The sequence below is a fragment of the Poromitra crassiceps genome (genome assembly GCF_964638095.1).
Source record: "Poromitra crassiceps genome assembly, chromosome: 25".
NCBI classification, from domain to species: Eukaryota; Metazoa; Chordata; class Actinopteri; order Beryciformes; family Melamphaidae; genus Poromitra; species Poromitra crassiceps.
In genome coordinates, this window is record NC_139649.1 from 5,780,140 (window position 1) to 5,923,696 (window position 143,557).

At 43.1% G+C, this 143,557-nt stretch overlaps 6 protein-coding genes across 7 annotated transcripts in view; 1 reads left to right on the top strand and 5 right to left on the bottom strand.

Annotated features, from left to right (window-relative positions):
* Window positions 1–8,796, bottom strand: part of LOC310798470 (CCN family member 5-like) — a 10,712-nt gene extending 1,916 nt beyond the window's left edge. The window contains exons 1-4 of the mRNA XM_083661012.1: window positions 8,686–8,796; window positions 7,452–7,668; window positions 4,843–5,091; window positions 2,067–2,311 (exon numbers count right to left, since the gene is read on the bottom strand). Coding sequence (XP_083517138.1) covers window positions 2,067–2,311; window positions 4,843–5,091; window positions 7,452–7,668; window positions 8,686–8,742 — 768 coding nt within the window. The 5' untranslated portion in view covers window positions 8,743–8,796. The remainder of the gene's footprint in view (window positions 1–2,066; window positions 2,312–4,842; window positions 5,092–7,451; window positions 7,669–8,685) is intronic.
* Window positions 8,797–26,409: 17,613 nt separating this feature from the next.
* On the bottom strand, window positions 26,410–40,944 carry LOC310798526 (serine/threonine-protein kinase 35-like). Its single transcript, XM_083661062.1, has 3 exons — window positions 40,283–40,944; window positions 37,421–38,160; window positions 26,410–30,368 (listed from the first exon to the last, which is right to left on the bottom strand). Exons 1-2 carry the CDS (start codon window positions 40,785–40,787, stop codon window positions 37,442–37,444), a joined length of 1,224 nt encoding a protein of 407 aa, XP_083517188.1. The 5' UTR covers window positions 40,788–40,944; the 3' UTR covers window positions 26,410–30,368; window positions 37,421–37,441.
* Window positions 40,945–46,208: 5,264 nt separating this feature from the next.
* Window positions 46,209–75,283, bottom strand: LOC310798510 (3'-5' exoribonuclease HELZ2-like). 2 transcript variants are annotated; one of them, XM_083661041.1, is made up of 21 exons: window positions 75,219–75,283; window positions 67,309–68,830; window positions 65,922–66,105; window positions 64,946–65,053; window positions 62,140–62,651; window positions 61,424–62,026; window positions 60,339–61,131; window positions 60,076–60,151; window positions 56,432–59,912; window positions 54,874–54,959; window positions 54,146–54,283; window positions 53,905–54,060; window positions 53,648–53,792; window positions 53,427–53,558; window positions 53,137–53,329; window positions 52,036–52,182; window positions 51,660–51,869; window positions 51,004–51,160; window positions 49,123–49,290; window positions 48,182–48,338; window positions 46,209–48,088 (listed from the first exon to the last, which is right to left on the bottom strand). In XM_083661041.1, the coding sequence occupies exons 2-20, from the start codon at window positions 68,694–68,696 to the stop codon at window positions 48,223–48,225; spliced, it is 8,793 nt and encodes a 2,930-aa protein (XP_083517167.1). In that variant the 5' UTR covers window positions 68,697–68,830; window positions 75,219–75,283; the 3' UTR covers window positions 46,209–48,088; window positions 48,182–48,222. The 2 variants fall into 2 exon arrangements, with proteins under 2 accessions (XP_083517167.1, XP_083517166.1); XM_083661040.1 differs by having other exon boundaries at window positions 46,209–48,338.
* A 5,920-nt stretch (window positions 75,284–81,203) lies between these two features.
* On the bottom strand, window positions 81,204–103,885 carry stmn3 (stathmin-like 3; the record flags this gene model as incomplete). Its single annotated transcript, XM_083661013.1, has 6 exons — window positions 81,204–81,263; window positions 86,217–86,408; window positions 91,153–91,328; window positions 93,540–93,635; window positions 103,616–103,674; window positions 103,824–103,885. The coding sequence occupies 6 exons, from the start codon at window positions 103,883–103,885 to the stop codon at window positions 81,204–81,206; spliced, it is 645 nt and encodes a 214-aa protein (XP_083517139.1).
* Window positions 103,886–107,923: 4,038 nt separating this feature from the next.
* Window positions 107,924–113,908, bottom strand: LOC310798540 (ADP-ribosylation factor-related protein 1). Its single transcript, XM_083661080.1, has 7 exons — window positions 113,544–113,908; window positions 112,451–112,538; window positions 111,827–111,909; window positions 111,319–111,400; window positions 109,537–109,607; window positions 109,317–109,417; window positions 107,924–108,744 (listed from the first exon to the last, which is right to left on the bottom strand). The coding sequence occupies exons 1-7, from the start codon at window positions 113,634–113,636 to the stop codon at window positions 108,657–108,659; spliced, it is 606 nt and encodes a 201-aa protein (XP_083517206.1). The 5' UTR covers window positions 113,637–113,908; the 3' UTR covers window positions 107,924–108,656.
* Window positions 113,909–115,114: 1,206 nt separating this feature from the next.
* The window catches only part of LOC310798472 (uncharacterized protein), a 31,678-nt gene continuing 3,235 nt past the window's right edge, over window positions 115,115–143,557 (top strand). The window contains exons 1-53 of the mRNA XM_083661014.1: window positions 115,115–115,219; window positions 115,470–115,585; window positions 117,558–117,647; window positions 117,793–117,911; window positions 118,004–118,120; window positions 118,411–118,492; window positions 118,626–118,693; window positions 118,769–118,846; window positions 118,975–119,026; window positions 119,149–119,245; window positions 119,880–120,009; window positions 120,341–120,460; window positions 120,604–120,756; window positions 120,846–120,981; window positions 121,115–121,190; window positions 121,360–121,681; window positions 121,800–121,853; window positions 122,362–122,436; window positions 122,800–122,868; window positions 123,157–123,288; window positions 124,241–124,418; window positions 125,101–125,246; window positions 125,533–125,868; window positions 126,875–127,054; window positions 127,801–127,980; window positions 129,627–129,776; window positions 130,059–130,280; window positions 130,377–130,472; window positions 130,569–130,652; window positions 131,262–131,378; window positions 131,689–131,772; window positions 132,189–132,410; window positions 132,508–132,603; window positions 132,700–132,783; window positions 133,391–133,507; window positions 133,818–133,901; window positions 134,318–134,539; window positions 134,636–134,731; window positions 134,826–134,909; window positions 135,885–136,001; window positions 136,312–136,395; window positions 137,399–137,503; window positions 138,087–138,254; window positions 138,460–138,567; window positions 138,685–138,918; window positions 139,194–139,319; window positions 140,055–140,135; window positions 140,230–140,367; window positions 140,944–141,144; window positions 141,243–141,452; window positions 141,773–141,976; window positions 142,145–142,348; window positions 142,900–143,076. Of these exons, the coding sequence (XP_083517140.1) occupies window positions 115,164–115,219; window positions 115,470–115,585; window positions 117,558–117,647; window positions 117,793–117,911; window positions 118,004–118,120; window positions 118,411–118,492; window positions 118,626–118,693; window positions 118,769–118,846; window positions 118,975–119,026; window positions 119,149–119,245; window positions 119,880–120,009; window positions 120,341–120,460; window positions 120,604–120,756; window positions 120,846–120,981; window positions 121,115–121,190; window positions 121,360–121,681; window positions 121,800–121,853; window positions 122,362–122,436; window positions 122,800–122,868; window positions 123,157–123,288; window positions 124,241–124,418; window positions 125,101–125,246; window positions 125,533–125,868; window positions 126,875–127,054; window positions 127,801–127,980; window positions 129,627–129,776; window positions 130,059–130,280; window positions 130,377–130,472; window positions 130,569–130,652; window positions 131,262–131,378; window positions 131,689–131,772; window positions 132,189–132,410; window positions 132,508–132,603; window positions 132,700–132,783; window positions 133,391–133,507; window positions 133,818–133,901; window positions 134,318–134,539; window positions 134,636–134,731; window positions 134,826–134,909; window positions 135,885–136,001; window positions 136,312–136,395; window positions 137,399–137,503; window positions 138,087–138,254; window positions 138,460–138,567; window positions 138,685–138,918; window positions 139,194–139,319; window positions 140,055–140,135; window positions 140,230–140,367; window positions 140,944–141,144; window positions 141,243–141,452; window positions 141,773–141,976; window positions 142,145–142,348; window positions 142,900–143,076 (7,077 nt within the window). The 5' untranslated portion in view covers window positions 115,115–115,163. The remainder of the gene's footprint in view (window positions 115,220–115,469; window positions 115,586–117,557; window positions 117,648–117,792; window positions 117,912–118,003; window positions 118,121–118,410; window positions 118,493–118,625; window positions 118,694–118,768; window positions 118,847–118,974; window positions 119,027–119,148; window positions 119,246–119,879; window positions 120,010–120,340; window positions 120,461–120,603; window positions 120,757–120,845; window positions 120,982–121,114; window positions 121,191–121,359; window positions 121,682–121,799; window positions 121,854–122,361; window positions 122,437–122,799; window positions 122,869–123,156; window positions 123,289–124,240; window positions 124,419–125,100; window positions 125,247–125,532; window positions 125,869–126,874; window positions 127,055–127,800; window positions 127,981–129,626; window positions 129,777–130,058; window positions 130,281–130,376; window positions 130,473–130,568; window positions 130,653–131,261; window positions 131,379–131,688; window positions 131,773–132,188; window positions 132,411–132,507; window positions 132,604–132,699; window positions 132,784–133,390; window positions 133,508–133,817; window positions 133,902–134,317; window positions 134,540–134,635; window positions 134,732–134,825; window positions 134,910–135,884; window positions 136,002–136,311; window positions 136,396–137,398; window positions 137,504–138,086; window positions 138,255–138,459; window positions 138,568–138,684; window positions 138,919–139,193; window positions 139,320–140,054; window positions 140,136–140,229; window positions 140,368–140,943; window positions 141,145–141,242; window positions 141,453–141,772; window positions 141,977–142,144; window positions 142,349–142,899; window positions 143,077–143,557) is intronic.

Consider the following 143,557-nt stretch of genomic DNA (forward strand, 5'->3'; position numbering starts at 1 on the left):
ACCCCCCATCTCACGTGAGCTGCGTAAGGACTCAACCCATTCTCATCCCACTCTGCTGACGGAGAAATCGAGATGGCGACGGCCACCATTTCAACTCAAAGCAGGAACCCAAAATCTCCCTCTCCCCCCTCCCCCCTCACCCTAACTATACGTCTGTTGGTCTTGTATCCTGTATTTATGTATTTATTGTTGGAAGTGGGAACGGTGTAACTGTCTAATTGTCTAAATGTATCAATGTCCTGTTTCCATGTTTTGCCAGAGCTACAACATCATGTACTGAAACTAAATACCACCAACCTGGTTGCGTGGCAATAAAAGTATCTGTATCTGTATCATCTGTATGTGTTAGCTCTGTCTATTGTTTTAGGTCAGTGGTTGTATTGTGTGAGTTCAGAGGGAATGTGTTAGGTATTTCCCAGTAAAGATGCACTTACAAGAAATTTCTTGATTCATTTCTTGGTTTTTTCCATAGGTATTTTCAAATCACTGTTCTGATACGTATCTAGGGGGTAAGTCCTCCTTTAACAAGAAATCAGGGATTCACTTTCACTTTCCATCACCATACGCCCCTGGCTAGGTGTGTGGATTCTTTTGGTATGACATCACCTTTCCAAAGTGAAGTGCTAGATTGCCACATAACGATACTATCGACAATAAACCACTTCTTTGTCCTACTTTCACTATTTGATCAAGGCCAACTCCTGCAGTCTGTTATTATCACCACTGAGACTTACTCCTCCTAGCAGTACCTTGGGCCAAATATTCCCCTGTTGAACTACCTTAACCTTAGTAGTAAGTAAGTACCTTAAAGGTACACACACTCTTACATTGTTATCATATCATCAATCTTAGTTCATTATTAAGTTATTTATTTTATTTTATTATAGGCAACCTGAAAAGGTGAGAGTTGCGAGGCGATCTGCAAGGGTGGAGGAGCAGAGGGAGTGGTGCGAGGTTTGGAACCTAACCATAGACTGCATTATGTGCATTATGTCATATGTTTCAGAAGGGGTGTGAACTTATTGCTAGAATCAAAGGTGGAGATAGACCCTTCTCACGGGGGCCATTTTGGGTCGAAAAGGCAGGGTAAACACAGGTGCAAGCAAAACACTAATGAGGGTTTCCAACTTCCATGATTGGAATTTGGAAACACCCTGCCTTTTCGACCCAAAATGGCCCCCGTGAGAAGGGTCTATTGGACTCTTACACAATGGATTTCTTGAATGTCGGTGCAAAATGGCAGCTCTAGAAAGAAGCCCGTTTTCTTTGATTCTAAAGCCTGATGTTTACCACCAATGCTTTAGACTCAGCCCTCAGTCTTAATCCGTTTCACTCCTGTAAGACTGAGAATATTACTATTTAAATCTTTGCATAACGTTAGGTGGCGCTGTTGGAAGCCTTGCATCGGAGAACCAATCATGAGTGTTGTGGGCGGGCCTGCTTTCTGGGGGCAGTGACGCTCATGCAGAACCGGTGTCTCGCAAAACATCGTCGCATTTGCGGAGAAACATATTAATCACTTAGAAACAAACATAACCTGTTAATAGGACGTGTTTCATCCGGCCCCGGCGGCTAGAGGTCTTTCCCCCAGCGATAAACCCGACTCCCGAGGCTAACGTTACAGAGCCTGCTGATGACTTCACAGTAGCAAGCGGACCACTTCCGGGTAGGAAAAATTATTGTAAAATAAACCACAGCTATAAATTTTGTTTGGAGCACATCAGCTTCATGCTCTGTGTTAGGACTATGATAAATGGCATTGCCGCTACCAAATAAAATTCTAATAATAAATGTAGGCCTGTCTGCTGCCGGCGGTTCTCGCCGGGCTCGGACAGACAGTTTCTGACAGTGAAATTCCCAGACGTTTGGGAGCCGAGACTACCGATGCTTTAGTTCGTTGAAACAACTTCTGCTATCAAACTCCATATAGCTACTGGAAACATCTCAAGCCGGTGAAGTCACATGTGTCTATGTTTGACCAGTTCATGGCACATCATCACCACCAACAGGCGTCTTTTTTTTTAACAGTGTTGATTTTTCCTTTCAAAAGCATTCTGTCCACTGACCGGTTGCAGCCTGCGGGGCACCAGGGGTGGGGCCTGGCACGGCCTGACCTGGCACAGTCTGGTCTGGCTCTGCGGGCGGCAAGCCCAGTTCTTGTTTGAGCTGCGGGTGGAGACACCTGGGCCGCAGCTGCGGGAACAGGGGCTCCAGTCCGTGGTGCGCTCGATGCAGTTGGGGATCGGGCCGGCGGACTGGCCCGACAGCCCACCCCCCCCATACTCCTGACGCGTCCTCTCCATTCTCTCCCCTGGAAAAGAAACCACCGATGGGGAAAATATTTGCTGTACACGCATTCAACTGGAAGTTGTGTGTGTTTGGCCTGGACGGCTTCGATCAAAGCTCAATATCATCAGAACGTCCAGAACCTATGTGCACAGGCCCGAAATGTTGTAAACTGCTGCTGCAGGTGAGGTCATTGTGGTCAGAATAGCGCAGTGTGTTTGTTTGATCCGGACATCGTTTCTGTTTTTAAAAGTCCACCTGGGTCTTCACGACCCCAAAACCACCTTAAACCATTCTGTTATTTGACTGTGGGCCTGCTGCCGCTCAAAAACCCCGCTGTGGTGACTTTGATTTAACAGCAGCGCTTTTGCGCCTCACAGGAAATAGCTGAAAATCATCCAAATTCTTCTGTGTTTTGCTCCAGTAGCTTTATCCTGGCAAACATGCAATAAATCTCTCCACGGTGTTCAAAATAGTTCTGTTGACTCTCCCTTTTCACTCCATTACTGATCGTCAATGGTTCGGGTTCTGAGACGTTTGTCAGGCAAAAAAGGCAGGCAGGTTTGTGCCTGACTAAGGTTCTCAGAACTGAAACATTGTTATTTTTCAATAAATCACTCACTCATAGATCATTCAGTTCAGTGGTTTGACTCTGATGAAGACGCTGTGCGTCGAAACGTTAGTCCCTGCACCTTATTAAAATCACTTTCCAGTGAATTGAGTGCTCCAGGATCCTCCTTTCTTTATCATATTATGTGTTCTGAGAGCGCCGACCTCCCACTGCGGAGGGGCTGAAGCGCAAGAGACTCCTTCTACATCACTAATGCAGGTTTAACGTCATGGAATTCTTCCATATATCATACTACATATATATCCTTTCACATATCATGTGGCATTACGCTATGTTATTATATGCTTTCATATTCATGTGGCATTAAATGTATGTTTAAAGTCTTGACCTTTAACCTTTAACCTTGACCTTGACCTTTGTAACATGTTTGATTGACATCTGCTAAGCGGAGATGGATGAGACGGTGTGGTTAAAAGGTGTTAAAGGCACCTCGATGGAGCAGTATCATCATGGGAAATGTTTAGTTTATTTATCATTTTTCAGTTTACAGGTATAGAATCCCCCCCCCCCCCCCCCCTCCCACCCCAAGGCCTTGGTGGGGTGAATACAAAAAGAGAAAAAAAAATGAAAGGAAAGGAAAAATCAGTGGTCTGGTTACAGCAGGTATACATTCATTACTTTAGGTGTTTGAACGTTAGACTTACAACATTATTGAATCCAACTGGCTGGCTCCTGTATACAATTGTGTCATGGTATGAGAAAAGATTTTATCAAGAGAGAGATATACGGTACTTTCAACAAATTCTATGACAGGTTTTGACATATTCATCTCGTGAGTTGCTTCGATTGTACCTCAACTTCTCTAATGGAATCATAGAAAGCACCTCCTTAACCCATTGTTTGAATGACGGAGGTTTTCATCATGGGAAATGTGACGGAAATTATTCTATTCATTCACAATTAGAGAAGTGACTTTCCAAAGATGACAAGTTCACAAACAATCAAAAGAGGATCAGAGTCCAAATGTGAACCCCCCCCCCCCCCCACTCCCTCATCAGCAGAGTTATAGCATCCATATTAACCACAACCGCAAAGCCTGTCACCTCCACCTGAAGTGAAACCAAATGGTCGTCAGAGCAGAGACAGACCTGAAACTGTCTACTATGGTGCTTTCCCATGATACTGCATCTGAGATGATCTCCACTTAACAGATGTCAATCAACATGGGGAACAACATGGTTATAAAAGTCAATGAAAGGTCAACTTAAAGAAGTCCCCCTAAAGTCAAAAATCACTTTTTCTTCTTGTTCCTTCAGTTGGATGTCTGAGCTTCACTGTGCAGAATGATGTCTGTGCAGAGTTTCCACAATCGTCTGCTCAAAGTGGAATTTTCAACAGGCAAGATTTGTGACATCACGGATCTTGGAGCCAATCCCTGTCCAGTATTCAGCAGTTAAAGCCGCAACACATTCTCACTCCCAACTCATCATATACTGCAGATCGGTCAGGGACCCTTGTCGTCACTTTGTCACGAGTTGGGAGTGAGAATGTGTTGAAAACCCGTGTTGTATGCTGTGATTGGCTAGTTATGTTCTAGATAACCCTAATTGGTTGCTTTGGATTTTAAAATGAGGGAGAAGGAGGGGACATAATTTTAAGGATTTTAACAAGATATTTTAACGCTTGTTGTTTGGGGGGGGAACCATGATTCAAAATAGTATTTTATACACATCTTGAAACATGACTTTAGGGGTCTTTAAGGACTTTAAACATACATTTAATGCTGCATGATTATGAAAGCATATAATAACATAACATAATGCCACATGATATGTGAAAGTATATGTGTGATATGGAAAAATTCCACGACAGTCACCACTGCCCTGTTTGTCACAGTTGCATGTATTGAAATTGTATGTCTCATGTATTCATGTATTCCTAAATGCGTTGTTTGTTGTTTGTTTGTAAGCCCCTATAGCTATTACCTGCTGAGGGATCTGGGTAGATACTGTTCTCCAGGCTGTCACAGACCCACTCCTTACAGCAGCGCCCTGGTAGGTGCACCAGCTGAGGGTTGGGACAGTTGGCGGTGGGCATCTGGAGGTCATCGGTGCACATGGGCACGCAGGTCACCCCGCCGCCCAGACAGTGGCACAGCTGGGCACAGGAAGGCTGAAACGTCTGGCCCTCCTCCAGCATCACGCCGTTCCATTCACAACCCAGTTCATTCTGACCTGCTCACAGCAGTGGCAGGAAGACCAGGGAGAAGGTGTGAGTGAAAATTATTGATTGATTGATTGATCGATTGATTGTTGATCATTATTGTCTGTGTTCAGTGTTGGTGAGTGGCCTTCCCCATCTGAGATATGCTGTAGTTCCAAACATCATTAAAAAACATCATTAAAGGAACACTCCGCCCATTTTCAACCAGCTTTGTATCATTAGAACATCAGTAGTATATCAGAAAACTGTAAACGGTTTTGAAGTCTGTCATTTAATTTGACAGTTATTGAGTGTTAAAGTGTGGACCAGTGACATCACTGGTCCACACTAACTCAAATTAATAACTCATTAACTCAAATCAACTCTCAATAACTGTCAAACTATTCATCATTCATCTAGTTTGACAGTTATTGAGAGTTGATTTGAGTTAATGAGTTATTCATTTGAGTTAGTGTGGACCAGTGATGTCACTGGTCCACACTTTAACACTCAATAACTGTCAAATTAAATGACAGACTTCAAAACAGTTTACAGTTTTCTGATATACTGCTGATGTTCTAATGATACAAAGCTGGTTGAAAATGGGCAGAGTGTTCCTTTAAGATGAATCATCTCTGCTTGCTGAGCTTCAAAGGCCTTCAGGCACGTGAGGGAGATAACGTCCAGGTCTGCTTGACCAGAGTGACAGTTGAATCCTCCTGGTGAGGTGATGGAACTTTACAGCAGACTCCGGAGGGTGGGGGCCAGCCACTCCTCGTTATAAGATATAGATATGAGTTAGCTTTTGGGGAACTTGTTCTGAAAACTTCCAATCGAGTGTGACTCTCTGTATACAGACAGACCATTACTTGGAAATAAATCCTCCTTTGTTCATTTCAACGAGCGACTGATTCATTGTTTCAAACAACAAGCATTTTTTGCCATTACAAAGGTTTCTACTGTGAAGCAGAGATGCTCACAAGTCATTTTTTTGCAAGTCCAAGTCGATTCTCAAGTCTTTGAGGTCAAGTCTCAAGTCTTTGAGCTCAAGTCTCAAGTCATTGAGCTCAAGTCCAAGTCAAGTCACAAGTCTTTGAGGGGCAAGTCAAAGTCAAGTCTCAAGTCTTTCGTCACAAGTCCAAGTCAAGTGTCAAGTCTTTTGTCACAAGACCAAGTCAAGTCTCAAGTCTTTTGTCACAAGTCCAAGTCAAGTCTCAAGTCTCTTATGAATGAGCGTTCTATTATTACACCAACTGCTTGACGATCCCTAGGACCAAGCTCCGGACCTGGGGCGACAGGGCCTTTTCAGTTGCCGCACCCACCCTCTGGAACACTCTCCCCAGCCACATCCGTCAATCTCAGTCCATAACATCCTTCAAACAGGCCCTCAAGACCCACCTCTTCAACCTCGCCTTCTCCTCCTAACCTCACTCCACTCTACCTACTGTCCCCACCTTTCATGAATGTTTCCAAATTAAAGTATTTATTTCTGTGTTTTCTGTAAAGCGACTTTGAGTATTTAGAAAAGCGCTATATAAGATAAATGTATTATTATTATTATTATTATTATCTGCTGCATGCCATCTGGTCTGCCTTGTCACTAAAACTAAGGAATTCAAAGCATTTACTGTATTATCCTCACCCCTTTATCTATTAGAATACAGTATCAGCAATGATTAGATGACATTAGTAAACATTTCCTTCATGTTAATGCACCAAAAAAAAAAAGATTGTTCACAAGTCCCAAACCACAAGTCCAAGTCGAGTCTCAAGTCTTTGAGGACAAGTCTCAAGTCACTCTGTGTGTGTGACTTAAGTGCGACTCAAGTCCAAGTCTCAAGTCCAAGTCCCCATCTCTGCTCTGAAGTGGGTGAAAGAGACCAGGTGACGGCCAGGCATGTGCAGACAAATATGGCATGTGAGGCATGTGTGGACAGATAGGTGAGCAACACTCTATTCCATGCAACTGCTTAGAACCGTTTAGTCAGGAATTCTATGAGTCAGTGAGTACAATTACTGAGAACTTTTTGATTTGATTTGATTTGATTTGACGATTGATTTATTTTAAATGCATTTAAAACGACATAGGTGTCTGTACTAGGGTTATGTCAGTTTGCCAGCATACAGTATCACACAGCATTCCCCTTTTATTAAGTCAAGCCAGGCAGTGTCGTCCACCTCTGATATGATGGATATGATGTAGTTTGATTCATCACGTATTTATTGTACAGTTGATTCATACTATATTGGTTGTCTGCTGTTTTTTGTCTACTGCATATTGGCACAAATATCAGCTCTTTGCAGCTTCGATCCAGAATGAGCTATCCTACTGGTATCAGCATTCCAAAACCAAAACCAAAACCCTTTTATATCTGTCTGTATAGCTACCCACCAACGCACTCTCCAGGCCCTCCGGGGTAGCTGGCGCTGTAGTCACACTGCAGGCCTCTCTGGGTGTGGCAGGGCAGCCGCTCGCTGCAGGCTTGGCCCTCCTGCCTGGCACATACCTGGCAGCAGCGGCAGTCGTCCAGGAGCAGCGGCACGCCGGCGGGACAGCGCGGCGCGGCGGGCGCGCAGCGGCACGGCCCGGAGCACAGCTGGCCCCACACCTAGCTCACACACACACACACACGCACACGCAGGATCAACAGCAGGAGCACAGGTAAACATGAATAATAACACACACTGACTGCTGTTAAGTAAGACTAGGGCTGGGGGTATCAAAGAACAGCTGCTCCTGTTGATGTAAATGAGCAGTTTTTTTTATGTGTTTGGTACGTTTTTGAGAAAATTAAATAATTACATATGCCTAATTAATTCATAATTAAATAATACATTAAGTCTACATCCATGTCTGTCGAGAGCAGACTCATACAAGGACAAATACTTTGAAGTCCACGGTGCAGTGGAGGTGACCATTCAGTCTTATGGCATTTTAGGCAATGTTTGGGGGGTACCTACTACCTCAACAACACGGCTAATTGTTTTCAACATGGAAAATGGTCCTAACGCTAACCCTAATCTCCCACCACTAACATCCCCCCTTACTTACTACGCTCCCTCCCACCAACCACATCCCCCCTAGACACTCACCCAACCACCCCTCAAGTCCCGGCTCTCTACGACCTTCCTATCCCCTAGCTACGGCCCCTTTTCCCTAAGCCCACCCTTTCGCTCACCACGCCCCTCCCACCCCCCCCCCCCCCCCCCCTACTGACCCCTTGAATCACGACTCTCTACGACCTTCCTATCCCTAGCTATAGCCCCTTTTACCTAGCCCCGCCCCTTCCTTGATGGAATGGAGGTCACAGTGACCTCGAACTTTGAGCATCAAAATTGAATCAGTTCATCCTTCAGTCCAAGTGGATGTTTGAGCCAAATTTGAGGAAATGTCCTCAAGGCGTTCTGAGCTATTGTGATAAGTATAAAAAGCAACCAGTCACAGTTCAGTCATATCACAGAACATGCAGCTCCCCTGATCCCAGCTTCCCTGATAGAGAAATGATTTGATGACCAAATTGGTGGTCAATGATATAGCTAAGCCTATAGCCTACCATGTTACATCCTATATGACATAATATGACATAAGCACATTGGCTGGTGATCAAATCAGAAAAAGTTCTCACCTGAGCGACGATGCACAATAGTAAAGAGCCGATCAGCATGCTTTCTCTTCGCTCCATCCTTGCCTTCTTTCTCTGGTTCAGTCCGTCTCCCCTCTTCTCCTCCTCCTCTGCTGCTGCTCTGCTTCATGTATTTTTAAAGCTGCGCCTGAACATTCATTTATATAGTCTAGGGTCTGATGTCACAGGCAGTGGACTGCAATGTAAATAGTTACTGGACAGGAGTCAGGAATAGTCCTAATTCCACATTCCTGCAACTAGCCTTTTCCTCTTGCCACCATCTGCCTCCTGGACGGGGCTTTTCCTGCAGCTCTTTTCCCAGACTGAGAGTCGGAACACGTTCACATGGTGTTGTGGAAAGCTGCTTTTAGACAGCGGTTGGAGATCTTGTACATCTTGTACTTCAGCTGATCAGGACACCGGATCAACCTGTGGGCTCTTTGGAAATGTTGCCACTACTGTCGCATTTGAGTGAAATTCCCTGCTGCTGTTTTAGCTGGGAGTCAGTCTCACATTCAGACTAAGAGATTTATTTTGTTTAGTTAAAAAGAAAGCAAAGGTCTTTGTAGCTGCAAATAGCAATGTGAGATCCCATATATGTTTTAAAAACGATTTAGCTTCCATTTGACACATGTATTATGGTTATATTGTCATTTTATACAGCTGTATGCATGGATGAGATGAATTCCTTGCCCCTATGCGTCTCTGCTTTAGCAGACAATGGACTTTGTTGAAATCTGTGGTGAGTCCATTAATTGCGTGTGGGTTTATTTAAAAAGCTTGCAGTGATCAACTAACAGAACACACACAGCCATGTAGGCAACAGCCACACCGAGAGAGAGAGAGAGAGTTATACTGAACATTATCCAAAAATAACCTACTGCCCATGCCCAGTATCGCACTTCCTGAATGAAACGACGGCGTCACAAAGTGTCCACACACATAGCAGTGAGGTTCACCACCAATACGAATTCACGAGAATGATCTATTCTACAGACAGGATGCTCATGTACACCCATGTGAAACACCCAACAGTGTGTTCCCTGGTATACATTGCACAATTTAAAGTGGTGGCATGTTGTTGCCCAGAGTTGCAGCAGTGGCTGGAGTAATCAGCCTTGCCCCACAAGCTTAGAATTAGAGTAAAATAGAATAGTTATGCGTGGTAACTGTAGTCCTATGATCATGGGCAGAGCCCTCTAAGGCCATGTTCACATTACAGGCAAATCCGATTTTCTGATAAAGTCATTAATCATCATTATCTTGATTGGTTTCCCAAATCTGATTTGGGAGTGTGTCCGCAATGCCACACATCTGATTTTCAAGTCGGATCTGTGTGTCCGGACCTAAACAGTAGAGAAGGAGCCAGCACTCGATGATGTCCTTTTGAGGGTTTTTATTCCTGTTACAGGTACAACGTACGCGTTTCAGCACGTAGCCTTCGTCAGCGTTGTGACCTAAACAGCCTATCTGCATGGGTTGCTATGACGTGGGTGTCAGTAAATACGTACGTTGGTGAAGTGGTTTTCCTGTGCAGAAGCATTTGATGACGAGTTAAGAGTAAAGTTCACATCAGATTTGGTGGATCTGCGCGTCCGCACTGAAGACACATCAGTCAAAAGCACATTTGAAGTAGATTGGAAACTACCTCCATATGTGGTTTGGGACAAGTGACACAAATCAGACTTGGATCGTCCAGACTCATAAAACCAATCTGGATAAAATCATTAATAGGTCACTAAAGTTCACAAATCAGATTTGGCCTTCTAGTCTGAACATGGCCGAAGAAGTCACCCTGCTGCTCCACGAGTCGCTGAAGTGGATGTGGAGAGGTATGTTCTCCTTTTATGGGGGAAGGATATAGGCCATCAGCTTGAGTGGGCTCATCCTGATTGGCTGAAGTACTCGGACATAGCGGCTGGGCTAGTAGCCTCCAACGGGGGCTGGAGAACATGGGTGCTCCCAGCGGAGGTCGGCTGCAGAGGCTTTGTAGCCCCCTCAACCACCAGGCTGCTGAAACAGGGAGTCTGGCGACGACAGGCCCTCCGGCAAGAAGTCAGGTTGCTGAGTCTGAGGCTACTGAGCGAAGCAGCAACTGGACTGCAAGATGACCATCATACAGCAGGAGGGGTAGACGCAAAGGAGGGGGGGGGGTGCACCTGGTACGCCAGGTGTCACCGATGAGCCTTCTGGAGGTGTCATGGACATATCATCAACAAACCACAGAGGAAGGAGGGTACCCCCCCAATGACCCCAATGAAGGAATTAGCCCTACCTCCACTCAACACACCAAGGAAAGAAATGCCATTTCTCATAAGGGGATTTATAAAATCAAGTCATATCAGCTCCAAAAAGCAAAAAGTATGCTACAGTATGTGCATGCAGTTTCATAGTTATTTACCATGCATTTGTATTGTTCTTATAGGCTAAACTGCAGGGATACTCAACTTGCTTCGTCCGTGGGCCACTTTTGTAAAATGATAGGAGGCCAGGGGCCAGTTAATAAACAAACATTATTTTTATTTTTTTCTGTACCGGACTGTAGGTTTTTGGGGTGTCAGCCAGAGTTTATTCTGATCATTTTGTGCACACAGGATAGTTTGTTAGGTTAAGTTAAGTTAGTTAGGTTAGGTTAAGTTAAGTTAAGGCGAGCAGACGGCGGTATTTGACAATTTAGCTGGAGCTCAGTCAAACTTTATTTCACGTTAGTTTTCATTGTGAATTAGAAAATGGCCGGGGGGCCACTCTGCACCCTATCAGTATCACTGCGCTAAAGGATTAAGCTGAGATTAATAAGCATAAACGGTAACACTTTATAATAACGTTCAGTAGTAAGTCATTTATAAGCTTAGTTAGTGATGAATTAATGATGAACTAATCATTTACAAAACATTAATATACATTTGTAGATGATTAACACGTGTTATGTAAACATATCACAAATGTGTTGTAAGTCATCTATACATTTTTAGTAAATCATGAAATGATCATACATAAATCATTAGTAAATGATTAATAAGTGATTCATCAATATATTATGGATCACTTGTAAGTCATTCAAAGTTTTTTTTGTTATTCCATCAATGTCTCTTTGTTAATAATGAACAAATGATGAGCAAATCATTAGTAAATGATGTATAAGCTAGTCGATACATAATGAATTACTTGTAAGTCATTCCGTTTTTATATTTCAACTATCTGTTCTGTCTATCAGTATCTATTTCGTCACTATACACATTTGTTAATCGTGAACAAATGATGAACAAATCATTACTATATGATCTGTATATAATGTGTATCATTACTTGTAAGGTATAGCCTGTTAAAAGCCTCAAAACAATTATGATCAGTGTTACTATACCATAAGTACCAGCTATGACCTGTTAGTGAAGCTCCTCCCCAGGCCGACAGGAGCAGTCAGCACTTAGAAGCACTGCAGCACAAACTATACAAAGTCTTCTCCAACTGTAATACATGATGTGTAAATCTTTTGGATATAAGAATTTGTTCTTACTTGCTCGCCTGGGTAAAGAAAGGTTAAATAAAAAAAATAAAAATAAAGAAATCATTTACAAGTCACTTATAAAGCTTTCTGTATCCCCTGATCTAAAGTGTAAACAATTCATCACACATTTGTAGATAACTGTGAGCCTGTTAGAATTCGAAATCCTTTCTACCAACATAACTAGCCTGTTATCTCTACTGTACTGTACAGTCAACCTGTAGTGACATAATCTAGCAGCGACCTAGTTGGCGAAAAGGTGCAATGTGATCATATGAGTACATGAGCCATGCTTCATGTCCTCATGTCCTCACACAAGTCACCTTTGCTTACTTGGATTGCAGAATGTGAATCTATCTAATCACTGCTAGTCTACCTCTGTGAGATCTCTAAACAATCATGGTCAAGTGTTGAATCATTCTGGGTGATTTCTTCAGCTGAATCAGCGTCTGGGCATGTTTCTTGTTTTTACCAACTTTTGCTGAGGCTATTACCTTCAGTTCTCCATGTGGTTGCTATAGGGGAAGTCTCAATTTTGAAATTATAGTCGAAAGTCGTACAGAATTTTTGTTGTGATCATAGATTAACTTTTATCTCTCTAGCTACAATACAGTGATGGAGCTCTGATTTTGGTTTGAGAGACAAAATCTCACCAAAGGGGCCCTGAGGTGGAGTAAATTAGGGGCCCTTGATATGAAAAAGGTTGAGAATCACTGGCATAGGGGACCTAAATATCTCTCTATCTCTCTCTCTCTCTCTCTCTCTCTCAATAATGACATATAGGCCTAAATTAAGTAGCCTATGAATAAACAAACCTAAACATGTGTCCCTGTGTATTTTTGTGGTAATTTAATAGCAGACACAATTAGATTTTGATTTGATGCAAGTGGTATTTCAAAACCAGAGGAGATGCCTCCCCTGTTATCTCCCCGGTATTTGTGAAACAAAATCATTGAAGTAAAAGTTTTGTCATAAAACTATATTGTTGCATATTTTTTATTGGGCATTTTTAAGTGGGTATACTCAAATCCTGGAGCTTTCCTAGTGGGTACTGCGTATACCTGCGTATCACGTAGACTACACCACTGATAATTGTTTTGAGGCTTTAATTAAGTAATTAATGATACATCAACAAATTACTGTATATACAGATCATTTACTAGTGATTTGTTCATCATTTGTTCATGATTAACAAATGTGTAAAGTGACGAGATACTGGTAGACAGAACAGATGTTTAGAAGATAAAGACTGAATGACTTAGAAGTTATTTATAATGTATATGAACTAATTACTTATAAATCATTTACTAATGATTTGCTTATCATTTCTTCATGATTAACAATGTGTATAGAGATAATGGTTGGAATATAAAAATGTTGAATTACTTAAAAGTGATTCGTAATATATTGACTAATTACGATTTATGCTCATTTCATGATTTACTAAAAGTTTATAGATGACTTACAACACATTTTTGATATGTTTACATAACACTTATTAATCACCTACAAATGTTTTGTACAGTAAATGACTAGTTCATCATTACTTCATCATTAACTAATAGCTTTTAAATGATTTACTACTAAAAGTTATTATAAAGTGTTACCGCATAAACGGAGTCACACTCAATTACCATCCTGCTGGAAATCTCGGTGGGATGACGATTTGTGGTTTTTACATAGTTCCAAATGGTGGAACTCTGATACTGAATAATACATGTAAAGGCGTACGGAGGAGGATTTAGCTACGTGTGGCCTATTACGAACAGTGAACACTGATCCCTCCTCCCTGCGGTTGCCAGCACGGGTAAAAGCATGTAAAGTGTGACGCTGGGGGGTTGGTTTTCGTTTAGAGTGCGTGTGTCACCTCACCACTGAGTGACTGAGGTGCAAGACTGAGGCGCGCGCACACACACACACACACACACACACACACACACACACACACACACACACACACACACACACACACACACACACACACACACTCACTCGGTGCACATTTGCACATTATGTTCAAATGTCTGTCACTACTATGACTGACAGTAACTAACATACTTGGTCTCAGCTCACAGCATTATTTATTCATACGATCTGGGTTCATTATTAGCTGGATCAGTGCCAGGATCTTTTGGGGGCAAAACAATATCTCAAATGTTTCATTTTAGTATTTGTTCCTGATAATGCTGCATCCATGTGCAACTTGCATTGTCACACTTGTATCATGCGAGACAAACCAGACAGCACTTGAATGTACAATAATAATGCTGTTCCTTTTGTCTCCCGGTAGGATCTTTCTCCTTGATCAGCCAGGTAACTGTAACCAGGTCGTCATTGGTACAGTGCCACTCGTCATTGCTGGTCAATCACGTTCATTGAAATGTTGAAGGCTCTGTGTGTGCAAATGGATTATCTCTGACTTCAGTGTTCAGCTTCTTCTTGTTCGTTAGTGGGTAAGCCTCCACGGTGTCCAGTCTCCTGTGCTGCTGTGCAGCACCACTCCCTGCAGTCAACTGTTGAATGAGAATATTGCTCCATAGTCAATGAACCAACATTCTTATGGGACCAGACATCTGGACAAACAAGATTCCATTGCACAGCACAGCACAAAGTCATAAGACATATCAGCCTATCAGTTTAGCCCTCCTAACACCCACACACACACACACACACACACACACACACACACAGACACACACACACGCACACGCACACACACACACACACACACACACACACGCACACGCACACACACACACACACACACACACAGACACACACACACAGACACACACACACACACATACACACACACACACGCACACACACACACACTCCCATTTGCCAGATTTACTTTTCTTGTATTCCTTCCTGTATTCTAGAATTAATTTCTATGATTTCCTTTGGTTGAGATGTTGTGTGGATGTTGTGAGCGTGAGCAGGGAGGAAGTTCATTAAAACTTATCAGTCATTAGGGGAGGAAGTGAAGTAGGACCAGGCGAAGGCTGGAGAGCGCGGCTGGGCAGTGAAGAGGGCAGGGCGAGTGTGAGTGGTGTGGTGTTTGTGTTGGTGTGTATTCACGAGATATATAACTCATTCAGACAACAATAGTCACATCAAGTGGTTCAGCCTTTGCTGCAGTCAGCTTGCCAGTTAATCTCACCTGGTCACTCAGACCCAGCGTCTTAGCTTGCCAGTGGTGGAAAGAGTGCTGAAATATGCTACTCAAGTGGAAGCGCTGTTACTTCGCTCATATTCTGCTCATGTAAGAAGGAAAAGTGCTGGTGTAAAAACCTAGTTAAAGTGAAAAGTAACACATTTAAAATGGACTCAGAGTAAAAGATACAGATATATGCTGGTTTTGACACTTTTTATTAACCGCTGCACTTACTCCTCGACCACAGGCCCATGCTGTGATGGCTCCCCATGCTGACAAGTTTGCAGACTGACAATAGTTTTACTTTTATTTATTTTTGCACATATTAAAATCTGAAACAAAGGGAAATAACAGAAGATTGTGCCGTTAGAGACAGGAAACACTAATTGGTCTTATTCCGGGTCTCTGGCACCTGGCACTAACATGTGTTTTCTGTGGTCAGATTGCAATTGGATAGTGCTTGACCACTTGAAAGTACAGGTGTAAATGCCCCCAAGACACATTGAGGACGGATTGCGATCTGATCGGCCAAACCACCTCCAGAGGTGGTCAGGGACACATTGTGACCACATTGAACACAAGTGTAAATGCAATGCATCCTCTCAATCCACATACAACAACAGTCACCGCTGTTTATCTGCTGCTCTATGCTATGGAGCTTGCCTGATCCGATGGCAATCGGATCTCAATGTGGACACTGGAGACACATATTAACACCAGGTGTAAATGTAATCAGGTTAATGTGGTCAAGCACTATCCGATTGCAATGTGATCACAGAAACCACATGTTAGTGCCAGGTGTAAATGGCCTGTCTGAAATTAAACCGATATTGATATTATGTTCCGGACAAATCATACAAAATTCATCTGGACAAAGCATACAATAAGCAATAAGCCAACAGTCTCTCCTCCAAGTGACTAATAGGGACGGGATGCCCCCTTGTGGTCAGCCTGTGGAAGCTGAGCGCTGCTTGGATAAGACACGACCAGCCTGCATGTAAGAGAACCACAATCCATAACACCACTGAAATTAAGATTAAAACATATTTAGTTTGGCCTAAAAGAATTTCATTAGTCTGGTTTAGTGGCCCTTGATGGTTCCAGCGGCTTTTCCACCCTGACAAGAATTTAAAAAAATTAACTCCAAAATGTTCAGATTTAAAGATACAGAGCATTGGCTCAATGACACAGGGAATTGCAGTCTCACTCATGTAACAACAGCTGCATAGGTAATCCTGCTGTTAGCACTCTCAAAACCTTTCCAGTTTCTTTGATAGATTGTCCTGTTTGCAGCTGCGTCAGATTGGATTCTACACACAACCCAGACAGTATAGCTGGTGTCTTGCAACGTTGAGAGGCCAAATGTTACACTGATGGCATGAGAAGACACCCAACCCAAGATGAGACACAACAGTGTTCAATGTGATTGACGCAAGTCTTATGTCACCAGTGTATTTTGATTTAAAAAAAAATCAGAATCTCTGACAGACAAATTATGTGGTCAATTTCAAGGGTCAGAATCATTTCTTATTTGCTCCCACTGTACCAGAGTGGCCCAATATGTTGCATGTGACAGATCTCACCAGTAGGGGTCAGTGTTGAAGATGTTTTGTTCCTGTCTTGCCCTGAACAAAGACTTCTTGAGTTCCTTTGTTTTCATCACTGTGACAAGACAACATCTCATCAACAATATCCCCAGCTGACTGAGGAGCTGCTAAATCTATCTGTCATTTAAATCAGTTATTCTCAACCTTTTTCATATCAAGGATCCCTAATTTAGTCCATATTAGAGCCATGGATCCCCATTTTGTGAGATTGTTTTTTCCCCCAGACCCAAATCTGTGAATATTTTTTATTGTTAGATCTTATTTTGTCAAGAATTCCATGACTTTCTGTATTGTAGGTAGAGAGATAACAGACTGTCTGTATTGTAGGTAGAGAGATAACAGACTGTCTGTATTGTAGGTAGATAGATAACAGACTGTCTGTATTGTAGGTAGAGAGATAACAGACTGTCTGTATTGTAGGTAGAGAGATAACAGACTGTCTGTATTGTAGGTAGAGAGATAACAGACTGTCTGTATTGTAGGTAGAGAGATAACAGACTGTCTGTATTGTAGGTAGATAGATAACAGACTGTCTGTATTGTAGGTAGAGAGGTAACAGACTGTCTGTATTGTAGGTAGAGAGATAACAGACTGTCTGTATTGTAGGTAGAGAGATAACAGACTGTCTGTATTGTAGGTAGAGAGATAACAGACTGTCTGTATTGTAGGTAGAGAGATAACATACTGTCTGTATTGTAGGTAGAGAGATAACAGACTGTCTGTATTGTAGGTAGAGAGATAACAGACTGTCTGTATTGTAGGTAGAGAGATAACAGACTGTCTGCATTGTAGGTAGATAGATAACAGACTGTCTGTAATGTAGGTAGAGAGATAACAGACTGTCTGTATTGTAGGTAGAGAGATAACAGACTGTCTGTATTGTAGGTAGAGAGATAACAGACTGTCTGTATTGTAGGTAGAGGGATAACAGACTGTCTGTATTGTAGGTAGAGAGATAACAGACTGTCTGTATTGTAGGTAGAGAGATAACAGACTGTCTGTATTGTAGGTAGAGGGATAACAGACTGTCTGTATTGTAGGTAGAGAGATAACAGACTGTCTGTATTGTAGGTAGAGGGATAACAGACTGTCTGTATTGTAGGTAGAGAGATAACAGACTGTCTGTATTGTAGGTAGAGAGATAACAGACTGTCTGTATTGTAGGTAGAGAGATAACAGACTGTCTGTATTGTAGGTAGAGAGATAACAGACTGTCTGTATTGTAGGTAGAGAGATAACAGACTGTCTGTATTGTAGGTAGAGAGATAACAGACTGTCTGTATTGTAGGTAGAGAGATAACAGACTGTCTGTATTGTAGGTAGAGAGATAATAGACTGTCTGTATTGTAGGTAGATAGATAACAGACTGTCTGTATTGTAGGTAGATAGATAACAGACTGTCTGTATTGTAGGTAGAGAGATAACAGACTGTCTGTATTGTAGGTAGAGAGATAACAGACTGTCTGTATTGTAGGTAGAGAGATAACAGACTGTCTGTATTGTAGGTAGAGAGATAATAGACTGTCTGTATTGTAGGTAGATAGATAACAGACTGTCTGTATTGTAGGTATAGATAACAGACTGTCTGTATTGTAGGTAGATAGATAACAGACTGTCTGTATTGTAGGTAGAGAGATAACAGACTGTCTGTATTGTAGGTAGAGAGATAACAGACTGTCTGTATTGTAGGTAGAGAGATAACAGACTGTCTGTATTGTAGGTAGAGAGATAATAGACTGTCTGTATTGTAGGTAGAGAGATAACAGACTGTCTGTATTGTAGGTAGAGACATAACAGACTGTCTGTATTGTAGGTAGATAGATAACAGACTGTCTGTATTGTAGGTAGAGAGATAACAGACTGTCTGTATTGTAGGTAGAGAGATAACAGGTCAACTATGATCAAAACAGTCGTTCTTCTGCATCCTCTAGTTGTGTTAACTTCTTGTACATTAAATGATGGTGAATCATTATATTTGCTGGGGACCCCTGGAACCCTCTAAAGCAGAGGTACTCAAATGTTTTTCAGCCAAGGAGCCCTTACAAGATAGAAAATATACCGGGGACCCCCTCATTCTGATTTGTGATTTTGGGCTAAGCTTAATTGCTTCCACGGTAACGTGCTTGACTTTTAAATTGATAGGTTTGTTAGATTAGAATGTAATCCATGAACCATTTTAGATTTAAAGCATAAAATATTTTGCCAAACAAAAAATGTATTTTTTATTTTCCTGAAAACTTTTCGCAGACCCAAAGTGCCACAGACCCCTGGGGGTCCCTCGACCTAGCCTGGGTAAACCCATCCCCCACGTGACCTGCTCTCAGACCTGTTCTAGTGACTGGGAACTGAGAGAGCAGGTCACGTGGTGGCTGGGTTTACCTAGGCTACCCTCGACCCCCATTTGAGAACCACTGCTCTAGTCTAAAGGACCCCCTGGTGGTCCCCGGACCCCACATTGAGAACCAGGGAGTCACTGCTCTGGTAGTCTCACAGTGCCACTGCCAGTCGTAGATGATATCTATGACCTCCGTTGCTGGAAGCTTGCTGACGTCCAGGGACCATGTTGGAAACAGGGACCATGTTGGAAGTAAGTGTCTGCACTTTTACATCCTTTGGATGTTGCTGTCTTTTATATCCATAATAAAATCTATCAAACAATCAATCAAAAGACGTGGATGGTGGGTCTGACTACGTGAAACTACTGCTCTGGAGGTGTTTCCAGCATTTCATTCTTCTCTTTTGCATGTTAATGACAAGAGGGGATTGGCCAAACTCCCCTCTGTTGCTGTACATGCAGAGGCTCCTCTCTCTGTCTGTATTCCTTTATTCGGTCGATTTTGATTTGTTAGATCGGTGGTTCTCAAACTTTCTCATGTCAAGGACCCCTGGGGGGCCCCGGACCCCACTTTGATAACCACTGGGTTGGATGATGAATATAACTAAATCTCATTGGAACATTCAAATTCATTACTTAATCCAGTGCTGAGGAGTGAATAAAATGTCAAATGTGACCTTTACGTCTGACAAAGCAACTTCCACAAAGTAAACGAATGTGGCAAATAGTATGTGAAAATTGACAGACTTTGAATTAATGCATCAAATAATTAAGGATATTGTATCATTACTTAAAAAAAAAAAAAAAAAAAAATCCTCCATTTTTCTAGTAAGCATTGTATTTGTTGTCCCTTGCTTATGTGTGACAGAAGTCACAGGTGCACAGTTACACTCACTGCAATAGGCCCACAGTGTCAATTGTAGCCTCAAAAGATACAGTATTGATCGTCACAAACCGAGATAACGACACATTGTTGCTTATCAGTGGTGATTGATTGGATAGGCAAGATTATTGCTTGATTGCTTATTGGTCCTTTTTATAGCTCTCACTCAGAGCCGGATGTGTTCGGGATAATCTCATTGTAGCCACAGCCTTCTCACTTTGTACGTAGGTAATCCACTACAAATGCCATACTGCCTACCTGATGATCAACTCAAGACCTTGGAGGACTTTGGACCAGAGGGCATGTCTTAAATGGATTTAACCCACGTATGCAATATGCACGCAATGGAAAAACGATGGCCTCTAGTGGAAGGCATGTCAGGGTAAATATGAGACATTTGTGTTGTGTGTGTGTGAAGCATTTCAATATCGGCATATTGCTCTGGCTGGAGACAGCTGTGTTACTGGTGTTACAGCTGCTACACTCCTGCTCCTGCTTGACGATCGCCTGATAATGTTGGACATGTCACATTCCAAGTGTTCATCCTTTCACTGCTGGGAAGCTCTCAGGGAAACGAGTCCGTTGTTGTTGGTACATAATTACACAGAGCAAGGCCTGTCATCATCTCCCTATTTCTGTTCAGCCCCAGCAGAGCCCAGCAGGCACTCAGCCTTTGCAGTGTAGAACCCAATGCTTTGATGACTGTTGTAAAGTAGGAAAAGCTGCCGTGAACGACGTCTGAGAAACAAATCATTCACTTCCATACGTAGCACACCTGAGCAGAACAAGAGTCAACAGAGAAGCCCCATTCAGTCATGTCTAGATTAATGTTCAGATTCATTCATTTTATTTATCTTCTAGATCTTTAGCCAGCACACGGTGTATCGGCCATTGTGATGGTTATAGACTTAAAATGAACTGTTTTGAATAAACCAATTGATTTGAATGGTCTTCTGGCATTACTGCATGTGCGTGCCTCCCCAAGTAACTAACTGTGACATTAAATGGTAAAAATGTATCTACGATTATAGTTTACATCCATCCAGCTACAGTTGCCTATTTTGTGTTGCCTAGTAATCAATGACATATTGAACTCATGGCCTTTTTTTTTTTTACAAAGATCATAAGATCTATGTCATAGATTTTATGAAAAGAGTTATATATCATAGATTCTATGATATATAACTATTTGACATTTTAATTGAACAAAGTAGATTTGTACAACTTTCACTTCTCTACTTGAGTAAAACTCTTTACAGTAACGTTACTTCTGGAGTAAACTTATCTGTCCCCTGACAATGGCCAAATAACTTTTAACAGCTGTTTTCTTGACTGCTGTGATAAAGTAGCCTCACTGCTGCTTCTTGTGCGACAGGTAGCCTTTGACATAAATAACCTAACCAAAATAGGCCAAGGCCAACCTAAATAAGCCTCCTCACATGCTCTTGCTGGGTATTCGGGCTGTAGGCCTACTGGCTTCCTGAAACACAACCTGCATCAGTAAACAGCAGCCTACTGACAGAGCTGTAGGCCCTGCAGCTAGGAAACACACTGGTGATTCCCAGCCAGGGGTACATGTACCTAGTGCTTTCCAAACTGGGGTATGTGTAATTTCTAGGGGTACATGAACAGCTTTCAGGGGGTATATATATATTCAGGGGGTATATATATATATATATATATATATATATATATATATAGAGAGAGAGAGAGAGAGAGAGAGAGAGAGAGAGAGAGAGAGAGAGAGAGACGTCATGGGTTTAGCATTATGAAGCTAGCCGTGTGTTGAAGCTAATGTGAAAGGTCACCGAGTTCAGACGCTGGGGGGAAGTGAAAGGAGACACGCTTCACTTTGAGTGTGTTGTTGTGTAACTATTTGATTTTGAAACCACACAGAAGCCAGAGGTAGTATTAAGATTAGATTGATCATCTTGGGGCAGAGTGGCAGTTTTGTTATGACACCGGTCATTACAGGCAGCCACTGAAACCCATCTCTCACCTTAACCCACCTCTGACATTATACCATCTCTTTAAGATGAAAACCACCTCTCTACCTTAACCTACCTTAACCCATCTCTCACATTATACCATCTCTTTAAGATGAAACCCATCTCTCTACCATAACCTACCTTAACCCATCTCTTTAACATGAAACACATTGGACAGGTTTAATGGCTCGTGCTAATTGTGCTTGTGGGTTAGTCAGGCGTGTTGATCTGCACTGAGGTGTGTGATGGTGGGGAGATGTTCTGCACTGAGGTATGTGATGGTGGGGAGATGATCTGCACTGAGGTATGTGATGGTGGGGAGATAGTTCTGGACCTGTTCCAGGCTGAACTCACGCAACAGGTTTTCCAAGGAGAGATCCAGCAAGCGTAACAAATCTATCCAATCTAGTTTCACCTCAACTTTGCCAATGGGCTCATGTGCTGCAAGTTAGAACCAAAGCATGTGAGATATGATGCCACCAGTCAAATATGACAATGTGATGTGTTGGTAATAATTTTTCATTTGATTCATACTTCTTTTCTGTGTGGGAACCATGGAGGTTGGCAGTGAAACTATTTGCACGACAAGTCCATTCCGTGCCCTCCTTTATCTGAAATTGAATGTATCTCAGTTCACTTTCGACTTAGGGGAATGGAGGGCTGAATTGTCTTTGGTCACCTGTGAAAATTCTTATCAAAAAGGAGTGTCTGCGATGTCTGATGTAAAGGTTAATCATGTTTTAATACAGATATACAGGATGGACAAGTTCAACATCGGCCCAAACAAGCATACAATTGTCAGAATATATTATGGGACAGTAAATATCCATATTATTAAGTTTTCACGTTCATTCACGTTGGAAACTATTTTGAGTTGATATCATGAAGATATTTTAGGTCCCGAATCCCGATTTGACAAAAAGCGATGCGGGCAGCAGCTATGGTCGATTACAGTCATGTCAACTTTGGTTTTGGAGCTCTATTGAGACTGGTTTTTAAGTGTTGCTGCAGGCCGTCATCTCAACATGTGTTCAACGTCACTCACAATGCTGACTTTCTACCAAGGAGGAATGCTTCACATTCCCTTAGTCAACAGATGACTGCTTCTTCACACAGAGCTGCTGAACAAACCCGCCTTCATTCTTAACTGTACTCCTGCTAGGACTGATCACTGAGTACACACACGCACGCACGTACACACGGGCGCACACACACACACACACACACACACACACACACACACACACACACACACACACACACACACAGAAGCACAACACAGAGTAGACGTAACTGACAACACCCACGGACACTGTTATACCCCTTTCACACCAAGGGTCCAACCAGGATTCTTCCCTTGGGGTATGAAGGGGTTAACCCGGGTTGCCTGAGCCGGGTTCGAGTTGGGTCGGACAAGGGTCCATTTCAGTGTGAATGGCACCGCCCGGGTTGCTATTTGTTATTGCCTATGGCCCTATCCCTATGCTAATCTTTATGCATCTGTCCCGGGTTGTGACCCAGATCTTATCTGAATTGTCATGACCAGGGATTCCCCTGTGTTGACTGACTAAATAGACAATTGACAAAAGGAGGGTTGAACATGGGTCTTTCTTTCTGTCTGTCTTTGTCTTTCTTTTTTTTTTGCCTTTGTTGATAGGACAGTAGGTTAACAGGAAAGGTGGGGAAAGAGAGAGGACATGTGGCAAAGGACCACGGGTCAGATTCGAACCCAGGTGGTCCACACGAAGGACTAAGAACGCGCTCTACCAGATGAGCCACCGGGAGGCCCCTGACATTGAACTTTTATTAAAATTCAGATGATGGATATGATGCAGTTTGATTGATTACATACTTTATTGTAGAATTGATCGATACTACTATACTGGTTGTCTGATAAGACCTTAACCTGAAAAGATTCAAATGAGACATTTTGATCAAGTAAACATTTTTTTTAGTAGGGTTTCAACCTCCAAAATGGCGTCTGTACCTTCACACAGGGCACACAGGTCAGCACAGAACAAACACTCCCCTCCCCCCCATGGCAACACCTTTCCATTATGCTGGGAGCAAACACCTTGGCCAAATAGTGTCTCCGACTCCCGGCTGTCCCCAGCTGCTTGAAGTCAAGGAACCAATAAGCATTGTTTGTAGGTCTTTATCAATGCATGTTTTTTTGCTCACTCAAACAAGCTAAAATAATACCTCATGTCAATAGAACTGCTAGTATTATGAATAGTTTCATTTCCTGTGAAGGGAAAAGGGACTTGAAAACTGGAAACCACACTCGTGACAGTTGCTGGATGACCAGCATTGCCTCCCCCCCCCCCCATTCCCTTCCTTTTTTTGAGATGTTTTCTCTTTTTACTGCACAACATCTTCACAGTCACTTGATGTTCCTGCCAGAGTTCCTCTCAGGGGAGAACTGCTGCCAAGCCACAGTCTCTGCTGCCCTTCCAGGCACAAGGCAACAAGGCAGAATTCAGTTCAACCGCATCTCAGCACAGCTTAATAAAAACACATGGAACCGTGCATCCTGAAGAGACGAGAACATGGTATCACTCATGAGCTGAGATGCCTTCAAAGCTTCGTCACATTCGGCATCCAGCATCACTACAGTGTTTGCTGTGGTGGGGCTGTATGATGCTGGCTCGTCCATCCACGCTGGTGGGTACACATTGGGTTTTCTAATGCCTTGTGTAGCTTCAATCTCAATCATACATGTATATGTTTTCTTCTCCCTGTTCCAGACGTAGTTTATTATTCCTCCAATGTTAATTAACCAGTGTTCAGGTGAGCAACAGAGTTCACCTCATCTAACAGTTGCCATGGTATGTGCTCCAACGTGTTTACCACACGCCTAAAGGGAATAGCATGTCTGTCACGTTACATGTTTACCACACGCCTAAAGGGAATCAATAGCATGTCTGTCACGTTACATGTTGTGTTGGGGGTTCAACGGCTGTCTTCAATCACAGTCTATCAAATTATTATACATGTCTGCAACATACATGGTATTCAGAGGTCTGTAAAGAGTATGATCTTCTTTGTGTCATAATTATTTTGAGTTATTTGCTATCTGGAAAGGCTTAAAGCAATAAGCTACACAAAGTATTTTGGTAGATTGTCGCCGGTTAACTTACCCATTAAGTCAGGGGTTTTCAAAGTCTGAGACTGTGGGCCTCCCTCAGGCAAAGCTTGGCTGCATATCATTTAAGATGACTAACTATTTAGCTTGAGTTCTCATTTTCTCTCTTCTGAGATAATGTTAGTAGTCTACACTGTTGGGCAAGTTACTTTCGTAATGTAATATACTACATATTACTAGTTACTTTCATTTGAAGTTACTTTACAATATTACTGTCTGTGTAGAGTAACTTGTTACTTATTACACTACTTTTGCATTACTTTCACCAAAATAACTGCAGTAGCAGAATGACATCGCTGCCCCAGAACCCTCCCGAAAAAGAATTTAAACAGTCTTGAAGTCAGTGTAAACCGTCCAAAATTCAAAATGTTATCCTTTTCCTCTGTTATTGTCATCTATAGTGGTTATTTGCGTAAAAACACACAATTTGATTAGGAAATGATTGTATCTTTATTTAAATATGTACTTTGATTTAAAAAAAAAATGTAACTAAATTTGTATGTGTGTTACTTGACAAAGTAACTGGTATAATATTACTGAAATCCTATTGGTAATAAGTTATATTAGTGAGTTACTGCTAAAGGTAATATATTACGTGTAATATATTACTTTTGTAATTAGTTACCCCCAACACTGGTAGTCTACCATCAGTCATCAATGTGTATGCTAAAGTGTCAGCATGCAGCCAAAGATCTACCGGGGACGGATGGAAGCTTTGGGCGATTTCTGTGGGACGATCTACCCAAAACTTTTTACACTCCAAGATGGCTGCAAGACGCACATTTTCAGTCAGAACCACTTCACACATGAGCTCTGCCAGCCCGCTTTGTGGCGAGGCAGTGGAGGAGTCAACCATGTCCTAACAAGCACCAGTTGAAAAGGGAAGAGTTTGTCATTTTGTTGTCAGTTGTTGCCATTTAATAACTGGTTGCCGATAGCCTTGGGACATGAAGAAGGTCAAAGCAGGCACACCCAGCCAACAGTCATGAAAACAAAATGTTTCAATGTTTTCCTTAACTCAATTGTTTCCCCCACGGCCGGCTACACACCACTGAGCCCTAAGACCTCACACAGGATCAGAACTCGCACTCAAACACCACAAATATTAGCAATATTTTCAACCTTTATTGAAACGGAAATCTGGTATGTACAAAGTCGGCAATAAAAAAAAGACGTTAAAGGCTCAAGTAACATGTACAACCAAGGACTACAACTCCGTTGAACAAAGGGACACGTTATGCACATGACAACAGCAAGGCCTAGCGGTCTATACAATCCCTATTAAGATGACAAGCACAGAATTTAAAAAAAAACTAAAACAAAACAACAACACAACAACCAAACCTGGATGGTTGCACAGTGTATCCAGTGAGGCAGTTGCATAGAAGAGTGTTTTGCGTGTAAAACAAGTGATTCGTCACGCATTCGACTTTACTGAAACACGGGGTCCTTGCACACATCCAACAGGTACATGACATCATCATGCCATTCATAAAAACCCAACCGGAATCAGCAGGCAGGGATGTTAGTGTGTACCACCCGGTACCAAAAGAACCAGACAGAGGCGGCTACATGGAAACTGTGCCTCAGACATTGTCCTGCAGACCAAACTTTTCCTATTGTATCTTTTAATTCTCTCAAAAACGCCAAGACTACAAATAAATACATTCTTCTAAATGAAAAGCAAATTAAACGAATCCCTCAGAAATCCTAACAAATCTTCAGAATTAAAGGACAAACAGAACAAAATAAAAGGAAGAAAAAAAAATCACAGAACACGTCTCTCTCCAATACCTGATCATCTTAAGCATATCGTTCCCATTGGCTCATCTCCACCACATCGTTTCTAGCCAACACAATAGAAGCCCTCTAGATTTAGAGCTCACTCGCCATTCGTATTTACAGTATATAAGTGGAACAAAGGTAGAGAGAAATTGAGGTATGTTTTTCACAGAAGATCAGGAAATTAACCGAAGTAAATTATGACCTGTGTGTTAAGCGTAAAGGTGTAAACATCTGCCAAAAATGTAAACAGACATCTTGCAATGTGTCAAAATAAAAGAAATCAAAGGGAAACGGTCAACCTTCAGATGCATTTTCCAATCCAATACCTTTACAACCCATTATCACAAGTGAACCTGCACAAAACCAAAGAAAAACAATACTGTGTCAGTACATCAAATACAATAGAATCTGCCACATTTTGTTTTCTCTAAGCGAAGGAATGTCAGCAAATAATGTCCGTCGTTTGAGGCAATATGGAGACAATGGCTCAGTAAAGGAAAAGTGTACGCAAACGTGCAGAAAGACATGAGGTAGTAATAATACAAAGCAGATCAATTAAATGTATTCACGGCCCCTTAAAGTAAACCACAAGACAGACTTGGGCAAAAGCCCCTTTCAGACTCCCGCAGTCTTACAACCCCTTGGTTATAGGGAAAATATAGAGAAAATAATATTCGGCCATCTTTTGTATGTTCCAACATGCCTGAAAACACCAAGATTTTCCATATTCCAAGAGCAAAACATTGCCTATATATTTTTTTTTGTGTGTGTGATTTCTGACTATTCAGAATTACAGCTTATGAAGATCTGCAATTATGTCTCAAGGAACACATTCTGTGCATAACATAATAACAACGCCGTTTAACGTTATTAAATAACTCAATGGCATTGCTCCTTTAACATGGATGAACATGGCACCAATTCAAATACAAAAATATGGTAACCCTTTAAATAACAGGCCATTCATTGCGCAATAACGTCAAGAAATAACAAATGTTCAAATAAAATAGCTATGCCATAAAAATCGCTAAATAAAATGGCTATAAAATGAGAATTGGCTAGGCCCTCGCTCAACAAATGGTCCACATAAGTTTAAAAAATGTGAACGTTCTATTGATGAGTCTTATTCAAAACTGCCTATGGGAATTTACAAGGACTCAATTCAATTTTGACGCAATTTTGGAAGCTAAATCAACGAGGTCGTTTCCACTGCAAACGAGAGACAAATGAGAGAAGTAAATCAAGTCCTGATCCAATGTTTACCTGATGAACAATTATTCCAGAAGGCACCATAGGTAATGAAGTTGATTAAGGGGGTGATTAAAATGTCATTTTAAATTCAAATCTCAGGTTGCTAAGTAACCTGCTCTTAACTCTAGAGACCTACACTTCCTTCCACTTTTTCAGGTAGAGGAAGTATCACATCGTTGATATGAATGAAACCCAGACATGGACCATGTGGGACCTGTGGGAATTTTACAAAATGGAGGGTCGAGCAAAATAACAGGTGGGGCAATCATGTCGAACCAATGCGAAAAGAGCCCAAGGTGTAAAAAGCAGCAGTCTGTAGACCTGCTCGCCTGAACCGATGTCAATCATGTGGGTCTAGTTTGGGAAAAGATACATTTGTATTTTACTTTAACAGCATCTGACTTTTCAATACGTGTTAACATTTTTGACTTGATGCTGTGTTGAGTACTAACTCAAATATGTGTTTCACATGTTTCTCGAGAGGTGCTGAAACTCAAACTCCTTTTGAAGAGTGCAAGGCCACCGTCTGTGCCTTAAGGCCAGCGTCTGTGCCTCAAGGCCAGCGTCTGTGCCTCAAGGCCAGCGTCTGTGCCTCAAGGCCACCGTCTGTGCCTCAAGGCCACCGTCTGTGCCTCAAGGCCAGCGTCTGTGCCTCAAGGCCACCGTCTGTGCCTCAAGGCCACCGTCTGTGCCTCAAGGCCAGCATCTGTGCCTCAAGGCCAGCGTATGTGCCTTAAGGCCAGCGTCTGTGCCTCAAGGCCACCGTCTGTGCCTTATGGCCAGCGTCTGTGCCTTAAGGCCAGCGTCTGTGCCTTAAGGCCACCGTCTGTGCCTCAAGGCCACCGTCTGTGCCTTAAGGCCAGCATCTGTGCCATAAACACATTAGGGTTTATTTTCAACTTGGGCATTATTTTTCCTAGTTTTTGCCATCATTCGCCACTTCTCCCCAATCCGGCGAGAGAAGCTCAAGCAATCAAACCCCAAAGAATCCAAAAGACCATTTTTAACATAACACCACTACTACTCAGTAAAAAGACTTCAATGCATAAAAGCCTGACAAATATTGGGGCATTGTAGACATGGTTGTTAGTGTGAGCTAGTCAGCGAGTAGAGTTCAAGTATACCGAGAGCTGGGTAGTGCTAGAGCGTAGACGACACTGTCAAACAAGGACGTGTCGTGAGCTGAATGCTAAAAATGTGTGAGAACTGTTCAACCACAGCGTGAGTGTTACTGTGTTGAAAAGGGCACGTTTTAATCACTTTGTGGGTCTGCAAATCTGCCCATTTTTGCACGTTTTGATCAGAGAATTTGGAAACACTCCATTCGGCATCACAAGGTCCATTTAACTGTGCCGTGTAAATACAAAGTTCTCACCCTGCGTGAAAAACATCTTTGTCTTACTACGGCATGATGCTATGCATTGGGCGTTTCGTCTGCGTATTGGAAAGCAGCGCCCCCTGCAGACTGGGAAGAACATAGCTCTACTACAGTCAAGTAATTAACATGTCGATCGCCATGATAGCGAAAAGTAAAACATGGCCCAGGTTGAAAATGACCAGAATGATCCTTTAGACAAACATCCTACCAAGCAGCAGACAAACTTATAGCAATTGTCTTGCTTTATTACAATATCTCAGGGCAAGATTAACATTCCTTATCAGAATTGACAGATTAACACACTGTAAAAAAAAAAAAGTGAAACATGGCCCAGGTTGAAAAATAACCAGAATTAATCCTTTCTAGACCCTTTAGACAAACAAAACCACCCTACCAAGCAGCAGACAAACTTATAACAGGTAATAGTTTCCCGCTTTATTACAATATCTCAGGGTAAGATTAACATTCCTTATCAGAATTGGCAGACGACCACACTGTAAACAAAACCAAAGAAAATAAAATTCCAATTTCAACATCCAAACTGCAGAGGTGTCCGTTCCTTTGCTTCTCGTGTATCTTGACAGAAGTTTCACAGTCTTCGGGTTCAAACAGGGAGACTCTCACCGATTTAGCAGCTCCAGGAAGTAGCAAGTGTCTAGACGAGAGACAGAAGAGGGACACCAGTCAGGAGCAACAAGTCAATGATATTCCCAGAGAGAAAAGAAGATGAAGTTTGACCTGTAGTTAAACTGGTTTAACATTCTATTTCTTTAAAGCAACAAACTGAGATTATGGTTGGTTGGAGTGTCCGCAGGTCAAATAATCACTGGACCAGTTGGGGAAAATGTGGTCGGGGGAAAGTGACTCAACATCACTGCCCTACAAAAACAGTAGCTACACGTGTTTTTGCCATTACGTGATCTTTACTTGTAGCTTAGTGTTGCAGGTTGCAGCCCAGGTATATAAACCAACATGTCCAGCCTCCTCCTAGAGAAGCCATTGTGTCAGTCAGCTGACCTGGACAACCAGCCCCTCCCATGGGGGGGTTTAATCGTGCGTTCCTTTATCGCAAAATAACTGGGATGTGGAGGCTAAATGACGTCACATCGGTTTGGTTAGCGTTCCATTTGCAGAAAACCTGAGCTGGGAAGTTCACTGTTCACTGGTCAGATCCAGTCGCTAGCCAGGCTAGCCATTGTTAGCAATAACAGTTGATAACGAGGCATTTCGCGGCATTTTGCGCATACAAACACTGCAGCCTCATGTCCACACAGATAGAAGTTAGGCAGTGCTGTGTGTACAGCTGATTTAATGAGATACAAACAAAGCAGAAGTGCTAAACAACATTACTACGATTATTAGTATTATTAGATTATTAACAACTACTGTTGTTGCGCAGCGCAGCCATCTTGGATTTGTGAGGTCGGGGCTGCTGAGGCTCCTACGAGTTTGGAATGGGAAATACCAGCTCTGGTGACGTCACTGTCCAGCTCATGACCTTTGAAGTCGTAAGATTACCAGTTCCCAGTTATAAAGGAATGCACGATAACTCACAACCTGAAGAAGGCGTGTGACAGAGAGGCAGATGGAAACATTCATTTATGAACTCAGAATATTCCAGCTGATGGAAACAGCTGAAGCCTGCACAGTCGTCAGCGGCCTGTGAACTCAAGCTGTGCTGAGTGAGTCAGTGCAGCAGTGCTGTACTGCAGTGCTGCAGGTCTGACTCATTTACAGCAGCATCTACTGCAGTGTGCTCCGTGTGCCACACACACACACACACACACACGTAACTGATAGTCACACTCCCTGCATGCAGGAAAAGATAGTCTATTAGTTGTCCCAGCAAATCTCTCCGGCCTAATATGAACCAACGGTGACTCTAAAACACCCACAACTAGAGGACACTCGGTAGTGCATAACTCCACCAACCTTTCTACAAACTTTTGTGGTGTTAGGTGAATCTGTTTGAAAGTTAGGCGCCTTTTTTTTTTGCGATTGGTCGCGCCCCCTTCTGGGCAGTGGGCTTGGAAAGTAAATCAGTTTACAAAGTTTCGTGCAAATCTGTTCATCACTTTTTGAGATATGAAATCATATCCTGACAGACTAACACGGGTGAAAACATGCTCTCCTGGCCAACTCTTGTTTTGTGGGAGGTGATAAAAGCAGCTCAGGCATTTGCTGGACATGAAGAAGCTGGAGCCAAAGCTGTGTCTGGAGGGCCAGACTGAAGCATCAGGAGGCTGTTTAGTGAGGTCACAGGCCTGGTATCATCACGCTGAGAGGCCAGCTGACGCAGCTGATCCAGGGCCAGAAACACTTACCAAGAGACTGCTCCTCACAACACACACTGCCATGGTGTTTAACTGTCTGACATCATGTCCCAGGAGGTCCTGGACTGCTCCTCACTACACTACAGACTGCCATGCTGTTTAACTGTCTGACATCATGTCCTAGGAGGTCCTGGACTGCTCCTCACTACAGACTGCCATGGTGTTTAACTGTCTGACATCATGTCCTAGGAGGTCCTGGACTGCTCCTCACTTCATTACCTCGACTACGGTGGCCCAACATAAGTCTAATTTGTCCCACCGTGACCATAGTCTATTTTGTTCATTTTTCTCTCAAAGTGCACCAGATTGATGCATTTAACTTTTATAAATGTACTACAGTTTCTTCCGGGGGACCATGCCCCCTGGACCCCTAAAGAGTCCGAGGTCTCAGTAAACCCTGTGAGAAACACTGGTACAGTATGTGGCAGTGTTGTCATATCTAATCTCTTATGTAATCCATTCAAAAGAGTTACGGGCGGGGATTTAGAGCTGGCTCGTGTGTTGTGATAGCAACTGCTGACTGGTCATTTTTGTGCAGTAGCGGAGTTTGGCCTGTCGGGATTAATTGCCTGGATTCACCTTTTGTCATAGAGGCAAGAGACCGTGCCCTGCTGCTGCTAACAAGGCTACTGGCCCGGGTACACAACATGCCATAGTGCCCTGCTGCTGCTAACAAGGCTACTGGCCCGGGTACACAACATGCCATAGTGCCCTGCTGCTGCTAACAAGGCTACTGGCCCGGGTACACAACATGTCATAGTGCCCTGCTGCTGCTAACAAGGCTACTGGCCCAGGTACACAACATGCCATAGTGCCCTGCTGCTGCTAACAAGGCTACTGGCCCAGGTACACAACATGCCATAGTGCCCTGCTGCTGCTAACAAGGCTACTGGCCCGGGTACACAACATGTCATAGTGCCCTGCTGCTGCTAACAAGGCTACTGGCCCGGGTACACAACATGTCATAGTGCCCTGCTGCTGCTAACAAGGCTACTGGCCCAGGTACACAACATGTCATAGTGCCCTGCTGCTGCTAACAAGGCTACTGGCCCAGGTACACAACATGCCATAGTGCCCTGCTGCTGCTAACAAGGCTACTGGCCCAGGTACACAACATGTCATAGTGCCCTGCTGCTGCTAACAAGGCTACTGGCCCAGGTACACAACATGCCATAGTGCCCTGCTGCTGCTAACAAGGCTACTGGCCCAGGTACACAACATGCCATAGTGCCCTGCTGCTGCTAACAAGGCTACTGGCCCGGGTACACAACATGTCATAGTGCCCTGCTGCTGCTAACAAGGCTACTGGCCCAGGTACACAACATGTCATAGTGCCCTGCTGCTGCTAACAAGGCTACTGGCCCAGGTACACAACATGCCATAGTGCCCTGCTGCTGCTAACAAGGCTACCAGCCTGGGTACACAACATGCCATAGTATGGAACTATTTAACTGCATCATCATTAGGGGTGTGCCGATTAATCGTATAATCGATGCATCGCCATTAGTCACGTGACGATTAAAATCGATTCACAATGTTCGATTATCGATTTGCAAAAAATTTCACTTTTTTTTGCTTTATTTGCAAAAAATACGGTATTTCGCCCGGAAAGCAGTTCCTTAACTGTAAAACGAGACCAAAACCGAAGTACTGGAAACTGGAATCACTGAAGAAAGCATGCAGGGTGGCTGTAACATGTGATGCGTGGACTTCAGTCGCAACTGAAGATAATGGAGGTACATTTGTTTGTTTACTTTAATTAATGGACACTGACAAATATACCTTGCTTAAAAAAAATCCTGTTTGGTGAAAAAGATGCATCGAAAATCGTGATTAATCGTAATCGTTTAATAATCGAATCGTAGCACCCTTAATCGTAATCGAATCGAATCGTGAGGTGCCTAAGGTGGCACACCCCTAATCATCATGTCGTGTATGTATGTAGTATGGAACTATTTAACTGCATCGTCATGTTGTGTATGTAGTATGGAACTATTTAACTGCATCGTCATGTTGTATATGTATGTAGTATGGAACTATTTAACCGCATCGTCATGTTGTATATGTATGTAGTATGGAACTATTTAACTGCATCGTCATGTTGTGTATGTATGTAGTATGGAACTATTTAACTGCATCGTCATGTTGTATATGTATGTAGTATGGAACTATTTAACTGCATCGTCATGTTGTGTATGTATGTACGGCACGGTGGCTCAGTGGTTAACACCGTTGCCTCACAGCAAGAAGGTCCCGGGTTCGAACCCCGGTCCATCCCAGGTCCTTTCTGTGTGGAGTTTGCATGTTCTCCCCGTGTCCGTGTGGGTTTTCTCCAGGTGCTCCGGTTTCCTCCCACCATCAAAGACATGTATGTTAGGGTTAATACTCCTGTCAGTGCTCCTGACCAAGGTACTGGCAAAAGAACTGGAGTTGGTCCCCGGGCGCTGCACAGTAGCTGCCCACTGCTCCTAGTTCTAGGAAGGTTCCTAGTAGAGGATGGGTCAAATGCAGAGGATGAATTTCCCCAGGGGGATAAATAAAGGATAACTTAACTTAACTTAGTATGGAACTATTTAACTGCATCGTTCACTCACTTCTAGGCTACATGGGATTGCTCCTGTCCAAATTGGGGTTATCTGACAGTTTTCCATTCTTTGAGTTTGACACTGTATAGCCTGTATATACGCTACTCTGCCAAGAAATTAAGACAAAATCAAGTATATATTTTTTTGTGGGTCGTGAGGCTAGACCAGAACCACAGATCTCGCTTGCAGCGAGTGTTGCGCAACTCGTTTACAGACGAAAAGCTGACAGCCGCTGGTAAGAGGAAGTCCCAACATTTTGGTCTCCAAACACAGAGGAACCTGACAGAAAGGGCTTCAGGTTCAATTCAGGAGCCAAACTGATGTAGAACCTAGGGACGTCGTGTGGACGTGCGTCTTCGGTCATTAATCGGACAACCGGTACACTGACAGTGTGTAGTGTGCACGGGAATATTAATGGAATATTCTATAAGCAACTCATGTAGACATCTTCATCGAAATATTGTCTTACTGAAGAGTCAGATCAATAGTTGGATTATTGCCGTCCACGCGGACGTGGTCAGTGTTTGCTGGACGTGCAGGAGCCTGAGGGGGGCGATGGAGGAAAGAGTGGAGGAGGTGGGGGGTGGTACAGGCTGTCAGGCAGTACGCAGAGTAGGAACAAGGTCAGAGAGTTTTACAGCCCTACCCCCACCCTGAGCACATAGGCATTCCTTCCCATCCCCCCCTCAGGGGCACCACACACATGATGCAACAACACAAAGACAAGAGGAGGTGTGATGGTGTAACATCCTGATTCTGGTGGCTCCTTCAGACAACACGCATGACACTTTGCTACTATGTAACCGACATGAACGACCAGTAAATGTGTTAGTACTGAACAACACACATGATGGAGGCTGCAAGCGTCCTCTCTGCTTCTTCAAAACACAAAGCATCTGTGTTGGATGGACCTGTGCCCCCGGGGCCAGGAGTGGTGTGCTGGTTTAGTTAGCTCTGGTAAAACATGGCAGCCTATATCCAGTAGGGCTGCACGATTAATCGTATTTTCATCGCCATCACGATATGAAAATGCGCGATGAACACATCGCAAAAGTCACGTGTTATCGCAATATATATATATATATTTTTTTTTACAGTGCACCTGAACGCAACATGCAAGATACCGGCTGAATACGTGTCCAAATGTTCATGTCATTCTGGCCAATACTCCACTTCTGTTATAACATTTCAGTCTGGAATATGGAATATCTTTCAATAATCGTTATGACTAAAAGGCTAAAAGCAATCTCATGTGTAAGAAATGACTGTTCTACATTGAAGTAAAAATGTAAGTTTAAGTAAGTAAATGAGTGCATTTTTGTTCGTATGACCCTCAACACAGGCGTTGAGAATCCCGTGCCACTTACTGATACGTATGCTTGAATTAACACACTCATATTGCAAAATGAATTTAGGCCCTCACTGTAATACTTCAGAAGTTGAATTTGAAGTTCAGCATTAATACATTTGTCATTTTTTGTCTTAGATTTACCTTTGTGTGTTATTGCAATATAAAACTACATAATTGAGAATCGATTCTAGATTATGGAATCGAGAATCGTTGGAATCGAGAATCGATTCTGGAATCGGATTGTGACCCCAGGAATCGGATCGGATGGTGGCTTAGCCGGATCGGAGCACCCCTACCCATTCATATTTTTGTTTATAGCATTTTATTTATTTATTTATCGCAGGTCATATCGTCATCGCAATATTGAACAGTGTTATTGCACATCGCAGCTTTTCCTCATATCGTGCAGCCCTAATATGCAGGCAAGGCGACTGACTGAGAGCCAGTGTTGGTAGAACTCAAGTCCACGACTCGACTCATTTTCAGGACTCGTGACTCGACTTTGACTTGAGCGCTGATGACTCGGACTTGAACTCGAGACTTCATGCATTCAGAGTCAGAATCAGAATCACTTTTATTGCCACAATAATATGCAAGACTACATATGAGGACTTTGCCTTAGTGAGAGAGATAAAGAAGCAAAAAAAGTAAGCTAACGCCTATTTTACATCCAGTAAAAACGAGTTTGGTGATTCTATTCATGTGCTGATATACGGTCGTATCAGAGTGAAACTGCAGTACTGCACATGTGCTCTTTGCATTGTCACTTTGAATCATCCGTTTCTCTCACCTGGTAAACATTCTGCCAGACTGTCTGGCCTCCGCCCCGATGTGGGCTCTTTCAGCTGCCACAAGGTCGACGGGCCAGTCAGGGACACTGCCTCGTAGTTGAGTCAATCAGGAATGTCGCAGAAAAAGTGTGAAAAACTAAAGAAATTTGATTTTTGTGATTTTGTTTGTGTACATTATTAAATAGGTGCACTGAATACCCAGGTATTTTAACTAAAATAAAATCAAAAGTCATTTTTGGGTTCAGCTCGACTTTAAACAAGAACAGGAGTATGCAACAGCGGAGTTTCTCGGCGTAAAATATGTTTTCACCGTTCTTTTCGAGTGGATTTGGAAACAGAATTCTGCACGGTCATTTTTTGGTATAATTGAAATTGTATTTATTAGGCTACATTGTTTCGTGGTTGCACGAATAGTGAACCACATATTTGTGTATTGAATGGTATCGTGAGATAACCATTATCATCCCATCTCTAGACTACATCGGCTCAACCAAGCTGCCGTGGCACCGAGATCATGACAATCGTCTCACTGCATTTTCAGCCGCAGTGTGAACATAGCCTAAAACAAGCCAGAAGACAAAACACAAAGTACATCCAAAACATCAAAGAGCTGAAAGGTGAGTATATGAAGATGAAGGGATGAGTACCTGTCTGTCATATAATCCTGTTCATGCAGCACACGTGACCTGGTCCATTCTGGCCTGCAGCTCGAAGGCATCGGGCCGGTCCTGAGGGTTGACGGCCAGCATGTCCCGCAGGAGCTTCTTCACTCCGTCGGACATGGTGGACCTGCGTTTCTGCGGGATGTTCAGTACCATCTTTGGATTCTCTAGAAGTGCCTCGCCCACCGGCACGATGTCCGCGCCTTGCCTCACGTACGAACCCAGCAGCTCCCGCTTCGACTCGGCGTCGATGAACGTGATTCTCTCCAACATGGCCCAGATGATGATGCCCATAGCAAAGATGTCGGCCTTGGCCGTGTAGTGGCCCTCCCACACCTCCGGCGCCATGAAGAAGTCCGAGCCGCAGGCCGACGACAGCCAGAACTTGTTGACGTTGATGTTTTTGCCCTTGTCCTCGCCGTCTCGGCCCTCGCCGGCGTTCCCCACGCCGGCGCAGACTTTGCTCAGGCCAAAGTCCGCCACCTTGAGGACCGGAGTGCCCGACTTCTCCGAGATGAGGATGTTGTCGGGCTTGAGGTCCCGGTGGACGATGCTGTTCTCGTGCAGGAAGGCGACGGCGCTGGTGAGCTGGAGCATGAAGCTCTTGTTGGTCCGCGGGTCGGGCTGCCGGGACAGGATGAACTGGTTGAGGTCTCCTCCTTCGCAGAACTCCATCACGAACCAGAGGTAGCAGGGCTCCTCTGGAGAACTCAGCACTCGCTCACCTGTGCGGGATTCACATCGGTCAGTTACACAACGATGCCCGATACTCATTCGTCCAAATAGTTAAATGTGATGTCATCATATTTATGAGAAGAAAAAATAATTGACTGTCTTAAACATTTAGATCCCAGGGCACACTATAACAAAACTTTAAATTAGAAGGCATACCAAATGAATGGCTCAAAACAAGATATATCAAATACTATTGATTACTTGGAAATATCACCAACAAGAAAGCACAGTGGGCCACTTGAGCAATAAACCCCAAGAGGTCGTGGTTCAGGGGCTAAGGGGACCCTTTAGCTGTTGTAAAATCACTGTTCAACTGGGCTTATTGCTTCTATAAAACATTACAACACACAGCCTACCTGGCAAGGTTTCACCAAATAAACACACAGGAACAAAACATGCAATATTGATAACAAATAATCGTTCTTCTGACAAGCAACACACAGACGTTATTTGCCACAGTAATACAGTGATGCGGTCACAGGTGTGTGTTTATAGACTATTTTACAACCGCGTTTGAATGCGACTCAGCCAATCATAATCAAGGACTGGTCACTATCAGTTTTATAATTAAAGCGAGCCATAATTTGAGCCAGAAAACACAAGTCTATATTTTATTGATCTAATTTTAGCAAACTAGTGGGCAAAATGACATAGCATACTTGTGCTGAATGCATGACAAGCATGTGTGGTGAATGGCAAGCAATACGACTCATGACCTATAGACTATCTAATTGGGTGTTCTAGAAAAGGCCAAGTCAGGCAGTATTTATCTGAAGACAACAGGTTGAGACTTTGAGGAACTAGTTTAAAGCAGCTTAAACCTGCTTTGGAATGTATCAGAGATTTTTGGCAAGGACAAAATGTCATGCTGTCACTCTAGTAAAGAAATAATAATAGCCTTGATTGAACTAAGAAAAGTCAATAAAACCTGGAGTTACATTATTTGTAGAAGGTTAACTTATGTTTGAGTAACACCACACCTGTTATTGTTGCTGCTTCACATTTCAAATAGCACTGACGGGATCAAAACAGTAACACACAACACAAGCATGAAGCAGATATGACTGCACTCTAGATACTGACAGGCAACAACAAATCACTATATGAACTGCTAAGCATCAAACTGTCATTCACATTACAAACATTACCACAATGTAATTTGACAAAAAAAGACCATATAACCAACTCTGGTTAAGCACAGGTGAGTGCTACCAAGAGTATTTTTTATTTATTTTTTACCAGATCGAAATAAAGTAACGAATTTATTAAAGGGGTGTTTTAGTTTAAGGTGCGGTGATTTAACACTGTTAATAACAAAATCCCTCTCAGCAAAATCCGTATCAGCCGTTGCAGCAGACTCCATTTTGGTGAGCCTGTAGATTCCTCCCTGACAAAACTACCCATCCCCCCCATGAATCTGTGTCATGGCCACAATAACAAGCGATTTGGAAGGACATTTCAGAAGACAAAAAGTACAGAGACGTGAGGCGCACAGGGCCAATTTTAAAGCGTGTTTTGTGGTAGATTTGTGTTCATCTTAACTATTATGCATAAACTTTCCGTTCTGTTTTGTATGGCGATACAGAAACGCAAAACTACATAAAAAACAACAATAAAACTGACAATTTAATGTTGCGTTCTTCACCGGATGAAATAACAATCGCACGATAGCCTTTTCTAAAGCGTTAAGAGGTCCTCTTTCATTCGGCATACATCCAATCCAACAAGCAGCACTATTTAGATTAAAAAGATCACATTTTAGAATGGGTCCACACTGCTCGCTACCTACCACCCACCACAGTGTAGTTTGGTGGAAGATGTGGGAACAGCAGGGGGAACCAACTCTCAAAAGTTTTCAATTTATGGAAATAAGTGCCAAGTTGTGAATCGTTTGTATGCCGAATCGAGGAGCGACTCCTAACGATTCAGACACGTCTAAAGTCATATTCAAGACGGATTTATTGACCTATTAAAACAAGTGAACTTTAAGCTGCCTGATTTTGAATGGAGTTCGGCCTACATACCACAGAAGCGGACATGGTTAGCAAAATATGTAGCTAACTTGGCGCCTGTCAAGTGGGCTAGCTAGCTAGCGCTAAATCAAACACTCACCTTTGAGTGAAGTTTCCACCAGTCGGAGGTACTGTTTGGACCGCTTGTTGCCGTGACTCATCTTCTGGGCCATGCCGTTCCGCTGCAGCACGCACTCCTCCAGCTGCACCACGTTCTGGTGCCGCTTCTCCAGGCTGGCCAGCGCCCAGAACTCCTGCAGGGCGAGCTCCACGTTCTCCGGCGCGTCGCACCGCAGCTTCTTCACGGCCACTCTGGCGCCGGACCTCCGGGCCACCGCCTCGTACACCACGCCGTAGCTGCCCCGGCCCACCTCCCGCAGCAGGCTGTAGCGGGGCGCCAGCACCCTGTGCTCCAGGCTCATGCCGCTGCCGACGTGTTTGAAGACGTTGTCCTCCTCCTCCTCCTCCATGGCATTGTCCTCCGTGTTGCTCAGGCACCGCAGCACGCTGCTGCTGTCCGCTCCGGTTTTCTGTTGTTTGCAGCGGGCTCGCTCGCTCCTCCTCGTGCCTCCTCTCCCCCGTCTGTCGGTTGTCGTCGTATCCATCACGTCCCGTCACGTCTCCAGCATAAAGGCGAGAAATGTCCGCATGGTGTCACCGACAGCAATGGCAGCACTGTTTCACAGTGAGAAGAAACTCGCTGAGATTTGAAAGTAAATAACGTTCCTGTTGTTGTGTTTCGATCACACACACAGGGACTGCTGCTGGATTAAAGAGGGGAGGGGAGGCGGGTAAACTGAGGATAACCCGTGTCTGTCATACTCACTATAATAAGCAACACGACATCCGGCCATAAACTTCAAAATTAAACTACTGACACGGATTTTTTTTTTTTTTTTTTAGGTAGGACTAAAAGTGTAAAACTGAAACTAAAGCGTGCATTCGAAGAGGAATCTGGTAAATCAACATAGCTATACATCTGTTTTTGTCACAGCATAATGCAGCCACACAAGCCTATATGCAGATGCTATTTTGCACTATTGACAAATTAAGTGGTGTAATTGTATTGATATATGATGATATACCCAGCAGCAGTTGGTGAATATTAATTCTCGTTTCCCTTAAACCAGTGGGGTCCGGGCCAAAGGTCCCAAGCAACAAATTTGCAATAACACAGTTAGAGAATGTAGAAGAAAGACTGTTTTGATCATAGTTTCACTGTTACTTACCTCTACAATAGATAGTCATGGGGAGTTCTGGACAAAATCTGGCAATAAAACCGTTCCCAGATTTGGGTTCAAGAGACAAAACCTCATCAAATGGATCTGCAGGTCTAATGTGGACTGAATTAGGGGTCCATATGAAAAAGATTGCAAATCACAGCCAACCTATCTTCTCTCTATCTTTATCCAACCTACATCATTTTGATCCTAGACTATTTACTATGTGTATATACTACTACTATACTATGTAGGCTACATATAGTACATAGTACTTTGATTCATAAAACACAAATCATGTCAGCCTAAAAAAAAGTGGATAATGAGTTTTGGTAGGTTTACTTTCCAATAAATCCCTGCCTGTAGGTCTATGCCACATGAGGGAATAGATCCACCATAAATATGGTACAAATTTACCTCGTACCATAGTTTATTTATTGTAATGATTTCACTTTATTACGATTCCACTTCATATTTTGATAGTTTTGTTGTCATGTAGGCCTACAACCTGACACCATCCAATTGGATGGAAATTAGTCATACAAGTGAAGTGCATAAACCTTACAAACACGCACACACACGCGCACACACACACACACACACACACACACACACACACACACACACACACACACACACACACAGTTGTTTGAGTGCAAGTCAGAAATCTCAGCACCTGCCCATGTAGTCATTACGTGATTGTATTGACCATCAACCCCTATAGATTATTATGGTCACATTGTGTATGATTGCGTACTATGGGCTATGAACTTACTTATTATCGCCCCTTCAAGTAAATCTAAATGCCTTTTCTGTCAGTGTGGCAATGAATAATTGACTGGATTTGTCAGTTATTGTCTGACACTTCATGTGTGTGTGTGTGTGTGTGTGTGTGTGTGTGTGTCTGTGCCGTTCTTCCCTCTGAGAGGGAGAAGAGAACAAGCTTTTCTTTCTTTATCCTCCACTGACATCATCCCTTATAAAACAAATACAGATGACTTAATTCAGCTGGTGACAGAATGTCTGGGGCGTGATGTCTAGAAGTCTATTCCTAATGAAGCTCGCCCCCTCTACTAAATAAAAAAAAAAAAATTCATTCCTGCACATTGGAACGTTTGCAAACATGTCAATTCTCAATGTACAACCCAACCCAACACTCGATGCTTCTTTTTCTTTTTGCAAAAAAGACACTTTCATTTTGTGAAGGAAAAATATGTTTACTTCCGGTGTTTTCCAGGCTCAATGTGGCAGCTTGACGCAGCTCTGGGGAATCGGGTTGCACAATCCGGGCGCTGCCATTACGAAAAGTACATGGGGTACCCAATGAATCTGAGAACAGTTTAAATCTCGATCAACCCAAAACTACCGCAAAGTTGCACATTTGAGATCAATTCTAAGAAGTCTGAGAACACAAGGGATTTGTTTTTACTTAAAGTAGATTACAGTATTCGATGACCTGGGCTAAAGCATAACATGCATGTTGTGTGTCCATTTCGATTTCAGATACGGCTAAATTTGCATAAAATAAGTTCCCACCTATGCTGTAATATGCTAAACACCTCGGTTCAGTGAAAAAAGTTAATTATTCGTCATTTCTGTCGATTTTGCATGTGTGTTTACGTTGTGCTCCCCTCCAGTCTTCAACAAATGGTTCCTTCCTACCTCACGTGTAAGCGGTGTGCTCATAGGAGGACGAACTGAAGACAACACGTGGCAGAGCATGCTTTCAAACCATTTCACACAATAGAGAGCCAAATTCGCCCCCTCTTCCGGGTTAGGCATCCGAACAAAGGGATTTCATCCGCAATTCTTGTTTCCCATAGACACTTAGTAAACTGCATATAAAATAGTTTTACTTGGTCAAACCAAGCGATTCAGCTATATTTAGAATCACGAAAGACAATAGAACATTTCACTTGGACCAAAACTAAATAAAACTTAATACTTTTTTGTGTTGGTCCGAGGGAAGTGTTATGGTCTTTTGTGATAGCTGAATTGCTTGATTTTTTTTTTTTTTTTTTACCAAGTAGTAGGCTACTATTTTTATAAGCATTTTCCATGTCTATGGAAAAAAGAATGGCGAATGAAATCGCTCGGTCGGTTCGTGGTTCGTATGCCTAACTGGAAGAGGGTGTGACTTTGGCTCTCTATAGAAATTGCATAAAAACAAGACGTCATCCGGAATGGTGGTCCACTGACCCACATTTGTTACACTCAACCACCACTATCCAAAAATCAGTGCAAAAATCCAGTGGAAATAAGCGAAAAATGACACTGGACAATTGCCAAGATTTAGATAGGCCCTATTTTATTTATTTTATTTTATTTTATTTTATTTTATTTTATTTTATTTTATTTTATTTTATTTTATTTTATTTTATTTTATTTTATTTTATTTTATTTTATTTTATTCCCATAGGCCTACGTAGGTCTGTTGTGTGTATGCCTTGGCCCTTTTGTGCCTTTAATTAGTATTTGCAATCACATTGATTTGATCTGTGAATAAAAATGTTACCACCATTATCATTTCAATGGGTTTATGACCTAGGCTATTTATAGCCTATACATGTGTTTGATAACCCTCACTCACCCTATTAATTATAGATGAATTATAATTAGTAAATTAGGCTATAACATCTATAGCCTATAATCCAAATCTGATAATAGAATTCAGTCTTTCTGATGACAGAAAATAGCCTATATAAATTAATTGTAAATCACTGCTTACGGCATCGCAACTTTGGTGTAGATTTGGTCACGAGCACAATATTTGTGTCTCACACTTTAATGCACAGGAAATTGTGACATTATCCAGTTGCTTTGCATTTCACTATTAGCTGAAATGTAGCTCAAAATGGACCAGATGAATAGGCCTACAACAAACAGGAAAGGTATGACAAAATGTTTTCGATCCATTAACATAATCTAGCCTACAACTGGTTGGTATAGTAGTCTCAGGTAGCTATTGTGGTAGGCCTACTTTATTGATAACTTAACTGGACACAAAAAAACTGAACATTGATCCTGGTAGCCGACTAAGAAAAAAAGATTAATTTGATTTTATCGAAATAAAAAGTTTCCAGAAAATAAAAATAGAACCAACACATTTTTTGATTAAAGATCAGCTAGTGTCCGACCGTTATTGTATCAAACAGTATACCTTACAAAATACACACACAAAATAGTTTTATGGGTGCAAGTCAGAAATCTCAGCACCTGCCCATATGTAGTCATCCATCAACCCGGGTCATTGTGTAGGTATGGTATGGTATGGTATGGTATGGGGCATGGAACACTTAGCTTACCGACCCCTTCAAGTAAATCTAAAGGTGTTTCTCTGTCAGTCTGGCGATGGATATAATCGATTGGATTTGTCAGTTATTGTCTGACTTTTCACATGTGTGTCTGTTCCTCTGTCTGAGTAGAGAACAGGGCTTTTCGTTACCCACTGACATCATCCCTTATAAAACAAAATAGGCTACAGATGACTTCAGCTGGTGACAGAAGGTCTGGGACGTAACGTCTAAAAGTGTATTTCCTAATGAAGCTTGATCATCCCCTCTATTCATTAAATACATATTTTCTTTTTTCATTTCTGCACACTGGAATGTCAATTCTCCAACTTGCAAGGCAGAGGTTAAAAAAATAAAATAATGTGAGAATGCAATGCTGCTTAGGATGTTGGACCTTCCTATCAGCACTTGAACACAGCATAATAGTTAACATTATGATAAGCATCCAAAAGGGTAGAAATCCCAGATCTCAGAATCAGAAAAATGGTTAACCTTATTGATCCCCTAGGGGGGATTGAGTAATGCTACAGTTGCTCACACTCAGGTAGGGGTCAATCTAAATATAGAGACATTATAAGACCAATAGGAACAGACAATAAACAATAAAATAGAAGTTAGGTATATAGCCTACAATAAAGTGTCAATAATATGAGCCTTTCCCACCAAAGTCTAATCAGCTGATCCTTGGACCAAGAGTGATTTGTCCAATGTTAGATGCATGCGGTGTGTGTTTGTGTGTGTTCAGCTATTCATGACTGAAATATTTAGTTTGTACTGATGCTGCACATTTACTTTCAGGTATGATGCGCCCCCTTGTGCACATTTACAGAACTACACCCACCCTGCACCCCTACAATAATAGGTCCAATTATTGAGTAGGTAGCCTACAATACATAATCTTAAGCACCGTTTCCAATAACAGGGCTTTATACTAGTATAGGCTAAAGGCAGCATGAGAAATGTCAACATGCTGCATCATGACAATTGGTTAATTTTAACAAGTCCTGTCACATCATTAGTTTTTCCAATATCTGTTTCCCCCTAATCATCATTAAGCTTGATTTTGGGGGAAATATTCACGACTGAATGATATTATGTCCAGTACTATGTACAGACTGATCCCAAATAAGGGCAGGGTGCCTATCCATGAGATATACTATGTTTTGTTCAAGTGATTAAAATACACCCACCAGCATCAACTTTGTGAATTTTGAACTTCTAATTCAAATTTTTGCAAACAATAATTAGGCCGATTTGGTTTCCATATACATTTAGCTTATTACAGCAAAATGGCAGATAGGTAGCTAACTGCTGAAGTCCTCTTCCTCAAATTAGCATTTCTTTACCCTACTTAAAACAATCTGGACCAAGCAGTACCTATATTTTCCTAAAGATTTCCCCATGTAGCCATCTTCTACCTTTTCTAATTCATTCTGAACTCTTTAAACTTCTCTCATAGGGCTCTAGGCCGGGATGGTAGTGTGGATATTCACTAATACACATGAAACCCCAATGAGAATGTACACATCGGCTTTATTTTGTACTGTATAACCAGTTTCTCCCTTTAGTCATTCAATTCCATGGAGTAAAGAAAAGGTGTCTCCAAAGGGTCACATGATCACTACAGACAGAGGTGACCGTGTGACCAAATTAACTTCCAGTCCAATATAAAAGTCCAGTATCAACTTAATATTTTAAAGTAAACTAAATATGGGACTTTTTAATAGGATAAAACGTGGCATGAGCATCATGAGTTAGATGTATATAATCAGTTTCAACATCAATCAATGCAATCATTCTATACATATTCAGAAAACAGAATTCAAATTCAGTCATCTGCGGGGGGGAAATCTCATCACTTTCAATCTAAGTCATTTACACAAACACAAGATCTTTAGGAAACCTTTTCAAGTCATCGAAGTACAAGTCAAGTCAACTCTCAAGTCTTCTTCATGAATCAAGTGAAGTCTAAGCAAGTCAAACAGACTCAAGTCTGTGCCCGTCTCCTTCAGAGTCTCCGTTTCAGTTTAGGCTCAAATGAAGCTAACACATTGTAATAATAAGTTTCACTCTCCAGTTCAGATGTGTTAAAACTAGTCAGTAACTTTGAATATGACTGCGTTGGTTGATCAGCCTCAAAGCATTGTGGTCAGTCCGTGGGGTGAGTCATGTAAATGATCAGCTTGTAAAAACTGTGATTCTGATCCTTCATAAAGGGACAACAAGACTTAGTCCCAAAATCCTAACAGCAGAGACTGGGAACTCAACTAGGAATAGTATCATATTAAATGACAAAGGACACAGTACACATTTAAATGCTTTACAAAGTACCAATCTTTAGGTATACTTGTAAATGATATACCAGCTCATAGAAATTATTTCATTTGGCTTTAAAATATAGAAATAGTAATAGAAAAAATATAAAATGTTTAAAAATATAGAAACAGTAATAAAAAAAATATTAAATGTTTAAAATGTAGAAATAGTAATAAAAAAAAATATATAAAATGTGTTGGCAAAAAAGTACCAGTGGTCCCACTTTAATTAAGCAACATTACATCAGATCATACCATACCTATGTGTTGTAGAGCAATTGGAATTATTGGTTAGGTTTGACATTGTAACTGTTCGTTACAATCTGGGCAAAACTACTACTACTACTAGTACTACTACTACTACTACTACTGGAATGGTGCGGTAGATTCAGCATTACAGCCATCTGGGGGCGCTCTACACTTAAGTGAAAATAAATGCCAACTCACCCATCAATAAACAGGGAAAATGCATCATAGCCTCAGTGATAATTCCATACATGTAAACAAAATACAAAAAAAGCTTTTAAAAGATCAAAACCATAAGAGATTAAACAAATTGGGAATGTTATGAACTGTGTCAACAGTTAAAATAAACATCTGATTTTAACAATGAATTCATTGTACAGTGCTTCGCTGGGACATATTAGTACAACAAGAAAAAAAAGGCAAGTTAACGAGCAGCTTTGTCCTTGAACCTGAAGTTTTGGAGTTTAAATTATTATGCACATCAATGAAATCCTCCTATTTAGCTGCTCTTTGTGTAAAATTAATTATTGAATTCAGGATTTCAGATAAAAATTCACAGATAGTGAAGGAAAGATCACACCTTCCTACACGCCCTGAAGAAGGCCCTGCGAGGCTGAAACCGGTCGGCGGTGATCATTTTAACTTTATTATGCCCTAGAAAATAAAGGCTTTTTAACCTTTACACCTTGTCTCAGTAAGCTGATGCTTTACCTTTGGATATCAATTTGTACTTCAAGAGCGCCTCACATTCCTGGAGCCGACCAGTGAGCACTCGGTAATTGTCTTTTGTTTGTCAGTTACAATGTCAGCATTGCCAGAATCAGCTACAAAACTGTCAAAAATACAACATGGCAAGTTATTAAGACATCATAGTAAAAATGTGAAAACATGTTTAACGAAGTTGTGCTGTTATGCGGGCTCTGACCTGGTGCCTGGAGAACCCGTGTCACAAGACGACAGAGGAAACTATCTGGCCACATGGCGAACTGAAATGTTTTTCACTTCTGTGACTGAGCCGTGTGCATTGTAGTGCTTGATAAGATTCCTCCAAGCCCCACTGCAATTCAGCAAGTCTTGGTTCCCTTTGAGAGAACAGGTGGGAAGGAGAGGAGAGGAGAGGAGAGGAGAGGAGAGGAGAGGAGAGGAGAGGAGGAGAGATGAGGGGAGGGGAGAGGAGAGGAGAGGGGGGCAGGAGAGGAGAGGAGAGGAGAGGAGAGGAGAGGAGAGGAGAGGAGAGGAGAGGAGGGGAGGAGAGATGAGGGGAGGAGAGGAGGGGAGAGGAGAGAGGAGAGGGGAGAGGAGGGGAGGAGAGGTGAGAGGAGGAGAGGAGAGGAGAGGAGATGAGGGGAGGGGAGAGGAGGGGAGGAGAGGGGAGAGGACAGAGGAGAGGAGAGGAGTGGAGGGGAGAGGAGAGGAGTGGAGGGGAGAGGAGGGGAGGAGAGATGAGGGGAGGAGAGGAGAGGAGAGGAGAGGAGAGGAGAGGAGAGGAGAGGAGAGGAGAGGGGAGGAGAGGAGAGGAGAGGAGTGGAGGGGAGAGGAGGGGAGGAGAGACAAGGGGAGAGAGGAGACAAGAGGAGAGAGAAATGTTTAATTGTGGAAACCTGCAGAACAAACTCAGTTATACTGTCCTCATTCTCAGCAATGCCCAAATACCACTGAACTCTACTATCGACCACCTGCCAGCAGGGCAGAAGTCTCCTATTGTTTTATTCTTCTATTTTCTAAGCTTAATCATAGAAACTTCATCAGTATCAAGTCAAGACTGTGGACAGGAAAGACAGAGAAGTTCCACTAAGATTAGTTAAAAAAAAAAAAAAAAAAAAAAAAAAAGTTCTACTCATACATGATATATTTAGCTTATCTCACCGATAATGCACAGTCCCTCTTTGGCCCTGGTGATGCCCACGTTGATCTGGTTGGGATCGCCGATGAAGCCCACTTGTTTGGACATCCAAGCTCTCTCTGGCTGTCTCTCAATCTCCGCACTCGGCAGAGAGCGCACCGTGGAGATGATGACGTAACGCCATTCACTTCCTAGAAGATAACATGTTGTTAGTTACATGGTGTCCATAGCTGGCCAGTCCTGTTGGGGGTTTGCCCCTTGTTCCTTCAGGTCTGTCCTGTAATAGCAGAGTTGCAGATAGCGTGAAATACAGCAGGTTTACTTAAAGCTGCAATGTGACACTTTTTTCACAATGAAAAATGTGAAGAAAAATAACAAACACAACGAACAAAACTGTGTTCATGCCTGAAAATGTATTTTCGGGAATGTTGGGGACGCTTTGGGGCCGTACAGGATTTGCTATGGGTGTGTTGTATGGGTATAGCCAGCAGTGAGCTGGTTGTGGCTATCAAGGTGAGTCTCTAGCAGCCACAGAGCAGGGAAGTCATAAGAACAACAACAAAAACAACAGAAGAAGAAGAAAGCAGTAAGAACAGAAAGGAAACAAAGCTACCTGTGGTGGCCTCAGCCTCAGACTAGAATAGATATCAGTTCAAGACAGACAGATCATCAAGATAAGTGACAAGTGTTCACGTGTAAACTTGACCAACTGAGGGGGAGGAGGGCGGGACTAACAATACACTTCCTGGCGTCCGGGTAGATCGTAGTTTTACTTCGCTTCAGCTCGAGCTCTCACTAATGCTTTAGCACGCATAGTGCACAGACTTGAATGCTCTTACCTTTTATTCCATAAAAGTGAACCTTTCGACCGACCCAGCCAGGTGACGTGACGGTGACGTGGAACACCGTAGCCGCACCTGAAGGCACCTGGCCAATCCCTGTCTGTGATTGGACGCGACCGTCAGCCATTTTGTAGCGGCCCGTCAGACAGGGAACCCCACTTCTGCCGCATTCAACATTGAAGCCAGACGTATATTATTTTGCTCTAAGACCTTGCTATTTAGCTTCCTCGCCTAACCACCGTTCGTCTAAACTGTCCCCCGTATCACGGAGTAGCGGACTGGGAGTCCTCGGCTGTCGAGTTCCTCCTGCCTGACGGCTTCCTTCGCCCGTACGACAAACTTTGGCAGTGACAGCTAAGTAGTATTTTGCACGTGTTAGACCGGTCCTTACAATGGAGATGATTGTGGATTACAGGAGGAACAAAGCCCCACCTTCCCCCATCACCCTGGGTGACTCCCCAGTCAACACTTTAGCATTAGTGAGAGCTCTCGCTTTCACTCGTAAAACCTGGGTTGTTGCACAACCCTTATGATTCCCTGCCTACGAACACGAGGGTAGCAGGTTCACGCCCCTGTGTTACCTCCGGCTTGGTAGGGCGTCCACACAGGCACGATTGGCTGTGTCTGTGGGTGGGAAGCCGGATTAAGGGTATGTGTCCTGGTCGCTGCACTAGCGCTTCCTCGGGTCGGTCGGGGCGCCTGGTGGGAATAGCGTGATCCTCCCACGTGCTACGTCCTGCCGGTGAGGCTCCCCGCTGTCATGTGAAAAGAAGCGGCTGGCAACTGTGCATGTGTGTCGGAGGAAGCGTGGTGCTAGTCTACGGCTCTCCCCAGCTCGGCAGAGGGGGTGGAGCAGCGACCGGGGCAGCGTGGGGAAATTGGCCAAGTACAATTGAGGAGGAAATGGGCGGGAAATAAGAAAACAAACAAAAAACAATACACTTCCTTCCTCAAGGCCAAAAGTTGCTTACTTGTAGTTTTATCTACACCAGGGAAAAAATCTGACAACTTCAAGTGCTAGACAGAGCAAGGGTGGTAGGTAGCAGGGAGGTATAATCTCACCTTGACTCTTTGTGATGGTGGTAACGAGGATTCCGCTCATGCTGATATCCTTCAGGCCGGCTTTGATTTCCGACACTTGGGCATTGTAGGGCGACAGAATCACAATATCTTGTTTGTCTACTTTGGAATGTTTCACCAGTTCTGCTGCAATCTTAACCTGCAGACCAAAAGCAACGATTAATAATGATAATGACGAGGACATAGTGAATAATGTCACAAACTGAGTATTGTCTGGTTGTCTCACTCCAAGGTAACTGCAATCTGGGAACCCAGAGTCTATCTTGGCACGTAAATAGACTCTGGGACAGCCATACCTTTTTTTGAGGCTTCCTGTACAGCGCGGATCTTCCGCCAGAGATTTCCACTTCCGCGCAGCGGTGCCTTTTAAAAACATACATTGCATCGCTTATATTTTGAATGCTAAAATCTTATATTCGCCGGTACAACAACAGAGCGGCACTGCACAGAGGCGGAAGTCCCGGGCAGAAGATTCACGCTGTACAGGAAGCCTAAAGAAAATTTACCGGCTCTATTTAAGTGCCGAAATAGACTCTGGGTTCCCAGATTGAGGTAACTGTGACCCTGCGTTCACCTGTTGAGGTAATCCAGTTTTTTCATATAGAACAATTCAAAAGAAAGGGGGCGCAATACTTTACCACTATGTCTCTCTCTTCTTTGTTTGCTTTGGAGTTCTCGTGGCCTTTTGCCGTGCCCACGACCAGGCTGATCTCCTTTCCTCTGATGTCCCCAAACACTATTGGCTTTGACTTATTGTTAACAAGCAGGACACTGTTTGGTCGGTCCACCTCTGTTTTCAGAAGTCCCTCATAGTATTCCTCAGATGGGAACTTGCATATATCCACATGCTATGAAGGTGCATAATTGCATAAGTAAGACAGTTGTTCAATAGAATGTGTTCAGTGATCTGACAACACTCGTAATAACCATACATGATGATACAACAACGCTAAATGCCAGTTACTATAGTGTACATACACTCTGAATGATACTGTATACATGTCATGTTCTCACCATTCTATATTGCGTGTCCAGCATCACTACCCTGGTCTTGTTGACTGTAAAGTAGCGTTCAAACAGGGACTTGGACATCCCCAGCCTCCTCACAGTGTCATTCTTGACAATGGGACGTAACTGTTTGTGGTCACCAATCAAAACAATCTGAGAGGGGAGATGTAGACATTATTGTCATAATTCAGCATCATGCTCTCTTCATGCAAGGGGAACAGCAGGATAAAACACACAGACAATTGTCTCATTAATTGGTCACAGCAGCAGACAAGTTGCTCTTCAGCAGCCAATCATGTACTAGTGGCGCTAAAGCTTGCAATCAGCGAGCCCAAATCAGCCACTGGACAGTACAGGATGATGATGTGGTTGCGTTGGTGTGAATGCAGTTTGCTTGAGTCTCAGAAAAAAACATACAATACATAGTGTGAAAAACATTAGGATTGTTGAAATGAAGATGTAAAATTAAAGCCCCATTCAGTAAGTTTTCCACTGCGCCCTCTGCGTGCATTAGTATCGATAACGATATCGCCGTTCAAAGTCAACAAAACACAGCGCCAGAAGCTCTATGTACATGTTGTGACATCGGGTACTCACCACGTGATGAAATAATAATCCATAGTTCCGTGAAACATCATTTTCGTAGCAAATCCGAATCGAGTTACTTCCTCGTTTTCATGAACACAGCGCTTCCGCTGTACAGCGCATGCGCGCATGCTTTTGTTTTTTCTTTTTTCTTGCTACGGGACGTGACAGACAAACTGCTTAGTCCCAGTGCTGGCCAATGGAGGGCGGTGTGGGATAAATAAAGACGAGGGTCTCCCTATTAAAAGTCAATCTACCATGTCCTGTAACTAAAAAGCAGTTATATTACAGTAAAAAATGTCAAAAATCTTACTGATTGGGGCTTTAATTGGGGCTGTCAATTTGAACATTCAAATTTCAGATAAAATGACCCAAATTTAAATCTCTGCAAATCACACAGACATACATACTGAATAGCAATGTTGCGAGCAACAGGCGTGGTCACACCATGCAAGTTGTTGGATTGGAAGCAACAGTCAGCATATTAAAGTGTTGATGTTAAGCAGGGTAAGAAAAACACACCTTTTCTGGTTTGTTGCACACTAATGGAATTAGGGCCTGGGGTTCAGTAGCCATTGCACATTCATCGATGAGGATCTGGCGTGCACTGACGGTGTTAGTCAAGGTGGGGCTGGAAGATGCTGTACATGTGCACAGTATAATATCATGCCTTTCCAGCTCATATTTCCGAGCTTCTGTGAGAACCTTTTTGTAACTAGGAGGGAAAAATAATCCATACAGCAATACTGCATAATATATTAAAATAATTTACATTTTTCAACCAGTGAAACAAACTAAGCATCTGAACTTACGTCTCCACTTCTTCAGCAGTCAGTTCTGGTCCTTCTTTTTTAAGGGCAAGTTCTATTCGGCGGTCAAAGTCTTTTATTGTACTTGAATGAGGGTTTTCGTCCTCTCGTATGCGGTGATGCAAGACAATGCTCCTAACATGATGGATAATATGTTGTTATTAAGAAATAATTATGGAAATATTTGATAAGTGAATATAATTAATTTGGATGTTGTACAATACCTGAGTTCTGGTTTGGAGTGCTCTTGGCGAAACGACCGTGGAGAAAACTGAAGGGTGCAATCAGGGTAAGGGTAGTCCAGCATCTCCACTTGTTGGCCATAGACTCTCAGGGGCTTCAATTTGTTCCCAAACCTCAACAGGTACTCTACATGTACATGCCAATGTTCAAAGACATACATGCAGTATTCATACTGGTCAATGAAGATTAAAAGCAAGAAATGCTGTTGATATTTTAGCAGAAACAAAAAGTAACTTGCCTGCAACAACATCCACAGACTTGTTGGAGGGGCCACAGTAGAGAATAACTTCTTTTTTGTTCTTGTCTTTTGGGTCAACATATTTCCTGTCGTACTTGGAGTTCAGCTCACAGAACCAGTATACGATGTTGACTCCTACAACTGTCTTTCCAGTCCCTATGAAACAAATGTGAATAATTTCTTAATAATTGCCATGATATATGAAGCATCAAAGTACGTATATAAAAGTCCTTGCTCTTACCGGGTGGCCCTTGTATGAGTGTGAAGTTGTTATTCAGGGCTTTCTCCACAGCATCACACTGGCTCTTGTTTAGCTTTGGCAATCCTTTTGGAGGCTCTTTTTTCATGAGCTCCCACCTGGGCACACTGTCTTGGACGGCTGCAAAGACAACATTGGGAAAACATTAGCAATAGATTCTCTCAACAAATAGCATAGAAAAAACAATAGAATCAAATTTATGCTATTATTTATGCTTCTGTTGTAAGTTGTTGAATCTGGGAACACATTTGTGACAAGATTCAACAACAGATCCCGCTATTTGTATTGATAAAAGAGAACATAGTGGAGGGATACATGCTTCCGCTATATTCTTTTCTATAAAAATGTTATTTGGCGAAATAATGTTCTAAAACGTTGGACCTACAGTCAATTGAGAATCACAGTTGTGGGATCTGTTGTTGAATCTGTTTACAAACGTGTTAAATGTCAGTTTTCAGGTTATTTTTGTGGCCTCATTCAAATGAATGGGACATAAATATCTGAACACTACAAACTAATACAGCTGCATCATTTTGTTCTGGTTTTCATGGTGGTAAGTGCCAAATAACCCCCATATTAAAACTAAGTGGAATATTGCTTTAAGGTTGTTGCTTTAATGTAAGCTAGTTTCTATATGTATGTGTTTCAAATTCATATGAATAGTTGAAATTGTATGTAAATAGTTAACAACTGCTGAGCAATGGGCTTACCCTCCTTTGGAATAGGGTGTCCAAGTGCTATCTTCTTGACAAGGTCACATGCAGAGACAATGTTGACAACAGCATTTTCTTTCCGTCTAAGAAAAAGTTGAAATAATGATAGTTTATGAATTGTGCTAACAATTTAGTCTATCAATGAAAAAGAAGAAAGAGTTGGTGAACACGTTTACTGCATGTCATCACATGAAAATTGTGATTTGGATTAAATGTGTGTTATGGAAACAGTTATGGAAAGGTATAATCAATTAAAGGATGGCTTCACCGATTATAAACCCACTTTGGATCATTATAATGTTGTTAATATAAGCAGATGGGCAGTGTTTACCTTCGATATGTTTTCCACATGGAGATCTCCCATATCCTCCTCTGTCAAAACGCTCCATTGTGACGCGTTTTACTTCACAACGGAACTGCCGAAGTTCCAACCCGTTCTCACTCCGAGCGCGTAGCATATTGACGCTTTGTCCCGTCCCTTGTGCGTCGCTTGTTACTAACATGGTACCCTTGAGCGACACATGAAACGACTTGGGCTTTCCGACTAAACTCAATGCAAACCCATGGAAGTAATCTTTGACGCTTATGGCAACTGCTCCCCCATTAGCCTAACTGCTCCCCCATTAGCCTAACTGCTCCCCCATTAGTCAACTGCTCCCCCATTAGGGTCTGGAGGAGCTAACCTCTCCCAGACCCTAACCCTAAACCTAACCTCTCCCACCCCCCATGCCTAAACCTAACCTCCCCCAGACCCTAACCCTAACCTCTCCCACCCCCATGCCTAAACCTAACCTCCCCCAGACCCTAAACCTAACCTCTCCCACCCCCCATGCCTAAACCTAACCTCCCCCCAGACGCTAATAGGGGAGCAGTTGACTAATGGGGGAGCAGTTAGGCTAATGGGGGAGCAGTTGCCATAAGCGTCAAAGATGACTTCTATGGGTTTGCATTGAGTTTAGTCGGAAAGCCCAAGTCGTTTCATGGGTCGCTCAAGGGTACCATGTTAGTAACAAGTGGCGCATAAGGGACGGGACAAAGCGTCAATATGCTACGTGCTCAGAGTTAGAACGTGTTGGAAGTTCTGCTCGAGACGCGGGATCTGTTATTGTTTATTTTTATTTTTTAAGTATGAGCACATCCAGGGAGAATATATTTATAATATATATTCACCTTATGTAGCCCCGCCCACTTGACCCGTTTGGGTTACGACTTCCTGTTCAAAGCGTCGGCTGTTTTACCTGCTCAAACCAGAGAGATCGTCTCTGGTCAAAGCTAGTGTGACTCACTGGAAGCAGGCTGTGGGGATCAGCTCTGACACAGAAAGTGTAAACATAATCAGTTCCGATTGTGTCTACACTTCCTGTTAGTCTCTCAATCAAGTCTCTCTCTTCTACATAAGGTGAGAAGGCTAACACTGCCCATGTGCTTATATTACCGAGATTATAATACAAAGTGGGTTGATAATCTGTAGAACCATCCTTTAAATTGAACCTGGCAGTTCTACTGTAACCAATATCACCTTGTTAAAATAACAGTGAGCTTCACATGCACTTACATGTCGGACACAAGCTTTGGGATTAGTTCAACTGTGTAACGCGTGTCTTTCTGATAGACACAATCTGGATGTCTGGAAGTCTCCATTGGCAAGTGATTGACGTTGAACTCCACTTTAGTTTCTTCATTTGTCGAGTTCTTCACTTCCTCGGCTTTGTATGTGACACCGTGGGCCACCCATGTGAAAGTGCTCGGGTCCACTGGAGAGTCCGGAGCTGATGTCAATTTTAACCCTCTTTTCCGTATGCATAGTAAGCACTTTGCAAGGTTGCACCCAATGGCCCATGTGTCGATTTGTTCGAGGGATAGTTTGAAGCTTCCTTTTAGTACGCCTTCTTGCTCTTGATGGAAGTTTACCACCAAGTCCTCAATGACTATGTTGTCACTTTCATCCACTGCAGCTGCAGCAGATTCCATCTCACAGATTGGTTTCCAGATGTGCACATAATCGTGGGGGTCATCATAACGAGTCTTGGTTGGACGGTTTGCATATCTGGAGAAGCATGTAATAGGGCTGTGAACATGATCCACGCAAACCTCAAACCTTGGTTTGATGTACACCAACTGAACAGTGGGTGTCAGATAACCTCGTTTTATCTCTGATGTCAATTGGACCTGAAGGGTGTCACCTGGTTTCAACTGGATACAGACATCAACATAATGAGGTTGATCATCAGTCTTAACTTCAGGAACATGTCCAGAGTCTTGTAGTTGCTTTGCATCAGCTCTTTTTACGAGTGACCTAGCATCATCCCAGTTTTCTTCGTCAATTGCTGTAACGATGGCTTTCCATGTGATCAGTGGAACCTCGGTGCAGGGACCACAGGCAGTTACACGTTGCACGTCTTGATGGATTTCCTTAGTGACAGCTGAGTAGATCCGTCTTCTCCATGTGAGAGCCATGCAGTTTTCTCCTGGATAGAGTGGTTGGTCCTCCAATTTCAAATCTCTGTACATAATGGGTAAACTGTCTGGAAATATGTTCTTGTTAAAAGGAAATGACACTCTGAAACTGTCGCTTTCTGGCTCTGCGCTAACAATAATGGCTAGCTTTGAGACATTTTGTTTCTTCATGCTCACTGCATAGTAAATCATCTCAGCCTTTTGTTCGTACTCTTTGGCCTCCTTGGCGGTCTGTTCAGATTCATGACACAACATGTCAATCTCTCTTGGAGAGTACTGCACTGGGGTGTTACAGAGGAAGTTGTGCAAAAGTCTCTGCAAGACAATGTCGAGGTACCGCCGTATCGGTGAGGATGCTTGTGTGTAAGGCTTGACTTTCAGTGAATAGTGCCCTATCTTTGCTTTGGGGGAGGAGTTGGAACGGATGACATAAGCTTTACCAAAGCACTTTCTGAACTGAGAAACCAAGGGTAGAAGCTGAGGGTGGATATCATCTGCAGCAACCAGGTCAACCATTTTGTCGATGTCATTGTCTCTGGCAGCTGACTGGATGTCATTCCACACATTTGTGAGAATGCAGAAGCTGTTGCTGTTTGGCACTATGTCATTTTGTACTTTTTGCACAGTTTGTACTTTTTGTACATTTTGTACTTTTTGTACATTTTGTACTTTTTGTACATTTTGTACTTGGTTGACATTATCAACTCTGTGCCTCAGATCAAAAGACAGTGGTATGAGCTCTCCATATTTCTCCACAAATTCTTTAACCTTTTCAGGATCTGGCGCTGCCTGACATCGGAGGGGTGTGCAGTTCTTGGTGTTTTGTATATTGATCAATTTCTCTGCCACACGTGTGTTGAATAATACATTGAACTCCTCAATCATCAGATGGGCTCTCCGGTTCCCTGGTAATCGATCATCATCACGTTGGGCATAAGCCCAGTCCAAGCCAAGTCTAGCCTTTCTTTGGGCTTTTGCAAAACAATAAGCCACTGCAACACAGTCTTCTACTTGATCAAACTTGAGGTTCTCCCTACGTCTTCTACAGATGATGTCTTCTGCCTCTTCATAAGACAGCTTTTTGTTAGAGTTGATCAGGGATAGCTGAAAGGTGGGCTTTCCAATGATCTGGTTTGTTCCCTTTGCTACACTGAATATGAATGAAACCACCTCGCGATCTTTACCCGGCAGAAGACTACAGCGTTTAGTGCTCAACTCTTTGGGGAACATATGAGTGGGTTCTTCCTCTCTGCAGTAATATGTAGAACCACGTGTTTTTGCATCCTCATCCAATGTATCACCCAGACTCACAAAGCTTGCCACATCAGCAATATGGACTCCCAACTCATAATGCTTTTCACCATCTCTGACACTGATGGCATCATCCAGGTCTTTTGCTTTGGCTGGATCGACAGTGAAAGTGATTACTTTACGTAGGTCCTGTCTGTGCCTCCTGTCCTTATCTGCCCAGGAAAAATCTTCATTTGATTCACATTTGGCAGGTGCAACTTTGAATTCCTCATTCAAAATCCTTATGCCATCATCCAAAGATCTTCCAATTGGAAGGATACCTATGACCCTCCCCAAGGGAAATGTGCATTTGTCTTTCCAGGAAATCACTTGCACCCTAAATACATAGTTGTGTTTGATGTTTTCGTCAAGGCGTTGATAAGTTTCAAAACTCCACTCTCCTTCAGTATATTCCCATACTGGAATGCTGCTGTTACTCTTCTTGCCGAGCAGTACGCATATTTTGGGGGAATTTTTTGTCATGGGTATCATGAGCCTTCTGAAGTATTGGTCCTGAGACTTTTTGTTTGGCTTGCAATGATCTTCATCCTCAAGCATGCACACAAACACACGGGCTGATTCTGCTTTCTTGGTGATGCCGATCACCTTACTCTGTGAAGTTCCTTGAGAGGAAGATTCTTGTAAGACCACTTCATCTCCAGCGAAGGACTTGCCCAAGTTGCTCTTTCCTTTCAGGTGTATGCGTTTGGTGGGACTGTCAAATGGTACGACATAACCCATGTCGAACGACTCCATGACCAACTTTCCTCGTTTGTACATCAGTGACTGGCTTTTACATAACGCCAAAAGGTTATCTCTCCCAGGATCACTGATATTGTATGATGCCTTGCGCTTATCAAAGGTGTCAAATTCTTCTCTACTCTTCTCATCTTCTTCTGGACTATACTCCGTTTCCAACTGCTCATATTCATCTTTCAGCTGTTGAAGAATTGCATCACTGTGCATGTTGCTCTCCTCCACGTGTTCAGACCTTTGAAACCTTGCAATTTCCTTGACATCACTTTCAAAGAAATCTTTAGTAAGATGATTTGGTCCAACACTGTTGTTGCTGATGCAGTGGTCTATGTAGCTCTTCCATATTCTTGAACATTTCCCAAAGCAGCAGAGGGCAGCAGCATCTCCAACCACAACCACCTGTGACTGAGCCCTGGTCATGGCAGTGTTGAGCACACGGGCGTCATTGAACAGCTCCAGACCAGGCAAGTGAGCTGCTTTTAGGCTGTCACGTGTTTGAACAGCTGTCAGTATAACTGTCCTGAACTGTTTGCCTGTTGACAAATCAAGACAAATTTTAGAATAGAAAAAATTACAAGAAAACAGATGTCAATATCAATACAATATTTGAATAGTGGCCATTTTGAGCCTAGTCTTGCCTGGTTTCCGATACAATGGTGCAGTGAAGCAAGTTTCAAAACAACAGTCCAAAATTACCTTGCACATTTGCAATATTCTCAGCTTTGATGTGAGCAAGGCCCTTTTTCGCAAGTGCTGACCTAATTTGCCGAACCTGTGAGAAAAGAAAACCATCAAAAACATTATAAGCTTGAAGTAAGTAAACGATTACAACTCTTACCATTCTGTGTTCATTAGCATCATGCAGAGATTTAGCAACTTTTTATTGATATAATTAGTATGTACTGTATGTCATTCCAATAATAACTAAAGTCGAAACAAAAAAAAGAGTCCTAATTTACCTGTTGTCCCTCTGACAGAACACAGATTGAGCTTCTGTCCTTGGTCCCCCAGGCGGGTGGCCAGTGTTGGAGAATGTCTTGCACTATTTCAACAACTTTGGCAACCTCTTCCTTATTAAAGCATGACAACGAAGCCTTTTCCACGCGGCACTCTCCTCTAACATGGTGGAACTTGAGGCAGTGGCCGTCTGGATGAGCTGGGACATTTCCGACAGCCTTGATGACATCATTCTTGCCAACATAGAACTGAGTGGACACAAACTCGACGATTTCTTTGGTTGAGCGGTAGTTCTCGTTGAAGATGATTCGACTCTTCTGGGCAGCGTCAGACTTTTGGCCTTGATAGTAGTGGAACAACCGATTGAGAAGGGTGTGATTGGAGCGCTGGTGATCGTCCACGGAGAAGAGCTTGGGCCCCATCTGCATGTGATCTCCGGCTAAAACAACTCTGGTGTTTGGCCCGGCGAGAGCAAGGGGGATCAGGGCTTCGCACTCTAGCATCTGGGAGGCTTCGTCAATTAGAATGTGGGTGAAGTAGCCATCAGGGAGCTTTAGGTCGTGGAAATGTTTTGCCATTGTTGCGGTAGTTACGACTATTTTGTGTTGATCCAGGACAGGCTTTGTGGGAGCCAGAAAATGCTGTCCCCCCTTTGAAAGAAGGCAATATTCCAGAGTAATCTCATCTGTGGTAGATAAAGAAGTCCCTTTTGCCTTTATTCGAATTGGCCGAATTTCTTGGTGCCCTTGTTTGATGAATGGATGGAAGTGCTCTCTGACGTACAGATCTGCAGAACTAAGAGGAAACAAAAATGTCACGTATGAAACCGATGTTGGCATCATGACAATGATGCGCCAGCACAATCCGACAGACAAGATTAGCACTGGGAAAGTAAAATCTTATGATGATATTATGATATGTGTTAAATAAATAATTCAATGTATGAATATATCATATAAAAATATATTTATTTATCTATTCATCCATAAACAATAATTTATTTATTTATACTGTTAATTTAACTAATTCTTCAAATATTTATCGAATTTAGTCCAAATTGACTTACATGAATATGAATGACAAATACCTGTTGGTGTAGGTGCAGATCAGCACTTTGTTTTCAGGCCGCTTGGTCAGCTCTCTGGCTGCTGTAGCGAGGGTGAACGTCTTCCCAGTTCCAAACGGTCCATAAATGAGGAGCGGTGCCACAGCTTCACGGACATCTGAATCCCCGGTGATGAAACCCACGGCCGACTGCTGCTTTGCATTCAGCTTGTCATGTGGGACGCCATTCACAGGAACTGCACAGCTCTTCAGGTCTGGTACCACTCTCTTTGTATCTGGAAGGAGGTCTACAGCCTTGTGCATCTGGCAGAACCTGAGACGGTCCAGCTGAAACTGCACCTCCATTGGACGCGTTTCGTCGCGTTTGAGAGAAAGGTCTGCACAGCATCTTTTGGAAAGTTGCAAATGTATTTTGTTCTCAGTGTATTCATGTTGTAGGATGGTGGCTTCATAGACCTTGCTGTTTTGACTTGAAGATAGCGGTGCTATAAGAGCGGACTGGATGCTTTGCCTCAGTGCCAATCCCTCTGGGGTGTCTCGCGTGAGATTACAAGGAACCGAGACGGCACAGAAGAGTTCTCCCTGAGGAGTGGTCGACAGAGTAATTTCTCCACAAACATTTAGTCTAAAGTAAATAAGGAGAAAAAATAATAATAATTAGTTTTTTTTTTTTTTGCAAATGTGTGCAAATTCCAAACATTATGAAAGGAAAAGCATCATTGATAATCATCATATTACCTTGAGACAACCTGGTCCTCTGCCCGTTCCTCACTGTACAGGAAGTTGTGCATTCTGTCTTTGTAGTTCCCGGGATTCAGCGCTGTTTGGCTGTCGATGGGTTTATACAGAAAGCTAATCTGAGGAGGCTTGTACTCCTTCAACAGCTCTTCCTGTTTTTCTGTCCTGGTTGAACACGGGACGATAGCCCTGTTCCCTCGATGCCAGCGCTCAACACTTTCGTAGGAGGTTCTGCCGTTCACGGTTGGTTCTTCAATGTTAACCGAAGCCGCCTGTCCTACTCTTACCTTGATCTTCCGTACGAGCACCGGCCTCATGTCAAAGTCCAGCACCAACCACTGTTCATACACACCCGGGTTGATGGACGTGAAAGACACGGCGATGCCGCAGGTTGTGTTTGAGTTTTGGAGGTGTTCACCAGAGAGGTAGGTGCAGGGCTCTGAACTGATTTCACAGAGGGAGAATGAAGCTCCTGGTTCCTGCTTCAGCAGTGCCACGTGCACAAGTGGTCTCTGTTGCACACAAAAGTGGTCATCAGCCTAGCTCAACTTAACCCAGCCCAGACACATTGGAAACGGATCTGACGCGGAAGCGACGCGACGTCGTGTAGGCAGTTTAATTCCAGCGTCCTTGTTAATAGTTTAGACCGATCACACTGGCATGTCTCTCATGGGCAGTCACAGTTTGTATTGACTTCATGCATGCATGCATAACTACTCGCTGCAGGACATGAGGCGGGTCGTGTTACGACATGTCGTATCACGTCATGTCGACATGTCGACATGACATGACATGTCATGTCATGACATGTCATGTCGACATGTCGACATGTCGTATCACGTCATGTCGTAACACGACCCGCCTCACGTCCTGCAGCGAGAGTAGTTATGCATGCATGCATGAAGTCAATACAAACTGTGACCGGCGCGGAGCAAAACAGAGCGCTTCTGGTGTGAATGGCCAGGCTCCTGCTCGACGCTTCCGTGACGCGCTGCGTCGCTTCCATTCCCAGTGTGTCTGCGCCGTAGATTACAAAGTCAAGTCCATGCCATTCATGTCAAGTCTCAAGTCTAAATGTAGAGTTCATGCCCTTCATGTCAAGTCTAAATGTAGAGTTCATGCCCTTCATGTCAAGTCTCATGTCTAAATGTAGAGTTCATGCCCTTCATGTCAAGTCTCAAGTTTAAATGTAGAGTTCATGCCCTTCATGTCAAGTCTCAAGTTTAAATGTATAGTTCATGCCCTTCATGTCAAGTCTCAAGTTTAAATGTAGAGTTCATGCCCTTCATGTCAAGTCTCAAGTTTAAATGTAGAGTTCATGCCCTTCATGTCAAGTCTCAAGTTTAAATGTAGAGTTCATGCCCTTCATGTCAAATCTCAAGTTTAAATGTAGAGTTCATGCCCTTCATGTCAAGTCTCAAGTCTAAATGAAGAGTTCATGCCCTTCATGTCAAGTCTCAAGTTTAAATGTAGAGTTCATGCCCTTCATGTCAAGTCTCAAGTCTAAATGTAGCTAACTCCCACAGGTCCACTATCTACTATAAGAATGAGAAGTGCCCGTCTGTGAGCAGAATTTTGTTCGGCCACAGCTATGCCATTCTACGTGCGATCGGCCTGAATTAATTTAACATCTGAAATGGTTGGTTAAGATTGGCTAAGTCGGTGGTGTCTGTGGCAGTGTCAGTCACGATTGTGATGTCATCAGTGATGTCACTTGAGCAATTGTGATGTCATCAGTGATGTCATCAGTGATGTCACTTGAGCAATTGTGATGTCATCAGTGATGTCACTTGAGCAATTGTGATGTCATAGTGATGTCACTCGAGCAATTGTGATGTCATCAGTGATATAATAAATCCTTCCGGTATGAGCCGATGGCTATGCGCCTAGGTGGGTGGGCGGTGTCTGTCTGTCTGTCTGTCTGTCTGTCCAGTCTCCACCCTAGGAATCGAGCGTGCGTAGCGCACAAGATTCCTAGTCTCTTGAATAGTATAGTTTTAATAGGACAAAAACTTAAAAGAGCATCATGAGTTTGATTTCTATAATCAGTTTCAATTTCAATTAATTCAATTATTCCATACAAAATCAGAAAACCGAATTTAAATTCAGTCAGTCTCATCACTTTCAATCTAACACAAACACAAAATCTCAAGTCAAGATTTTAGAAACCTTTTCAAGTCATCAAAATACAAGTCAAGTCAATTCTCAAGTCACCAGAACCCAAGTCAAGTCTCAAGTCTTCTCTTCAAGTGAAGTCTAAAGCAATTCAAACTGTGACTCAAGTGTGTGCCTCTCTCCTTCAGAGCCTCAGTTTCAGTTTAGGCTAAAATGAAATAAACATCTCTCTCTCCTTCAGAGCCTCAGTTTCAGTTTAGGCTAAAATGAAACAAACATCTTCAAGAGAAATACGTTTCACTCAAATGAAGTTGATAATAGGCATAGTCACTAAATTATGATCATGAATCAGAAATCAGATCATGAAGTAGAAAACACATCTAAGCTAATTTCTAGTGAGGACAACATAATGAATGTATCACCTATCACTCATAATCTAACCATGTTGAGGTTGCTTATGGGCCACTAGCCTAGTTGACTTATTTAATGTTTTATATTTAAAGGTAAGTGTTCAAATCAATGCATGAAAATAATCCACACAACCCCATCTGAAAATGACTAAGATCTCCTCTGTATCTTTTGACTTGTCTGAAGGACCTAACACAGCTGACTTCACACAGCCAGCTGTTCATCACAGACATACATGGAAAAGCAACTTCCCTAACTTATAACGATGAGAATGTAGCTTTACCTCTGTGTTGACGTGGAAATTCCACTGCTGTTTTGCATCGGTCTGCTCACACTCCACGAATAACTCTTCATCACAAGAGACACTGACATCATCAACGTGTTCTGACATCTGTTCAACAAATCAAATCATTACAATGTTATCCATCAGAATGAATACATGATGTGAAAGTGAATAATACATTCAGCCAACTATTCATTTGTAATATTTCCAAAGTTCTACTGTATTTAGTCTGTAACCAACAGCTCCTGCAAATGTACAAATCTATATCCTGTTCCCTCATATTTAGGATACTATTATATATTTTCTTAAATTACACCAATAGATCTGCATTTCCATAAGCTAAGGTGCCTACTGTGTACTGCCAATACCTTGCAGTCAAATCCAGCCTGAAAGCAAATGTGTGTGTGTGTGTGTGTGTGTGTGTGTGTGTGTGTGTGTGTGTGTGTGTGTGTGTGTGAGCGTGCGTGCGTGCGTGCATGCGCTTGTGCGCAAGTGTGTGTGTGTGTGTGTGTGTGTGTGTGTGTGTGCGCGCGCGCGTGCGGTGCGCTCGTGTGTGCATGCGCTCGTGTGTGCATGCGCTCGTGTGTGTGTGCCATTTTTGGCTGTATTTGATATTCTGAGGGGAGAGGGGGTTATTTATTAACTTTGCACTTTTAGAAAAGACTATCCTGTTTATTCCCCCCCCCCCCTCCCCTCCTATTTGTATGCTTTGTATGCTGTGTAAATGTTCTCATGTCTCGTCTTTTTGAGTGTCAGTTTGTGCCTGGCAGGCAGCACGAGCATCTTCTCTTTGTGAGATGCTGAGGTTGACCTTGACCGGGAGAGAGAGAGAGATGGGGGAGGACATGTGATAAGCAGGCTGAGCGGTGGGAACACGGTATGCACTTCAGCCGTGAAGCACAAGGACGACCCGCCTAACCCCCCCCCCCCCACCCCCACCCCCAAAAAAGAAAAAAGATTAGAGACAAATACTTACAATGTATACTTCATTGCTGCTGTTTTTGTATTCCTCCAAGAGCCTTTCAGCGTAGGACATGAGGCCTTGGACGTCCATGTTATGTCTGATCTCTTTCTCTTCTTTGGCACGCATCAGCCACTCCTGCAGCTCCTCCCCGGAGTGGGCTTTGACACAGTTGTTGCCGTACTCACAGGTTTCTGGCCTAGGAAGGAAGATTCGGAACATTTTTCTATTTTCCCGTCCTTTTATCATCACACCGATTGATTCTGACCAAAAATCTGGTCAATGTCTTCACTATAGGGCCAAAGGGGACTCCAAAAATCAACTGCAAAAACACCCAAAGCATGTGTTTTTAAACATTGATTATCCGCTGTGTAACGAGACATGCTGGTAAAAAAAGATGTACAAGAAAATTATCTTTTCTCTGACAGAGAAATTTGCCTTGGTGCCATTGCCTTGTTACAGTTTTGGTGTTACCTTTGTCACTACTTCTTTTGCACCTTCTTGTTGCCGGCTACATGCATCTGGCTGACTACATGATCCACACTTTCAATTATAGCTATCAAACCTCTACTCTTGTTCGCTCTGTCATCATATGCTGCTTGCTTTACCTCTACTGCATCGTCTGTTGAAACATCAACCTGAACCTTGTGTGTTGTGTGTGTGTGTGTGTGTGTGTGTGTATCTTGTTTCCATGTGTTTCAACCATAGCAGTTATCCGTTTCCTTGACCACCACAGATTACCACTCAAGGCAGTAAATTATGAGTCAGTGCAGAACATTCAGCACATAGACCTACTACAGTAAACGCCTCAGTGCTCTAAGCCCTAAGTCAAATCTGATGGGCTTACAAAAGAAGAACACACAAAGGACTTCCTCTTTTTGATGGTAGGTTACCTGCCACTTCAACAACAAAATTCAAACTAGGTTAATCTTGACTTCCCATTTAATAGCAATATCCCGTTGAGGATGATATATACAGTATATATATATATATATATATATATATATATATATATATATATATATATACACATGTTATGCTTTAAATCTAAAATGGTTCATGGATTACATCCTAATCTGACAAACCTATCAATTTAAATGTCAAGCACGTTAGCGTGGAAACAAGCTGAGCCCGAAATCACAAATCAGAATGAGGGGGTCCCCGGTATATTTTCTATCTTATCCTTGGCTGAAAAACATTTGAGAACCTCTGCACTAAAGTACCTTTTTCCAAGCTTTGTCCTGCGGGGTGGCCCATAGTCTCAGACTTTGAAAACCCCTGGGTGTGTGTATAGTGAAGTAAGTGATGAGATTTTGGTTCAGGTTGAAAAGGGCCTGTGTGGTGGTGATCATTTCAAGGTGCATAAATGTATATGGTGGAAAAACATTGAGAATTGTCTTACCTGTCGCACAGCCAGAGCTCTGCTCTGCGGTTGTGGGGAGGCGGCCGGCCTCTCCACTTGGTGGTGGTGTCCTCGGAGATCACCTGGCTATGCTCCAAGGAGGCACAGTGCTTGAAGAAGCTCTCCGGGGAGGACAGCAGCAGGTAGCAGGCTTTGCAGTACAAGGAGACCGGTCGGTGTCCGGTCCGCCGCCGGCGCTGCTGGCTCAGCTGGAGGAGTTCCGGTCGGACAGAGAGCCCGCCGCGCCACCCCTCCGCCTTCCACACGGCCATCTCCACCTCGCTGTGGGCAGACTGGCACTGGCTGGCCTCGTGCCAACAGGGTTTACCTTCCCTAACATGACTGCAGTACGCGAATATGTAGTCCGGGGTAACGGGGCGCACCTGGCTATACACTTCCTTCCCGTGACTGTGCGACAGGTGATGGACTAAAACCGGGTCCCAGGCGTGTGCCGCATCTGCTGCACAAGTGTCGGTCCACCTTTTCTCTGTTATTTTTTGCGGACTACCGAGAAAACAATCTTTACAGAGCTCGAGGAATTCACCTGAGAACTCTTGGAATATGTTTTCAGCAATGTTTTCTGGTTGCACCAAAACAGGCTCAGACTCGGTTACAAGTTTGATTAGCTTGTGGTTATCTATGTTCACGTCTCTGACAAAGTTCCACACGATGGCCTCTTCACTGCTCCTAGCAAATGTGCATTCCTGCCCGTGTCGGCTACAGCCAGAGCCCTCCGCAAAGAACACACACTTTTGGTAAAGGACGTTTGGGCCACAGATCCCGAACGGCGTGGGCCGCTGGGAGATGGGCCTCCATTGGTTGGAGCCGCCCTTGTCTTTGGCTAAAAGCAGCTCTCTGCTGCATTGGTGGCTGACTGACTTCAGTGCGTATGTGATTTCTTTCTCCTGGACGGAGCACCGAGAACACACGGCTTTCAAGTCTAACGTTGCCAAGAGGTCATCCAAGGATTCCACTTTTTTGAGCTGAGTCGGACCTCTCTCAGACTGCGCTACGAGCTTACAAAAAGACAAGTGGTCTAATCGCTGAAACTTTTCAAAGGTCCACACTTCAGCTTCCTCAATACTTCTGGCAAAGGTACATCGGTTCTTGTGTTTTCCGCAACCAACACCCTCCTTGTAGAACCAGCACACAGCATATTGACTTGGGTTTGGAAATTCAGGACGTCTAGAAACAAGCCTCCATTTGCTGCTGGCGGCTTTGGCTTTGCAGATCAGAAGACTATGTGCACACTGGTGGTGGGAGACTGGTGGTTTGAGTGTGTATGTGATCTCGTTCTCTCGGACAGAGCATTCAGGACATACAAGTTTGAGGTGATGCTTCGATAAAAGAGGGCTCAGTTTGGACACGCTAGCCCCTGTCGTTGACATTTTGATCACATAGTCCTGCTCAAAGTCACGGATGGGTTAGCCCTGCAGACCGGGGATGTGAGCTTAGTCAAGTGAAAACAATCTGAAGGTTGAAGTGCGCATCCAAGGAAAATCCCTCCTTTGATTGTTTGTGCCTAACGGAGATAACAGCAGAGAAAAAGACATGATGAGAATGAATGGTGTGCCACACTGCCAAAGAGTCACATTTTGAGCCAACAGGATAAGGATTCACACTTCTCAGCTTACCAGTCATCAGGCGAACAATGTCTTCAACAGTGTTTGTGTTTGAAAGAGGACATAAAACATTTGATCATCACGCATGCTCGATTCCTAGGCTGGAGACTCTGGAGATGATGCGCCACTTGTCCTCTTCTCCCTACTTATACCCTCCTCCCACCACTTATAGCCTCAGCCTTGCTTCTGATGACATCACTGATGACATCATCACAATTGCTCAAGTGACATCACTGATGACATCACGATTGCTCAAGTGACATCACTGATGATGACATCACTGATGACATCATCACTGATGACGTCACAATCGTGACACACATTGCCGCCACAGACACCACTAGAAGATGACTAGTTTATTTCCATGTCACCTCAGACTAGACAGGACACAGCTTTCAAGTCTAGAATGTAGCTAGATTTGCGATCAAGATTAAAAAAAAATCACCTTTTCGCCAACTAGGGCACTGCTAGATGACATGACTGGTTGACTGTACAGTACAGTACACTAGTACAGTACAGTACAGTATAGTGGAGTACAGGCTAGTTAGAAGTGTTGGTAGTAACTTTGAATTCTAACAGGCTCACAGCATAATTGTTGTGTTTCTGACTTGAATTGTGGTTGTTTTTATTCATCAAAACATTCAAAATCCGTCTGAGGTTAAATGCAAATGAACTAGTCATATTTTTTTTTATTTAACCTTTATTTATACAGGGAAGAGCCCTTGAGAGCAAGCTCTCATTTTCAAGGGAGCCCTGTTACAGTGAGAACATTTACAATAGTTACCATATTACAGACAACTTACAAATACAAATATTACACTATATAGAAAACATTCAAGATTCTAGATAGAAATAAACAAAAATAAAAAAAACAAGGTAAGAGCAGATCAAATAAAACAAGAGCATTCATTTTGCAGAGTACCGTCAAGAAGTACTCTGAAGGATTCCAGGGGAATCAGCTGATTCAATTTCAGAATGTTTTGCAACAAATTCCATTTATCAGCAGCATAATAAGAAAAGGCACTTTTTCCTAATTCAGTCCTTGCTCGTGGAACAGACAACCTGATATGTGAATGCGATCGGGTTTGATAGTTTGTGTTCACTTGACTAATGAGTGAGGACATGTACAGGGGGAGTTTCCCAATCAGGGCTTTATAAATGAATAAAAGACAGTGTTGCTCCCTTCGAGCTGTCAGAGAGGGCCAGCCTAACTTTTCATATAAAATACATCTGTGAGTAAGAAATCTATCACCCGTTATAAAGCGCAAGGCGCTATGATACACCGCATCAAGCGGCTTCAGGATGGATGGAGCAGCATGCATATAAATAATATCCCCATAATCAAAAACAGACAATATTAGTGACTGAACAATGAACTTTCTAACACAGGGTGCAAGACAGGACTTATTTCTATAAAGAAAACCAATTTTTCTCCTCAGTTTCTTTGTGAGATGTTCCACATGGATCTGGAAGGACAGTTTGGTGTCCAGCCAAATGCCGAGATATTTATATGAACCAACGGTTTCGATTTGTGCGCCTTGCTGAGTGCAAATACAGAGACCATTATCTATATTATGGGACCGTGAAAATAACATTGATTTTGTTTTGTCTGAGTTCAAGACAAGTTTGAGGTCAAAAAGTGCCTGTTGAAAGGAGTCAAAAGCAATTTGCAGACTTTCAACCGCCTGGGCGGGGGTGTTTCCGAAACAATATATGATTGTATCGTCTGCATAATAATGGACATTATAAAGTGCAGAGGAGGGTAGAATGTAATTTATATATAAAGTAAACAATACTGGGCCTGAGATGGATCCCTGTGGAACACCTTTATTGATTGTGAGAGAGCTAGATTTATGACCACTTGCCACTACAGCTTGCTTTCTTCCAGATAGATAGTTTGAAAACCAGTTTACAGTAAGGTCATCAAGACCAATATGGGATAGTTTCATTAATAAAATCTCATGATCCACTGTGTCGAACGCCTTTGAGAGATCGACAAAGAGAGCAGCACAGTGTTGTTGACTGTCAATACCATTCAGTATGTTGTTTAAAACAAGCGATGTAGCTGTTACTGTGCTGTGTCCTGGCCTAAACCCAGATTGTTGAGGTTGAAGAATATTATAATTTTCTAGATAAGCTCGCAGCTGTTCATTTGCCAAGCTTTCAAGGACTTTAGCTAAGCAAGATAGTTTAGAGATGGGACGATAATTATTCAAGTCAGTCGGGTCGCCCCCTTTAAAAAGAGGAACTACCTGAGCGGTCTTCCAGACAGAGGGGATTTCACCTGAGATAAATGTTAAATTAAATATATGTGCAAGCGAAGGAGCAATTAGGTGCGCACTGAGGCGTAAAAGAAATGGTTCGATGTCGTCTTCGCCTTTTGACTTTGAAGTGTTAAGCTGTGAAAGTGCCTTAAAAACATCATAATCACTAATCATGCTGAAAGAAAATCTCTCCCTAAAGGGAGGATAAGGGTTCGCAAAGTTAACATTCACCGAGTTATGAATGTAACCATTGGCGTTTAGATTTGACAGCCGATCGAAGAGATGACCAGATGCCACAAAATGTTCATTAAAAGCATCACACATCTCAGCTTGATCAGAAATAATGTTGTTCTCCACACGAATCTGAGGAGGGAGAGCAGAAGTGGACTTGGCCTTCAGGGAGTTTATTGTTTTCCAGAAACTAGTTGTATTTCCTTGTGCATTTTTAAGGGAATTTAAATAAAAATCTGATTTGGCTTTCCTTATGGTACTAATACAAATGTTTCTTAACTTCCTGAACTGCGACCAGTCAACTGGACTACCCGAGGATCTCGCTTTCGACCATGCAGAGTCTCTGCGTCGAAGCGCTTTGGTGATGTTATCAGAGAACCATGGACTAGAGCGGTTTTTTACTCTGAATCTTTTATATGGTGCATGCTTCTCAGTGATAAAGTTGAAAATGTGAGAAAAATTGTTAGCAGCTAATTCTGGGTCTGGGATCAATCTTAATTTATCTAAGTCAGAGTAAAATAGTTCATGTAAAAAACCTTGTTCAATGAAATCTTTAAAATTACGTTTCCTAATAATATGACCCTTGGATTTGCTCGCCTTGGAAACTCTGACACATGCAATAGGGCAGTGGTCACTAAAGCCTTGAGCAAATACCCCACTATGGGGGTATTTACAAGGTCTATTTGTTAAAATAATGTCGATCAAAGTTGAATTGGATGGGTTTTTCTTGTTCAGTCTTGTTGGGTGAAGAACAAGTTGCGTCAGATTGAGTTCCAAGCAGAGTTGCTTTAAACTAGTAGAGCTGTCGGAGAGCCAATCCAAATTCATATCTCCTAAAATCAGAAGTTCAGATGCAGTATATGCACACAGAATCTTACCAAGGCTATCCAGGGCCGATTTTGGTGCAGATGGTGGGCGGTAGACACCACATACAGAGATATGTACATCGCCCCCCAAACAGATGTCCAGTACAATACATTCAAAACTTTTTAAAACAGAGGAGGCCATGAGAACATGAGTAACAAGATGTTCTTTAACATAGATCACTACACCACCCCCTTTAGCCTTTCTGTCTATTCTGAAGAGGTTGAAACCGTTTATCACAATGTCAGAGTCCGGGACTCTACTAGAAAGCCATGACTCAGTGATGACAAAAACGTCAGGAGCAGCATCATTAATCAGTACATTAATAAAATCCAACTTGGGTAACATACTTCTAACATTCAAATGTAAACATTTTAGGCCACCAGTAGCACAGAGCTCTTGTGGAGAATTCAAATCAGTAACACATGTACTGATTGAGGGAGACGGCGCAAAAATTTCGACAGTTAGCAGATTAACTTGAGAGACTCCGCTTGGCCGTGAGGTACGCCGAGGGAGACGCATAGGGGAGGGGGTAATGACATCAATATTACTGAAGCTACTATGCAGTTTGTTATTAACATTATTGGACTGATTAAAATTAAAATTGCCGTTAGGTTTAAAATTTAAAACGACTAGCCCAAGCTCCGGCTGGAAGACAGAATGTTGGCCTGTCCCCAGAGAAGGACAGTAGGGGGAGCTAGCGCTAAAGGAGTCTTGTTGGGGTGATGGTCAGGAGAAATTAAAAGCAAAGTGCTGAATGTAATTTTTGGCCAACAATGTAGTTCCTTTTCTATTTAGATGCAGACCATCTTTTCTGTACAATTTATGGTTTGACCAAAAATAATCAAAATTTGAGATAAAATCATAAAGACCAGTGGCAGCAGAGAAATTTTTCAGCCAAGTGTGGAGACTGAGAAGTCGACTAAAACGTTCAGAGTTTGTTGAGAGAGTGGGCAGCGGGCCAGACAAAATGCATCGTTTCCCCAGACTCTCAACAGTGCTGCAGAGGGACTCAAACTTTCTCTGTAGCTCACTGGAACGTCGAGCCATGACGTCATTAGTGCCCACGTGAGTTACAACAGTGTTTACAGATGGATAGTGAGCAATGAGGGCTGGGACTAGAGTAATTAGATCGGCAATCTTGCCACCTGGTAGACAACAGGTGACCGCACCGGGGAGAGAAAGATGTCTGACGAGAGAGTCCCCGACTATCAGGATTTGGGGGTTGCAGCTTCCCACCGGACTATTGTGGACAAGTAGTTTCTGAGGGAGCTGTGGAATGTCGCGCACGGTGGCGGTGCTAACGTTAGCGACCAAACTAACATTAGCAGCCAAACTAACATTAGCGACCAAACTAACGTTAGTGACCAAACTAACGTTAGCGGCCACTCCACTCGAGCATGGCGGGTCAGGCGATACCCCCGTATGACCAGGGGAACCAGGGCCGGTCGGAGAGAGAGAACCAGCACCAGGACCCACAGCGGGAGCAGAGAGAACAGCGGGAGAAGAGAGGGGGCCACCTGGGATGCCCCCGTTGGTCTGCTCAGGGCGATTGGAAACGGCCTCCTTCAGCAGTCGGAGCCGGGTGTGGGACCGGGGCCGAGCAGGACGAGCAGGTACTGCAGACGAGCCGGCGGACATCGGTGGAGACGAAGGCCCGGACAGCGGTGGAAACTGGGCGCTGCTCCATATGTTAAATGCTACTCCCGGGCTGGGAGGCACGGCCGGCGGAGGAGGTACTGAGCACAGGAGACCAAGCGGGTTATCGGTCTCCTCCTCCAGGGGTTTGAATCTGTTATCAAGCTCAAGAGACCATGAGTGGGGCTGGAGACTACGAAATCCTCCAGGTCCACCACGGCGACGGGCAGCCGGGATCCAGGCACCGGCGGCAGCAGCTGCAGTGGAGGGGGTCGAGCAGACTGGCTGCTTGGGTCTGGCACCAAGCCCGCGCCACGGATCCTCCCCATGAGAGACACCGCTGGTGTGGAGGGACTCTCCAAGCCACGGGACAGTGGTGTCATCTCCGATGCCCAAACTATCAACATCGCATGTTGGGGTTAAACTAAATGACTGCAGTGTGGATGTGAGTTTCCTGATGAACCTATTCTTCTCTGTGATTTCCACTTGCAACCGGGAGACGTCTTTGACCAGTTCAATCACGGTAAGACTGCATATATGATAAAATGTTTCATGTCCCCTTTAGAGCAGTGACATATGACATTCTAATCAATTGATATCACTAATTATTGTAAATGTTGTGGCTGAGTGGACAGAAATCATACACTGATTGTCACAAACCATGGAGATGACCACACATTTACATGGAAGAAGTATACAGTCTATGGAAAGAAGGTCCATAGTCCTCGAGACCTGCCTATTTCCTGACACGTGCATCTTGGATCCACTAGATGACGCAGTTGTGCATTTTTCTTTTTAATAATAAAACAAGTGCAACAACATAAACGTTCACAGAGGATGCCAATGGCTCAAATATAACGGACCAACCAAATGGCTGTTGTGTAATAATTAAGCTTGTTTTAAAATGGTAGGAAATTAGTTATGTCAAATCAATTTGCATTTAATCAACAAATATGAATTTGAACTATGTATTGCTGCTTGTTAATAAAAGCTAATTCTAACTCTGTTATGATCCTGTAGCAACAGCAAAACGTCAAACACGACATAGGCAACTGCTACGACCACGACTAACTAACAACACCACACCACACAGGCTACAAGTAGCTATAAAACAATAATGATAAGATAACACGTTTTACTGTTGGAGTCAGTGTGGGAGCGGCTCAATGTTATTTCCTACTCAAATACGTTGCAATATAGCTAATATGACTTCATAATCTGATAACCTAACATGAGGCAATTAACGTTAGACTAATCAATATTCTAACAGGCGGACATCACCAGGACTCACCGCTCTGAAGTCAGGAGGGAAGACGGCACAAACCACTCGTGACACACTGGCTCCGTCCGGTCCGGAGCACAACTGGAGTCTGGACTTGTGGTGGACTGTGGAGTCACACCCACTCTGCTTATCACAGGATATAAACTTTCGTTTCTCAGTTCTGCCGTCATAAGGGGTGGGGGGGGGGGGGGGGGGGTGGGCAGAGATGCGCTCTTTCAACCCCCCTCCCACCTTGGAACCTGTAACCCCGCCCAATGATTATTTCATTGGTGTAGCACTGCTGTCGCTCCGCCCCAATCTGCAGCTGAGTGCTTATCTCTCTCTCTCTCTCTCTCTCTCACACACACACACACACACACACACCCTCCCCCCCACACTCTCTCTCACTCTCTCTCTCTCTCACACACACACACACACACACACACACACACACACACACACACCCTCCCCCCCCACACCCACACACTCTCTCTCTCTCTCTCTCACTCACTCACACACACACACACACCCTCCCCCCCCCCACACCCACACACTCTCTCTCTCTCTCTTTCTCCCTGAACTGCCTTGTGATGATCAGGGCCGTAGCTAGCTATGAGAACGGGGAGGTCCGGACCTCCCCTAATATTTCAGCCTGCCAAAAAAAAAAAAATTTTTTTTTTTTTGTGTGTGTGTGCAAAAAAAAAAAATTTTTTTTTTTTTTTTGCAGGCCAGGCCAGGCCACTCACTGAACAGCAGGCCAGGCGCCGCCTACTGGTTTACTAGTGGTTTTATTACTTTATTCAGGTTTAAAGTGGGTGCATCTCATTGTAAAATTGGACTTGGCCCAAATTGGGCTTCAAATGGCCCAAATCAGGCTTCAAACGGCCCAAATCTGGCTTTAAACGACCCAAATAGGGCTTCAAACGGCCCAAATCTGGCTTCAAATGGCCCAAATTGGGCTTCAAACGGCCCAAATTGAGCTTCAAACGCCCCAAATTTTTTCGCTCGCGTCGGCCCGTATCGGCCTGGCCTGCTTGGTATCTAATGCCCGGCCTGAATTATGATCCCAGTCCGCCCCTGGTGGTGAGTGATGACTGTCTGTCTGCCTGGCGAGATAATTGAAGGTGAGCGAGCTGCGAGACAGTGAGCGAGTGAACGACAGACAGTGAGTGACACTGACAGATTTTTTAGCAACAACCAAGAAAGTAAGTGTCTAGTCTGTCTCTTAAGTAATGTTACCTGTGTGACACGTTGGGATGCTACTGGCTAATCATGCATGATGCCAATTGCCAAGCTCCCGAAGTCAGGTATGCAGGTGGCTATATGCATGGTTTCAGTTTCATGACCCAATAAGTAACAAAAAGAGGTGGTGTAAAGGTAAAAACAACATAATATATTTTATTTTATTTTTCAATCGTTCCTATCAGGAATAAATAAATGTCCCTCTGTATGTTTTTTTTTATTATCGATGATGACTTTGTGTGTTGTGTACGGCTTGGGTTGTGTACCTGTGTTTGTAGGTGTCATTTTGATATGAATTTGGCTAAAACAGTTTGTGTTTGTTAGTTACAATTATGTTGACAGGAGAGCTGAGCAGGTGGTGACATGAAAGAGAATATACTGAATAATGACATCACAACAGTATAATCCTAATGTTGATTTAAAATGATATATTACTCTAAATATGGCTTAAAAAGGGGGAAAAAAAAGCTCAATTTTTTTTCGGCCGCGCCCTAACGGGCGCCGCCGAATCCGCCTCCCCTTGCTGGACCTCCCCTATTTCGGAACCCTGGCTACGGCCCTGGTGATGATGATGATGGTCGTCTGTCTACTAATATTTCTCTTCATGATTCATCATTTATTTGATGTGACTCGTGACCATGATCACATGGTTTGGAGCAACAAACAAAACATGCAAAAACAACATTGGCACACGTCACGGCTCGAGCATAGCACATAATCACTTAAACAGGCAGGACATGTTTTAGAAAGACACCTAGTTTTCACATGACTAGCATTGCTATTATAAAGACTTGAGATACTGAGGCCACACAGCCTTATTGGACATTGTATTTTATTGTATAACTGTGCCCATTTGTGAATTTGTAGTGGCTCTTATTGCCCTATTATTATTATTTCCTCTATTGGTATCCAGTGTTGGGCAAGTTACTTTCAAAATGTAATATACTACTAGTTACTTTCATTTGAAAGTAATAAGCTACTTTACATTATTACTGTCTGTGTAGAGTAACTCGTTACTTATTACACTACTTTTGCATTACTTTCCCCAAAACAGCAGCAGAATGACATCGCCGCCCCGGAACCATCCAGAAAAATAATGCCAACCGCCTTGAAGTCAGTGTAAACAATCCAAAATTCTAAATGTTATTATTTTCCTTTGTTATTGTCATCTATAGTGGTTATTCACATAAAAACTGTTTGAAAAGGAAATTATTGTATCTTTTTTAAATATGTGCTTTGATTTAAAATATATATATATATTCAATTTGTAACTTGAGTTACTTGACAAAGTAACTGGTATAATATTACTGAAATCCTACAAGTAATAAGTTATATTACTGAGTTACTGCTAAAAGTAATACATTACATGTAATACGTTACTTTTGTAATGAGTTACCCCCAACACTGTTGGTATCCATATAATGTTCCTATCAGGGACTTAAAGTATAGGGACTCTGTGGTGCACAATGGTGAGTTTATAGTGAGTGACAATGGTACTTTGTATCTCCAGTTAGTAACACTATAGCATAATATTCTTATATGGATTTAAAGTTCTGCTGTGAGATTTGTTGGATCCTACAAAACTGAGGACAACTGTAGACCTGAACCAGGATCTCTGGGCCAGATTTGTTGAGTAAAGTTGAATAGGTTCGTATGCTCATAAATTATGAGCATACGAACAGACCTGTAGCCCAGGGTATCATTATGAGTCATGATACCCTGGGCTACACAAGAACGTCAGTACTAGAATGATCACAATTTGTTCTGGAGTTGTTAGGTGACATTCAGAATGGATTTAACAGTGCTTTGGATCAGCAGAGGTAGTGGCTATATACTCGGGTTTAATATTTTCCCCGAAAATGAGGCATAGCGGGAAACGGGAAATGAAGAAAAATCCCGGGAAATCCCGGGAAATCACTTTTCTTTTTTTTTTAATAAATCTATGGGTTGCTAATTTGATGCTGTAGTGTCTTATTTGCTGATATCAATAATTATTCTCATTCTTATTATAGGATTAAAGAAAAAGAATGAATTTATGTTAACAAACATTATAATTTAAGATAAAAACGTCATATGAAATGCCGTGTTCATTGCATGTGATCGTCTGCTGATAAGAACAGCCTCATGGAAATGTTATTTGACAATAAATAAACGGAATTCGTTACAGCACTTAATTTGGGAAGTGATATTGGACAATAAACAAATGAAATTCGTTAAAGCAAGTTATTTTGCGTGTTTCAATTAAGCTGAGATGGATTCCATATTCTGATAGCGTTCAGCAGCCTTTCTATAATAGCCAAACAATTTCATTTACTTTCCAAGTGACATTCATATTCAAGTGCAATTGAATCAATAAACTAGTGAAAACAATCACGGCCTGCGCCGCTTGTGCAAAATTCACGGCTTTAAGAATCCGTCATATGCTGCCATTTCTGACAGTATTTCGGCCACCGAGGCTTTTGGTGTTAAAGGAACACTCCGCCCATTTTCAACCAGCTTTGTATCATTAGAACATCAGTAGTATATCAGAAAACTGTAAACGGTTTTGAAGTCTGACATTTAATTTGACAGTTATTGAGTGTTAAAGTGTGGACCAGTGACATCACTGGTCCACACTAACTCAAATTAATAACTCATTAACTCAAATCAACTCTCAATAACTGTCAAACTATTCATCATTCATCTAGTTTGACAGTTATTGAGAGTTGATTTGAGTTAATGAGTTATTAATTTGAGTTAGTGTGGACCAGTGATGTCACTGGTCCACACTTTAACACTCAATAACTGTCAAATTAAATGACAGACTTCAAAACCGTTTACAGTTTTCTGATATACTACTGATGTTCTAATGATACAAAGCTGGTTGGCAGAGTGTTCCTTTAAGTACGCTTCACTTGCGGGGTTTCTGGGGTTTTATGGGTTGCTGCGACTGCAAATGTCGCAGCAACCCGCTTGTTGATCGTCCTCCACATCTTATCACTCACTCACAGAGGTGACATGCTGGCACCCTCGTTTGTTTTGGCAAAACTACTGGCAGGCATGGCAGCAGAAGACATCGTGGTGGAATGAGATGGCTCATTCTGTTCTCATGGATGGCTCTCAGTGTGTGACTCACTCAACAGGTGGGTGTGGGCTGTGTGGACGAATTACCGTATTAACTGCAGTAATGGTCATTACGCAATTTTATTTAGGCTACAATAGGCTGTACAGCTATTTTCTTCAATTCATTTTTTCCCGTTTCCCACTATTGTATTTTCCGGGAAACGGGAAATGGTCCAGTCGGGATTTCCCGGGAATCCCGTTTCCCGGGATTAAACCCTACTATATACTGTATAGCCTATGCCTATGCTATACATTAATCAGACATTGTAATTTTAGACCACAACCATGCAGCTAATCATAAACATGTTGTGATGAAGAGTATGAATAGTGAGTCAGACTCAGGAAAGACCGCTTTGACCTTTTATGATCCTGATAGATGGAACAAGCTTCAGGACTCTCTCAAACTGGACCGACTGGTCTCCATAGAGACGTTCAGGGTGCTACTTGAGGATGCATTACATAGGGATTGCACCTGCTTTACATAGCCCTCTTATTTGTCTGCATCTGTGATTTTTATTGTTTATATGTACTGCAATTTTGCAATTGTAATTGTTGTATATGCATAACAATGCATTGTATATGCTGTAATTAGGGCATCCTTGAAAAAGAGAGCTTGCTCTCAATGGCCCTCCCTGGATAAATAAAGGTTCAATCAAAATCATAATTTTGAGTAGCCTACATCCTTTTTAAAAGGGAGTAATAAGTGGGTTCTGTGATTTTGCACTCAAGCAATTGTGATGTCACCGATGATGTCATGGACATTGTGACACGCCGCAGCCGAGCTGCGGGCGAGGTATGCGAGCTGCAGGGCGGGGACGAGGCCACGCAGCGGCTGAGCCTAGGAATCGAGCATGCGAGACGCCTAGTGCAGGGGTGCCCAATACGTCGATCGCGATCGACCGGTCGATCGCGAAGGTAGTGTGGTCGATCGCATGGCATTGAGGGGGAGATTTTTTTTTTCTTTTTTTTTTTTACTGTTTTTCCACTGTTTCCACTGTTTTTCCACTGTTCCACTGTTTTCCACTGTATACTCAGTGTATATATATATAAATAAATATGTTTGGTAGATCACTTTGACTTGGTCATTTTAAAAGTAGCTCCCAAGCTGAAAAAGTGTGGGCACCCCTGGCCTAGTGGAATAAAGTGAGCCTGGGAACCTGACACTGGACTTGGTCTGGCGATGCCAGGCTAGAATAAAGCGGTACTTAAAAGGTAAATGTTGTCATGACGCCCAGAAGGCAGTTTCCTGGAAACAAATACTGTACGACGAACTGGCACACACCACCACAATCTGTCAATCTCTCTTTCTCTAGCCAGATGTTAGGCAGCATTTGTGCACACACCCTAGATGTGATAGGACATGTGACATGACAGCTAAAAACGAAGACCTTATTTAGCTCAGAAATGGACTTTATTTCAACTACAATTGCCTCCGATGTCAGAACATGTCGGTATCTCTGCACTTCCTTCCAAAAAATAAAACAGAGATGAGTTAACATTATTTGGTGATCAGACTACTGGGTTTGTGCGCCGGAACTGGAGGAGGATGTCGGTGAATAGTACTGAACAACAGGCAAGTTTTACAGAAGATTTTTTCAAAAGTGGCATTAACTCCCAGCACCAAGCTCGGTGGACGAAGATGACTTGCTAGAAGCGTAGAAAAAAATGTGCTCAGCCGGAGAGGTCAGCCTGAAGTTCCTTGTTCCTGCGTACCTCGGCTGCGTGGACTTCCTGTAAGAGATAAAACAGTCTCTCAGACAGACAGACAGACAGACGTGATGCAAAATGAAACTTACAGAAGCAATGAGAGGTGGAGGGATTTCTGTGTAAATGAAAGCAAGGATGTTTGATGAAACCACATCATGGGGGAGTGAGTGTGTGCTTCCGGAGCTGTGACCGGTGAACTGGTGAAACCATGTCAGGAATGTTACCCAATGATAATAAAACTCTGCGTAGAAAACTAAACTAGCATGTGGTGGAAAGCACTCTTTAATGCCGAGTTAAGCCCTCTTGTCAGCTGCTAAACTCCACACAATTACAACTGATTCTCGTAATGGATACAGAGTGTAGTAGGCCTTCTATATTTAAAAACGGAGGGGATGCAATAGAATAATTTCCATTCATGAATGGACCAACGCGATCTCCCCAAAAATTGTGGAATAGCTGATAGTAGGTTTTTCACGATTAAATTGATCTTACGTTTTACAACTAATCTTATTATTCCCATTCCATGTCCCATGTTGTCTGCACCTCGTCTCTCTCACTTTAGGGTGAAGTAGTTGAAGTATGTTGTTATGAAGGTCTCAAGTTGCCACCGGGCACACGGCATGGTGCCCCCCCTCATCATGATGTGAAACAGATGTTAACACTCACTGATCAAGGGCCTACAGTATATAGGCCGGTGACTCCTTCCCTTTCTCTGTCATTCTCTGTCACACCTTCTGTGTGTTCATGGAACGAACCCAGCTCGATTACACAATGTCTGAGAATCACCTGTGTCATCTGATCCATTCTTAATTGAGCGGAGATCCTCCACTAAAGCATCATTACAATAATAGCAATGTTGGTCCACAGCGCAAAACGTTGCAAAATAACGCCTCTAAAATGTATATTGCAGATATTGTAAAACAAGTAGGTTAGGTAGGTTATGTTGAGGCAACTAAAACAACTTAGGTTATGGTTATGGTAGTCTCATGTGGTCAGAACCTCCAGCGGGTGGCTACTGCGAGACTAGGGTTATGGTATATGTGGATTATAATTACAGCTAATTAACCAGAAACAGATAACCTCCTTTATCACATGGTTTTATGATGTTTCTATTCTTAGCCAGGTCAGGTTATCTCTCAGTGTGTGAAATTCTTTTCTATTTATATATATCCTTCTTAGATTCCCCGTACCTCAAATTTGTTCTCCACTTCCTCCTCTACCAGTCTACACAAAGTATTTATGGAATGATTTCTTGAATGATGAATGATTGACAAGCAATCTTTCCATAAATACTTTTTGTAGACTTGTAGAGGAGGAAGTGTTAGGCCGGGGTCAGGTGGATTCATTCGCAGACACATGACGGCCGTAAAAGGCTTGCAAGCAAGAGTAAATGCAGGCAAGAGTATATGTGGACTGTGAAATCCCTAAACTTCAACAGTGACATGTCAGGTGTAAAATATTCTACGATGAACCTATCATCAATTATGACATCATCACTGTTGACATCGTCTTCAATGATGACATCATTAAAACCTTTGACAGTGACATCATCACTGTGACGTCGTAACCTTCAACAGTGACATCATCAATGATGACATTATCATCAGCGGTGACATCATCATCATTGACAACGGCGCTGACATCATCCATCATCATCATCGGTGACATCACCTAGCAGTTGTCATCACTGGTGACATCATCTAACAGTACCCCCCCCCCCCCCCCATTGTTAACATTGTACACGACTTTTGATAGATATATGGGGCTACATTGTTCCCATGTCCCAAGGCGCTTGATGGGTTAATATTGAGATGTCAAAAAGTGTCTGAAAACAGGAAAGTGACCACAGATGGTGTGTAACCTCTCAGGCGCAGAAATAGAAGTAAGGAGGGTGTGGGTGCCCCAAGTCATGCAAACCTCCCCTATAAATGCTTGAGTTAGAGTGGTATAGACCCTTCTCACGGGGGCCATTTTGTGTCGAGAAGCCAGGGTAAACACAGGTGCAAGCAAAACACTAATGAGGGTTTCCAAATTCCAATCATGGAAGTTGGAAACCCTCATTAGTGTTTTGCTTGCACCTGTGTTTACCCTGGCTTCTCGACACAAAATGTCCCCCGTGAGAAGGGTCTATTCTTCAGCCATGTCCCGGGACGGCTCCTTTATCATGATCTCTGTCAACTTTGCTCCTCTAGGTGGACCAACGAAACTCTCTGACACTGGACTCTTCATTTACTCCAGCCTGGATGGGTAAGCTAGCTTATATTACATACTACTGTACAATATTTACTTGTCATTACCTTTTAACCTACTCTTTTTTAATATATATATATTTGTAGATGTTTGAAAGGTGAAGGGTCATTTTTGTTCCCGGGAAAGAATGTTACTCAAGGGTCCATTTTGAGCTGTGGAGACCTTCTGCTACAGAGAATAGAAAGCTGAGGTGTCATCACTTGATAACATGCCTGCTCTCACGCCTCATCATTTCCTCGATCACAAAAGTCGGGTTTCTCCCTGAGCCCAGTTCAGTAGCACAAGGGTCAGTGTGTCTGTGTCAGATATGAAAACCAAGTTACTGTTGTTGGGTCAAAAGTGACTACAACTTAAGGCAGTAACGGGCAACATTTCGCACAATTCTGTTAAGCAACACAGACTCAGGAGTTGCCTCAAGCATTGTCCATTTAATCATCTAGGAGCATTTTCATTCATTTCTCACTGCATATATAATAGTTCATTTCTTTCCAAAAGACTTTCACATCAGATCATCTCATTCATTATAGACCCTTTTCACGGGGGCCATTTTGTGTCAAAAAGGCAGGATAAACACAGGTGCAAGCAAAACAGTAATGATGGTTTCCAACTTTCATGATTGTAATTTGGAAACCCTCATTAGTGTTTTTCTTGCACCTGCGTTTACCCTGCCTTTTTGACACAAAATGGCCGCCGTGAAAAGGGTCTATTGTTTCTTAGTAAGTTATACTGCTGCTCAATGGTCTGCTTTATGCCTACTTTTTATTCCATTGAATATGTTCTTGAACATAGTGTTCTTGTTCATATGTTCATTGTCCTAATCTTAATTAGAGGTGGGTTTTCCTCAAAGATGTCACTGTCAAATCTTTGGCTCAGTAGAGAGGTGCTGCGAGAAGAATGTATTGTTAAATTCCATTCTACATCAGATACCATATCAGTGACGCTACTATAGGTACTATTTTCTTTTTCCCACAGTGATGATTGAAGCTTCACTTCCTCATATCTTGCTTCCAGAAGGCGGACACAATTTGGCCCTCTGCCATTGCTTAGCGCAGATTGCCCATCTACAGTATGGTATGGAAAATGCCTAGAATGTTGACCAACAAGTTACAGAGGCAGAAAAAACATCTATGCTTGTCACCTTGGACTTACTTTCCTATCTTACCCTAACCCTAACTCTATGTTGAATTTATGTGAAAAATGAGTTTTGAAACTGGCAAAAGGTTTGAAAACACTTTCGAGTTTTTTTGCCGTTGTTTCATTCATTCAAATTTAAGTTATTTTAAGTTCATTTAAGTTAAGTTATCCTTTATTAATCCCCATGGAGAAATTAATCCTCTGCATTTGACCCATCCTCTACTAGGAACCGTCCTAGAACTAGGAGCAGTGGGCAGCCGCAGTGCAGCACCCGGGAACCAACTCAGTTCTTTTGCCTTTGCCTTGGTCAGGGGCACATACATGTCTTTTACGTATGTATGTATGTATGTATGTATGTATGTATGTCACGAACACAGGGAGAACATGCAAACTCCACACAGAAAGGACCTGGGACGGACAGGGGTTCGAACCCGGGACCTTCTTGCTGTGAGGCAACAGTGCTAACTGCTACTGCTAGCAGCCTTTGTTAAATTGATCGGACGGGGTGCTGGTCCATAGATGTGTGAGATGGTCCGCACCTCTCAACAAAACGGTCCCTGTGAAATGTCTATGGTCAAACAAAATGGTCCCTGTGACGCTGGGGACATACCAGAGGCGAAAATTGCGCGCATGCGCCGCGCAGCGCACCTCCGCGCAGAAGTCGCTTAAAGTGTCCACACAGAGAGCGCAGCTCTCTTTGCGCGCTCTGCTCATCCACTATATATTTTGCCCCAGATCTCCTGTCTTCCTTATCATGGCCAAGTAAATGATGACATAAATATCTAAAGTAATATGTTTGGGATAACAGTTAATGGCTACCTTCATTATAAAATGCAATTGCATCATTTGTCTGTTCTCCTCCCGTTTTCCCAGTGCCTGCTGTTGTAGAGAGAAGGCGAGTCCTAGCTCTCTACTTGTTGCTCCGCAGGCAATGAGCCCTTAGAAGCCGCTCCCCCTCTCCCACTGCTCTTTCTCTCTTTTCACACTTCCAAAGGGGCAATCAACAACGTAAATAAACATTATTTCACTTTGAAATTGGTTTTATTTGACGAATGTCCGGTTTCGGAGTTCCTGTCTGCCCTTATCTGATCTGTTCAACTTGACAGAGTCGCTCACAGGCGCAGACGGCCGCGCAGGAAAATAGAACTCCAGGCTGAGCTGAGCGGCCCTGAGCGTCCGCGGAGCTGAGCTGAGCGGCGCGCTGCGCGCTGCGCGCAATTCGGTGTGGACTGACAGATCTGTTAACATGGTGTCCTAATGAAAACTGGCTGCGCACAAGGTCGCAAATGGTCGCGCCGCGCAGCTTACGTGCAGGAGACGCGTGCGGTGTGTTTTCACCGTGAAGTGTTTATTTTGCTTATGTATTTTTTCGACTATGCTTCCTCAGAGCATGTCTTTAAGCCTGTCCACAGGTGTAGTGACTCTGCCTAGATGAAGTGACCAATGGGTGAATAGCAATTGAACAGCATTTCAACCAATCAATTCGGTCAATAAGTCACTCTGCACATGAAGGAACCATCACATTTCTGACGAGCACTAAAAGATTTTAAAAAAATGCTTAAAGTAGTCATGGAAAATGGACATCAGCCTTGCCTTCTCGCGGAGCCGCTGTTTGAGCGCGTTGAGGTGGGCCTCTCGGTTCTCCTGGTTGACCTCCATCTTGTGGATGAGCTTCTCCTCGGTCTGCTTGCTGAAGTTGTTGTTCTCCTCGCGGGCCTTGCAGAGAACCTCCTGCTCGTGCTCCCTCTTCTCTGCCAGCTGCTTCAGCACCAAGGCCTCCTGGGACTGCAGCCCGGCGGGAGACGGACATGTTTAGAGGGGGGGGGGGGGGGGAGGGGTCAGGGAAATGATGGGAGTTGGTGATGGTGGGGGATACAAGAAAAGGAGGGGGGGGGGGGGGGGGGGTCAGCAACAATATTTTCTTTCGCTCAGTTTTACCTTTTTATTACAGGGGGAGTCTCACTGAGAGCAATGCTCACTTCTTCAGGAGCGCCCTGTTCACAGTCACACCTGGAAGCTGACCAGTACAACCACAGTCTGATCTGCTGTCCACTGAGCAGCTCCACTGGAGCGGTTGGGCCTTGCTCGAGGGCACCTCAGTGTTGGAAATGAGGGGAGGGGCAAGCGCTGCTTTTTCACTTTCCCCACCCAGATTTATCCTGCCGTGCCGGCCTCAGGGATTGAACTGACGACTCTTAACGGCAAATTTCTTTGTACTGCATACTCATAAGATATATAATAAAATAGATCTACACTTAAACACAATGTGTACATTCAATGACCCTATCATATCACATGTTTGCTGAGGCTGCTAGATTACCCCTGGCCCTGTTTCTGGTCAGTGCCTTTAGTAGTGTCATTGTAAGGGCAAACAGTAGGCTACATCTGTTTCCTAATCGTTAGCATCCTTATTAAGTATGATGCACCCAGCCAGACTGACCGTGTGCTTTGTGAAACTCTCAACAATCCCACTGTCAGCAAATATTTTGATACTTTCCCGGTGTTATCTGTCAGACAGCGGGGGCGTGTACCGTCTCTTTAACAAGGGCCCATTCTTTGGCCTGACTTCAGTTCTTTCCCATGCAGAGGATGTTGCTCTGGGTGAGACAGGCTCACAGCTAAAGGATCCTGCTGCACTCTGCTTATTATAAAAACACACAAAGACAATCTTTTGTGTTTAACGCTTCAGTTTTGTGAAAATATGTTTCCGTGTGACAATGACCCTTCCGGCCACAAGCTCGCTTCTCTAACCTTAGTTTAGGCCACCACTGCCCAACTGCCCACCCTTGCAGCTTAATAAAACACCATTCAGTTTGGGTATATATTTTCATACTGGCCATATTTTGCATTCCTTTGGTATTTGTATCTTTATTCCCCCCCCCCCCCTTGATTTTGCCCATTTTCTCCCCAATTGTACTTGGCCAATTCCACCTGCTGCCCCGGTCGTTGCTCCATCACCTCTGCTGATATGGAGGGAGATGTAGACTAGCACATGCTTCCTCTGATACATGTGCAGTCGCCAGCCACTTCTTTTCACCTGACAGCGAGGAGTTTCACCGGCAGGATGTAGCGCGTGGGAGGACCACACTACTCCCCCCATGTTCCACTGCCAATTGTACATGGATGGATGCCCGACCAAGCCGGAGGAAACACGGGGGCTCGAACTTGCAACCTTCATGTTGGTAAGCAGGGAATCTACCGCTGCACTGCCGCGACGCCCAACTCATGTTTTCATATTGACCACATTTTGCATTCATTTGCAGAGGTAAATAGAGCTGCTCACAATTATATCCCATTATCATATAATAAGGATATGAGCCAGTGCATGGCAGAAAATAAGCTATTTGCAGGACGTAAATACATGCTTTGCAGGTGCCCCTCTATGGCCTCTGTTCCAGGCATTTTCGCGGCGCGTTCTAGCTTCATAGTGAATCGTTTTCAAAAATCTCTGTTCAGAGTTATAAAGCATAAATAGAGCTGGAAATAAGGTCCAGGTTGTAAAAAAGAAAATGTTTTCCTTTAACATGTTCAAATGTTGATATTGGAGGTGATGTTATCTTAAAATTCCACCAATTGTCTCTACTTATTTTTTACTTATTTATATTCTACTTTTTCGTTGCTATCCTATTGCCATTGCAGGAATCACGAAAGCTTCATCTAATGTCATATTATTTTATGTAACATTCAATAATCGACCTGATGTTTGGTGCAAATGGGGGATGATCAACAATCTCGCTCAACCTTTTGAGAACCAGCTTCATGGGATTAGGAAACTAATCTCTGTTTTGTTAACAGTCAAGCAACCTATCAGGTAACACTGTAATTATTCTATGTGTGTACACTCTGCATACCATGAACCACTCAAAGACACAGTGCTTGTCTCTGAAAAAACAACAAAACTGGTTTCATTGAATGGCATGCAATAAAAAATACAATCAAAACAAGAAGTGCATACTTGTACGTACTGTAGCCTACATCCTTTTTGGTGCAGGGCGGAAGTCAAATCATCACAATGAAAAAGGAGAGCTACTACTTTTTATTCTTGCGTAATTACAAATACACAAAATCAGATAAAAAACTATTCCTTATTCCATGATCTAGGTGACCCTACAAACGATTGCTTTCGTTCCGTTCCGTTCTGCACCCGGGAACGCTTGCCCCCCCCCCTCCCCTCTCCCCCGCTGGTCAGTTTTCACATTTATAACACTTGCGCCATCAACTATGCCTGCAGTGTATCCTCGCCCGTGTGTTGTCTATGTGGTTCGGAACGGCGCTGCCCAGACCACCTTTTCAAGTGGATCCTGTCATGGTTCCCTGTTGCGCGCCCGGGCGCGGGACGGAACGGAACGGAACGCAACGTTCACACTCGTCAAATGTTCCAAAACCGGGATCAATTTGGGGTGTGTTCGGGAACGGTACCTGGGCGCCAGTGAGAAAGCACCCTCAGTTCCCTCTGGTGTAGCGAGGGAATCAAAACCAAAGCGATAGAACAACATGAGCCATATTGTGATATACATTGCTATTGAAACTGAACGGTGATTATCGTGATATTGATCTCAACCGTATCGCCCGGCCCAGGTATACCCTGTTTGCTCTCTCCTCTCCCCCTCCCTCCCCCTGTTCTCTCCCTTATCTCGCTCCCCTCTCTCTCTCTCTCTCTCTCTCCTCTCCCCCTCCCTCCCCCTGTTCTCTCCCTTATCTCGCTCCCCTCTCTCTCTCTCTCTCTCCTCTCCCCCTCCCTCCCCCTGTTCTCTCCCTTATCTTGCTCCCCTCTCTCTCTCTCTCTCTCTCTCTCCTCTCCCCCTCCCTCCCCCCTCCCCCTGTTCTCTCCCTTATCTCGCTCCCCTCTCTCTCTCTCTCTCTCCCCCTCCCTCCCCCTGTTCTCTCCCTTATCTCGCTCCCCTCTCTCTCTCTCTCTCTCTCTCTCTCCCTCCTGCCCATTTTCTCCCCCTCCCCTCTCTCCCCTCCCTCTCTCTAATATAAGATTGTTCAATCCATTGTATTGATAGTGCTTAGCTATACGACATATTATCTGTAAAGCCCTCTGAGACATGCTCGTGAATTAGGCTACACAGATCAACTTGACTTAACAATTCCACTACTCAATCAAAGTGGTCAGACCTGACCTCTGTATAGACCAAGACTTGCTGTTTGAAGAAGGAGGAGCAGTGTTCTTGTGCAATGTGCTTAAAAAATATCAGATTTTTAAGTCACATAAAGGAATCCAAGTGTGATGTGGTGTGAAAGACGTCAATCTGTCTATTAACACTAATAGAACAATAGACCATTCACTTATAAATATGCAGAATGATTGTTCTCTTCTTCTTGTTTATTTTATTTTATTTTATTTTATTTTATTTTATTTTATTTTATTTAACCTTTATTTATCCAGGGACGACCATTGAGAGCAAGCTCTCTTTCTCTCCTGCTCATATCAGCTGATTAGGGGCGTTGGCGCTTTTGTTCAACCAATCAGAGCTAGACACATTTTCCTATAAGCAAATCACGCCATGACAGTAGCTGCCAACTTTAAAACCTGTTCTCTCTTGTCTCTCTGCAGCTGTTGTTATTTCAGTGCGTTCTCCACCCCCATTTCACCTCCAGCTCATCACTTGGACAAGCAGGTCTGAGATTTCCAGAAGCCCTCTCCTCTTCTCATCCATCCAGATCTCAGAGCCCTCTCCTCAGCATCTCAGAGTCCTCTCCTCAGCATCTCAGAGCCCTCTCCTCAGCATCACCACCAGTGTCTCAGAGCCCTCTCCTCAGCATCTCCACCAGTGTCTCGCCTCCATACTCTGGGCTCCACTACCCCCTTTATAATCATGATGATGTCTAAGATGGAGTCTCATCGTCACGACAATCGTCTAATCGCCAAAGACTTTTCGCATTCCCATAATTATTGTGCACGTGTCAATAAATAATTGTTCACTGAAGAACCCGATACTGCCTGCAACTGATTCATTTACTTTCTCCCAAATGACAAGTGTTCAGTGTTTCACAAAGGAATTCTATTCTTGTCCGGTTGGGTGGAAACGCCTCTGAAACAGTATTGAAACAAATGGATACTACGTGAAACTCTCCACGGAAAAGCAGAAGGATCATGACACTACGACTACAGGAATGACAAGGCCGGCAGTTTGGAAGTGTATTCAAGCTGCAGGTTTGAAGCTAAGAAGCCTCAAACTCTGAAAGGAATACACAGAAACTTAGTGTTGAATATTCAGGTTTTTGAAAATATGTAATTTCTATTACTACCATTGGTTGAAGGTTACTTATGCTAATTAATAATAATGGTTAATCGTACACTTTATGAACTCCTCCTTTGTTGGTTATAAACACTTATTATTCTGTGAGGATTCCTAGTCTCCCATCGATAGAGACAGACACAGACACAGACACAGACACAGACACAGACACAGACACACACACACACACACACACACACACACACACACACACACACACACACACACACACACACACACACACACACACACACACACACAGCTTGCCCATTAGATCTGCTTACCTTCCTCCTCTCCTCGGCAGCCTCCAGCCTCTGCTGGAGCTCCTCCAGAGATGTCTCCCTCTTCGGGGGGGAGAGCAGGGGCTGAGGCTGGGGCTTGTCCGGGGACTGGTCGGCCTTCAGGATGACCTCGAACGACTGGCCGGACGCTCGCTTGTTCAAGCTCTTCACCTCCAGGTCTGACAGAGGCAGGGACCAATTCATGTCAATGACAACATATGATAGAAGTTCACCAGTTCTGTTTCGAAAGGAGATATTTTCCGTTTGAACAGCTGTTTGTTTACATGCAAGTAGAGTAAAACTACGAACATTTTGGGATACCACCAAAAATCATCAGTGTTTTCGAACATTGACTAGTGGATGCTGCATAAATGTGACTGCAATCTTGTTAATATATAACTTAGCATTATTAAAAAAAAAAAATGCATTATGGAAACAAACCAGGCACTTCTCTGACATCCAGGCAAAGCACTCTTCTTCGCCATCACATATAATCAGACTGGACATCATCTTTGTGAACTAAATGAAGAACAAAAATGTCTGCAATGTTTCCAATCTCTTCCTCCCACCCTTCCTTTCTTTCCGTCATCCATCCATCACAATTCCGACGACACGTGACAGAACGACGCCTCGATCTCACCACCGTGTTCCAACATTTTGAACGATTAGCTGAAAAGAGGCCTCAGCTGTCAGCGTCACTCGCAGCACAAAGAGCAAGAGGCCAAAAGATGCAAGCTGCAAGATGCAAGGAGCGTTGCATCATTCTGCTTTCTGTGCAACACAGCGTCTGACAAGCTGCCTAATTAGTGTGACCTCGTTAACCTGAAGTCATGATGGGGATCATATTTTGCCCTTTTGGCAAATACCTCTTTTGGTCTTGGAATGTGGCCAGAAGTGGAACATGCCTGAAGCTCATTTATTATCGCCTTTAAGGGACATGCAGTCCACTTATGTTTAGTAAAGCAGATAGGGTGCACATTGTCCCGCTGAAACTCTTCTTTATTCCTCTAAGAGTGGACATGCAGCACAAAGAAAAAAAAACTCGAATAACTGTATAAACTGTAGGGATTTTAATACTTAAGATTTAGACAATTTAAAGTCAAGCTGAAATGAAAAATTATTATTTTTTCTATTTTAGATCACATTCCTGGGTATACGTAGGGACACTCGTCGGAACACTCGGACTCGCGTCACGGGATTTAAGGGGGGGCAGCACGGGAGCCGGAACCGGGGGCTTCAACCCGCCATTCAAAACAATGAGCGCAGATGTGAATTTTGTAAATAAACAAGACACGTGCGTGGTCTGAGCTTCGGCTTCGGATTCATAACAGGTCTAACGTCATGTTATAGCAGTCGGGCGCACTTCGTGACAAGCAAGACCACAGTAAAACGGACAGGTTTTTGGATTGAGTTTGGCGTCAGTGGGCGCAGCCCATAAGAGAGCGAAAAACAGCGGAAGTAACCCCAGAGTTACTCGAGAGAGGGGATGACATGCAGCAAAGGACCACAGGTCGGATTCGAACCCGGGTCTGCCCCAATTTTGGCTTTTGAAGGATCTGTGGATACACAGGGTATTCATAGCTTTCAAGGGGCGTTACGTGCTGCCGGGAACGCCCACCTGGCAGTCAAAAAACAAACTTGTTCATTCGCTGCCAGCCAAGTCGACTAGTTTCTCACGCAGTGTTTGTTCAGCCGTTTGTACACACGTCTTTGCGGCCAACATTTCCTCAAAGGTAAGCTCAAGTAACGTTACAATAATGATTAAAATACCCCGTTAACGTTACTTGAGCTTACCTTTGAGGAAATGTTGGCCGCAAAGACGTGTGTACTTTGATGGTAGCCATTTGCCCTCCCCAGCGACTGAACCACGTCTAATCGCACAAATCCACAACCTCCTCCTGTCTGAGTTTTCTTTCTCCGACGGCATTCTGTAAAAGCACAAGCCAGGCGTGTCTCCTCGTCGGTTAGTGCAACCGATAGCACAACAGGTAATCGGCATTTTGGCTGAACAAACACAGCGTGAGAAACTAGTGACTCGGCGGCAGTGGAATGAACAAGTTTTTTTTTGACCGCCAGGTGGGCGTTCCCGGCAGCACGTAACGCCCCTTGAAAGCTATGAATATGCCCCTAATACAGACACACGGTGTGAGAGATTTCATCCTACATGTACCTTGTAAAAGGTATATGTTTAATTATACTGCATTATGTATTGTATTACATATGATTTGTGACCTGTTGAAGATTAGAGCTGTCTCTCCACACTCTGAGTGTTACATGGGCAGACAGGTAAGGAGAGAGAGAGACAGAGAGAGAGAGAGAGAGAGAGAGAGAGAGAGAGAGAGAGAGAGAGAGAGAGAGAGACAGGTACAGTAGGTGGCAGGCAGACATACCTCCATACTGGTAGAGGCTGTTGGGATGTGGCTGTGTGTAGAAGCAGGAGCAGAGCAGAGACAGCATGGACATCTCCTTGATCTTGTCTGTATAGGCTGTGGCACAGAAGTGAGAGAACACAGTAACATCACAGGTATGGTATGTCGTTTTATATAGAAAAACTAAAACAAGGTTGTGAGACATGTTAGAACACTAGGTGCCGTGCCCGTTCGCCCCCCGCTGCTGCTGCACAGAGCTACTTCACATTTGGCGGGTGTACTGCTGGGGGCCCACAACCAAACAGCGCTAGTAAGTGTAAAATGACAAAAATAAGATATGTTGTCAAATTAATAGCATACGGCAAAAAGAAAAAGTATGAGAAAGACCGAAAGAGTAAACTGGTAGCATCTTTCATAAGCATTGTTTAGCAGTACAAGTATCTATTAGCAACCCTGAACTCAAGGTCACAGCTCCTCCACTCAGATCACTGTTGCATACTGGTCATTATCAGTAGTTTCCATGCTGAATCTCATGACACATTGTTCTATTGTTGGACTTCTGCTTGCACAGTAGGTTCCCTATCGCTCTGTGTGTTGTTGGTGGTGTACGTGTCTGTACCTACCTAGCCACGGCACACTGAAGCATCATTATGTTCTTGGTGGTGTACGTGTCTGTACCTACCTAGCCACGGCACACTGAAGCATCATTATGTTCTTGGTGGTGTACGTGTCTGTACCTACGTAGCCACGGCACACTAAAGCATCATTATGTTCTTGGTGGTGTACGTGTCTGTACCTACGTAGCCACGGCACACTAAAGCATCATTATGTTCTTGGTGGTGTACGTGTCTGTACCTACCTAGCCACGGCACACTAAAGCATCATTATGTTCTTGGTGGTGTACGTGTCTGTACCTACCTAGCCACGGCACACTGAAGCATCATTATGTTCTTGGTGGTGTACGTGTCTGTACCTACCTAGCCACGGCACACTGAAGCATCATTATGTTCTTGGTGGTGTACGTGTCTGTACCTACCTAGCCACGGCACACTAAAGCATCGTTATGTTCTTGGTGGGGTACGTGTCTGTACCTACCTAGCCACGGCACACTAAAGCATCATTATGTTCTTGGTGGTGTACGTGTCTGTACCTACGTAGCCACGGCACACTGAAGCATCATTATGTTCTTGGTGGTGTACGTGTCTGTACCTACGTAGCCACGGCACACTAAAGCATCATTATGTTCTTGGTGGTGTACGTGTCTGTACCTACCTAGCCACGGCACACTAAAGCATCGTTATTTCAGGAAAAGTTGGGTCTTTATCTCTTATTCTCCATCCACCTTTTGGAAGATTCAGAATGATTTACATGTACTTCATAGTCACACTGTGTTATACTTCGCAGTCCTCTGGCACATTTATGTGGTGGTCTGCAGTCCACGGATGTGTGCCTGACTCAGAGATGCTCACAAGTCATTTTTTGGAAAGTCCAAGTCAAGTCTCAAGTCTTTGAGGGGCAAGTCCAAGTCAAGTCTCAAGTCCCTATGGATGAGTGTTCTATCATCTGCTGCATGCCATCCTGTCTGCTTAGAACACTGCATAGCTAAAACTAAGGAATTCAAAGCATGTTTATCCTCACTCCTTTATCTATTATAATACAGTATCAGCATTGATTAGATGACATTAGTAGACATTTCCTTCATGTTAATGCACACAAAAATATATATATAAATAAAGAAAATAAAGATTGTTCAAAAGTCCCAAACCTTCAAGTCCAAGTCAAGTCTCAAGGCTTTGAGGACGAGTCTCAAGTCAAGTCTCAAGTCACTGTGTGTGTGACTTAAGTGCGACTCAAGTCCAGGACTCCAAAAGTCTCAAGTCCAAGTCCCCATCTCTGGTGCCTGTGCCTCCAGAGTGAGTTTGAAGTAGCTAAGGTTGCCAAATGGAAATGATGGACATCGCAGCTGCCCCAAACCTCCAAAATCAATAAAGTCATCAGGCTCGTGAGGAGGCCCGCTGTTCTGTTTTTATGACTCGAGCAGCAGCGGTATGAACTCGTAGCCTGAGCTGCCATGCCTTTATCATCCTGGGTGCACTACAGTAGCCCTGGCTCAGGTAATATGACTCTTTAATGCTGCTGATGCTGCAGCAACACAGACTCACACAGCCAGAGACAACAGACTCACCAGCCTTCTGCACCACAGAGAGTAACATTTATCTTCACGTTTACCTCCTAAATGACAGTTGAGACGTCGTCCTACCGCTTGCAGGACCTTAATATATAATCGTAGTATCTGCAGTAATATAGCAGTTAAAAACTGACCGGCCTTTCTACAAAGTTTTGTGGTGTTTTATGAATCCACGTGGAAGTTAAAGGCGCCATTTTGTGATTGAACACACCCATTACCACGCCCCCCTTTTTGGCCAGTGGGTGTGGAAAGTTGATCACTTTCTATCTAAGTTGGCCCATGACCAACCAACATTTCTGCCAAGTTTTGTGCAAATCCGTAAGTTAGGTGCCTCTCTGTGATTGGACACGGCCATTGCCACACCCCTTTTTGCCAGTGGGCATGGGAAGTTAATCAGTTTGTCCTTCGCATTATGACCAACCTGTCCGTCAAGTTTTATGCAAATCTGTTCATAACCTTTTTAGATATCCTGATGACAAACAGACAGACAGAGACAGACAGGCAGGCAGGCAGACAGACAGGCAGACAGACAGGCAGAGACAGACAGACAGACAGACAGAGACAGACAGGCAGGCAGACAGACAGGCAGACAGACAGACAGACAGACAGACAGACAGACAGGCAGACAAACGAAAGGCGAAAACATGACCTCCCACCAACTCCGTGGCAGATGTGCCAAAGCATGTCACGGTCCACTGAATGCTTTCTGGAGGATCATGATGACGCAGACTGTGTTGCCTATTATGAACACTGATGCAAATGTTTTGTGCTTCCTGCTGGGCCATGGCATGTCCTAGTCAGACCAGTTAGCATGGCCTCTTATGATCTGTTCCACATTGAGTGTGATTGTGTTTTGAATCCATGGACACCACACACGCATTTGAGTTTTCAGTGACGACCGCCAGCGTGGATAATATGTTGCTTCTGAAGTTCTTGGATGCATTGGGCGTGCCTTCGTGTGGGTGGCGAGGCGACGACGGGCCAGATCTCGCCAAGCCGTTTAGTCTGGGCAGAAGCAACACTAAGAATAAGGCAGCAAGGCTTTCCGTCTGTTTTGCCAGTCAGCATTGCTTGATAACGCTGTGTTTTGTCTTCCCATTCAAATCCTGGGAGATTCCCCTCAAGGGGATTTTCCAGCTTTGGTACAGTATCACAGCAACTCAAGGCTGCCTGGAAGGACTTTTGAAACTAAGGCCATGTTCACATTACAGGGAAATCTGATTTGCTGATAAAGTCATCAATCATCATTATCTTGATTGGTTTCCCAAATCTGATTTGGGAGTGTGTCCGCACTGCCACAAATCTGATTCTCAAGTCGGATCTGTGTGCCCAGACCTAAACAACCTATCTGCATGGGTTGCTATGGTAACGACGTGGGCGTCAGTAAACACGTATGTTGGTGACGTGGTTTTCCTGCGCAGAAGCATTTGATGACGAGTTGCGAGTGACGTTCAAATCAGGTTTGGTGGATCTGCGCGTCCACACTGAAGTCACATCAGTCGAAAGCAGATTGGAAACTATTTATTTATTTATTTATTTCGGTCATGGGAAATTAAAACATTTCATAAAATAAAACGAAAAAGTACAAACAAGCAGCACAAGGCTGATAGACCGAAAAGGTGTAGGCTGAAGCTATAGCTTATAGCGCCTACCCTTCTTACTTAAACAAGCTATACAACAGAAAAATGATTAACGAATAATCAATTATAAACAAAAACTACCTCCATATGTGGTTTGGGACAAGTGACACAAATCAGACTTGGAGCGTCCAGACTCATAAAACCAATCTGGATAAAGTCATTAATAGGTCACTAAAGTTCACAAATCAGATTTGGCCTCCTAGTCTGATTTGGCCTCCTAGTCTGAAGTCTCCTAGATTCACAGATATTTGTCAGGCACTGACACTAAGCATTCATGGAAAGTTCAGTAATCACTATTATACAGGTCAGTGTTGGGGGTAACTCGTTACAAAAGTAACATATTATTTAAATAAAGATACAATCATTTCCTAATCAAATTGTGTGTGTTTATGCAAATAACCACTATAGGTGACAATAACAAAGGAAAAGGATAACATTTAGAATTTTGGACAGTTTACACTGATTTCGAGACGGTTTAAACTCTTTTTTGGGATGGTTCCGGGGCAGCGATGTCATTCTGCTACTGCAGTTATTTTGGTGAATGTAATGCAAAAGTAATGTAATAAGTAAGGAGTTACTCTACACAGACAGTAATATTGTAAAGTAACTTATTACTTTCAAATGAAAGTAACTAGTAATATGTGTAGTATATTACACTTTGAAAGTAACTTGCCCAACACTGTATACTGTTAACAATGAACTATCAAGTGGTCAACATGTTATTCCGTTTTAAGTGTAGAGGGGAGGTACTGAATGAGGCTGTGTATGGAAACATTTAATACAGATTTCATATTTAGAGAAAGTTTGTCACATTAGGGACAAACCAAATTGATCGATTGACTGCAGTTTTTTCCAATATGGGATTTACAGTATATAGCATGGCTGAGCTCAGGTAGTTTGATTTACAGTATATAGCATGGCTGAGCTCAGGTAGTTTGTAGTTAAAGGCCTTTTGCCTGCAGTGGCAGGACTGATGGGCGTGGGCAAATGCAGGGCATTCTGGGAACTGCAGTGTCAGCTAGGCAAGAGGGAAAATCACTGAATCACTGTATGTAACGCTGCAGCTGGTTTCCCCTTTTAACTCTCTGCACAATGGCTACTCTTAATCAAAACCAGTGGCTGTCAGATGGAGCGCCGTGTGTGTGTGTGTGTGTGTGTGTGTGTGTGTGTGTGTGTGTGTGTGTGTGTGTGTGTGTGTGTGCATCCATCCATGCATATGATGTTTGTGTTGATCAGCCTAAAATAAAATTCACTCTGTCCCTACAGGGTGTTGCCAAGGTGACGTGATCCTAATTAGAGAATGTGTGAGGATAGCAGTTGTAATCTAACATTTCTCTCAGCACAATTGTCTTGTTTAATATGTAGACACTTCTGTTCAATACTAAATCAACAGCTAAAATCTCTCAATGTGGGTTCCTGATGGACTAAATCTGATCAGTGGGCTCTAAAGTGTCTATTTGGGGTCCTGAGAAAATGTACGAGACCCTCTCGTCAGCTAGTCTCTCTGCAGCATCCATTTCCTCTTAGTACACTGAGCGAGCCTCTGTTTGTTTATCTCCTTGTTCTGAAGTCCACACAGCCAGTTTGATTTGAGGTTGAAACACGCCCCCTGCTGTTTATAGTGGCAGACTGGTTAAAACAACAGGTGTATTCATTTGGCATGGAAAATGTGCTGTTCAGATGAATGAATGAATGAATGAATGAGAAGAAGAATGAAGATGTATTAGCAGGCTTATCAACAGTCTGCTTTCTTGGTCTGATGCTGTTTATACAAGTCAAGGTTTCATAACGTTTGCGTCCCTAAAACAGGAAGTGAGTTGATGTCCTCGGCCTGACGGCCTTGCTGGCGGGACAGGAGAAGGGGGGTTGTGCGTTCACCACGAGGCCATTTCTTATTGAGATGCTCATCAGGATTCAGCTGAAACCAGACACAACACAGACCACGTGTGTGTTCTCTCTCTCTCTCTCTCTCTCTCACACACACACACACACACACACACACACACACACACACACACACACACACACACACACACACACACTCCTCCCTCTCTCTCTCTCTCTCTCTCTCTCTCTCACACACACACACGATAGTAGAGCAAGCAGACTCACTATGCCAAACGCCCTGGAGGTGTACAGTAACGCTCCTGAATAGTGTTGTTTATAGTATGCTCCTCAACAAAAGAAATAAAAATTAAATAAAGGGAGGGGGGAGATCACGTTTTCTTTCCGGATTTCCACCCGTTTTCTCCCCAATTATACTTTGGTCGTTGCTCCACCCCCTCTGCAGATCTGGGAAGAGCTGTGGACTAGCACATGCTGCTTCCTCTGATACATGTGCGGTCGCCAGCCGTAGGACGCCAGGATGTAGCCCGCGGGGAGGATCATGCTATTCCCCCCCCCAGTTCCCCTCCTCCCCGACCAGAGGAGGCACTAGTGCGACGACGACCAGGACACATACCCCTTTAATCCGGCTTCCCGCCCGCGGCGCACACACGGCCAATTACGCCTGTACGGACACGTGACCAAACCAGCTGTAACACGGGGGCTCGAACCTGCGACCCTCATGTTGGTAGCGCTAGGCAGGGCATGGACAGTACCTCTGCACCGCCCGAAACAGGCCGACTTTAAAGGCGGGCACAGCACACAGACAGCTAATTGCCTCCTTGCTTTATTATCATTTCATATGAGCCATATAATTGCCCCCTCGAGACACAAGTGAAGTGGAGGGATCAGATCTTATGAACCTTCATCAGACTAAAAGCTACAGCCAGCCTCCCGTCTACTGCCGGGAAAAGCATGCAGAGGAGAAGGAGGAGGAGAGAGCGAGAAGGGTTTATGACCCTGAGCTATAAAGTAAATGAAGAATCAATGTTATGGGGTCAACATCCATTAGAATACACACACACACACACACACACACACACACTCAGGGCACCGCAGGCAAGAGGTTAGAGTTGACATGTCACTGAGAGCAGCAGAGAAGCTAATTTGATGCACCCAGGTGTTTCCTTCATGCTATTCTCCTTCAGGCTGGCTGGAATACGGAAACAATAGGTGTCCGTATATTATGATCATATACGGCTAATACGGTGTTCATAAGTGGGCAGGAAAGAGGGGCGTTTGGATCTATGAAGCACTATGCATCATTCCGTCAATTTCATTTGAATGTAGGGCAAGGTATAGCTGCTAGCTACAGTACAGTAAAGGCCCCACTGGGAACACAGCAGCACAGTCACCCCGCGGCGCTGCCTGACGCCCCCTCAAAATGGCTGTCTCTTTGTGTGTCACAAGGTAACTGCTGTGGCTGAAACACAGCCAATTAAAAAGACGCTCGGAAGGCGGGGCCTCTCGTGTCAATTATTCATGTCCAGACTCCAAACGGGCGACACAGCATCGACTCTGAACTCCTGTCCTCTCTCTCTCTGAACGACTAGCCGCCCGCTGTGCTTTTCTGTCGGGGCTAAAACGGTGACAGATAATGAGCTGTGTACCGTGTGTGCGTTTTTTTAGGGGATAAACGGTGACAGATTGGTGGTGATCAGGGGAGGGGGTGGGGCGAGACAACTGCTCCAGTGATGATGAACAGCAGCTGAGGATGATGTCACAAATGTGAGTAGTGACGTAGTAGCAAGGGCTCTATATACCACCACCACCGCTTAGGTGATTGGCTCAGCAGATCAAGAGAGACAGATGTCCTTAGCTGATTGGATATTGGGAAATGGAGAAGGGGCAGTTGTGATGTCACCAGTGATGTCACTCGAGCAATTGTGATGTCATCAGTGATGTGACATCACTGGTGACATCACAAAAGGACATCTGTCTCTCCTGATCTGCTGAGCCAATCACCTAAGCGGTGGTGGTGGTATATAATGTAGATCCCTTGCTACTACGTCATTGTTCATCATCACTGGAGCAGTTGTCTCGCCTCACCCCCTCCCCTGATCACCACCAACGTCATGGCTCCTGTAGAAATCCCTATGGGGCGATTATCTATCCTATACGTCACTGACGCCCCCCCTCTTTAGGGTCTAAACGGTGACAGATAATGAGCTGTGTACCGTGTGTGTGTTTTCTTTAGGGTCTAAACGGTGACAGATAATGAGCTGTGTACCGTGTGTGTGTTTTCTTTAGGGTCTAAACAGTGACAAATAATGAGCTGTGTACCGTGTGTGCGTTTTCTTTAGGGTCTAAACGGTGACAGATAATGAGCTGTGTACCGTGTGTGTGTTTTCTTTAGGGTCTAAACGGTGACAGGTAATGAGCTGTGTACCGTGTGTGTGTTTTCTTTAGGTGGCTAAACGGTGACAGATAATGAGCTGTGTACCGTGTGTGTGTTTTCTTTAGGGTCTAAACGGTGACAGATAATGAGCTGTGTACCGTGTGTGTGTTTTCTTTAGGGTCTAAACGGTGACAGATAATGAGCTGTGTACCGTGTGTGTGTTTTCTTTAGGGTCTAAACGGTGACAGATAATGAGCTGTGTACCGTGTGTGTGTTTTCTTTAGGTGGCTAAACGGTGACAGATAATGAGCTGTGTACCGTGTGTGTGTTTTCTTTAGGGTCTAAACGGTGACAGATAATGAGCTGTGTACCGTGTGTGTGTTTTCTTTAGGTGGCTAAACGGTGACAGATAATGAGCTGTGTACCGCGTGTGCGTTTGAGGGGGACACAGCAGTAGCATAAGGAACAGGGGGGGAAGCTCACTGAGCCAGAGAGACTTTTCATACATTATTCACAAGCTTGGTGCAAGGAGAGTCTCTCAAATCTTGACAAAAACAATCCTCTCTTCGGATCCACTTTTGGATTTTGAACGGAGACAATAACGTGGGTCGATGCTCGTTCACGTCCCAGTTGTGATCAATTAATAAGGTCGTGCATACATAGTGCCGTCATAACGAGTCGCTGCATGATCTCACTGTGTGGATGATTTCATCTTGGATGTGTCAGCCATGATGCAAATCATTACTTAAAAGCCCCATTAGGCTCTTTGAATCCTTAAATTAAATAGAAGGTAGCAGCGCTAGAGTGCTACTGTAGGGTCGAGTCAAGCAACGGTCATAATGTTATCATAACCTACAAAATGATCTGCTGCTGTGCCATTGGTGGGTTGTAAGGTGAGAGATGTTTAAAGCCATGGCGTTTCAATGTGTTTGAACGAGAAGGCCACTGCCCCTTCCCTCTCTAAGGCGTGGTGCTCTCGATGTCGGCTGGCCGGATAACGATCGCTGGAAAGAGAGCAGCCGTGATTTACTGACCGTTATAACACACAACCAACTTGCAGGTAATTCTGTCTGAATAATGAACAGCACACATGACCACTATAAACCAGTTAGGTGCATGTAGCGCGCACACACACACACACACACACACACACACACACACACACACACACTCCTCCCTCCCTCCCTCGCACACACACACACACACACACACACACACAGACAGACAGACACACACACACACACACACACACAGACACACACCCACACACACACACACACAGACACACACAGACACACACACACACACACACACACACACACACACACAGACAGGCAGACAGACACACACACAGACACACACACACACACACACACACAGACACACAGACACACACAGACACAGACACACACACACACAGACACACACACACACGCACGCACACACACTCCTCCCTCTCTCACACACACACACACACACACCCTGTAGTGGTATATTTAACAAAGATGTCATGTGAAGATCGTGGAGGTGTCCGTCAAAACGAGACAGAAGATGCAGCTGCAAGTCGTTGCGTCGGCTGCTGCTGCAGCGAGGAGTCACCTGCATGTTTCTCCAACAGTAAATGTAGTTTGCCGCACTGCTAGCCTCAGCGTGACGCTCTTTTTTTTGTGGGTAATTACTTCAGATCTGCCTCAGCAAAGCCGGCGTTCTACCAGAGCTGGTCACAGCTGTCGCATTACCGGGGAAAGACTCCGGTGAATTTCAGATAAACGCACAATAATCTGCTCCTTCTGGAAGAATCCAACTGCTTTTACACACGGCAGTTTACTGTGTATTATGTCCACTTATGACTGTGGCAGCATTTCAGTCTGCCATAGCCATTCAGTATCTAAATAATTATATCTGAGCTCCGCAGTTGCCATGACAATTTTGCCCAATATGCACAGAAACCATGGTAACAGATGCTAACTAATTCTCCCCCTTTGTTCAACCTAAACCAATGTAAACCACCAGACACCCCCCAGTTCCTCCCCGTGTGTCTTCTTACCTGATACAGTGCTGGCCATGGTTGCTGAAGGCGGAGGAGGAGAGAGCTGGAGGATGTTGCTGGATGGAGGAGAGGAGAGAATGTGAGAGGGGATGAGGAGGAGGAGGAAGAGGAGAGAGAGAGAGAGAGAGAGAGAGAGAGAGAGAGAGAGAGAGAGAGGGCTGGGCGTGTGTCAATGCCCCTGAATGGTGCAGTACACAAGCCTCACCGTGCCGCTACGTGAACAATGGGCTGGCGGTGGGGCTTCGTGTGGGGAGGGCGGGGGTGCATGTTGCTACCGACAAGGAAAGGGGTGGGTGGGGTGAAGGAGGAATGGGAGCAACGCGTGCGCGCGCACACACACACACACACACACACACACACACACACACACACACAAACAAACTTGAATGCCTGAGATGGAAACGACAACCCTTTTCATAATTCCACGGCCTTAAACCTAAAATAAAAGGCCTAAATACACCCTTATTTTGAAGGATCTTCCAAAAAAAAATACAGTGATAGAAATTAAACAGCATCTAAAATGAACCTGAAATAGTTGCAGCCAACATCCATTGTTACGGTGATTTAATGATAATAACAGAGATGAGACGATACACATCGGAAATCAATATACCGCAATGCCGAAATGTGACAATACGTTAATATCGTCGTATTCAAAATTGATTCCATGTTATTCCACTGTAGTAATCACAAAGAGATGCTTGATATCCCAGTATTCACATGCTCTCCATCCAAATGATATTATTTGCACTTTTTTAATGACATGTTATAGTGTGATCGGTGGGGTCAGCAGATCAAGCACGGCCTTAACGCGTCTTAGCATGCGACCAGATCAAGCTGTGGGAGGCTTCTCTTTGTCTGGGGGATGGTGGAGGGCAGTGTGGTCAGCCTCTGATGGAGGCTGACAGTAAAAGGAGGGTCTGTGGGGAGGTGCTCCAGGCTCAGAGGTGATCTGGACAGAAGGGGCGGGACATGACTTGGGCGATAGATCCCTTCTTGTAAGTGAGAGTCAATGCGAATAGATTGGGAAGATACACAATCAGACTGAAGACAGACTGAGATGAAACGTTGAGTCGCAGCCCGTTTTTGCACAATCCACAACTCGTCCTCCAGCTTCTTGGAGGCACTAATACAGCGACCAGGACACATGCCCTTGATCCAGCTTCCCACCCGCAGACACGGCCGATTGTGCCTGTACGGATGCCCCGACCAAGCCGGAGGTAACATGGGGGCTCGAACCAGCAACCCTCGCGTTATTGGGCAGGGAATCTACCGCTGCACTGCCCGGACGCCCCCCTCTTCCACATTTTTCATCTACACTACTGGATGTGTTAAGCCCAGCGTTTCCCTATTGGCGGGTGATGTTAATGTTGATGAATCACATACACAGCACCACGGACACAGCATGGATTTACAGCCACTCCGGGGGAATAGGACAGGTGCATCATGTGTGTGAGACAGGAAGGCTATTACCATTTCAAACAGCTATTGATTCCTGGCGGCTGTAATAACACATGGTGGGTTTTAAGTAAACAACAAAAAATAATGGCTATAATTAATAACAATATTTTTGAAATGCTGCTCAACTACATTTAAGGGGTTTAATGCACCATGCTCATTTTGAGCTGTCAAATTGAGCGTATTCATCTTGGGGTCTTAAAAGATTTTCTCTCCCATGTTTTCAGCAGGGTAGAATGAAAACCTTTTTATTATTTATAATCGATTTGGAAAGTCTTGACACCATTTCTTCATAACTTCTTTGAAATAGCTTTCTATGAATAAGAGGTTGTTTACTCATGAAATGATGTAAGTGAGCTTAAATAACATTTGTCATTTAAAAAAATCTTGTTTATTTGTTACATCATTTTCCATCACTTGACCTGTAGCCTGCAGGAGGGCTCGTCGTTAGGCTGATTGAGTGCACCTGGGCCTGGTGTGCTCCTTGGATTTAAACGTTGAGAGTTTCTCAACTGGTGGGTCGGGGACCCAAACCGTCACGGTTACCCTAGGGAATAAATTGACATTATCTAAACACAAAATCAGATATATGAGTGGTGAGATGATCAGTTTCCAGTCAAAAAGCACACAGAAATTCACCTTGTATATCATTGAATTCTGTGGAGACAGGACAAGTTGTTTGGAAATACAATCAGCTCCTCACTGCCACTGTTGTCCAAGAGCTGAGGGCCTCCACTTTGTTCCCAGGTGTCAATGCGTTTAACTGTATGTTGTTCATGTGTCCCGAACTCATAATCACGTTATTTTAAATATAACTTGAAGGCATCATAAAATCAAATATATTGCCACCATATCATATGACCTTTTTAACACTTGGTGTAAAATAGTTTTTGTTTTAACATGAGGCACATCATATGATGAATTACTCAAATATCATAAGGTTAGCTAAGCTTTTGGAACAATATTTTCCTTCCAAAATCTCACATTATAGACGTTATCATTATTATTATTGATAAGGAGTAAATTCAAGGATAGAAATGACCTAATTTGAGAGATATTTCTCTAATGCTGCCACCAGATGGAACACATTTTTGACATGATCGATAACAAAGACATATTTTGTCCACTACTGACCAAGTGGGAGCACAAAGAGAACAAAGCAGAACCTAGGATACAACCTTAACCCATGGATACCTGATGCAGCATTTGTGTGTGTATCCCTTTAAGACCGCGAACCGCGTTCACGCGGTTCGCGGTCTTAAAGGGATAGACACACAAATGAGGGATATACATGCAAATGCTGCATCAGGTATCAATGGGTTAAAGTATGCTGAACTGTAGAGTCATGACACATTAGAACTTTGATATTGAACTAAATTTATAATCTAGAATCGAGACTCCATATTTGGAGTCATTTCTTTGTTTTGAAATTAAAACCAGTTCACATCCATGTTGTATCTTTGAAGTTTCATGGTTTACATTTATTGCATTTTTGCACATACGACTGATACTGAGCATAATACTGATATACTACATTTATTGTGCCAAATGCTGCTGTGTTCCTGATCTGAGAGCACCGGTCCTCATCTCTTCAACCGGTCTTAAGCTGTGTTCACCCCGAGATATTTATTTTTCGCTCTGTCGCTTGATTCAACCCTTTGGAATCGCTCTGTCGCTCTGTTTAAATCGCTCGTCAACAGGCACAATAATTGACGGACATCTGGGGGCTATAACGTTACGCAATGTCATGATATTTGTCCACTACGAGCCACGCAATGTCATGATATTTGTCCACTACGAGCCACCGTAGTTGTTTACAAGCTAAACCTATCAGCGTGCTCCTAATGCGAGCTCTATACTGGTAGTACACAAGCCAGTTGTTCCAAGCCAGTGTGATCCTTGACTCGCTCTCACACGGCAGCCAATCAGCGTTGAACAGCGAGCGACTGATGCCAGCGTAATTTCGCTCGAGTTGGGATATTTCATCTCGGGCGACGAGCGTATTTTCTCCCTATCGCTCTGTCTCTGTTGCTCGGACGCCCAGCAATTTTTCTCCTGGGCGAATATACTCTCAATCGCTCGTTTGCATTGACTTTGTATGTAAACTCGATGCCAGCGAAAAACTTTAATAGGTCGGTTTGAACGCAGCTTTAGTGTGTGAACTCTCTCAAGTTCATATTGATTGTGCCATTGTTATGGCTATACTACATGTACTGTGTAGGTGGTCTCTGTGGGGTAGCTGTTAGTAGTCGTGTCTATTGTCTATAATATGCCATGTCTATGTGTTGAATAGTGAGGGTGGTAACTGCTGGATAACTGCCATGGAGTATAAGCATTTCATTGTATTTATTTACATATGACAAACTGAACTTGAACTTTTGTCCGTTGTATGTAAAATTTTAATAACCGATTTTATCACACGACTAAAAAAGTTTAATTTTGACATGAACATATTTTTTTTAAGATAAAATTGTCTGACTTGATGAGCTTTGATATCAACCCTGACACAATCACTGCCGGCATGAAACAGACTGGTGGATATTATTGAAGTTAAGCTATTGTTGCCCTTATAAATTATTTGAGAAATTGTGAAACATAAAGTGGTGTTTTTTTGTTTGTTTCGAACAATGAACTATGAATATGATTGAATTCAACATCTTGTAATGAAACCCTTTAAATGCAGTACAAAATATCAAAGACTCCTAAGTGATGGTTCTAAGAGAACAGTTGCACATGATGACATTGGCTTATTGTTCTGTGGTATGGGTAATTACTTTTCATATGGAATTTGAAAATTGTACTTCAATAAATACTTGCACCTACATAAGAATGCAATTGATAGTCATTTAGAAAATCCCGGATTGCAAGCGGTTTACAGAATGGAAAGCGCAATTCTCCTGCAGACACAAATTTAAACATGACAGATTCAGCTTTTTTGAAATCTGAAATTTATTACCATAATGTCAGAAAGAGGACATCCCTTTCAACGTTGTTATCTCACTTTGTATATATCAAGTCAAACTGCCAGTATAATGTAATCCAACAGAGGTCAGGTCAGATTATAAAGTTATCATTTCAATGTGTCCAGCAGACTACAGGAGGAGGTTCTTTGTATATGTACTTACTATAGATCTCCTGTCCAGTTACCCAACAATCTGTAGTGTCTCTTTACACGTTTACACTTCAAAAGGTGATGAAAACAGTTCTTCCTCCCATATAGGTCGATGACGGGGACCATCGGTATTTTACACACAGGTGAAAAGGATGACAAAACTGACATCATATCACCGTTTGCAAACCACGCACATAAGAAGCAGAAGAAAACGAAACGCTGCTTCCAGACGTGTAGCAACTTTCCGCTCCGGTCGGAGCACGTCTCAAATGATGCGTGGTGATAATAATAAACTCTTAAAACTGGAGACCGGGACCGACTGCTCAAATTCACAGCGCTGGCTCAGACACGGAGGAGAGAGGAATGTTGAGCAGCTCCGGGGGTTTCTACTCAATGTCCTGAAGGAGAAACTCACAGTCAACAAGATGAGTGTGAAGAGCTGGGTGGCGCTGAACGGCAGCAGACTTCTTATGTGATGTCCTTCTGTCTCGGCGGCCGGTGGATGTTCCTCACCACACACTTCACCATCCACTCGATGCCTTCGTTGACCCCGTCCCTGCATCACAACAGCTTTTTACTGCTCGCACACGTTCTTGCATCATTATGTTAGTTAATAGTTATGACACAACATTCAATATGATTAACAATAAAGACAGCTCCAAAACTATCTTCTGTCGTTGATTTGTCATCTAAGGCAGTGGTTCCCAACCTTTTTGGTCCTATGTACCCATTGAGCTGTTTTGCCATGCCAAATTACCCCCTCACTCATGTGTGTCGATGATTTTCTGAAATTTGTTTTATTAAAATGATATTAAACTTTTAGTAGGCCTATCTAACACATCTGATTATTAAATGAAAATAATTTGAATTACCCCCTTTAATACAATTCTAACTACGTTTTAGCAAGATGGGCCTATGAAATTACTTGGAATGATGTTTTAATCATTTTGTAAATAAATTGTAATCCCCAATCTTTCCAAGTACCCCCTGCAAGCTGCTCAAGTACCCCTAGGGGTACACGTACCCCTGGTTGGGAAACACTGATCTAAGGTACTCGAGCCCACGAGACAATAAGAGACTTACCCTGTCAGGGCAGTACAAGGCTGGACGAGACAATAAGAGACTTACCCTGTCAGGGCAGTACAAGGCTGGACGAGACAATCTCGTTTGCCGATCTTTGGAGCACAGTCACTGAAGGCTGTTTTAATGTCTGGCACTGACATACAGTTCTGAAAGGCACGGACACAAGACATGACTAAAGGGTGGAACAACAAACTCAAAACTACTAAGAGCACAAAGACAAGCCAAACAATTGACTGATAATATTGAAAAAAGTTCTATACTGTACCGCTACATCCTGCTTATTAGCCAGCACCAGGAGTGGGACGCCATCTAAAACCTCGCTGCTGATCATCTTCTCTGGAAGGGACGATAACAAGAGTAAGTTAATATTATGCCCCAATGCCCCATATACTATATATATATATATATATATATATATATATATATATATATATATATATATATATATATATATATATATTTCCCCCCACCTATTTTTCCCCTCTGCTGCCCTGGTCGCTGCTCAACCCTCTGCCGATCTGGGGAGAGCCGTAGACTAGCACCATGCTTCCTCCGAGACATGCGCAGTGGCCAGCTACTTCTTTTCAGTTTTCACCCGACAGCAGGAGCTTCACCGGTAGGACGTAGCACGTGGGAGGATCACGCTATTCCCACCAGTTCCCTTCCGCACTGAACAAGGCGCCCCGACCGACCAGAGGAGGCGCTAGTGCAGCGACCAGGACAAATACCCTAAATCCCGCTTCCCTCCTGCAGACACCAGCCAATCATGCCTGTATGGACGCGCGACCAAGCCGGAGGTAACACGAGGATGCCAACGACACGTGCGCCCCTCGCATTGGTAGGCAGGGTAATGCCCCATGATATTTGAAATTCACCCCAGTATTGATGAAAATATGGGGGGGGGGGATGTTTTTGAAAGTTGTACTGCCCACTAGGGATGGGCATCGAATTTCGAATTTTCGAATAATCGTTGTTATTATCAAGGTCGACTTTTATTATTGAAAGTCGAAATTCGATTTTTTTTTTTTTTTTTGTGAGTGAAATGTTGCATTGTCTCCCCTGATTCTAAGTATAGTCGAATCGCTTGGTTTGAGCAAGTAAAACATTTTTTATAAGCATTTTAAGCAAGGTTTATGGAAAAATGAATGGCGGATGAAATCCCATGAAGAGGGAGAGGGGGTGACTTTGGCACCCCTTTGGCACTCAGACCTGAGCCTACTAAATATTTAATGAACCACTCATGATTGTCAAAACTGTTTTTTATTTTCGAAAATGTCAATGTCATGTAACATGTTCTTTACTTCAGTGGTGCAATGCCTGTTTGAGCTAAAAATCCACAGCAGAAGCTTTTTCTATTAATTAATAAAGCCTTAGACTTAGAATCAGGGGAGACAATGCAACATTTCACTCACAAAAAAAACAAACTTTTTTTTTTTTTACATCCCCCCCCCCCCCCCCCCCCCCGGATTTCGATTAAAAGTCAACTTTGGCCAGCGAATTTCGAATAGTGTTTTTGCTAGAAATGCCCATCCCTACTGCCCACTTGATCACATCATAGTGATCCGATGAACTAAAAATGTCCTCCGATGTTTGAAGGTTTATTGATACAGGTAAACTTCTCGGCTATTAGATCTACAGTACAGCACACTCACACATTGTTTTTATTAGTTGGCTGGACTTGACTGATTATATATATAATGTGCTGTGGTACCATTTTTGGGACCGCCTTATAAACGCGAATGTCTGTCACTGACTGACTGATGAAGTTCTACCATTGGTCGGCCGTGGCACATGACACACCCACATACTAGGTTTTGACCTAGTCTTGTTTTCCGTTATAGGGTTGAACTTGAAATGTTGAAGTTGCTGCATTTCCATTGACTATAATGTAATTATTTTAAATAATTTACTAAATCGAAGCCACACGTCACGACTAAAATCCAAATGTATACGCCATTTTCGTCAAAAGCTGTCAAATGCTGTGAAAATGAAAATTGTGGGAAACAGATAATGATAGTATAGGGTACTATCCTTTGGTGATACTCACCAAAGGCCTCCTTTGATTCTGACAGACGCTCTTCATCAGTTGAATCGATCACATAGATCACTCCGTGGGACTCAGCGTAGTACTAAAGGATAAAAAACAGGATATCAGAGCAGGGTTCTGTGCTTAAAGACTCCGCAACTTTACAGCTACTAATTATGTGCTAATGTACTAATTATGAACTAATAAAAAGTTGATCACAAAAAAACATTACAGTTACTGAGAACACAAATGACACTTTCAGCTCTGTACTGATGTCAATATGAATACTGATTGCAATCCATAATATTTCATAAAAGAAAAGTTCTATTTGAAAGGTGAAGATGTTAAATTGGACAGGTACCATCCGATACACGAAACGTACATGTAAATTGGAAATGGCTTTTCTCCTCCACTATGCTGAAAACATACTGTACTGAACCATCACCCTAGAGCTGCAGCAGACAGTATGTGAGGTCGGTCAAATGTCCCCCCTAGTAAGTATGGATAGCAGTGTTGCACTTTGACTTACTTTGTCCCACAGTGACTGCAGCTCATCCTGACCTCCCAGATCCCAGAACATTAGGCGAGCCTTGCCCACATCGATCGTGCCAACTGTGAAGGAAGGTTAGACAAGTGGTTTACTTTGACTGAGCATGAAAGCACTCGGAGGAGGAACAGCTGTACGAAAAGTTTGTAACAAATTATTATTTCAAATTCAGTGATAAACAGTGCAGTTAATGATCACAAAACAATTTGAAAGATTTGTTTTGGCCACAATGTGTCATCGTTCTTTCAGTTGAAAAACTAGCTGCGATGACAAATGGTACAGTAGGTGGAAGTTTACTTTGACTATATTTATCCAGTAAAAGGATGACAAGAAGAACACTGGACATCAACACTGTTTGGTTTCCCGATCATTCACAGGAGAGGAAATTAACGAATTAACGGATCCTGATTTTAGAAGGTATATGAGGATGAAATCACCAATTTTCTAAGTGTAACGGTGAAGTAAGAATTAGGCTACAGCACCCAGGGGGTTATAAAGTAAATAATATTATTTTTGATAATAATGCTTTACTAATTTTTTTTTAGTAACAAGTCCAACACTGTTTATGAGAGGCATAGTTGAGAATGGATTGGATCAACCCCTTACTGTTCAGGCCGACGGTAGTAGTGATCTTTGATAGACTCATTCCCTTGTAGTTCTTACTGAACTTCGTTTTGGTCTGCTCCAGAAAGGTCTGCAGGAAGAGACAACAGTAGACTTAGCAAAGCAATGATGTGATGAAACTAAAGTCCAACTATGCACATTCGTATGACAATAAATCACAAATCACCATGGCTTTGTGCCTGCTGGTGCCCCATGTGGAGAGAAGAACATACCAAATAAAGATATGTCAGTTGAATGGGTTTGCTTATCGGTTGCCCTTTTCAGGACTCTAAACCGAGAGATATCGGAAGAAATCTATCGGTTTAGAGTCCTGAGATGGGCAAATGAACATAAATGAATGCCCTTTTGGAATCCTTAGGTTCCATTGACGACGGCATACATCCAACACAACAATAAGAGCTCAATTTCAATAAATCTGCAACTTTTAAAACGAGTTCACACTGCTCACTGCCTCCCACCGTGGTGTCTTCTGGTGAAAGGAGATTGTAGAAATGTCAGGCGAACCAAATTGACATTTTAAACATTACTGTATGCATAGTGGCTCATAAAGATTCGTAAAAGGTAAAAGGTAATTTTATAGCACGGAAGTATCTGTTAGGTGGCAGGTTAGTGGACCCACGTGCAGACACTTGACAGGCTGGAGGCAGAAGCAGACCAACAGAGATTATTCAGGGATAAAAAGGATGTGGTAACAGACAAACTGGCAAGCTCTGACAGCATGAAGCTGGCAGAGCTGATTCTTATAATCGTCAACATATGTCAAGTGCGACATCATCAGTGATCATTGGAACCATCCACAGTGACAATATGTGAAGTATGACATCAGTGACCTCATCAATGACATCTCATCAATGATGACATCATCACTGTTGACATCATCACTGTGGCATCGTTGAACGAATCCTCAGTGATCATCTAACACTGTAGCAGTATCTTTGAAAGATTAGAAAACACGACAACACTGACCATGATCTCAGGACGTTACGGATGACAACAGCAGCACCACACCACACAGCCCGACATTCAGCATCAGTAGCGACTCTAACGTTAGGTGGTGGCGATCCAACTCTCTTACCGTTTTTCCTGCATTATCCAGTCCAAGGATCAAAACGCAGTATTCGTCCTTTTGGAACATGTACTTGTATAATCCAGATAGCAAAGTATACATCTTCAAAAGAAATTGTAAACAACCCAAGTAACGATACTTGCTAACTCAGCTAACGTTAGCTAGGTAACGTTAGCTCAGCTGACATGCGAGGCCAAAAAGAGTGAGAGAGACCATTGAAGTCTCATGATTGACCGAGCAGGAGTGAGACGTTTTGAAAACACGAGGGACTATCGATAGCAGATACATAAAAAAAAATTGAATACAACGCAGCTGCTACTTGTTTTTTTAAAGTCGTTGGTCGTTTCTCTCTTGCCTCTCAGCAGGGATGTTACGTGTCTCCACATAAGACTTCTTCTTCTTCTTCTTCTAGTGTTTTATGGCGGTTGGCAAACATCTTCTGTGCATTACCGCCACCTTCTGGATTTTAGAAGTTACAAAAATATTCTCTTCATTGTGAAAATAAGACTTCTTCTTCTTCTTCTTTTAGGTTTTATGGCAGTTGACAAACATAGTGCATTACCGCCATCTACTGGATTTTAGTAATTCCACAATTTTACAGTGAATTAAAAAAAATAAGTGTCCACCAAAAATGCTCCAATTCATAAAATATTGTCCATAACATCACTCACGCAATGGTCTGAGTTTGCGCTAACATAACGTAGAATTGTTCTTCTTTTGATTTCAGACTAGGCACGGGTTGGTGCATTGCTGCCTCGCACTGGTATAACTACTTTACTGCACATTGACCCATATCTTCTGATAGCCTCAACGCGAGACTCTTCAGTTCAGTCACTCTTCAGTCTGTTTCCTTCAGAAGGAAGAATGACTGAAGAGTCTCGCGTTGAGGCTCATCTTCTGATACAGGTCTGTGGTTAATAACCAATTTATAAGGAAGCGAAACTACTTCCCCCTCCCCCAGTCCTAAAATCGTTCACACGGTGCAAAACGTTTAACAGCTTGAACATACCCCTGCTTGTGACGCTGCCAGCCGCACTGATTTGTGGGAAGTGAAGTGCGAAAAAGCACTTCCGAAATGAGTCTGGGTGACAGAATGGACATTTGGAGCACTTTGGGTGGACATCGTTTTGTTTTTCACACTGTAAAGAGAATATTGTGTAACTGCTAAAATTCAGAAGGTGGCGGTAATGCACAAAATGCTGTTTGTCAACCGCCATTAAACATCAGAAGAAGAAGAAGAAGAAACAGCACTTCCGGATCACGTCCAGGACGCAGGATGATCCATTTTCACCGGATTATCAAATGCTACAACTTAAAAAAAATAGACAAATTAGCTGTCGTTTGGAACTATTTATCAACATATAAGATATCAAAGCATTTATCGAAATAGGTTAATTGAACCATAATCGCCACAGCCACACCAGTATAACAAATAATTACTTGATCTCCACCCCTCGTTATGGATCGACCCACAGAGACCGACCAATCCGAATGAAGCGCATACTATTTGAACAGAACAGAAGAAGTCAGCCTTTCGTTCAAATGTGTTTCGTCTATGGTTTCGTCGTGTGTGGTACAACGAATTTGTTTTTTTTATACAGTACTGTATAGTTACACGCGTTAACAGCAATGGCAGAAGAATCTGCAGTTAAAGTTTGTGTCCGAGTGCGTCCTCTTATCAGGCGGTGAGTAGAGTTGAGCAACATGGGGCTTCTTGGGCTAACGTTCCGCGCTAGCCGCTAACTTTACGTAGCTGTTAGCTTTTGCTTCTAGTTCTATCGTGGCGGACTTCTTCGCTATGTACAAACAAATAAATAGCTTGAACGTTAAATTGTGGTCACAAGTCACTCATTGTCACAGAGCAACGTTAAACAAAAAAGTAACGCTAGCGTCATTTGCTTTCTTGTGAGTAGCTATGTAATGGTCTCTTTGCAGGGAGCAAACCGCCTCCACCACAGAGAATGCTGAGCCTGTCCAGCTACACTGGAAAGCCGAAAGGACATCCATTCAGCAGATTGACGAAGGGACTCAGACCAAGAGCTTTGTGTTTGGTATGCATGCAATGTTAATGTTTTGCAACAATTTGAAAACTGCATGTTACAGACTTGGCCTGCTAGCCGGCGGGCGCTTCTCGCTCATACTGAGCATTTTTAGCCCCGAAACGAGACTCTGTTCTGTTAGCTTAGCTACCGCTCGCTGCCAGAAAAGAGTCCCGTGTACATAGACTAGCATGCGACTTTCGCTCCCAAGCTGTCAGCAATGCGCACGTATTTTACAAGTGCCACAGAAACATTTCAAAGCCACCTACTTAAGAACAAGGGTTCATAGCTTCTCGGCGGCGGGGTTAGAAAGCTCGACGCTGCTCATAAATGCCTATTTTCATCCAAAGTCTGTGCTGGTGATATTTTTTTTTACCGAGCTTTCGACCAGAGTGGCGCTGTGACGGCTGGGCTCTAAACCGGAAAAAATAATATCACCAGCACAGACTTTGGATGAACCCAGCGAGCACAAAACGTTTTTTCAACGTTGATTTTTAGTTGAAATCTGGGTGATATTGGGTTTGAACGTCTAAGACCTAATTTCACCCTCTTTTCAACCGGCTAAAATGCGGTTACAACGTCAACGTGTAAAAAAACACAATTTGGTGCATCATATTGTTAAAACATTTGTTGTAGCTTGGAATAGAGGCAATATTGATAGTGTGTGAATTGGCATTTGTCCATTTTATTGTGTAACTGAGAGTTGAAATCTGGTCTATACGAAAACTACATTTCAACGCATTTTAGGTCACATGAAATATCATAAATATGGGACTATATAGGCTATGTGGTGCCAGCAAAAAGCTTCCAGGACACAACTATGGTTAATAGTTTAGCGCAATACTATAAAATAATGAATTCAGTTCCTGCAGCAACGCGCATGCGCAAGTACTTGCTAGCTATACTAACCGTGACTGACTAGACTAGACCAAAGCAAGTCTGCACCGGTCTGCACCAAGTGCGGAACGAGGTGCTCTGGGCACGCTATGTTATTGTATACGAGGCTCTGTGTACCTCCTCAGTCTCTGGTGTTAAATTAAGTTAACCTCTGAAGCCATAGGCTACAGCCTATAGACAACACACACACACAACATAATTTTAGTCTGTTACATTAATATAATAGTCTCGTACACATCACATAAAATAACTTGTCCTCCGATCGTCGACAATCATGTAGTCTACAAGTTGTGTGCGAGATAGAGTATATATGTGCCCAGCTCTCCACAGAGTATAAGAAAATGTATAGCTCAGCGCGTACAGCGGACTGGCTTGAATGTGGGAAAGCGGGTCCCGTGTGCGCTGCTAAATCTTTAATTTAAGATCCTGGTGAAATATGGTCTAAATCTGAACGTTCAATAAACGTCTGCAAATAGTGGGTGAAAAAACTTTCACTTTCAAACCTTCCTTGCACGTTTTTTCAACGTTGACCCTAAACGTTTTTTAAACGTCTTTTCAACCGAAAAATGCTCGCTGGGAAAATAGGCATTTATGAGCAGCGTCGAGCTTTCTAACCCCGCCGCCGAGAAGCTATGAACCCTTGCTTGTTCCCAGGCTTTGAAATGTTTCTGGCAGCGAGCGATAGCGGACTAACTGAGCATTAGCCATGCTGAGAATGCTCGGTATGAGCGAGAAGCAACCGGCTAGCAGGGTAAGTTACAGACTATTATTTGCAGATTGCTTGAGGTTGCTTTTGTGTCATCTCGGAGTATGCATTTTTCCTGAAGTCTTGACAGATTTTCCAATGAAAATGTGAATTGCAGCAGATTAGTTGATTGATTCGATATTTTACACTGTAATTTGCATACTGAGTCTAGTTCAGCATCACCACTAGCCCCGTTTGGTACTTCTTTTTTTTTTTTTTTTTTTTTTCTTTTTCTAAAAGGGGCTTAAGATAGACTCATGATTCATTTGCTATAAGAAGGTAAGCATCTACCAAATGCAATTTGTAATAGTAATTTCACGTGTGTTTTTCTTTTTTAAACAGACCGAGTGTTTGCAGCTGAGGAAACGACTAATCAGCTGTACCAGGACATTGCAAAGCCTTTGGTTGTTTCTGCTGTCGCGGGATACAATGGTACTTGTTTAACTTTAATATAGTGAAAGTTGCCCTCTAGTGCAGCATCCCTCCTCCTTTTCACCGCCCTATTGATGAAGCGTGTGTCAGCATATCCTTTCTTTTTGTACATCAATTATTTAACTGTTCCATGTTTGATCCTTAGGAACCATATTTGCTTATGGGCAAACTGCATCTGGAAAGACTTTCACCATGTTGGGTAGCAAGCCTAATCCAGGAGTGATACCTCTGGCCATGGAAGAGGTCTTCCAGGCAATAACAAAAGTGAGGGTACCATCATCACATATTTGAAATCGGCTGACATTTTTGTACAATCCATGCTAATTGTGACCAATGGCTCTTCTTTTGTCTTTTAGTATCCAAAGAAGGAGTTCCTTCTCCGGGTGTCTTACATGGAAATCTACAACGAAACCGTTGTTGATCTGCTTGTTGACAGCTCGAAGAGAAAGCCTCTGGAAGTCCGAGAGGCTGATGTAAGTGATCAAGTTTACAGCAAAAGCGATTAAGACAAGAACCTAACTAAACCATAAAAGGGACATTACAGGCAATAAGGAATCATTACATGAATGCTGAATTTCTACAAAAGTTTTCAGAGCCGATTTAAAAGAAATATAAAAAAAAACTGGTACTTAGAGTATTTACCAGTGGTAATTACCTGATATGATTATTCCTAGTTGCAAAAGCCCAAGATGTATTGGCTAATCTTACATGATGTAATGCCATGGTATGTAAATTGTGCATTGACAATTGCTCCTGTGTGCAGAAAAACATTTATGTGGCTGACCTAACTGAGGAACTGGTTACTAGTGCTGCGCAAGCCCTGGCCTGGCTTCGGAAAGGAGAAAGTAAGATCTGAGGTTACCATTATATCAAGAAGAATCATTACCGGTACACACATTTACTGCAGACTGAGTCTTAACGGCCACATGTTGTTTCCCCCCCGATCATTTCTACTGCACCACCTGGCTGCCTCCCTAGAAAATCGGCATTACGGAACGACAAAAATGAATGAACGGAGCAGTCGCTCGCACACAATTTTCCGAATGGTAAGCAAAGCGCAACATGACACGATGGATTTTTTTGAAAGTCTGCACTCCGTTTCATAATTTTGTTCCCCTCAGATCTTGGAGAGCCGTTTTAAGAGTGATCCTGATGGGGCCATTATTGATGCAGATGGGGCCATTATTGTGTCCCATTTGGTAAGTCTTTCTGTTGTGTCTTTCTCGTGTCTGCTTGCTTTTCTTTCTTTCTTGTGTGCGCATTTATATATATTTATGACTATTATTTGCTTGCCTCACCGATCATTTTCCTATCCGTTTTCCACTAGAATTTAGTTGATCTGGCTGGTTCAGAGAGAGCCAGTCAAACGGGAGCAGAAGGTAAGCTATTTTAGTTGGCACGATTGTTAGAAGCAGCATAAAATGCTTGGGTATGATCTCGCTTGTGAAGTAACTGAATTACACTGTACGTCCAAGTAATCTACCCGTTTTTAATATCACAGGTGCACGTTTGAAGGAAGGTTGCAATATCAATCGTAGCCTGTTCACACTCGCCCAAGTGATCAAGAAGCTGTCTGATGAGAGCAGTCAAGTAGTGAGGTGGGTGAAGAACTGGCACATCTTAATGTTATTGATTGACTCACCCACTCCACGGCGTGCTGGTCAAACACAGGAGCACGTTCAGTGAGAGGCTGATGCCACCCAGAGGCACAGGAAATCATTCTTGCCTGTGGCCATTGGACGCTTTCACGCCTCACTAAGAAGAGCACCTCGGAGACACTCAGTCTCTCTGAGACCGAGTCAGCCGATAGGATAGCTGAGCCTTAGTTACGTCACACGTAATGTGCAAGTTGATTTAATTTAATTCCAGTGTGCAATAACTGCAATTTGACATGTACTGTACATTCTACTTTATTTTATTGCATTTTATTGTATTGACTGGTTTACGTTTAGGGAGATACTGTGTTATGCCATGTTGTGTTATGTGGATATTTCATGCCCGAGTGCGAGTAACTGTAACTTGTCCCAATTTCCCCCCCCGGGGATCATTAAAGTCTTTCTGATTCCGACTGAATTTAAAAAGGCACAAATGCATTGTTTCTTACTATATAGATATATTCCAGACACGGGTTCAGTGTGGTTGGACTTTCTAAGAACAAGAGAATATTTAAACTTTTGCAATGACTGTAAATTCAAGCCATTGAAATCTGAAAGTGAAATTTTCTTTATTCAGGGGTTTCACAAACTACAGAGATAGTAAGCTAACCCGCATCCTGCAGAACTCGTTGGGTGGGAATGCCAAAACTGTAATCATCTGCACCATCACTCCTGCGGTGTTGGAGGAAACGCTCAGCACTCTTCAGGTTGGTGGCTTCTCTAGTCTAGATTTCTGTCCTCGACCCTTTATTTTAACTCACTATTGACATTTGATTCTTGATTGCTTATACTAATAAAAAAAAAATTATTGGTTGTTTTCTGGCCCCATGTTTGAGACTTGTTGATGAACACTGGAGTAGGGTAGGTAACTCCCAAAATCCAAGTCAATCTCCCCAGAAAGTACAGTTATAATAAACTTCTAAAGTGGCATTTGAACCACTGGACAGAGCATGAAACGGCGACCAAAATAAAAAAAATCTGCTGATGTTTGACTGAATGTATTCTCTTAAAAAATGTTTGTTATTTTTAATCTGTCAGTTTGCCAGCAATGCGAAGAAAATGAAAAATGACCCTCATGTCACCGAGGTGTCCGATGACGGGGCTCTGCTCAAAAGGTATCGCAATGAAATCGAGGACCTCAAACGACGGCTTAGCGAGGCAAGTTTAAAATGCTTATCTCATTATTTTCTCAGTCATGCTTTCCCCCCACTCCTTTCTCTGCAATAATTTTAGCCCCATTACAGCGTCGTTTCCTACCCACAGTACCCAGTAACCTCTGGATTCTCCACATCCCACTGTAGGTTTCCTCCGTCACACAGACCAATGCGACGGAGAAGGAGGTCCTTTCCCAGATCCTACAAGAGAAGGACATGCTCCAGAAAGAACAAGAGGACAGGATCAGGAACCTCAAAGAACTTCTTGTCAGCAGCTCAAACCTGGCTCCTGCCCCAAGAGTAACTACAGCTCAAAATGTGATTTCAAATATAAGCAGTGCCTTTGTCCTCTTTCCTCATTATGCCACTTTGTTCCGTCTTCTGTGAAGGTGCCAAAACGAAGGGTTACGTGGGGAGGAGGAAAGCTGCTTCGGCTTGCCCACTCTGATCAAGGCCCGTCGGATGTCCGTTTTGTCACCGGGAAGAGGAAAGCTGAGCGGTCTATTTTAATGGAGCTGGCCGAAGGTAAGAACGAGCTCATATGAATATTTAGTTCTACAGTACACACATAATCCTATATGACACAATGGCCATTTCATTCACACATGATGCACTTCATTCTCGTTTTGTTCATTGGCTACTTTCTGTATTTTGTCAGATGACGACGAGGAGTTTGATTCCAATTGGTCAATTCCAGATACGCCTTCATATGACATTGATCTGAACTCAGACAGGTGAACATTTTCATAGTAAATTTATATCAGCTGTGGTTAATACACTGTCAGACCTGGTCTTTGAGTGTTTGTAGAAAAGAGGCTATAGTCGTTGAACACAATTGTAATCTGTATCTTTTTTTTTTTTTATCTTTTTTTTAAGTAGCAGATTATTTCCATCTCCAAACAGGATGGACGAGCTTTTAGAGAAAGTGTCCAAACTCGAGCTGCAGCTAGACATTGAGACTCGGTTGAAAGGCGAAGCCATGTCACAGGCGGAAGCTTTAGCTGGGAGAGTGGCAGAGCTGGACCTCCAACTGGACGCAGAGGCCCAGCAGAAACGGGAAGCCCTGCAGAAAGTGGTGACGACTGAACCCAGAGTGCTGGAGCTCGAGCGCCGACTCCAGACAGAAGCTCAGCACAAATCCGAGGCTGTTGCAATGTTGGAGTTGAGAGTTGCAGACATGGAACACCGAGAAGAACGGACCCACAGCGGCGAAGCTGACAAACAGGTTTGCCTTTTAGAATACAAAGCCTCTGTTCTAGAAGTGAGTAGAAATCATAGATTATAATCCAAAACTTTCATACCTGGCTGGATTTCTCCCCCCCCTTATGTACCTTGTTTTCCAGATGATGGAATTTAAAGAGGCCATCCAGCTGTGTGAGAGCATGGAATCAGAGAAGGTAATGCACTCTTTAAATAGTGGTATATTGTATGAAATGAATTGCCCACAGTTTTCAGTCCATTGTTATAATCTTTGCCTTGTGGACCATTTACCTTCTCTCATTTACCCCAGCATGGTTGTACTTGGATTTTTCAGTCAGCATTTTCACACAGATCAAATTGTTTGTATATAGAAAACGGCGGTTGCTGAGCAACGGCGTTTGAAGCAGCAGCTGGACAAGTTCATTGAGCAGACTGAACGCCTTCAGAAGGAGAATGCTGCACTGTCTCGGGAACTGAAAGAAAGGGAAGAGGATGATGAGTTTAAATGTCTCGAAGAGGAGTGCAACACAAACGTAATATATTTTTTATTTGTTTCATGGTACTAGTGGCAACACAACCTAGGACGATATTTATATTGAGATTTATTGTATAATGTTACTGATTGCAATTTTCAAAGTAGTTTCCTAACAATTGTGTTTTTTTTTTCTGTATGGTTTTGTGCTCATTGCATTTGTGATCTCACAGGAGGATTTGGAAAATGAAATTTCCAACCTGAAGGTGGTGGTTGAATCGTCAGAACTCAAACGCAGAGAGCTTGAGGTAAGACGGTCACCGCACGCTATTAGACGGCTGCAAAATCTGTTAAATTATTAACTTTCATAAATAGTTTTGTATGTAAAAGAACAAATGTTTGCCAGATTCAATGTCACACAGATTTTGTGAGGCGTTGAAGACATGTTGTCATATCATTCTGCATACTGCAGTATTTGTTGTGTGGAATAATATTGTAAGTTGTAGAACGATATGGCCTAGTTGACAGTCATATTGCCACGTAATCTTCATCAAGAAATGTAGGTCTTGAAAACAAAATAATTTTGAAACAGAAAATGTGTAGCAACCCTGTGAATATGAGGGAGAATTTTCATTTGAGTTTTGTAAAAGCCCTCCTTATTATTTTTGAAGGCCAAACTGGGAACCATGTCAGAGGAGCTGAAGAAGAAATCTGATTGGGCAGAGGAGCTTCAGAGCATGGTATGTTTGTTTTCTAATGCCCAACTCATTACTGGTAGGATATCTCATCACCACTTCTCTGAAACCAGTTTACAAAGTGCCTTGTATAAAAAAGAGAAGAAACTGATTTTGGATTTTGAAAAGACAAACTATGACAGACAAGCCAGACTAAAAGCGTAGAAAAAAATGATGGAAAAGAAGATCCAGATTTAGCTCGGTAGCGTTCCACAATCGGAAGGAACTCCGGTCATGAAAACCAGGTCTTGCTTCTGAGACTCGTGCCTAAGCTGTCATGTTGACTTGTTCCAGAGCGGAAAGGACTTGGTGCAGCAGGTGACACAGCTTCGCCGCTCCCTGGATGACGCAGAGGGAGTCAGTCGAGACACAAAGAAGGACTGGGCTGTCCTGCGCAGCGAGAACATTGGCCTCAAGGAGAGGGATGTAAGTGGGATACACACACTGCTGCATCAGTTCAACGCAAACTGAATGTAGTTATGACATTAAAAACATACGTGTAAATCTTTTACTTTGGCTGATTATTCTTCCAGCAACTTTGGCAGGTGCTTGGAGGTCCTTTTTTTGTAGTCTAAAAATCTAGTTGGCGAGTAAAATCGTGACTGTAGCCATGCCATACTGTTTGTATGCACATAGTGTTTAATGTGAGAAGAGGTCATATCCAATAGGCACTACATCTATTTTTGAAAATCTGATCATAATTGAAAGATCACCCATCTTCTCCATTTTTCAAAGACTTTTGTTACAAGGCACAATTTTGTTATCATTCTATGCTATATCGATCATTTTGTATCATGGGGGTGTGACGTGACACACCCCAATTGCTACACTGTAAGTTGTCAATATGCCCGTTTGCCTATTCTAGTGTCATCAAGCCAAATTACTTTTGGTTGTGCCTTTTTGAGTTAAAGGAACACTCCGCCCATTTTCAACCAGCTTTGTATCATTAGAACATCAGTAGTATATCAGTAAACTGTTTTGAAGTCTGTCATTTAATTTGACAGTTATTGAGCGTTAAAGTGTGGACCAGTGACATCACTGGTCCACACTAACTCAAATTAATAACTCATTAACTCAAATCAACTCTCAATCACTGTCAAACTAGATGAATGATGAATAGTTTGACAGTGATTGAGAGTTGATTTGAGTTAATGAGTTATTCATTTGAGTTAGTGTGGACCAGTGATGTCACTGGTCCACACTTTAACACTCAATAACTGTCAAATTAAATGACAGACTTCAAAACCGTTTACAGTTTTCTGATATACTACTGATGTTCTAATGATACAAAGCTGGTTGAAAATGGGCAGAGTGTTCCTTTAAGTGATTCTAATTCAAATTGCCTCACCCTCTGGTTGATGTCATGGTCTCTTTCCAGGTCATCCTGACTACCAGCTTTGACCAAATGGAAGCCCAGGTGAACGGTCTGCGCTCTCAACTTGAGGCAGAAAAATTGCGTTTTAGAAAGATGCAGACGGACCTCCAGAAAGAGCTCAATGTTGTGTTCGAAGAGAATACCAAGCTCACCACTCTCCTGGATGGCAAAGTCCCCAAAAGTAGGTCTAAAGTCGGGTGGTGTGGTTACCATAACCATTTTAACGTTTTTCTCTTTCTTTCATCTAATCCAGGGGTGCCCAAACTTTTTTGACCCAAGATCTACTTTTCAAGTAGCCCCGAGTTAAAGTTCCCGAGATCTACGAGTCCGGTTTCAACATCGCAAACGCACACACATCGATGCATCTTAAATCGATGCCTCACTTTTTCCCCCAATACATGATTTATTTTTTCTCACTTTACAATACAATTGCATTGTATTATGATCCATAATTAAAATAAACAACTGCGTGTACTTCCATTATATTTTATTTTATAAAAAAAAAAAAAAAAAAAAAAATCTTCTCCTCAATGCCATGCGATCTACCACACTACCTTCGCGATCGACCGGTCGATCGCGATCAATGTATTGGGCACCCCTGATCTAATCAGTTTCATGTTTTGACACCCTTTAGGCTAAATATATTTATTGTAATTGGCTTTATATGAGAAAGTGTCGACAAAAAACAAGGAATTGTCAGTCATTTAAAAAAAACTGTTCTGCACATCAGTGTCAAGTGTAATTGGGGGTAGCAGGTTGACATGTGGCATAGTCCATCTGAAGAAGGCAAGGTACAAGGACATTTTTATGTGGACTTAAGTCGCTAAATTCTGATGTTCTAAGACGGTGTTGACTGTTGTCAGATCTCATAGACAGCGTGGAGCTGGAGAGAACGGTGGCTAACCTCAGCAAGGAGCTGGCTGCATCTCGCGACGCAGAGGGAGCTCTCCAAGGCCAGCTGGAAGAGCTGTCCTCGCTTCAAGAAAAGATGAACTGCTCCTTGAAGCAGGTAAAAGCTCCAGCCAACACGGCATTACCAGACTTCCAGATCAAAAGTATTTATTTGAGAAATGTTGACCCTGTCAGATTCGGTAGATAATTTAATTCGGTGAAATGGCTAGATGTCATCCATTCGAAGTAGCAGGAAAATTGCAACACTTGACAAGGATCCACTGTTATCCTCCTGTTACCGCTGTTATTGTGTATATCATGATGGTGTAAACTGCTGTGGAGCAAGAACGGAGTAAAATGCATCTTTTACCACATTGATGTTATTTTTTCTTCTGCTTTCCCAGGTGTGTGAGTTGACAGAGGAGCTGTCCGCTGTACAAACCCAGAGGGACGGCCTGCTCTCTGCCCACTCTCACAGCGAGGAGGAAGCTCAGCGGCTTAGAGACGCTCTCCAGACCGCCCAGGCGGAAGTTCAACTGCTCAAAGACTGCCTCCAGATCAACCAGGATGAGATGCTCGGAGTCCAAGGAGAACTGAGCGCTGCAGAGCTTAAGGAGAAGGCCCTAAGCCAGAAGTGTGCCGCTGTCACTGAGCAGCTGCATACGCTCCAGTCAGACCTAGAGCGCTCCAGCACCGAGAAGAGCCAGATCCTAGCTACCATGGAAGACGAAGCATTGAGGGTAAGCTACATCTCCTGTGAATATGGATGCTTTTTGATCATCTTTCAAAATGTCTCTCTGGATTGGTAATCTTATTAATGTTATGTATTCACCAGCCATGTTGAGACCAGTTGATAAGAAAGGTGTAATTTTTTTTAAACTGGCTGTACTGTTGAAGGAATATCGTATCAGTTACTACTGATTATTTTGTTTTCATTTTAGCTTGATGAGAGTGACCGGCAACGAGCATCGCTTGAAGAAAAATTGAATGAGACGCAGCAGCTCTTGAAGGATTTGCAGGAGAAGTTTGATGACAGCGAACGTTCCAGAATCACGGAAGAGGAGATTGGCAATGAACTTCAAGAACAAGTACGACACGGATGCTACTTCTTTCATTATATTTTATTTATATTTTGGTAGCCTGGTAAACCAGCCGGTCATGTGAACTCGCATTTTATTTCGTTCTACCAGACCGTCTGGCCTCAGGCTTTTACCCAGTGTTTGCAGTGGGTGGAAGTTAGGCAGTTGTACTTGCCTTGACAGACAACTCCTTCAGCTAATCAGCGTTGGATCCAGTCAAATCCACACGGGAGAACAGCAAAACACATATTTCATCGAGAAACTCCATTGTTGCATACTGTACTCCTGTACTTGCATAATTGTTATTGAGTCTATTTCTGCATTAACGGCACTTGATGGCTGTTTAAACTCGACAATCGTTGACGTTACTGCTCGTGGCGGACACTAGGCATGACTGAGGCAGCCATTACTGTTTTGCCAGTGGCGTTCCCGATTGGCCGCTTACGATGTCACCTATGAGGCGGGTCGCCGATTGGCTAGAGCGCTTTGCAATTTCTGCAAGCACCCTCCCAGGGCTTGAGGCCAGACGGTCTGGTAGAATGAAATTAAATGTGAGTTCATGTGACCGGCTGCCGGCTGGTTTACCAGGCTAACGGTTTTGAGTAATTCTCAGTCATTTGTCATAGATGGAAATGAGACTCTTCTAAATTGGTTCTCTCCTTTCCAGCTCAACCAGCTGACTGACGAGCTTGAGATAGTGCGAGCCGAGAAAGCCGTTGTCCTGGTTGAGAAGTCGCCCGTTGCTCAGAGTTCTGCAGAAGAGATGGCAGAGCTGCTCTCTAAAGTGACTATTCTCACTGATGAGAGAGAGCAGCTCAAGATGGACCTGCAGAAAAATAAGGAGATGGTGAGTTATCAAGTGACTGTAGAGATCGAAAATCGAAAACTATAGAAAATTTCATATCATTATTATAGTGACCAAAATTATCACGATATTGTTAAAATATGCTGAAGAAAAGTTCAAAAAGTACTGATATCCTCACGGAATGCATTTCACCAAGTTTTATATTGAAAACTTGGACCCAAAAAAGACAGATGCACTCACTGAAATCATTTCATCCGAGCTGCATGTCTGCGTCTGGGAGACTTGTTTCTAACGTTGGTTCACTTGGTTGATGATGGACAGTATTGACTGTTTTTCAAAGTGCTGTAATACGATTTTAATGATGCTGAAAATTTGAAACGTACGGTTATCGTTAGGAATTTGATTACGGTTTATCATTAGCGTTTCATCCCTAAAATGACTATAGCTAATCAAAGTGGCTGTCACTTGAATTTCAAGCATAGCCCATTGACATGGTCGAGATTGGAGATTCTCTCTTTAAATGCTGGTTAAATTATTCTTTTTGCAACTCTGTCATAAATATTTCCAGAATTACAATTGCTCCGTTTTCATAAAATCTTCGAATGATAAGCTGCTTACCATTTTTCTCAAAGGGCCTTTGTTGCATGCCATCTCTTCTCTTGCTCTCATTTATCCTGTGACACCGATTTTAAGATTATCCAATTAAGAAGTAATGCCAAAAAAACGTAATCTCAAAAAGTAACATTTGTCATCAGTGTACACACGTTTAAATGGGTTTTACTTTCCAGCTAAACCAGCTGACTGAGGAGCTTGAGAGTGCGCGAGCGGAGAAAGATGCTGTCCTGTCTGAGAACTCTGCTGGTGTTCAGAGTTCTGCACAGGAGATGCAAGAGCTGTTCTCTAAAGTGACTTCCCTCACTGAGGAGAGAGACCAGCTCAAGACGGACCTGCAGGAGAATGTAGAGATGGTGAGTGACTGCATAGATTATCCAAATGAGAAAATGCTTTTGACAAGTTTTGTTCATTTCCCTCAAATGTTTGGAGCCTTTGCTGTTAACACTTGTTTTGGCCAGTCTCTCAATATGGATAGATTTGAATTTCAACTTCAAGCACAGCCCTTTTAATATACCGTAAATTCCGGACTATAAGACGCACCGGTGTATAAGCCGCGGGACCAAAATTGACTATTTTTTTCTTCTATAAGCCGCACCGGACTATAAGCCGCGGGTGTTTTGATGTTTAATTACCATGTGAAAGGGTTCGTGCACAGAGAGGAATGTCGGGAAAGAGATCGCTGTTTGGGGAAGCTCCCATTTATTAACATTTCAACAAAACAAAACAAAAGTCAGGTCACTAATCCCCAGACAAAATCACACAACAATAGGCTACCGTATATGTGCAGCAAACCTGTAACCAGAGAAGTCAAGTCACTAATCCTCGTCTTCCTCTTCTTCCTGCGTACTGAAACCACCAAAGTCCTCATCTTCAGTGTCGGAAACGAACAGGTTCAGGGTGGCTTCGTCAACCACTCTCCTCTCTCCTTCATTGTCACTCAAAACCAACGAACTCCTCTTCATCAGTGTCGGCATCGAACAGCCTCTGAAGCCTCTGACGGCCCTCAGCGCCAGCTGTGGCGGCGTCATCCTTTTCATCCCGCAGCAGTCCAGCGTTTTGGAATCCGTTGGTGATTGTGGATGTTTTCACACTCCTATAATATTCCGTGATCTTCCTTTGTGTGAATTCGCCGAAGTTTGTGATTTTCTCCTGGTAGTCGGGAGGGAGTTGTTCAGTAGTTCTCCCCCGGACGGACAGTCCCTTTCGTCTCATGAATCGGTAGCACCAAGATGGCCCACCTCTGAAATGTTCAATTTTCATCTCGGTGGCGATTGTTTTGGCCTTCAGTCGGATCTGCACCGTGGAAACGTCTCGGCCGTCTCCTCTCTGGGTCAACACCCAGTCCTCAAGGGAATCTTCAAGTTCCGGCCATCTGCTTTTGTGGCCTCTGAAGGACTTTTTTGTCTTATTACACTGAGACAGTTCCTGCTGCTGCTGCTTCCAACGTCTCACCATTGACTCATCGATGCCCAGGATACGCGCTGCTGCTCTGTTTGTTTCTTTTAGTGCGAGTTCGACTGCTTTCAGCTTGAAAGCTGCGTCGTGTGACTTTCTGCGTACCTTCCCCATGGTAAGTGAGAGAGAGACTGCTTGTCTTGTTGTGATTCCGGGCTGATGAACTTTGCTTACCGTAATTACCATATGTAAGGGTTCACGCACAGAGGGGATTGTTGGCTGTTTGAGGAAGCTCCCATTTACCGTATTACCGTAACATTTCAACAAAACAACATAACACAACACCTTTGTTTATTTCGACAGTGCACACAGTGTCCGCGGTGTGGTGAAAAGAGGGCAAGAGAGGAAATTAAAACAGAAGTGGATTTATAGTTAGAAAGAGTGCTAAAAAAGAGAGATTTTTTTTTTTTTTTTTTTTTTTTTCTGAAAAAATCCATAGATAAGACGCACCGTTATATAAGCCGCAGGGGCCAAAAAACGGGAAAAAAGCCGCGGCTTATAGTCCGGAATTTACGGTACGTGAGTTTTTTTTTTTTTTTTACAGATGATTGATATTCAAGCGGACCTCAGGACTGCCCTGGAGGACAATCGTGAGCAGGAGAAGATCAAAGACCTGAAGATGGCACAGATGTCCACACAGAACAGTCTTGCCAATGAGAAGTGTACACTCCAGCTACAGGAGCTCCAGAATAAGGTAAGACCTTGTGCTGCATCAGGAAACCTGGTTTCTTTGTGCAGAATGCACTCTTTATCTTATCTGGAACCCTGCAATGAAATGGAAAAATATTTCTTTGATAATAAACAAAATTGAACACAAACTTGAAATTGTTTGTGATTTGAAAGATTACATTTGCTTTACTTTAGCATCCCATAGTGTAGGTATCTACATAGGTACTCTCCAAAAATACCATAAGGGATGGATACATATCATTTCTGAGTAAATGAATGCTAATTTGCAATTTCCACAATTTGAAAGATGGGTGTCCTAACTGAGGAGCTGGACACGGTACGATCAGAGAGAGACAGTCTGCTGTCTCGGACAATGACCAACCCTCAGTCTCCTACAGAGGATATGGAGAAGCTGCTCTCTAAAGTGACTTCTCTCACTGAGGAGAGAGACCAGCTCCAGGAGCTACTGGAAGGCCTGAGACAGGAGAAGAACCAGCTCAAAGCAGACCTGGAAGAGAGGATGGAAATGGTCTGTTAATTTGTACTCTAAAATGTGATCAAGAATTTACAAATTCAAAAGCCAGTGTCGGGAGGAAGACAAACGAGTTGTTTTTTTCCTTCACAGATGGTTGCACAATCCCACACTGGGCTGAACCAGCACCAGATGCTAAACTCAGAACTGCAGGCAGATGGCGAACACGCCTCCCAGCTTCAACAGCAAGTAAGGGGGAGTGTCCTATCCACGTTCTCATGCGTTTTGGGACATTTTAAAATGTCTGTAGAATTCTGTAATGTGGCCGTTTACCCCCTTTTTTAGATTGAGCAACTACACGCCGCTCTACAAACCGTCACTGAGCAGAAGAGCCAGTTGGAGAGCGATCTGCAGCGTAACCTGGAGATGGTGAGCAAGTGTTTTTGGTGAATCTGAAGTTTTAGGATTTCAATGATGCTGCCTGCCACTGCCAGTGGTGTGAAAGAACATTTTTGCAATCTTCCTTTTTGTTCTAAGATGTGGAAATGGAAGGATAGAATATACAGACTAGGGATGTTCATCAATTATCGAAAATCGATAATTGATCGTTAAGGAATTGAATCGATCATGTGGAATTTTGATCGATTATTGTTTATTTTTATTTTATTTTTTTGTGGACTAGGTTTGGGTGGAATTCGTTCCTCCTCGCCCCACTCCATTGCACAGCCGACTAACATGAAGTGGAGCTTCATATAGTCTCTAGTTTTCTGGCTGGGCACGGGCCTTTGTGCCAACAAAACTTGTTTTAAACATGGGGAATTCACACCGGCATGCGCCAGGGACACAAACAAACACACCCAGCGGTCTGCGGACCTCAGTGAGGCTCAGGCCTGTTGATTTGAAATGCGTTTTCCGCGATTGTCCCATCCTGGCTCGTCCTCTCCATGGTCAGGCCATGAGCGGTGGGCAGGTGCAGTATATATACAGCACAACTATAAAGAAAGTGCATATTAAAGCAAGTGATCTTCTTATGTTTAGGTTGTGGAGACCCAAAACCTTGTACCTTCTCTTCAAGAGCAGCTCCAAGAGCAGAATCAAATCAACTCTGATCTGGAAAGACTAAGCCAGGAGAAGCAAGCTCAATTTGAACAACAGGTTTGTTGCTACTTGCAGCATCTTTATGAAATGTTTAGAAAAAGATTTAATCAAGCAAAATCTTCATTGTTGTAGCAATGTTGACCAGCTCCACTGGAATATCTTGAGGTTTTGTTAATTAATTAGACTATGATGGAGTGCGAGATAATTTTGCGCACTCATTTCTAGCGCCTTTTCTGGCTCATGCTTCGGCTGTTTCTGCAGGTTGACAATGAACTGGGGAGGAAAACTTAACTTGACTAAAATGGAAAATGCTTTAAGTATTCCTTAAGTGTATGCGTGATCGATTTAATGTTGTACGGTGTTGCAGATCCAGCAGCTTGAGAAGCAACTCAAACAAACTGAAGAGGAGTTGAGCCAGCTGAAGATTGATCTTCCGCAGAATGTGGAGATGGTAAGACATTTTTTTATTTTTTATCGCAACACTCAAATGAGCAAAAGCAGATGTCCACACAGAACAGTCTTGCCAATGAGAAGTGTGTACACTCCAGCTACAGGAGCTCCAGAATAAGGTAAGACCTTGTGCTGCATCAGGAAACCTGGTTTCTTTGTGCAGAATGCACTCTTTATCTTATCTGGAACCCTGCAATGAAATAGAAAAATATTTCTTTGATAATAAACAAAATTGAACACAAACTTGAAATTGTCTGTGATTTGAAAGATTTGTGATTTGAAAGATTAATTTTGCTTTACTTTAGCATCCCATAGTGTAGGTATCTACATGGGTACTCTCCCAAAATACCATAAGGGATGGATACATCATATCTTTGAGTAAATGAATGCTAATTTGCAATTTCCACAATTTGAAAGATGGGTGTCCTAACTGAGGAGCTGGACACGGTACGATCAGAGAGAGACCGTCTGCGGTCTCAGACAACGACCAACCCTCAGTCTTCTACAGAGGATATGGAGAAGCTGCTCTCTAAAGTGACTTCTCTCACTGAGGAGAGAGACCAGCTCCAGGAGATCCTGGAAGGCCTGAGACAGGACAAGAACCAGCTCAAAGCAGACCTGGAAGAGAGGATGGAAATGGTCTGTTAATTTGTACTCTAAAATGTCGTCAAGAATTTACAAATTCAAAAGCCAGTGTCGGGAGGAAGACAAACAAGTTTGTTTTTTTCCTTCACAGATGGTTGCACAATCCCACACTGGGCTGAACCAGCACCAGATGCTAAACTCAGAACTGCAGGCAGATGGCGAACACGCCTCCCAGCTTCAACAGCAAGTAAGGGGGAGTGTCCTATCCACGTTCTCATGCGTTTTGGGACATTTTAAAATGTCTGTAGAATTCTGTAATGTGGCCGTTTACCCCCTTTTTTAGATTGAGCAACTACACGCCGCTCTACAAACCGTCACTGAGCAGAAGAGCCAGTTGGAGAGCGATCTGCAGCGTAACCTGGAGATGGTGAGCGAGTGTTTTTGGTGAATCTGAAGTTTTAGGATTTCAATGATGCTGCCTGCCACTGCCAGTGGTGTGAAAGAACATTTTTGCAATCTTCCTTTTTGTTCTATGATGTGGAAATGGAAGGATAGAATATACAGACTAGGGATGTTCATCAATTATCGGATAATTGATCGTTAAGGAATTGAATCGATCATGTGGAATTTTGATCGATTATTGTTAAAATAATTTTTATTTTATTTTTTGTGGACTAGGTTTGGGTGGAATTCGTTCCTCCTCGCCCCACGGCATTGCACAGCCGACTAACATGAGGTGGAGCTTCATATAGTCTCTAGTTTTCTGGCTGGGCACGGGCCTTTGTGCCAACAAAACTTGTTTTAAACATGGGGAATTCACACCGGCATGCGCCGGGGACACAAACAAACACACCCAGCGGTCTGCGGACCTCAGTGAGGCTCAGGCCTGTTGATTTGAAATGCGTTTTCCGCGATTGTCCCATCCTGGCTCGTCCTCTCCATGGTCAGGCCATGAGCGGTGGGCAGGTGCAGTATATATACAGCACAACTATAAAGAAAGTGCATATTAAAGCAAGTGATCTTCTTATGTTTAGGTTGTGGAGACCCAAAACCTTGTACCTTCTCTTCAAGAGCAGCTCCAAGAGCAGAATCAAATCAACTCTGATCTGGAAAGACTAAGCCAGGAGAAGCAAGCTCAATTTGAACAACAGGTGTGTTGCTACTTGCAGCATCTTTATGAAATGTTTAGAAAAAGATTTAATCAAGCAAAATCTTCATTGTTGTAGCAATGTTGACCAGCTCCACTGGAATATCTTGAGGTTTTGTTAATTAATTAGACTATGATGGAGTGCGAGATAATTTTGCGCACTCATTTCTAGCGCCTTTTCTGGCTCATGCTTCGGCTGTTTCTGCAGGTTGACAATGAACTGGGGAGGAAAACTTAACTTGACTAAAATGGAAAATGCTTTAAGTATTCCTTAAGTGTATGCGTGATCGATTTAATGTTGTACGGTGTTGCAGATCCAGCAGCTTGAGAAGCAACTCAAACAAACTGAAGAGGAGTTGAGCCAGCTGAAGATTGATCTTCCGCAGAATGTGGAGATGGTAAGACATTTTTTTATTTTTTATCGCAACACTCAAATGAGCAAAAGCAGATGTCCACACAGAACAGTCTTGCCAATGAGAAGTGTGTACACTCCAGCTACAGGAGCTCCAGAATAAGGTAAGACCTTGTGCTGCATCAGGAAACCTGGTTTCTTTGTGCAGAATGCACTCTTTATCTTATCTGGAACCCTGCAATGAAATAGAAAAATATTTCTTTGATAATAAACAAAATTGAACACAAACTTGAAATTGTCTGTGATTTGAAAGATTTGTGATTTGAAAGATTAATTTTGCTTTACTTTAGCATCCCATAGTGTAGGTATCTACATGGGTACTCTCCCAAAATACCATAAGGGATGGATACATCATATCTTTGAGTAAATGAATGCTAATTTGCAATTTCCACAATTTGAAAGATGGGTGTCCTAACTGAGGAGCTGGACACGGTACGATCAGAGAGAGACCGCCTGCTGTCTCGGACAACGACCAACCCTCAGTCTTCTACAGAGGATATGGAGAAGCTGCTCTCTAAAGTGACTTCTCTCACTGAGGAGAGAGACCAGCTCCAGGAGATACTGGAAGGCCTGAGACAGGACAAGAACCAGCTCAAAGCAGACCTGGAAGAGAGGATGGAAATGGTCTGTTAATTTGTACTCTAAAATGTCGTCAAGAATTTACAAATTCAAAAGCCGCTGTCGGGAGGAAGACAAACGAGTTGTGTTTTTCCTTCACAGATGGTTGCACAATCCCACACTGGGCTGAACCAGCACCAGATGCTAAACTCAGAACTGCAGGCAGATGGCGAACACGCCTCCCAGCTTCAACAGCAAGTAAGGGAGTGTCCTATCCACGTTGTCATGCGTTTTGGGACATTTTAAAATGTCTGGACAATTCTGTAATGTGGCCATTTACCCCCTTTTTTAGATTGAGCAACTACACGCCGCTCTACAGACCGTCACTGAGCAGAAGAGCCAGTTGGAGAGCGATCTGCAGCGTAACCTGGAGATGGTGAGCGAGTGTTTTTGGTGAATCTGAAGTTTTAGGATTTCAATGATGCTGCCTGCCACTGCCAGTGGTGTGAAAGAACATTTTTGCAATCTTCCTTTTTGTTCTATGATGTGGAAATGGAAGGATAGAATATACAGACTAGGGATGTTCATCAATTATCGAAAATCCATAATTGATCGTTAAGGAATTGAATCTATCATGTGGAATTTTGATCGATTATTGTTATTAAAAGTATTTTTATTTTATTTTTTGTGGACTAGGTTTGGGTGGAATTCGTTCCTCCTCGCCCCACTCCATTGCACAGCCGACTAACGTGAGGTGGAGCTTCATATACCGGTAGTCTAGTTTTCTGGCTGGGCACGGGCCTTTGTGCCAACAAAACTGTTTTAAACCTGGGGAATTCACACCGGCATGCGCCGGGGACACAAACAAACACACCCAGCGGTCTGCGGACCTCAGTGAGGCTCAGGCCTGTTGATTTGACTCTTGTGCTGTCAGCTAAGCTGGAAGACGCCGATTGCCTTACATCATGTAACATGTTTGTTTACCTGGCCACAGCGCTAGTGTCTGATATTCTTACTACACAGCGGCATCGCCATTATAGCTGGCTGAGAACGCGCAACGTTATTACCAGACCAGAGTTAAAAAAAATATATATATATTATTACGCAATCGATAATTAATCGTTAATTTTCCCGATTTTCGATTATGGAAATTGTTCAAAATGAACATCCCTCATACAGACACACAAGATTTAGATTGCATATGCAGCGCAATTGGATGAACAGGCCCCATCTTTATTAATAATGCAGACGCACATCGATGCAGACGCGCTGTGAAATGTGTTTTCCGCGTTTGTCCCATCCTGGCTCGTCCTTTCCATGGTCAGGCCATGAGCGGTGGGCAGGTGCAGTATATATATACAGCACAACTATAAAGAGTGCATATTAAAGCAAGTGATCTTCTCGTGTTTAGGTTGTGGAGACCCAAAACCTTGTACCTTCTCTTCAAGAGCAGCTCCAAGAGCAGAATCGAATCAACTCTGATCTCGAAAGACTAAGCCAGGAGAAGCAAGCTCAATTTGAACAACAGGTTTGTTGTTACTTGCAGCATCTTTATGAAATGTTTAGAAAAAGATTTAAATCAAGCAAAATCTTCATTGTTGTAGCAATGTTGACCAGCTCCACTGGAATATTTTGAGGTTTTGTTAATTAATTAGACGATGATGGAGTGCGAGATCATTTTGCGCACTCATTTCTAGCGCCTTTTCTGGCTCATGCTTCGGCTGTTTCTGCAGGTTGACAATTAAGTGGGGAGGAAAAGTTAACTGACTAAAATGGAAAATGCTTTAAGTATTCCTTAAGTGTATGCGTGATCGATTTAATGTTGTACGGTGTTGCAGATCCAGCAGCTTGAGAAGCAACTCAAACAAACTGAAGAGGAGTTGAGCCAGCTGAAGATTGATCTTGAGCAGAATGTGGAGATGGTAAGGCATTTTTTTTTTTTATCGCAACACTCAAATGAGGAAAAGCATAACATTTTGCTTACAGTTCAAAGATTAGGAATTGTCTGAAGTTATTTGGGACATATCTGTGGTCCAACTCTGCTCAATTAATAGCAGACACCAGCTGATCCAATATTCCAAGTCTAGATTGCACAAGATCTACCCTTCTGTCTCACCACTGTGTGATAGGTGTCAGGTGTTAGAGGGTACATTGTCCCATGCTTTTTGGTTTTGTGCTTCATTATCTGGTTTTTGGGCCAAAATATTCGACTGGTACTCTTAAGGCCTATAGAACAACCCTCCAGCCGGAGGCGGAACTCGCCATCTTCGGCTGCTCGGAATCCTTTCTGCTCTTCCCTACGGCTATACAACAGTCTCTGACGCAGGGAATGACTGTTGCCAAGAGACTCATTCTGAGGGAGTGGAAGTCTCCCCCTCCACCTTCTTGTAAGCTGTGGCTGACGGACATGATCTCGATTATACGTATGGAGAGGCTCCGGTTTTTAAGGACAAATTCTCTTGGGAAGTTCTTGGTTATCTGGGACCCGTTTCTGGCCTATTTGGATGAGGTTAATAGCGATATGTGACTCGCATAACTGACTTCTCATGGACCCACGCACATCCCTTGCAGGTAATGGGGACCTTATGTGGCTGGTAGTGCCAAGCTGTAGTATTGGAATGTGAACTATTGTTTGTTTTTTCTTCCTCTGTCTGAGCCTTTTGTTGTTTCTGTTTTACGTTTTGAAAATAAAAATAAAAAAGTTCAAAGATTATATGTACCGGCGCATAATATGTTCAGTGGTGTTTTAATCTCATCATTTTTAAGTAGAATTCATATTAAATTCTGAAATTGGCAGCCTATCTGCTTATTATAGCAGATTAGTTGGGTTTGTTTTGATCCTGCTATTGTACAGCACTTTGTGACTATGTGCAGCAAAGTTCTGCACCGGTCAGGTTTATTTATCTGGTGGCAACAATTCTTCAGATGATCGAGAACCAAGAGGAGCTCAGGGTCGCTCAGGAGAAGATCAGAGTTCTCAAGGATGAAGTAAACGTCCTCAAGACTCAAAAGGCAGAGCTTCAGAACCAGGTAAGCTACATTTCTTTGATGCACACATGAGTATAAGAGACATTGTGCCCAACACTGGTTACAGTTTTTGTCTCTTAAACCCATGGCACACCAATCAAACAGTCTACAACAATTTGTTGTGCCATGTCTGTTTGTCCTTGTTTGGAGATGTGGTCAGATTTGACATGTTCACTCCTTGTTTGTCCGTAGTCCATGGCACACCGATCAAACATTCTCCAACTGAATGTTGCTGAATGTTTGGTGTGCCATGGGCTTTAAAGTCCTGATCATATTGATTGACCATGTAACTCCACCAGTTTGAAACGGCTCGGTTCTAAATTTACCCAGCCATCACCTTTTTTGGCCCTCATCCTGATAAGTTTATGTTGAGCAAGCCAATTCATTTCTCCATTATTTTATTATGGTTATTGTTTGTTTAACACGCAAATGCTGCAGACCGTCTTAATGGGTTGCATTTTTTTCATTGTCTTCATCAAATCATAGGTTTTACCAGTGCTCCCAAATGTTATTTCCAAGACACAGTTGCATGTAGTTCTCATATGCAATCAAAATGTCTTGTGCTTTGTTTGTTGTTGTTCCACAGATGGAGCAGCTTCATTCCTCTCTGCAGACTGTCTCTGAGCAGAGGAGCCAGCTGGAGAATGATCTGCAGACTGTCTCTGAGCAGAGGAGCCAGCTGGAGAATGATCTGCAGACTGTCTCTGAGCAGAGGAGCCAGCTGGAGGATGATCTGCAGAAAAACATGGAGATGGTGAGGAATTGAACCAGTACTGGTTTTGTATGCGATGGGTGGAAGTGGATATCTGGAATAAAATCTACTATTTAGTTTGGATTTGAGCTGGTTGGGATGCACAGTTCCCATTGATTTCTAATGGTAGTTGATTTGAGATGTTTGGGATACACAGATCCCATTGGAGATGGTATTTAATTGTTTTGGTTTTTCATTTTGTTTTAAGGCTGCAACAACTAAAGGTCTTCTACATTCAAAGCTCGGAGAACAAAAACAAGTGAACGCGGATCTGGCGAAACTGAGTCAGGAGAAGGAATGGCTTTTAGATCAGCAGGTCAGTGTCTTGCTCTTGCACCACAATTATTCACCTACAAATCGAAGATAAAGAAATGCTTGTCTTAATGTCTTCTGAGTTAGATGATCATTTTAATTCCTCCCTTATACGTCACAGATGAGGACTTTATCAGAGGAGCTGGAGAGTATTCAAGCTGAGAGAGACAGACTCCTGTCTGAGAAGGCAGCCAACCTCCACAGTTCCACAGAGGAGTTGGAGAAGCTGCTCTCTGAAGTGGCTTCTCTCACTGAGGAGAGAGACCAGCTCCAGCAGATACTGGAGGGACTGAGACAGGAGAAGAATGAGGTTAAAGCAAAGCTGGAGGAGAAGATCGAAACACTACAAACTGAGGTGTGTGTTTTAGATTGGTTTTTAGTGTAACCTTTTCACAGCTTCGGCATCTGCACACGATGTGGTAATAAAACGGAATGTTGATGATAATCTGGCCATCCATTATTGTGTAGTATTTCTGGTCCTTTGTCCATTATTTTATTGTTATTACTGTTTGTTTAAACATAAGTGTTACCAACGCTCGCCAAATGTTATTTCCAAGTCAAGTTATGTGTAGTTCTCTCATATGCAATAAAAAAGATGTGCGTTTTCATTGTTTTGTTGTTCTTCCACAGATGGAGCAGCTTAATTTCTCTCTGCAGACTGTCTCTGAGCAGAGGAGCCAGCTGGAGAATGATCTGCAGACGGTCTCTGAGCAGAGGAGCCAGCTGGAGAATGATCTGCAGAAAAACATGGAGATGGTGAGGAATTGTACCAGTACTGGTTTTCTATGTGATGGGTGGACTCTATTTAGTTTGAATTTTTTTAGCTCTTAAGATAAGAGGTTTTCAAAGTGGGCGACGGTCCTCCTAAAGGGGGCTCCAAACGGCTTTACGGGAGGCTCAGTGAATGGAAGTTATTTATTTTACATTCATTATTGCATTAGCTATCAAAAGTGATCAAATCACATGGAATAGTCTAAATATGTGTGATTTGGTTAAAGAGATGGTTCAGAGATACAGTAGTTTTGGTGATTTTTATTATTTTTTATTTTTTTGTATAGGCATCTAAGAATTGAGTGAAACTAAACAAGTTAACTAAGGGGAGGCACCTTTTTCCAAGCTTTGTCTGAGGAAAGGCCCATCGTCTCAGATTAATATTTTTTTAACAGGTGCATTTAACACTAGAATTAATTTAATTAGTCCTGAGTGATGTCTCCTTGACAAGTTACTCTACCTCCATTAAAGGGAATCCGCCTTTTTCACAGCAGCCATTTTGTGTCTAAAAGGCAGGAAGTAACACGGGTGCAAGAAAACAATGCGGGCCCCAGCACTAGAGGAACACCTTAATGGATTGGAAGTTGGAAACCTATCATTAATCTTCTGCTTGCACCAGTTACTTCCTGCCTTTTAGACACAAAACATGGCTACTGTGAAAGGTCAATGAGGCATGGGATTGGAGATGGTTATATGAACTTTCCTGTTCATTCCCCACAGGTGCAGCAATTAGAGGAGGATCTTCAAATGCTCAAAGAGATGCAAATCCATGCTAAAGCTGAAAAGGAGGCCTCTCATCAGGTTTGTCAACAAAGTCCAACTGACTGTTTGGCTTTTCTTGGACTTTTTCCCAGTTTGATTTTTCCTTATTTCCTCATTTCTGTCCTCCTACCAGTTGCTCAACGAAGCGAACACGACCATCTCGGTGCTCAAAGAGCAGATCACTAGCTTGGATCACAGCAGCAACGGCATCAAGGAGCCGACAGCAGGGGGATCGTCATCAAGGCTCCACCGCTCAACTCTGCAGCTTCAGGTACCATTACCGCTTAAACATCAGCAGTTGGATGGCGTACACAAAGACAACGGGTAGAGTTCAATAAGAACATGACTAGTCTTGTTACCTGTGATCTTATTGTGAGGAAGTGATGTGTTGTTGTATTGTACTTGTTGTTTGTTATGTATTATTATGAGGGAGTGCTGCTCTAACACAGCACTGCCCTCCTTTTCTATTTTTTCTGTGAGTGCTCTCATGGTATAGGCTTATTGATTAAGCACCTCCCACTCCATTGTAACCAATCAGAAACTACCACCTAGAATGGAGGCTCTCTTAAGGGCTGGGATTTATGCCTGTACTGTTTGACTCTGAAGAAGACGCAGTGCGCGTCGAAACGTCAGTTTTTGTACCTTTATTAAATTTATTTAAGTGACTTCGTGTGCTCCAGCTCACTCATTGGGTTAGTCCTTTTGGAAGTGGCCCATTGACCTGTTTACATTGTTTTGTCCTGTTCTGAGAGCACCGACCTCCCTCTGTGGAGGGGTTGAAGCGCAGGAGATTCCTTCTACAAGAACATGACTAGGTTTAACTCAAGTTAACCCATGTCTTTTGCAGGAGTCCTTCAGTAGATTCCAGCTCTTTGCGGACAGTTGTTTGAAGTACGACACCACGCCACTGCAAAACGTCTCACAAGTGCAACGTTCCCTGATGCACCCCCACCTTCTGACTCTTCCGAAGCCCACCCAGAAAACCCACATCACCGTCGATAAACTTTGGAAGCAGACTGTTGGGAGTCTCGGGACCCTGCATAAAATGGTAAATGTTACTAAACAACCAATTTGACATAGTTTGAGGTATTTTTATTTTCATAATTATAAGCTGTGATCCGTTAATGATGGTCTTTTTCATTCCAGCTACGGCAAAGAGACTATGCCCTGGTCTTCAAGACGGTGTTTGAGGAGATGGTGAAGAAAGAAGTGGCCGTGTTTGAGGAGAGGCGGCTGCAGGATGTGCTGCTGTGCCGGGCGCAGGCTCCCAGCTACTCTGTGAAGGAAGAAGACCTCCAGCCTCTGTGGGAGCACAGACTCTCTGAGCTGCTGGATAAGAGGGACTTCTACCTTCAGGCGAGTGCTGTTGCTAAGCCTCTTGAGATGTATAGTCTTACATTTGAGGCATTTAGAGATTCCGCTTATCCAGAGTGAGTTAGAATGAGTAGATGAGCAAGTATGCCCCCCCCCCCCCCCCCGATGACACATGGCTCTAGATGGACATGACCAATGAGGGGATCAATCTGACCTTATGGATTAGAGAGATAGAGTGATCTCTCTAAGGCACCCTGCTCCCAGTGCATCTTTGGTCTTATTGTGCAATTTCTACTTATCACTTGTACGGTATTTGCAACTTTGTGATGACTGAGGTATGCAATATTGTGTTTGGATTGCAGAAAATGGACAGCTTTTTGGAGAAACTGTCTGAAAATGAACAAAGTTACCCCGGCAACATGCTCAGAGAGAGGAAGAGGTTCAACGAGCAGCTGCAGGCAGTGTGCACCAACCTGCCGCTCAACGTTGACACACTGGACAGCCTCCTGAACCGCGAGCTGAACCGCTGCTCTGCAGTGGCACACAGCACACAAATGACTTTGCAGGTATATTTCATTGCCGTTTTGCTGATCAGAAAATGGGCACTGGAACTAAATATTTCCATCATTTCGGTTGACTCTTCAGGGGAGCATCTACAGTCTGTGTTTTCCGCAACTTTTTTTATCAGTGTTATGGCATCTGTCAATGTCTAATTTGACACCTAACTTCAACAGGGCATAGGGTTACATCACACAGCCATGTACGAAGAGCTGCAGCTGCTTGCAGTTCAGGCTGATGATCAGCTGAGAGAAGAGCGAAGCAAGACCTCCACTCTGCTTCAGGTGCTGGAGAGCGCTCCAGTCAAAACGGAGGTCGACCTTCTGAAGGACAATCAGCAACTGGTCCTGCAACTGGCGCATTCTGCGAGCGAAGTCAAAGTATGTCTGCATGACTCCTGTTGAAGCATAATCCACCCTAGAACACAATCGCACATCTGGTTCTGTTGATTGTGAACGTGAGCAATAGAGACACTGCGGAGCACGTCATTCAGAAACCACGCCCAAAACGGGGGGGAAACAGAACCCCCCCCCCCCCCCTCCAATCCTGGCGTTCTCCTATGTCGCGTGCATGGTTGCGTGTTCCATGATCGTATATACGGAAGATGAACACTCAAACTTCCTTGACAGTTAGATCCACATTTTTCTCAATGGCTTCCTTGTTTTGCTCAGGAGTACAAAAAACTTTAACTGGGGATTTTTTACATTTGTTCACCACACAACAGCTTTTAGCTAGGTTTAATTCAAGGAATATGACGCTGGTGTGGTTGTGAAGGGAGCTTTCCCCCGTGATGGGCGTGGCCTATTTCATGCAGTGTCTCTATGAGGTTATGACTAATCTGCAGTGTCCTTAAGAGATCCTTTTATGTAGCTACCTCTGATCATGTAAATTCTCAGATATTACAGTACGTGTTTTTTTTTCTTTGTTTCAGGCTCTGAATGGTCAACTTGAGCAGCTGGAGGAGGCCCAGGTCAAAGCCAATGACAGGGTCTCCAACCACAAACAGGCCACCCAGATCCTGCAGACGGAGGTGCAAGATACCTATGCAAAACTTGAGGAGAAAGACAACACAATCCAATCCCTCAAGTACAAACTGCGAAAGACTGAGGTAATAAGTTCTGATGCATCAAGGACTTGTAAGCCCGAAGGCCTAAGTAGATTTTGATAATGGATCTAATCTAACCTTGATCCAAAGTAGGGATGGGATGATACTGTATATCGAAATGCAATGTATTGCAATACAAAATGTGACTATGTATCTTGTGTCAGACATGAATTGTGATATTAACTACATATTAACTGTATATATTATGCTGCTGCAGTAATCACAAAGGAGATGGCTTTTCTGTCACAATTTCACAAGCTCTCCTTTGAAAATGTAGTTGTGCTTTGGAATGACATGTTTGTTATTGTTTACCAATGCCATTGTAGGAAAGATGGCCTAGAAATGTGTACAATTCTGCGCTGCAGCTGCTCTACTTTAGCCTGATTTATTTTCTCAATACTAAAAGTTTTTATTTTTATATGTCCACTATTACATGGCCAGTCCCCTTTGTAATATTTACCATCGGTTTTCTTTTTTCTGCTTT

Coding starts and splice junctions, on each gene's coding strand:
- LOC310798526 (XM_083661062.1), bottom strand. CDS start 40,787: ATGGATACGACGACAACCGACAGACGGGGGAGAGGAGGCACGAGGAGG. Junction 38,161..40,282: donor GGTGGAAACTTCACTCAAAG/GTGAGTGTTTGA, acceptor AATCCCGCACAG/GTGAGCGAGTGCTGAGTTCT.
- LOC310798510 (XM_083661041.1), bottom strand. CDS start 68,696: ATGTCAACGACAGGGGCTAGCGTGTCCAAACTGAGCCCTCTTTTATCG. Junction 65,054..65,921: donor GCAGCAATGAAGTATACATT/GTAAGTATTTGT, acceptor TTTGTTGAACAG/ATGTCAGAACACGTTGATGA. Junction 53,330..53,426: donor ACTGCTGAAGAAGTGGAGAC/GTAAGTTCAGAT, acceptor TTTCCCTCCTAG/TTACAAAAAGGTTCTCACAG.
- LOC310798540 (XM_083661080.1), bottom strand. CDS start 113,636: ATGTATACTTTGCTATCTGGATTATACAAGTACATGTTCCAAAAGGAC. Junction 112,539..113,543: donor TGGATAATGCAGGAAAAACG/GTAAGAGAGTTG, acceptor CTCTTCCTGCAG/ACCTTTCTGGAGCAGACCAA. Junction 109,608..111,318: donor AGAATCAAAGGAGGCCTTTG/GTGAGTATCACC, acceptor CGTCCCTTCCAG/AGAAGATGATCAGCAGCGAG.